The sequence below is a fragment of the Mustela putorius genome, unplaced genomic scaffold (genome assembly GCF_011764305.1).
Source record: "Mustela putorius furo isolate JIRA1106 unplaced genomic scaffold, ASM1176430v1.1 tig00003867_pilon_pilon_pilon, whole genome shotgun sequence".
Taxonomy (NCBI): Eukaryota; Metazoa; Chordata; class Mammalia; order Carnivora; family Mustelidae; genus Mustela; species Mustela putorius.
In genome coordinates, this window is record NW_025422019.1 from 28,515,929 (window position 1) to 28,660,107 (window position 144,179).

Genomic DNA, 144,179 nt, shown 5'->3' on the forward strand with positions numbered 1-144,179 from the left:
TTGTTTGTTTGTTTGTTTTTGTTGTTGTTGTTGTTGTTTTGGTGTTGAGTTGTACAAGTGTTTTCTATATTTTGGATATTAACCCCTTATTGAGGATATTACTTGCAAACATCTTCTCCCAATTCGTAGTTTTCCTTTTTGTTTTGTTGATGTTTTCCTTTGCTGTGCAAAAGGCTTTTTATGTTTGTTTGTTTGTTTTTCCTGTCCAAGATTTATTTGGGAGAGAGAGAGAGAGAACATGAGCAGGGGAGAGAAGGGGCAAAAAGAGAAAAAGACTCCTTGTTGAGCAGGAAGCCTGATATGGGCTCAATCCCAGGACCCTGGGATCATGACCTGAGCCAAAGGCAGACGAATCACCACCTGAGCCACCCAAGTGCCTGTAAAAGCTTTATCTATCTATCTATCTATCATCTACCTATTTATTTATTTATTATTTTTATTGTTATTGACATATAATGTGTTGTTTCAGGGGTACAGCCCTGTGATTCATCAGTCTTACACAATACACATTACTCACCACAAGACAAACCCTCCCCAGTGTCCATCGCCCAGCCACTCCAAGCCTTCCACCACTCTCCACTCCAGCAACCCTCAGTCTATAATTTTGGTGGTCTCAATAGTTTATTTTTGCTTTTGTTTACCTTTCCTGAAGAACTGTATCCATAAATTTGTTGCTAAGGGCAATGTTTAAGAGATTACTATCTATGTTTCTGTAGGAGTTTTATGGTTTCAAGTCTCACATTTAGGTCTTTAATCCATTTTGAGTTTACTTTTGTGTATGGTATAAGCAAGTGGTCGAGTTTCATTCTTTTGCTCATAGTTGTCCAGTTTTCCTAACAACATTTATGAAGAGACTCTTTTTCCCATTGTATATTCTTTCCTCCTTAGTCATAGATTAATTGATAATATTAGCATGGATTTACTTCTGGCCTGTCTATCCTGTTCTATTAATCTATATCTATTTTTGTGCCAGTACCATACTATTTCCATTACTATAGCTTCGTAGTATAAATTTAAGATTATTTGTTCTAGTTCTGTGAAAATTACTATTGGTATTTTAATAGGGATTGCATTGAATCTGACAATAGCTTTGGATAATATAGGCATATAACATTATTTTTCCATTTCATCACCATGAACTTCCCCTTTGATTATATCATCTTCAATTTCCTTCATCAGTGTGTTATAGTTTTCAGAGTACAGGTCTTTCACTTCCTTGGTTGAATTTATCCCTAAATATTTTATTATTTTCGTGGTGTAATTATAAACAAAATTGTTTTCTTAATCTCTGTTACCTAATTGTTGGTGTAGAGAAACACAACAGATACCCTGTATTAATTTGGTGTCCTTGAAGTTTATTGAATTAATTTATTCTAACATTGTTTTGGGGGAGTCTTTAAGGCTTCCTATAGATAGTGTCATGTCACCTACAGATAGCAACAGTTTTACTTTTTCCTTACCAATTTGGATGGATTTTCTTTTCTTGTCTGAGTGCTGTAGCTGGGCTTTCCTATGTTGAATAAAAGTGGTGAGAGTGAAATCCTTGTCTTGTTTCCCGAACTTACAAGAAAAGCTCTCTGTTTTTTACCACATAGTGCCATACATGGCCTTTATTATGTTGAGGTACATTCACTCTAAACTTATTTTGTTGAGACTTTTTTGTCAAGAACTGATGTTGAATTTCTGTCAAATATTTTCTCCACATCTATTAATATGATCATATGGTTATCTTTTTCTTGTTAATGTGATATATCATGTTAATTGATTTGCAAATATTGACCCATCCTTGCATCACAGGAATAAGTCACACTTGATCTTATGGAATGAGCTTTTAATGTATTGGTGAATTCAGTTTGCTAATATTTTGTTGGGGATTTTTCCATATGTTTATAAGGGAGATTGGCCTACAGCTTTCCTTCCCCCCTACCCCCCAGTGACTGATTATAGCATCAGAATAGTGCTGGCCTCAGAATAAATTTTGAATTTTTCCTTTTCAAGTTTTTGGAATAGTTTGAGAAGAATAGGTATTACTTTTTCTTTGAATGTTTGATAGAATTCAGCTGTGAAGACATCTGGTCCTGGAATTTTGTTAATTGAGAGTTTTTTTGATTGCTGACTTTCATTACTAGTAATGGGTTCTTCATATTTTTTGTCCTTCTTGACTCAGTTTTGGAAGATTGTATTTTTCTAGGAATTTATGCATTTCTTCTAGATTGTGCAGTTTGTTAACATAATTTTTTATAGTGTTCTCTCATAACCTGTTATATTTCTGTGGTGTCAATTGTTATTTCTCCTCCATTTCTGATTTTCTTTGATCCTCTCTGTTCTCTCGAAGAGTCTGGCTAAATTTTATCTTTTCAAAGAACGAGTTCTTGGTTTCATAAATCTATTGGTTTTTTTTTTTTTTTTTTTAGTCTCAACTTTATTTCTACTTTAATCTTATCATTTCCTTCCTTCTACTAACTTTGGATTTTGTTCTTTTTCTCTTTCCTTTAGGAATAAGTTAGGGTTGAGATTTTTCTAGTTTCTCGAGATAGTCCTATATGCTTCCCTTCTAGAAAGGAAGGCACACAGACAAACCAGCTGGCAGCCAGGCAGCCCCTGAGGAGAGACATTCAGACAGAGGAAAGTATCCTTGCCTCCCATTCCTTCCAAGATCAGAAATACTTGTCACCCCACCTCCACAATGATACCGGGGAGGTGGGAGGAAGAAGTGGGAATTCCCCTTCCCAGTACCCCAAGAATGTCTGAGCCTTCAATGTTGAATTTTTTCTTTATTAAAATGTACTTTTAACTTATGAACTCAACCAATCCAAAATGAAAAAAAAATTATATCTTTTTTTTCCCCCCTCGCAACTTTTATTCCATAAAATGATTATCTTGAAATTGTACACTGAAGAGGGGTCTACAATTCCACAACAGTTGAAAACCTCCACCTTTTCCGTTTTAAACTTAACACAGGTCAATACCATTACATGCCATGGGAAAAAAATACCAACATCCTAAAAATACTTATCAAATGGTATAACTTAGGACTAACATTGAATTCTACACTTAATTATTTTCGTATGTATGTAGGAAATTAAGCCAAGAAAAGAACTTACGTTGTAATGCTAACATTTGAGGAATGAATCACTAAAACCCGACTCGGTGCAATAAGCACTGATGTGTCACATGTCACCACGCGAAGGCCGAGCAGGAACTTCCCTGGGGTAGCTCCACCTACTCCCCAAATGATACTTTCCAGAGATCTTAGACTATTCTCATGTTCCTTGGTACTGTGTATTTTGAAATTTCCTTTTTGATTTCTCATTGACTAATTGGTTATTAAATAGCATGTGTTTGTGGTTTTTTCCATATTTTTTCCTATAATGGATTTCTAGTTTCATAACATAGTGGTTGAAAAATATGCTTGATACTATTTTAATTTTTTTTTAAATTTTGAGACTTGTAACATGTCATTTATTCTGGAGAATATTTCATGAGCAGTTGAAAAGAATATGTATTCTGTTTTTAGATGGACTGTTCTATATGCGTTAAGTCCATCTGGACTAATATATTGTTCAGGCCACTATGTTTTTTTGTTTGTTTTTAGTTTTATACTTTTTGCCTGGGTGACCTATGCATTGATGTATGTAGGGTATTTTAACGTCCCCTAACAATACCGTATTACAGATAATTTCTCCCTTTATACATCTACTAGTGTTTTCTTTATGTAGTTAGTTGTTTGTATGTTGGGTTCGTGGATATTTACAAGTATTATATCTTGTTGTTGGACTGATCACTTTATCTTTACATAGTATCCTTCCTTGTAACTTGCTAGAGTCCGTCCTTGTTTTAAAGTCTACTTTTTTCTGAGAGAAGTATGGCTACGCTGGGTTTTGTTTTGTTTGTTTCCTTCACATGAATTTTTTTCATTCACTTCACAGTTATTTTGTCTGTTATGTGTCTTTAATATAAAATGAGTCTCTTGTAGGCAGCATATTATTATTATTATTTTTAACCCATTATGTAACCCTATATCTTTTGATTGGAACATTTAGGCCATTAACTTTTTATTTTCCTAGAGAAATATTGCTTTTAATTTTTTTTTATAATTTTTTATTTTTTATAAAATGATATTTTTATCCCCAGGGGTACAGGTCTGTGAATCACCAGGTTTACACACTTCACAGCACTCCCCAAAGCACATACCCTCCCCAATGTCCATAATCCCACCCACTTCTCCCAAACCCCCTCCCCCCAGCAACCCTCAGTTTGTTTTGAGAGATTAAGAGTCACTTATGTTTTGTCTCCCTCCCAATCCCATCTTGTTTCATTTATTCTTCTCCTACCCACTTAAGCCCCCATGTTGCATCACCACTTCCTCATATCAGGGAGATCATATGATAGCTGTCTTTCCCTGCTTGACTTCTTTCGCTAAGCATGATATGCTCTAGTTCCATCCATGTTGTCGCAAATGGCAAGATTTCATTTCTTTTGATGGCTGCATAGTATTCCATTGTGTATATATACCACATCTTCTTGATCCATTCATCTGTTGATGGACATCTAGGTTCTTTCCATAGTTTGGCTATTGTGGACATTGCTGCTATAAACATTCGGGTGCACGTGCCCCTTTGGATCACTACGTTTGTATCTTTAGGGTAAATACCCAATAGTGCAATTGCTTGGTCATAGGGCAGTTCTATTTTCAACATTTTGAGGAACCTCCATGTTTTCCAGAGTGGCTGCACCAGCTGCATTCCCACCAACAGTGTAGGAGGGTTCCCCTTTCTCCGCATCCTCGCCAGCATCTGTCATTTTCTGACTTGTTGATTTTAGCCATTCTGACTGGTGTGAGGTGATATTCTCATTGTGGTTTTGATTTGTATTTCCCTGATGCCGAGTGATATGGAGCACCTTTTCATGTGTCTGTTGGCCATCTGGATGTCTTCTTTGCAGAAATGTCTCTTCATGTCCTCTGCCCATTTCTTGATTGGATTATTTGTTCTTTGGGTGTTGAGTTTGCTAAGTTCTTTATAGATTCTGGACACTAGTCCTTTATCTGATATGTCGTTTGCAAATATCTTCTCCCATTCTGTCAGTTGTCTTTTGATTTTGTTAACTGTTTCCTTTGCTGCGCAAAAGCTTTTGATATTGATGAAATCCCAATAGTTCATTTTTGCCCTTGCTTCCCTTGCCTTTGGCGTTGTTCCTAGGAAGATGTTGCTGCGGCTGAGGTCGAAGAGGTTGCTGCCTGTGTTCTCCTCAAGAATTTTGATGGATTCCTTTCGCACATTGAGGTCCTTCATCCATTTTGAGTCTATTTTCGTGTGTGGTGTAAGGAAATGGTCCAATTTCATTTTTCTGCATGTGGCTGTCCAATTTTCCCAGCACCATTTATTGAAGAGGCTGTCTTTTTTCCATTGGACATTCTTTCCTGCTTTGTCGAAGATTAGTTGACCATAGAGTTGAGGGTCTATTTCTGGGCTCTCTATTCTGTTCCATTGATCTATGTGTCTGTTTTTGTGCCAGTACCATGCTGTCTTGATGATGACAGCTTTGTAATAGAGCTTGAAGTCTGGAATTGTGATGCCACCAACATTGGCTTTCTTTTTCAATATCCCTTTGGCTATTCGAGGTCTTTTCTGGTCCCATATAAATTTTAGCATTATTTGTTCCATTTCTTTGAAAAAGATGGATAGTACTTTGATAGAAATTGCATTAAATGTGTAGATTGCTTTAGGTAGCATAGACATTTTCACAATATTTATTCTTCCAATCCAGGAGCATGGAACATTTTTCCATTTCTTTGTGTCTTCCTCAATTTATTTCATGAGTCCTTTATAGTGTTCTGAGTATAGATTCTGTGCCTCTTTGGTTAGGTTTATTTCTAGGTATCTTATGGTTTTGGGTGCAATTATAAATGGGATTGACTCCTTAACTTCTCTTTCTTCTGTCTTGCTGTTGGTGTAGAGAAATGCAACTGATTTCTGTGCATTGATTTTATATCCTGACACTTTACTGAATTCCTGTATAAGTTCTAGCAGTTTTGGAGTGGAGTCTTTTGGGTTTTCCACATATAGTATCATATCATCTGCGAAGAGTGATAATTTGACTTCTTCTTTGCCAATATGGATGCCTTTAATTTCCTTTTGTTGTCTGATTGCTGAGGCTAGGACCTCTCGTACTATGTTGAATAGCAGTGGTGATAATGGACATCCCTGCCGTGTTCCTGACCTTAGCGGAAAAGCTTTCAGTTTTTCTCCATTGAGAATGATATTTGTGGTGGGTTTTTCATAGATGGCTTTGATGATATTGAGGTATGTGCCCTCTATCCCTACACTTTGAAGAGTTTTGATCAGGAAGGGATGCTGTACTTTGTCAAATGCTTTTTCAGCATCTATTGAGAGTATCATATGGTTCTTGTTCTTTCTTTTATTGATGTGTTGTATCACATTGACTGGTTTGCGGATGTTGAACCAACCTTGCAGCCCTGGAATAAATCCCACTTGGTCGTGGTGAATAATCCTTTTAATGTACTGTTGAATCCTATTGGCTAGTATTTTGTTGAGTATTTTCGCATCTGTGTTCATCAAGGATATTGGTCTATAGCTCTCTTTTTTGGTGGGATCCTTGTCTGGTTTGGGTATCAAGGTGATGCTCGCCTCATAAAATGAGTTTGGAAGTTTTCTTTCCATTTCTATTTTTTGGAACAGTTTCAGAATAGGAATTAGTTCTTCTTTAAATGTTTGGTAGAATTCCCCCGGGAAGCCGTCTGGCCCTGGGCTTTTGTTTGTTTGGAGATTTTTAATGACTGTTTCAATCTCCTTACTGGTTATGGGTCTGTTCAGGATTTCTACTTCTTCCTGGTTCAGTTGTGGTAGTTTATATGTTTCTAGGAATGCATCCATTTCTTCCAGATTGTCAAATTTGTTGGCGTAGAGTTGCTCATAGTTTGTTCTTATAATAGTTTGTATTTCTTTGGTGTTAGTTGTGATCTCACCTCTTTCATTCATGATTTTATTTATTTGGTTCTTTCTCTTTTCTTTTTGATAAGTCTGGCCAGGGGTTTATCAATTTTATTAATTCTTTCAAAGAACCAGCTCCTAGTTTTGTTGATTTGCTCTATTGTCTTTTTGGTTTCTATTTCATTGATTTCTGCTCTGATCTTTATGATTTCTCTTCTCCTGCTTGGCTTAGGGTTTCTTTCTTGTTCATTCTCCAGCTCCTTTAGGTGTAGGGTTAGGTTGTGTACCTGAGACCTTTCTTGTTTCTTGAGAAAGGCTTGTACTGCTATATATTTTCCTCTCAGGACTGCCTTTGTTGTGTCCCACAGATTTTGAACCGTTGTATTTTCATTATCATTTGTTTCCATGATTTTTTTCAATTCTTCTTTAATTTCCCGGTTGACCCATTCATTCTTTAGAAGGATGCTGTTTAGTCTCCATGTATTTGGGTTCTTTCCAAACTTCCTTTTTTGGTTGAGTTCTAGCTTTAGAGCATTGTGGTCTGAAAATATGCATGGAATGATCCCCATCTTTTGATACTGGTTGAGTCCTGATTTAGGACTGAGGATGTGATCTATTTTGGAGAATGTTCCATGTGCACTAGAGAAGAATGTGTATTCTGTTGCTTTGGGATGAAATGTTCTGAATATATCTGTGATGTCCATCTGGTCCAGTGTGTCGTTTAAGGCCTTTATTTCCTTGTTGATATTTTGCTTGGATGATCTGTCCATTTCAGTGAGGGGAGTGTTAAAGTCCCCTACTATTATTGTATTATTGTTTATGTGTTTCTTTGATTTTGTTATTAATTGGTTTATATAGTTGGCCTCTCCCACGTTGGGGGCATAGATATTTAAAATTGTTAACTCTTCTTGTTGGACAGACCCTTTGAGTATGATATAGTGTCCTTCCTCATCTCTTATTATAGTCTTTGGCTTAAAATCTAATTGATCTGATATAAGGATTGCCACTCCTGCTTTCTTCTGATGTCCATTATCATGGTAAATTCTTTTCCACCCCCTCACGTTAAATCTGGAGGTGTCTTCGTGCTTAAAATGAATTTCTTGGAGGCAACATATAGATGGATTTTGTTTTTTTATCCATTCTGATACCCTGTGTCTTTTGACAGGGGCATTTAGCCCATTAACATTCAGGGTAACTATTGAGAGATATGAATTTAGTGCCATTGTATTGCCTGTAAGGTGACTGTTACTGTATATGGTCTCTGTTCCTTTCTGATCTACCACTTGTAGGCTCTCTCTTTGCTTAGAGGACCCCTTTCAATATTTCCTGTAGAGCTGGTTTGGTGTTTGCAAATCCTTTCAGTTTTTGTTTGTCCTGGAAGCTTTTAATCTCTCCTATTTTCAATGATAGCCTAGCTGGATATAGTATTCTTGGCTGCATGTTTTTCTTGTTTAGTGTTCTGAATATATCATGCCAGTTCTTTCCGGCCTGCCAGGTCTCTGTGGATAAGTCAGCTGCCAATCTAATAGTTTTACCATTGTATGTTACAGACTTCTTTTCCCAGGCTGCTTTCAGGATTTTCTCTTTGTCACTGAGACTTGTAAATTTTACTATTAGGTGACGGGGTGTGGGCCTATTCTTATTGATTTTGAGGGGTGTTCTCTGAATCTCCTGAATTTTGATGCTCGTTCCCTTTGCCATATTGGGGAAATTCTCCCCAATAATTCTCTCCAGTATACCTTCTGCTCCCCTCTCTCTTTCTTCTTCTTTTGGAATCCCAATTATTCTAATGTTGTTTCGTCTTATGGTGTCACTTATTTCTCGAATTCTCCCCTCGCGGTCCAGTAGCTGTTTGTCCCTCTTTTGCTCAGCTTCTTTATTCTCTGTCATTTGGTCTTCTACATCACTAATTCTTTCTTCTGCCTCATTTATCCTAGCAGTGAGAGCCTCCATTTTTGATTTCACCTCATTAATAGCTTTTTTGATTTCAACTTGGTTAGATTTTAGTTCTTTTATTTCTCCAGAAAGGGCTTTTATATCTCTCGGGAGGGTTTCTCTAATATCTTCCCTGCCTTTTTCGTGCCCGGCTAGATCCTTGAGAATTGTCATTCTGAACTCTAGTTCTGACATATTACCAATGTCTGTATTGATTAGGTCCCTAGCCTTCGGTACTGCCTCTTGTTCTTTTTTTGTGTGTTGAATTTTTCTGTCTTGTCATTTTGTCCAGATAAAAGTATATGAAGGAGCAAGTAAAATACTAAAAGGGTGGCAACAACCCCAGGAAAATGTGCTTTAACCAAATTAGAAGAGATCCCAAATCGTGAGGGGGGAGAAAGGGGATAGAAAGAGGTTCAAAAAGGAAGAAAGAAAAAAAAAAGAAAAAAGAAAAAAAAAAGAAAAGAGAAGAATTAAAAAAAGAAAACAAATAAGAAAAATATAAAAAAGAAAAAATATATATATTAGATAAACTAGTTAAAAAACGTTAAAAAAGAAAAAGGTAAAAGTTAAAAAAAAATTTAACCAGAAGGCGAGAAAAAAAACAAAAAATGAAAAAGAAAAAAATTAAATTAACTGCAAGACTAAACAAAAATCACAGGGAAAAAGCCATGAGTTCCGTGCTTTGCTTTCTCCTCCTCTGGAATTCTGCTGCTCTCCTTGGTATTGAAACCGCACTCCTTGGTAGGTGAACTTGGTCTCGGCTGGATTTCTTGTTGATCTTCTGGGGGAAGGGCCTGTTGTAGTGATTCTCAAGTGTCTTTGCCCCAGGTGGAATTGCACCGCCCTTATCAGGGGCCTGTGTGAGTAATCTGCTCGGGTTTGCTTTCAGGAGCTTTTGTTCCCTGAGCGCTTTCCGTAGAGTTCCGGAGGACAGGGAATACAAATGGCGGCCTCCTGGTCGCCGGCCCGGAGGAGCCGAGAGCCCAGGGCCCCACTCCTCAGTGCGCCCTCAGAGAACAGCGCCCAGTTACTCCCGTCTGCCTGACCTCCGGCCGCGCTCGGAGCTCACCGAGCCTGCGACCGGTTCAAGGTAACACTGAGCTGCGAGCTTACTGTCGGCTCTGTCTCTGTAGCCGGCTTTCCTGTTCCAATACCCGCAAACTCTGCGACACTCAGACACCCCCGGATCCTTCTGTGTCCCTGCGGGACCTGAGGCCACGCTGACCCTGCGTGTGCTTCGCCCCGGTTTAGCCTCTGGAGCGATGTCCCTCAGCGGAACAGACTTTTAAAAGTCTTGATTTTGTGCGCCATTGCTCCGCCGCTTGCCAGGAGCCAACCCCTCCCCCCGGGGTCTATCTTCCCATCGCTTTGGATTCACTTCTCCGCAGGTCCTTGTGGTTGTTTTTCTGTTTCCAGAATTGCTGTTCTTCTTCTCTTCGATCTGCCGATGGATTTTCAGGTGTTTGCAATCTTTAGATAAGCTATCTAGCTGATCTCCAGCTAGCTGAAGTAGTCTCAGCCTGCTACTTCTCCGCCATCTTGCTAGGCCATTTACTTTTAAAGTAATTATGGACTTCTTGCCATTTTGGTAATTGTTCTCTGGTTGGTTTTTGTTTTGTAGTTCTTCCCTGATCCTTTCTTCTTTTTCTGCTCTCTTCCCTTGTGGTTTCATGGCTTTCTTTAGTATTAGGCTTAGATTCTTTTGTCTTGTTTAATATATATTAAAATATGTATTATATATATATATTAAAATATATATAAAATATATATTTTGTCTTGTGTAATATATTATAGGTTTTTGGTTTGTGGTTATCGTGGAGTTCCTATACAACATCTTAGGTATATAGCAGTCTATATTAAGTTGATGGTTGCCAAAGTTTGAACACATTCTAAAAGCACTAAATTTTTACTCTCTTCCCATGTTTTATGTACATCGTATTTTACATCTTTTTATTTTGTGTATCTTGGTTAGTTTTTGTAGATGCAATGGATTTTGTTACTTTTGTGTTTTAACCTCCATCTTGGCTTACCAATGACTGATCTGATACATTTACTGTGTTTACTTTAACCAATGAATTTTTTTTCATTAATAATTTTCTTCTAGTTATGATCTTTTCACTCCATATGTAGAATTCTCTTTAACATTTCTTATAAGGCTGTTTTAGTGGTGATGAACTCCTTTAACTTTCATTTGTCTAGAAAGCTCTTTATCTCCCTTTCAATTATGAATGATAATCTTTAGAAAAATATTCTTGGTTGCAAGTTTTTGGTTCCTTTCAACACTTTGAATATATCCTGTAACTTTCTTCTGTCTGTAAAATTTCTGCTGGAAAAGCAGCTGATAGCCTTATGGGATTTCCCTTGTATGCAACTATTTCCTTTTCCTTGCTGCTCTTAAGATTCTTTCTTTATCTTTAATCTTTGTTATATTAATTTATGGGTCTTAGTGTGGACTTCCTTGAGTTCATCTTGTTTGGGACTCTATGATTCCTAGATATAGATATCTATTTCCTTCCCCAGATTAGGAAAACTTTCAGGTAGGTTTTAGTTTTTGTTATTGTTTGTTTCTGTCTTTCACTTTTAAATAATTTTTCTGTCCCTTTCTCTCTCTTCTCCTAGGATACCTGTAATGTGAATGTTGTTATGCTTGATGATGTCATAGAGGTCTTTTAATGTATTGTTATTTATTTTTAATGTTTTCTTTTAGCTGTTTAGCTTGGTTACTTTCCATTATTCTCTCTTACAGATTACTAATCTGTACTTTTGTATCCTCTAATCTGTCATTGATTCCTTCTAATTTATTTTTTGTTTCAGTTATTGTATTCTGCAGCTCTATTTTTATATTTTTTATTGATGTCCTCACTGAATTAATTTATTTAATTCTATTCATTCTATTAAAATTAGTATCTTTATGACCATTACTTAGAAATATTTATCAGGTATATTGCTTATCTTCATTACATATAGCTCTTTTTGTATGATTTTTGTCTTCTGTCATCTCAAATATATTCCTTTGTCTCCTCATTTGTCTGACTCTCTGTTTTATGTATTAGGTGGGTCAGCTACATCTCCTAGTGTTGAAAACAGTGGCCTTGTGCAGAAGAAGTCCTTTGGTGTCCTGTCGCACAATCCCCCAGTGACCAGAATATGGTGCTCCAGTGTGTCCCCTGTGTGGTCTGTATGCATTCTTTTATTGTGGCTAAGCCACAATTTCTGTGGACACACTGGGAGGTAAGGGTCAGGGACAGCCCCTAACCTGGCTGTCTGCATTTAGTTGCTGGGATAACTTTGGGCACAACCAAGGCAGGTCTTGCTTTCTGAAAAGCCAGCAAAGAATCCCAGCTGCAGACACTGTAGGTTCTTTGTTGTGCGTGGTTATCTTCCCACTCACCCCCAACTCCCTTCAGGGCATGAGTCACTTTGGAGGGCAGCCTTGAGAAGATATGTTTGGTGGGAAGGTCCACAGGGGAATACTAGGGTGGGACATATCGTTCTAGAAAGGTAGATGAAAAATTTTGGCTTTCATGAAGATCTGGCTATCTGGGCTGCGGAAGGGCAAGAAAAATGACACCTACAACTTTTGTTCCTGGAAAAATCTCCTTCAGATTCCCGCCTCTCTGGCACATGTTCTAAAATTAGTCAATAAATTTCCTTCATGTATATCCCAGGCACTTTTCAAACTGCTGCTTCTGCTTTTGTGTTATTTTTGTAAAGTTCTTCGGCATGCTGGCTCTTTAAAGACAGAGATTCGATTTCTTATAGCCCTCTGGGTTTCATAACATTAAGCCCTACTGATTTTCAAAGTCAGATGTTATGAGTACTTGTCTTCCCAGTGTGGGCACTCAGGTTTGAGGGTACCCAGTGTGGAGTATGATCCCCTGCTTTTTCCTGAATGTTATGTCTCTTTCATTTGTGATTAGTCATGCTGAGCATTTCTTTACCATGTCTTCATCTGTCCTATCCTTTTGGATATGGCCTTCTCTCTATGACCAGCTATTGAAGATCTCTTGTACCAGTCTACAGGTCATTTTCAGAGTGAGTGCAATACATGTAGTTGTTGCCACAATGTGTCCACAGGACAAGGTGAGCTTAGGATCCTTCTACTTTATAGTCTTCCCAGATTCTCAGTGCAAAACCACTCCTAACTTACAGTCTGTATACAGACTATCATTTTCCCTCTCCCACTGGAGGTCACACAGGTTTCCCTACTATCTCCCAAAATCATTTATTCTCTCTCCTGTAACCCACTAATTCTCCACCAGAATTCAGTTATGAATTCAAACTATTTGAACCCATGCCCAAATCCTGTCTTTCTGATACATAGTCCATGCCTGTCATATAGGAGAATATTCAACATAGGTTTGTCTTATGACTAAATGAAGAAAAACTAGTAGAAGAAATGACAAAATTAGAAAGAAAAATTTTCATTCTATAAGTTAAGAAATTTTTTCTAGCATAGTTTATTTTTGCTAACATAATTTCCTTGGAAAGCAAGAGGGCCATGCATAATTGGGTGTGGAAAGGGCACCCAAGCTGTCATCTCAGTCAGGGAAAGGATTCTACTAACTCGCCAATTGAAAGCGCTACGTGTGGATAGTAAAGGAAAAGATTGGCCAGCTGGACCCCTGTACTTTGTATGTGAACTCTGGGAATTCACTCCGAAAAGAAAAGAAAAATTCTAAATTGGCAACATATTCATGGTTGAGTGAAGCCAGACACAAGGCTGAAAGATGACTAATTTATCATTTTTAATTAATCTAAACTTTTCTGATATTCAGACATTATCATAATTACCAAATCAATTTCCCTATGGAGTTTAAGCATTCATGTAGGAAATGAAGTAATTTCTCATATTTAAGTTCAAATGTCCTAAGTTTAATATAATAAAGATAAAATGCCAATATGTTACTGCCAAGGAGAAAAAGCCATGAATTCCATCCCAAGTCTCCCAGTCCCTGGCCACAATTGTGGACTTGCTGCATCTACCAGAATTCATATTACAGACAGAATGTGTGTCTGTAGGTACAAGCAAACCTCTAAGGGTATCTGGTTTGTTAAACAATTATAGTACTAAGAGCATGGAAAAACACATCTGGCACACAAGAGTGAGAGCCTTGGGACTGACAATATTAAGAAAGGTGAAAAATCTCTTTCTATTTGTGTGAAACAGAAAATCAAAGTCTCCCATGCATATGGCCGTGGTCATTCTCTTACTCTCTTCCAACTTTGATCCTTCCAATTTGCCATTTTTCCTCTCTCATTTCCTGATTTTTTTTCCTTCTTCAAAGATTCAAACAAACAAAAGTGATTTTTCACATTCCAATACATCCAAATTGGAAGGATTCAGAGGATTTTATTCCAAATGCAATAGGCCAAACCCAACTTTCTGCAAATAAAATCTCTAATTCAGGTGTCTGCTGCCACATAATCATTCATCTGTACTATGTGCCAGGAAGGCATCGTTCTTGGTGCTTGAGAGTTGTAATAGGCAGAATTTTGTCCCCCATCACCTTTATTTCCCATTATTGCTCTTGTGAATATGTTACATTACATGGCAAAAGTGACTTTGCAGATGCACTTAAGATTACAAGTCATTTGACCTTAAAACAGGGGTAATATTTTAGATTGTTCCACTGAGCTCAATGTAATCACATGAGCTCTTAAAAACAGAAGCGAGGGGAGAGGGAAAGTCAGAGAGACTTGAAGTATGGTAAGGATGCAATGTGCCATTGCGGGTTAAAAGATGAAGGGTCATGTGTGAAAATGATTGCAGGAAGTCTTGGGTGTTTAGGAATTGAAAACAAGGATTCTGGCTGATAGCCAGTATAGAATGGAGACCTCAGCCCTACCACCACAAAGAAGTGAATTCTGCCAACAAGGTGAATGAGCTTGGAAGTGGATTCTTCCCTAGGGCCTCCAGATAAGGGCCTAACCCTTATGCCAACCTTTTGAGATCCTAGGCAGAGAACTCAGCTAAACTATGCCAGGCTTCTGACCTATAGAGAACTGTGAGCAAATAAATTCACACTTTTTTAAGCCAGTATATTTGTTGGCAATTTGTTATTCAGCAATAGAGAACCAATATAGGAAGTGTCAGGGAATAAGATAGGGAGAGAACTCTGCCTAGAGTGCAGTGGGTTTAATGGGTGCTTAGGGCCTTGTTGAGAAAGTAGTATTGGAGCACAGAGCTAGAGGTGGTAAGACCCTGAATCAAACAACTAGTTGGAGTAAGAAAAGGGAAGGCAGAACAAATAGCACAAAATAAAGCCCTACAGCAGGACAGAGACAGTCAAGCTCCAGGAATGTCAAGAGGCCATGCTCTGGAGCAGACTGATCAAGGGAAGATTAATAGAAGAGTGCTCAAAAAGGTAACAGGAAGCCAAATCACATAAGGCCTTCTAAGCCACCCTCAGCCTTTGTTTTCATTCTGAGATAAATGGAACAGCAGTGTTTCGAGCAGGGGTATGACTTGAGGATTACTAATAATTTCAAAGTAAAAGAAGGATAAAAGACTGCAAACCAGTAGAAGGCAAATGCAATATCCAGGTGAAAAATGATGACAGCTTGGACCTGGATGATAACAATGAAGGTAGGTGTGAAGTGATCTATATATATCTTGAAGGTGGAGCCAATAGCATTTCACATTGGCTTGGATGTGTGGTTATGAAAGAAAAGATTTTAGAATGAGTTTCAAGGTTTTGGGGCTAAGCAAATGAAAGAATGAGTTGCCATCAATGGAGATGAGAAAGCCTATTTATAAATAGACCAAGTTTTATGGGAATGATAGACATGATAAGTTTGAGGTGGATATTAGACCTCTAAGTAGGATTTTGATAAGTTGCATAAATTCAGACTTGTAGCTCATGTGACAATGTTTTGGACTGAAGAGCTAATTTGGGAGTCACCAGCATATAGATAATTATTAAAGATACTGGGATATATAGATCATCAATATATCATATTATAATTCAATAATAATAATAATAATTCAAAATAATAATAATTCAATAATAATTATAAAGCTAAAATAGTAGGAAATACTCTAAATTAAAAGCCTTTTGAGAAGAAAAACTCACAAAGGGGACCTAGAAGGAGCTACAAGTGAGGTCACCACTTCACATATTTCCCTAAAATCCTTGACATGAATTCTTCCTTTCAACGTCACTCCCCTTTTATCCCTTCCCAGCACCCAAATGGAAATGATGGAAAAGCAACATTTCAAAATCTCCAATATGCAAATTGCATGAGTAAGTAACATCTGGAAAAGGTCATTCTTAATTAAGCCTTATTGGATAAATTAATCAATTTAGTGCTTGCCAGACATATGTTTTTGACATCATTCTGTCTGTGTTCATGTTGGTTCTTTCTTGACCTCTTTTATTTTCCATTTCCCAAACTCCAAAAGTGTTTGCTTATACAACCTTCACAGCATTTTCAGATTCCCTTTAATCTTTTTTTAATCTAATCATTTCTTTGTGTTGTCTGATTGCCGAGCCTAGGACTTCTAGTACTATATTGAATAGCAGTGGTGATAGTGGACATCCCTGCCATGTTCCTGACTTTAGCAGAAAATGTCTCAGTTTTTCCCCCATAGAGAATGATATTCACTGTGGGTTTTTCATAGATGCCTTTGATGATATTGAGGTATGTACCCTCTATCCCTACACTATGAAGAGTTTTGATCAAGAAACGATGTTATACTTTGTCAAATGCTTTTTCAGCATCTACTGAGAGTATCATATGGTTCTTGTTCTTTCTTTTATTAATTTATTGTATCACATTGATTGATGTGCAGATATTGAACCAACCTTGCAGCCCAGGAGTAAATCCCACTTGGTCGTGGTGATAATCCTTTTAATGTACTGTTGGATCCTATTGGCTAGTATCTTGGTGAAAATTTTTGCATCCATGTTCATCAAGGATGTTGGTCTGTAATTCTCCTTTTTGATGGGGTCTTTGTCTGGTTTTGGGATCAAGGTGATGCTGGCCTCATAAAATGAGTTTGGAAGTTTTCCTTCCATTTCTATTTTTTGGAACCGTTTCAGGAGAATAGGTATTAATTCTTCCTTAAATGTTCGGTAGAATTCCCCTGGGAAGCTATCTGACAACTAGGCTTTTGTTTGATGGAGATTTTGGATGACTGCTTCAATCTCCTTACTGGTTATGGGTTTGTTCAGGTTTTCGATTTCTTTCTGGTCCGTTGTGGTAGTTTATATGTCTCTAGGAATGCATCCATTTCTTCCAGGTTTTCAAATTTGCTGGTATATAGCTGCTGATAATATGTTCTTATAATTGTAGTTCTTTCGTTGTGATCTCTCTGCTTTCATTCATGATTTTATTAATTTGGGTCCTTTCTCTTTTCTTTTTGATAAGTGTGGCCAGGGGTTTATCAATCTTATTAATTCTTTCAAAGAACCAGCTCCTGGTATCATTGATTTGTTCCACTGTTCTTTTGGTTTCTATTTCATTGATTTCTTCTCTGATCTTTATTATTTTTCTTCTCCTGCTGGGTTTAGGCGTTCTTTGCTGTTCTTTCTTCAGCTCCTTTGGTGTGGGGTTAGGCTGTGTACATGAGACCATTCTTGTTTCTTGAGAAGGGCTTGTATTGCTATATACTTTCTTCTCAGGACCGCCTTTCCTGTGTCCCAAAGATTTTGAACAGTTGTGTTTTCATTTTCATTTGTTTCCATGAATGTTTTTAATTCTTATTTAATTTCCTGGTTGACCCATTCATTCTTTAATAGGATGCTCTTTAGCCTCCCTGTATTTGAGTTCTTTCCAACTTTCCTCTTGTGATTGAGTTCTAGTTTCAGAGCATTATGGTGTGACAATATGCAGGGAATGATCTCAGTCTTTTGGTACCAGTTGAGATGTGATTTGTGACCCAGGATGTGATCTATTCTGGAGAATGTTCCATGTGCACTAGAGAAGAATGTGTATTCTGTTTCTTTGGAATGGAATGTTCTGAATATATCTGATGTCCATCTGGTCCAGTGTGTCATTTAAAGCCTTTATTTCCTTGTTGATCTTTTGCTTGGATGATCTGTCCATTTCAGTGAGGGAGGCATTAAAGTCCCCTACTATCATTGTATTATTGTTGATGTGTTTCTTTGATTTTGTTATTAATTGGTTTATATAATTGGCTGCTCCCATGTTAGGGACATAGATATTTAAAATTATTAGATCTTCCTCTTGGCCAGACCCTTTAAGTATGATATAGTGTCCTTTCTCATCTCTTATTATAGTCTTTGGCTTAAAATCTAATTGGTCTGATACAAGGATAGCTACCTCAGCTTTCTTTTGATGTCTATTAGCATGGTAAATTGTTTTCTCCCTCTACCTTTAAATCTGGAGGTGTCTTTGGGTCTAAAATGAGTTTCTGTTCTGATACCCTGTGTGTTTGTTGGAGGGCATTTGGCCTATTTACATTCAGGGTAACTATTGAAGGATAAGAATTTAATGCCATTGTATTGCCTGTAAGGTGTCTCTGTCCCTTTCTAGTCTATTACTTTTAGGCTCTCTCTTTGCTTAAAGCACCCCTTTAAGCAAATTGGTGTTTGCAATTTTTTTTAGTTATTGTTTGTCCTGGAAGTTTTTGTTTTTTAAATCTCTCCTTCTATTTTCAGTGACAGCCTGGGGAGACATAGCATTCTTGGCTGCATATTTTTCTCATTTAGTTCTCTGAATATATCTATCAGTCCTTTCTGGCCTGCGAGATCTCTGTGGATAGGTCTGCTGCCAATCTAATATTTCTACTGTTGTGTGTTAAAGACCTCTTGTCCTGAGCTGCTTTCAGGATTTTCTCTTTGTCACTAAGACTTGTAAGTTTTATTATGAGATGATGGGGTGTGGGGCTATTTATATTGATTTTTAGGTGGGTACTCCATGCCTCTGGATTTTGATGCTTGTTCTCTTTATCATATGAGGGAAATTCTCTACTATAATTTGCTCCAATATACCTTATGCCCCTCTCTCACAATTGTGAGATCACAATTGTTCTAATGGTCTATTAGAACCAATGGTCTAATTGATCACAATTGTTCTAATGGTGTTTCATCTTATGGTATTACTTATCTCTCAAATTCTCCCCCTCGTGGTCAAGTAGTTTTTTGTCTCTTTTGCTCAGCTTCTTTATTCTCCATCATTTGGTCTTCCATATCACTAATTTTCTCTTCTGCCTCATATATCCTAGCAGTAAGAGCCTCCAATTTTATTGTACATCATTAATAGCTTTTTTGATTTCAACTTAGTTAGTTTTAGTTATTTTATTTCTCCAGAAAGTGATTTTATTTCTCCAGAAAGGGATTATCTAGTATCTTCCATGCTTTTTTCAGGCCCAGCTAGCAACTTGATAATCATCATTCTGAATTCTAGTTCTGACATATTCCTAACATCCATATTGATTAGGTCCCTAACTGTTGGTACTGCTCCTTCTTCTCCTTCTTCACCTTCTTCTTCTTCTTCTTCTTTTTTTTTTTTTTTTTGTGGTGAGTTTTTCTACCTTGTTATTATATCCAGATAAGAGTAGATGAATGAGAGAACAAAACACTAAAGGGGTGTCAAAGACCCCAGAAAAAATATACACTAAGCAAATCAGAAAAGACCCATAACTGCATGGGGGAGAGAGGGGCAGAAGAGAGGGGCAAAAAATTAAAAAAATAAAAATAAAAAAATATATATTTTAGACTGATGAATAGAACAGAGCCACCCACTTGATTTTGGTTGTATTCTTATCTCTTAGAAGAAACTACCTCCCAAAATTTTAAAGAAAAAAAAACATATATACACAAAAATAAGGGTAAACACAATGAAGGGATGGAATGTGACTGTAAAGATAAAAATAAAAAAAGATTCTGAGAAAGGAATTGATAAGATATATTAGTTATATAAAGAAAAAGGAGAGGGGCCCCTGGGTGGCTCAGTGAGTTAAAGCCTCTGCCTTCAGCTCAGGTCATGATCCCAGGGTCCTGGGATTGAGCCCCACATCAGGCTCTCTGAGCAGCAGGGAGCCTGCTTCCTCCTTTCTCTCTGCCTGCCTCTCTGCCTACTTGTGATTTCTTTCTGTCAAATAAATAAATAAAATATTTAAAAAAGAAAAAGAAAGAAAAAGGAGAGAATGTGATCAGGCTGGAGACTCGAACAAAGCCATGTCTTCAATTTAGGGTATATTTTTATTAGAAGAAATTGTATCCCAAAATTTTAAAGAAAAACAAAAAACCTATGTATATAGAAAATACGGTTAAATAAAATAAAGGTGTAAAATATGACTATAACAATGAAAATTTAAGAAGATTTGTTTAAAAAGTATTGATAAGACTAAATAGTTTTAAAAAAGCTTAAAACAGGAAAGAAGAGAAGTTAATAGAATAACAAAAAAATAAAATTAAAAAAATTTAACTTTGAAAGACTAAAGGATCATGGGGAAAAAGCCATGAATTCTATGTGTTGCTTTCCCCTAGCTGTGGAGTTCTGCAGTTCTCATTTATTGGTGAATTTGGTCTTGGCTGAATGTTCTTGCTGATCTTATGGGGGAGTGGCCTTTTGTAGTGATTCTAAAATGTCTTTGCTAGAGGTGGAATTGCACCACCCTTGCCAGGGGGCCAGGCTACATAATCTGCTCACATTCACTCTTGGTAGCTTTTGTTCCCTGAATGCTTTCCTTAGATCTTTGAAGGACACAAATGAAAATGGTGTTCTCCCAACCTCTAGCCCATAGGAGCCAAGAGCTTGGGCCCTACTCCTCAGTGCACCCTCAGAGAAAAGCACTCAATCCTTCCTGTTTCCCTGGTCTCCATCTGCATTCCATGCTCACCTGACTTGTGATGAGTATTTCTATCTCTGGCTCCCAGCCCTGCTTGGAGTTTCCAAACCCAGCAAATTCCTGCTGTATACTCTCATGCTGCTCCTCCCAGAGAAGGATCTGCCACTTGTGTGTCCCTGCTTGAAGAGTAGTGCCCTGAATGTAACTCAGATCATGGTTTAAGATAACCCTGAGCTGAGAGTACACTCCTCAGCTCCATCTCTGTTGCCCGCTTCCCCACTCCAATACCTGGCAGCACTTGGACTTCCTGTCTTTCTGTGACCCCATGGATCCTGAGACCACACTGTCCCTGTGAGGACTCCATCTCCACTTAGCCTCTGGAATGCTCCTTCAGTGGAGCAGACTTCTAAAAGTTCTAATTTTGTGCTCTGCTGCTCTACCACTTGCTGGAAGCCAGCCTTTCTACCATGGTCTATCTTCCCATCACTTCAGATTCACTTCTCTGCATGTCCTACTTTTAGAAAGTGTTTAACTTCTCCTGTTCTCAGAATTCATGCTCTTTTTCTCTTCTATCTCCTGTTGAATTTGTACGTGTTCAGAACGGTTTGATAATATCTAGTTGAACTCCTGGGACCTAATGATATTTCAGTCTCCTTCTTTTCCACCATCTTTCTTCCTCCCAGAATCTACCTTCTTGGTTTTGTTAAATGAAGCAATAGTATCTATAAAATCATATTTGTTTTACCATATTTTAAAATGTATTATAATAAGTACATAATTACCAAAATATTTAAAAGCTTAACTATCACCTAAAATTACCTCATAGTAGTTTGGTAGCAATGACAATGCTTCAGAGCTAGCCTGACCTGGTCCTTCTCTCAGCTCTGCCCTTTAATTTTGGTGTTGGGTACTGAACCTTTCTGATGCTCCATTTTCTCATTCAGAGTATTGTGAAGATTAGATGAAATAATGCTTGTGTGACTCACAGTGAAATAAATTGTTTATATCACCACTTTTACCCCTATCCTCACCCAGCACAGATGCTGAGGCAGATGCTTTGTTTTTCTGAGCCAGATTAAGAAGTAAAGATGCAATGGGAGAAGAGATAAAGTTTTCTAAAAAAGGAAAGGATGAGGTAGTGCCTGGGAGAAGAGGAATTTTGGAAGAACAGACATGTTTACTGGGCATTTGGGGGCTATTTGACTATGTGTACCTTGTAACTTTACACTCTTTCTCTTAATGAAAAGCTTCAGTAAAATCTGATTTATTAATATTTTTAGAGTGTATATGGGGTGAAAGAAACATAAGAATCAACTAAGTTTGGCCTAAGAAAAAGAACAGACAAATGAAAGCTACTAGTGGCATTTTCAAAGAAAATCAACTTGAAAAGAAAAATATATGGATCAGAGAAATCAGGATGGTCAGGAAGTACAAATTCTGGAGGCAGAAAAGTATGAAATCTGTTAGTCTGTTAGCCAGGCAGGGGTAATATAATCTTAGCTATGGATGAGGGAATAGATTTAAAAAATAAAGGCATGGGGGTGGGCAAGTGAGAGCAAATGAAAATAACAATTTGTTGCCAACCTTTGTTTTGTTGATTATTTTACTCTAGGCTTAGCTCTAAAAAGGAAAAAGACTTGCAATGCTTTCATAAAAGTTATGAACAGTATTGACCAAACAAGCTACAATTGAGTTTCTGTACTTTTAAAAAAGAGCTTATTTTATCTGATGCTTTAAAAGTTGAAACCAACTCCATAAAACCTTCCATTTCTTTAATCTGAACTATTATTGATCCAGACTTTCCACTAGTGATATGGGCATGCCTAAGGGTTAAACGAAAAGCAAGAATAAAAAAATAAACCAATGTACACCTTCTTTCTATTTTTCCAGAGTATCTACGCCTGGTGATGTAGCTACTGTTGCCTTTAGGTTATTCTTTGAAAAGTAGTTCAGATTGAGATAAGACACTGTGGAATTCATAGTTCCATTTGGCTTTCCTGTATTAATGAGCCAGCTATAGTTAATTATAATAATATAAATCTAGCAACATGTTTTAGTAAAACTTCAAAAAATCGTCCCTAAAATCTTGGTGATTTTAAATGCTAAGCCTGACTAGTTCCCTTGTCATGGAGTGACTCATTATGGATAATGATAAAGTGAGGTATGTCATGTTAGACCACAAAATGGACAAATGCTAGTCCAATTAAATTATTGTAAGTGATGACTAGACTTAACTAAGCTCTCTGACTCATGGATTCTAATGGGTGACATGGCTTCCCACACTAGTGGCTATCAAATACAAACTGCTTCTGCAGTTGTAGTGTGTATTCATTGGACACATGGTAATCTACAGAGTCAAGGGAGGAAAGTGAATTCCTCAGCCATATTTTTTCACTATTATGAAGAAAGTATTTAACATTCAGCAGTTTACTAGCTGTTTACTTGCAGAGTCAAGTGGAGAGATATTCATATACTCTGAGCATTTATAAATATCCAGTTTTCAGGTATGAAAATGCTTTCATTTTCAGACTCCATGCATTCACCTCACAGAGGTCAAGGAATTGGCATTAGTCTGGAATGTTAGCTTGAGGTTTTTGAAAATTGGTTGAATTTAATGAACCAATTGTATATTCACATTTTCTTTGAAAAAAAGGACAATGGGAATGAAAGGAAAATATCCTATTCACTCATATTCAGATACAACTTACTGAAACTTAGGGATTCAAATAAATGCCTATAAGTAATGCATTTCAATAATTAGTGATGATTCTTTAGTTTCATGGCATAAAAATAGACACTTATGTCATTAAACAAGGTAATTGTTATACATAGTAGTAAAAAAAAATTATGATTTCACAATATGCCAGTGACAATTCCAGTAAGAAAGAAAAGCACATGTGTTGACTATTTACTATATGCCATGCCTATGCCATTCCCTTCATCATGTGCTGTTAATCATTGCAACAACACTGTCATAAGGAATTTTTATTCCCTTTTTCAAAATAGCAAACATGTAGGCTCAAAAAAACTAAATCTAAAGATCTCATAGATTGTAGCAAAGCCAGGATTCAAGTTCAAGTCTGTCTCTAAAATTCATATTAATTCTAGAATTCTCAGAATAGAGAAAGCAAATACCACAATAAATAAGCAAGATAAGGCACTTTGAGAACAAAAATAATTCAGTGGATAAACAATCCATTACCAAATATATTCTAATATACACGAAATATCTTCTAATTACTATGTTTCTTCCAAGTATGCATCTCATTTTAAATGTGCAATTAGAAATTCAGACCACCAGTGAGCAGAGAATGACATCTTATGGGTATGTGTATCTAGTTTAATTGATGTTCAAAATGTCACAGAATAACATAATCCAATCTAGGACATCCTTGTTTTAATTTTCTTTTTTTCAAAGGCACACCTCAGTTTTAAGTTTTTTTTTAAGTTTTAAAGGACAATTAGCCTTTGATAATGTTCAGCTCCATCCTAAGCAGCACTATTTTTAATGTCCATTCACAAAGAAGACTAAAATCAGAATAATTCTGAGGAAGAGATGAATAACATTTCCCCTTTGGATAAGGCAAAAACAAATAATAATTTCATATAGAGTCTATAGTTATTGTTTCTAACTGAAAATCTGGTTTGTTATGCACTTCAGGAAAATTCTAAAAGGCATATGGAGAACAGGTGAAGCTTTTTAAGTTCATTATTTACTATGAGCTCTTAAAGAAACGTGCAGTTCATGAGAGGTTATTGGAGCCAGTTACAGAAACGAAGCTCTACCAACAGCTTTCTAATTGAATCTCAAAAGACTGTAATTGTGTTCCACTCTGTAGTCAGCCTCCATTCCATGTGGCTACAGTCAGTTGTAGGTAATCAGATTACTCATGGGTTACTGCCTGCAGCCTGCAGGAGAGTGCCAAGAGTAAGAAGGCAACGTGTTGTAGGGTTAATGAAGCTTAATATGGTGCCAATATCACACTGAGCCATTGCCTACAGAGTGAGAAAGGATTATATCCCATGTTAATATGCCATTTGACCCGTGCCAGAGAAGCAGTCTAAATCACTGAATAAGTATGTAAGTCACCACTGAGAAGTGTTTGCCATGCCAGCTCTCATTGCTGTGAAAACAAGTTGTTCCTTAGCTTGTGAATTTTAACTTTGGTGCTCTTTAAAGTACAGTTTCAACATTGGCACCTAACATCCCTGGAAAGGCCATATCGACATGAGTCTTTAAATTGGAGCCAATGCAAGGAAACTCACATGCTTTTCTTCAGTTTGATTAAAACTTCTCCAGAGAATAAATCTAAGGTCAATGTACTTCAATTTCTTAACATCCATCAGTGATTTCAGTTCTCCAAACTTGACTTTTATAAAGTTGTGTAGGCCCTCTTAAGCCTTGGGATTCTTACTGCTACTTAAGTTCTTGGCCAAATGATGTCCCAAATTATACCTCTGCAAGAAGTGAAGAAAGCCAAAAAATTGATACAACAGCAAAAGTTATTCCAATTTGTACTGCAAAAAGTTAGTCTTATAATAATAGAACAATAGAATCTATAGTCTGAAGTCTCTTTATTCCCCCCCACAATGTTCTTGACATCTTAGGATGAAAAGGAAGGGGCTCTCAATTATGTAATTAATTCATTGAGAAACAGTTCTGCTAGAAAATTTTGATTTTGTTCTTAAATTCATGAATATTAAGGATTAAGAACCAGAATTTAGGATTCTAATTCTAAACCAAATTCTGTACAACTTTCTACATGTTAATATAGGTTTATTCAAACTGTTTTTTAACACTATTTGCCCAGGTTATAGAAACAAAAGATTAGTATGAGTTAAACAGACTCCAGAGGAGAAGAGTAATATTTTCTTCTTACACTCCCTATATTTTTTAAAATAGGAAAGACATGTAGAGGGTACAAATTCCCAAAGATGCAAAAGAATATAATATGAAAAGTAAGTATAGCTCCCATTCCTTTCTGTAATTAGTTGCTTGCGTATCTTTTCAGAAATAGTCCATTAGTACTATTTGCATGTATATTTGCATGTACACTTGCATGTCTCCATTTTGTATCTATGAGTCTGTGTGTGCTTTTATGTAAGTATGTATCTAAATTCATTTCTTTGAGTTTACATTTGTAGGGATTTACACCTAGTTTCTCTTTTTTTTTTAAACAAAATATAACTTAAAGGTCAAAAAATTTGTACAATTTCATGATATTTTACCTAACATACAGCTGAATAACTAGATTATTTCCAGGACTTTGGAAGATTCCCTTTGTAGCCTCCTAATCAGTAGCTATAAAAAATTTGTATAAATGGAATAAGATAACATTTTTTGTATCTATATTCCTTCATTCAACATTATACATGTGAATTTATCAATGCTGTTATGTAAACAGTATTTAATTTTTTCTAAAGGCTTTTATTTTTAGAGTAGTTTTAGGTTCATAACAAAATTGAAAGAAAGGTACAGAGATCCTGTATACCTCACGTCCCCACCTCTGTTTGGCCTCTGCCATTACCAACATGCCCTGCCGCATGGATAGTTGTCACAATTGATGAATCTACACTGCCTTATTAATCATAACTACCCCAAGTTCATACCTTATGTTAGGGATTTCATTCATTTTTCTTATCTAATATTCCATGACTTTCTTAAAATTATTTGACATTTTGTTGTTTCCAGACTAGGGCTATGATGAATACAATTATGAACATTATTTTACATGTTTCTTTTTAGACATTAACACTCTTTTTCATTGCTTAATATTCAAGACTGAAATTACTGCGCCATAGGGTATATTTATGTTTACCTTTAGTATATACTGCCTTTACTGAAGTGATTATAATAATAGACATTAAACCAACACTGTGTGTTTCAATTATCCTACATTCTTGCGAAGACTTGGTGGTATCAGTTCCTTCAATTTTACCTGTATTGATGGATCTTCCATAGTTTTAATTGGTTTTAATTAATTTCCCTGATTTCTTATAATGTTAAGTATCTTTTTAAATATTATTGAAAATTTGGTATCTTCTTTTATGGAGTGCCTATTTAAATATTTGCCCATTTAAAAAATGAATTGCCTTGGGGTGTCTGGGTTAAGCCTCTGCCTTCGGCTCAGGTCATGATCTCAGGGTCCTGGGATCAAGCCCAGCTTGATCAAGCTCTCTGCACAGCGGGGAGCCTGCTTCTCCCTCTCTCTCTGCCTGCCTCTCTGTCTCCTTATGATCTCTCTCTCTGTCAAATAAATAAATAAAACCTTTTTAAAAAAAGGATTGCCTTTACTGTTTCTTTATGAATACATTATGTATTCTACTTATAAGTCCATGGTAAAATATATATGTGGTAAATAAATTTACCCAGTCTGTAGTTTTCCTTTAACTCTTAATATTGTTCTTTGATAAATGTCCTGGTAATTTCTTTTTAAATGCTTATTAAAGTACAATAATCTGTAAATCTAAAATATACAACAGATAAACTTTAAGATATATTAGCAAGCATGAAGCCGTCACTACAATGTAGATGACAAACACGTTAATCACCCCCAAAATTCCCTTTACACTCATTAAAATCAATTCCTCACTCCCTTTACCTACATCAGTCAACAATTGATGTGCTTTCTCGTGCTATGTATTAGTTTGCATCTTCCAGAATTTTATATAAAAGGAATTTATTTTTGTATTCTTTGACCTAATACAGTGATTCAGCCATATTATTACATGTAACACTAGTTCTTTCCTTTTTATTTCTGAGTAATATTCCACAATATTCCACAATTTGTTTAACCATTCATCTACTGGACATTTTGAATCTGGTGCCTAGTATGATCAGCCCTTTTAAAATTCTAGCCATTCTAAGGAGTATCAAGGGATATTATAGCAGGACTTAATTTTCATTGCCTAAATTAGTTGGTGTTAAATATATTTCATGTGCTTATTTGCCATGTGTCGTTTTCTTTGAATGAAATGTCTTCAAATTTTCTGTCCATTTTTAGTTGGGCTATGGGTGATACTGTCTTAAAAGAATTTTAAGGATTCTTTTAAGAATTATTTTAAATTCTACATTCAAGCCCTTTGTCAGATATATGATTTGCAAGTATTTTATCCTAGTTGTTTGCCTGGTGTTTCATTTTCACAACTGTAGCTTTATGTTGTTATTTTTATTTTTAAAATTTATTTTATTGTTTATTTCAAGTATAATTAACATTCAGTGTCATATTAGTTTCAGGTATACAATATAGTGATTCAACAATTCTATATATTACTCAGTGCTCATCATGATGAGTATACTAATCCCCATCACTTACTTCATTCAACGCATGTCCCTCTGGTAATCATCAATTTGTTCTCAGTAGTTAAGAGTCTGTTTTCTTGGTTTCTCTTTCTCTCTTTCTCCCTCCCTCAGCTTTCTGTACAGTGATTTTTATATCCTGCAACTTTACTGAATTCATTTATTAGTTCTGGTATTTTTTTAGTAGAGTCTTTAGGGTTTCTGAAGTATAGTATCATGTCATCTGCAAATAGTAACAGTTTTACTTCTTCCCTACCAAAATGGATGTCTTTTGTTTCTTTTCATTGTCTGATTGCTGTGACTAGGAATGAAATGAATAAAAGTGAATGAGATTGGACATCTCTGTCTTGTTCCTGATCTTAGGGGAAAAGCTCTCAGTTTTTCTCCATTGAGTATGATGTTATCTGTGGGCTTTTCATGAAATACTTTTATTATGTTAACATATGTTCACTCTAATCCCACTTTTTTTTTTTAAGATTTATTTATTTATTTATTTGACAGATGGAGATCACAAGAAGGCAGAGAGGCAGGCAGAGAGAGAGGAGGAAGCAGGTTCCCCGCCGAGCAGAGAGCCCGATGCGGGGCTTGATCCCAGGACCATGGGATCATGACCTGAGCCGAAGGCAGAGGCTTTAGCCCACTGAGCCACCCAGGCACCCACCTCTAATCCCACTTTATTGAGGGTTTTTATCATGAATGGATTTTGTATTTTGTCAAATGATGTTTTCTGCATCTGTTGAAATGATCATATGGTTTTTACCCTTTGTCTTATTGATGTAATGTATGATGTTGATTGAGATATTGAACTACCCTTGTATCCCAGGAATGAATCCAATTTCTTGATGGTAAATTATTTTTTTAATGTATTGTTGATTTGTTTTGTTTTTCCTTTTTTAAAAAATTTAAATTAAATTAGCCAACATATAGTACACTGCTAGTTTTTATAATGTTCAGTGATTCATTAGTTGAGTATAACACCCAGCACTCATCACATCATGTGCCCTCCTTAATGCCCATCACCCAGTTACCCAATCCCCCTACCCACCTCCCTTTCCACAACCCTCAGTTTGTTTACTGGAGTCAAGAGTCTCTCATGGTTTGGCTCCTTCTTTGATTTCTTCCTATTCAGTTTTCCCTCCCTTCCCCTATGATCCTCTGCACTATTTCTTATATTCCACATATAAATGAGTAATATTCTGTTGTATATATATGAACCACATCTTCTTTATCCATTCATCTGTTGAAGGACAGCTCAGCTCCTTCCATAGTTTGGCTATTGTGGACATTGCTGCTATGAACATTGGGATGCAGGTGCCCCTTCTTTTCACTACATTAATATTTTTTGTGTATACACCCACTAGTACAATGCCTGGGTCACAAGGTAGCTCAATTTTAACTTCCTGAGGAACCTCCTGTACCAGCTTGCATTCCTACCAACAGTGTAGGAGGGTTCCCCTTTTCCCACATCCTTGCCAAAATTTATTGTTTCCTGTCTTGTTAATTTTAGCCAATTTTGACTTGTGTAAGGTGGTATCTCATTGTGGATTTGATTTGTATTTCCCTGATGACAAGTGATGTGGAGCATTTTTTCATGTGTCTGTTGGCCATGTGTATGTTGTCTTCAGAGAAGTGTTTGTTCATGTCTTTTGCCCATTTCATGACTTGGTTATTAGTTTTATGGATGTTGAATCCCTTTATCTGTTATGTCATTTGCAAATATCATCTCCCATTCTGTAGGTTGTCTTTTAGTTTTATTTCTGTTTCCCTTGTAATGTGGAAGATTTTTACCTTGATGAAGTCCCAATAGTTTATTTTTGCTTTTGTTTTCTTTGCCTTCAGAGACTTATCTTGCAAGAAGTTTCTGTGCCCAAGGTTGAAGAGGTCACTACCTATATTCTTCTCTTGGTTTTTGTTGAACATTTTTATATCTATGTTCACCAGAGATATTGACCTGTAGTTCTCTTTTTTTATGATGTCTTTATCTGGCTTTGGTATCAGGGTAAAACTGGTCTAATAAATAAATTTGGAAAATTTCCCTCCTCTTCCAAATTTTTGTAATAGTTTGAGAATAGATGTTAATTAACTTTTCTTTAAATGTTTGGTAAAATTTGTCTGTGAATCTGTCTGGTCCTGGACTTTTGTTTCTTGGGAGCTGTTTGATTAGTGATTCAGTTTCATGGCTGATAATCAGTATGTTCAAATTTTCTATTTCTTTCTGCTTCAGTTTTGGTAAGTTATATATTTGTAGGAATTTACACATTTCTTCTACTTTGTCCAATTTTTAGTATATAATTTTTCATAATTCTCATACAATTGTTTGTATTTCATTTGCGATTTTTTTGAGCCTGCCTGCCTGCCTTCCTTCCTTCCATTGCAAATCTGGTGTAAGGTTTATCAGTTTTGTGGATCTTTTCAAAGAAACAGTTTCTGGTTTCATTGATCTGTTCTGTTTTTTTTTTTTTTTTTAAAGATTTTTATTTTATTTGTTTATCAGAGAGAGAGAGAGAGCACAGGCAGACAGAGAGGCAGGCAGAGGCAGAGGGAGAAGCAGGCTCCCTGACGAGCAAGGAGCCCGATGTGGGACTCGATCCCAGGATGCTGGAATCATGACGTGAGCCGAAGGCAGCTGCTTAACCAACTGAGCCACCCAGGCGTCCCTGTTCTGTTGTTTTTAAAAAAATTTCTTTGTCATTTATTTCTGCTCTAAGCTTTGTTTCCTTTGTTCTGCAGGTTTTGAATTTCATTTGTTCTTTATTTGTTCTAGCTCCTTAGGTTGTTTATTTGAAAATTTTCTTGCATCTTGAGGTAGGGGTCTATTCCTATAAACTTCCCTCTGAATACCTTTTGCAGTATCCTAATGATTTGGGGTCGTTGTATTTTTATTTTCATTTGTCTCCATGTAATTTTTGGGTTCTTCTTTGATTTATTGGTTGATCCACTCATTGTTTAGTAACATGTTATTTAACCTCCATGGATTCATGCTCTTTCCAGATACTTACTTGTGGTTGATTTCTAGTTTCACAGTGTTGTGGTCAGAGAAAAATATGTGGTATGACTTCAGTGTTTTTGAATTTGTTAAGATTTGTTTTGTGGGGCACCTGGGTGGCTCAGTGGGTTAAAGCCGCTGCCTTCCGCTCAAGTCATGATCCCAGGATCCTGGGATCAAGCCCCACATTGGGCTCTCTGCTCAGCCGGGAGCTTGCTTTCTCCTCTCTCTCTGCCTGCCTCTGTGCCTACTTGTGATCTCTGTCTGTCAAATAAATAAAATCTTAAAAAAAAAAAAAAAAAAAGATTTGTTTTGTGGCCCAGTATGTGGTCTATTCTGGAGAATGTTTCATGTGCACTTGAAAAGAATGTGTATTCTGCTGTTTTAAGATGGAATGTTCTGCACATATCTGTTAAGTCTACCTGGTCCAGTGTATCATTCCAAGCCACTATTTTCCTGTTGATTTTCTGTTTGTATGATCTATTCATTGACGTTAGTGGGGTGTTTAAGTTTCCTACTATTATTGTATTACTACTGATTAATTCCTTTATGTTCACTATTAACTGTTTTATTCATTTGGGTGCTCCCATATTGGGTGCATAAATATTTACAATTGTTATATCCTCTTGTTGGGTTGTTCCCTTTATTATTATATAGTGTCCTTCTTTGTCTCTTATTACAGTCTTTGTTTTAATGTCTATTTTTTCTGATAGAAGTTATCAATTCCTCAGCTTTTTTTTTTTTTTTTTGTCGTCCATTTACATGATAAATATTTCTTCATCACCTTACATAAAATATACAGTTATCTTTAGGTCTGAAATGAATCTCTCATAAGCAATATACAATGGTTCTTGGGGTTTTTGGTCTACTATCACATTATGTCTTTTTATTGGAGCATTTGGTCTGTTCACATTCAAAGTAATTATTGAGGAACACCTGGGTGGCTGAGTCGTTAAGCATCTGCCTTCAGCTAACATCATGATTTGGGAATCTTGGGATCAAGTCCCATGTCCAGCTCCTTGCTCAGAAGGAAGCCTATATTTACCTCTGTCTGCTCTGCCTGCCACTCCCCCTTCTTGTGCTCTCTCTCTCTGACAAATAAGTAAACAAACGAATTATTGATAGATATGTACATATGATATATGTACTCATTACCATTTTGTTACTTGTGGTTTGTTTTTGTAGTTTTTCTCTGATCCTTCTCTTGCTCTCTTTCATGGTTTGTTGGTTTTCTTTTGTGATACACTTGGGTTCCTTTCTACTTACTTTTTGCATATTATTACTGAGTTTTAATTTGTTGTTTGAATTTGATTTGTGGTTATTACTTAGTTTGTCTTTAATGTCTTCTGCATATAGCACTCTATATTAAATTGATGGTCACTTAAGTTCTTTACTCCTGCCCTGCTTCCCATATTTTAGGTATATGGTATCATATTTTATACCATTTTATTTTATAAATCCCTTGACTGATTTTTACAGATAACTCATTTTTACTGCTTTTGTGTTTCCAAATTTTTATACTCTCACTTACAGTCATTCCTTTGTACTCAAAGAGTCCCCTTTAATCTTTCTTTCTTTCTTTCTTTCAGTGTTCAGAATTCATTGTTTTTGCCCCACACCCAGTGCTCCAAGCAATATATGCCCTCCATAATACCCACCACCAGGCTCACCCAACCCCCCAACCCCCACCTCTCAAAAACTCTCAGTTTGTTTCTCAGGGTCCACAGTCTCCCATGGTTCATCTCCCCCTTCAATTCCCCCCCTCACACTCACTTCTCTCCATCTCCCCATGTCCTCCATGTTATTCCTTATGCTCCACAAATAAGTGAAACCCTATAATTGAACTCTCTCTGCTTGACTTATTTCACTCAGCATAATCTCTTCCAAACCTGTCCATGTCGATACAAAAGTTGGGTATTCATCCTTTTTGATGGAGACCTAATACTCCACTGTATATATGGACCATGTCTTCTTTATCCATTTGTCTGTTGAAGCGCTTCTTGGCTCTTACCACAGTTTGGTGACTGTGGACATTGCTATTATGAACATTGGGGTACAGATGGCCCTTCTGTTCACTATGTCTGTATCTTTGGGGTAAATACCCAGTAGTGCAATTGCAGGGACAAAGAGTAGCTCTATTTCTAATTTCTTAAGGAATCTCCATACTGTTTTTCAAAGTGGCTGACCAACTTGCATTCCCACCAACAGTGTAAGGGGGTCCCCCTTTCTCTACATCCTCTCCAACACTTGTTTATTGTCTTGTTAATTTTAGCCATTCTAACTAGCATAGGTGGTTTTTATTTGAATCTCCCTGATGGCTAATGTCTTTCCCTTTAATATTTCTTGTAGGACTGGCTTAGTGCTCATAAATTAATTTAGCTTTTGTTTGAGAAACTCTCTATCTCTCCTTTTCTGAATGATAGCCCTGATGGATATTCTTGGTTGAAGATTTTTCCCTTTTAGCATTTTGAATATGTCCTACAGCTCCCAGCAAAATTTCTGCTGAATAATCTGTTCATACACTTATGGGTTTTCCCTTGTATGTAACTGTCTTCTTTTCTCTTGCTTCTTTCAATTTTTTTCCCTCCCCTCCCACCCCAGTTATGGAAGTATTTAGCTATTATTTCTTCAAATACATTTTCTGCCCCCTTCTCTTTTTCTTCTGTAATCCATATAATGCAAATATTATTATACATGTTGAAGTCACTGAGTTTCCTAAGGCTATTCTCATTTTCATAATTCTTTCTCTCCTTTGTTCAGCATATTTACTTTCTATGACTCCATCTTTTAGACCATTAATTCATTCCTCTGCTTCCTCTTGTCTGTTATTTATTCTAGCAAGTCCATTTTAAATTTCATTTATTTTATTCTTCATTTCTGGCTTTAAAAAATATCTCTTTAAGGGTCTCATTAATGTCCTCCACTCTTTTCTCAAGTCCGGTGAGTATCTTTATGATCATTACTTTAAATTCTCCATCTGGGGGCACCTGGGTGGCTCAGTGGGTTAAGCCTCTGCCTTTGACTCAGGTCATGATCTCAGGGTCCTGGGATTTCGAGCCCCGCATTGGGCTCTCTGCTCGGTTGGGAGCTTGCTTCCCTGCCCCCACCACACCTGCCTCTTGGCCTACTTGTGTTTTCTTTCCCTGTCAAATAATTTTTTTAAAAAATTCTCCATCTGGCATATTACTTCTATCCATTTCACTTGGGTCTCTTTCTGTAGTTTTGTCCTTTTCTTTAATTTGCACATATTCCTCTGTTTCTTCATTTTTCTTTTCTCTGTGTTAGGAAAGTCAGTTATGTCTCCTCCTCTTGAAAGTAATAAATTTATGAAGAAGGTGTTCTATAGTGCCCTGTAGTGTAGCATCTCATGTTTCCCAGGAGCTGGTGCTTCAGAGAGTGTCTCCTATGCATGTACCCTGCTGTTAAGTCCTGGCTGCCTTTCTTTCAGCCCAGTTGTCTGCAGAAGTTTCCTTTGCCTGTTGTGGGCAGTGTTTGATCCCTTACTTTGTGGGGCACTTTTTAACAAGGCGTATGCTGGTTTGCTTGTAAAACATGACCTGCCACCACTGCTACTGGAACCAGGGCCTCACAAAAGTTGTGGGTATAGATGGAGGTTGGCAAAGTTTGGGCTGGTCTTCTGGTCATGGGAGCCACAGCACTGGAACTGATGCTAAACATGACTGGGAAGGTGATTCAACAAATCACAAGGGTTCAGGGTTTTGCATAAGCATGTTGGGGAGCCAACGTTGGCACTGTGCTGCTTCCTATAGGTGCTGTGGTTTTATGCTGAAGCCTAAGTGAGATAAATGGTGTCTGTCTGCTGCTTTGTTCATAGAGATCTCACTGTGATCCTACCTCTCTGGATCATGCTCTGAGATGAATAAATCACTCTCTTTCCCATCTGCCCCTAGTGTTTTTCAGACTGATACTTCCATGCTGGCTTTTTGTCATGCTATTGCCTTAAGGTTGAGGACTCTGCTTCTTAATGCCCTTTGACTTCACCCAGAGCTGAGCCTGCCAATTTTTAAAACTCCAAGCTTTAAGTCCTACTGGTTGTAAGAACTCATGAGATTCAGACTTTTTGCTTTCAAACCCCCAAATGTTGTGGGGATTCATCTTCTTTGTGCAGGCTCCTTATGTGACAGTCTGTTTTTTGCCCTTCTCCATAGAGCCACCATCCTGCCCCACTATAGATGGCCAAGGTCTGCTTTGGTCCCAAACAGCATCTTCCTTACTACCTCTTTCAAATGTGGAATTTGTTCTGCCAGTCTTTAGGCCACTTGAGGTGTTATTTATGCTGATAGGAGTGTTATCTAGTTGGATCAGTGGAACAATATGGGCTTAAAATCCTCCTACTCTGCTATCTTCCCAGCCAATTAGTTCCCCACAATTGTAGCATTAGAAGAGTGTGTTTTCTCCTGCTAAAGGATAATTTCTTGATTTTATTCTTTAATAATTCATACTTTTAAAATCTTATTTAAGAAACTCTTGTCAAATTCAAAGTTTCTAAGATATTATCCAATGTTTTCTACTAGAAGTTTTATGAACTTAGCTCTTAGATTTAGGTATATAATCCATTTCAAGGTAATCATGATATGGTCTATCATGTGATATAAGTAAAGGTCAAAGTTTTATATATGTATTTATGTTTTTCTTACCAAATAATTCCAGTTTATTGAAAATAATAATTTCCCCAATTAAATTGCTTTGGCATCTTTGTTAAAAAAGAAAAAGACTGTATATGTGTGTCGTTTTGAACATCCTACACTGTTCCATAGTTACTACAGATTGTAAGTCTTGAAGTTAGATAGTATAAATTATCTTACTTTGTTCTTCTTCAAAGTTTTTTTTGTTTTGTTTTGTGGGGAGGGCGGGATATTCTGAGTCTTCTGTATTTTAATACATATTTTATAATATGTCTTCTTAAAATTCTCTCTCTCTCCCATTGCCCCTCCCTATGCTCACTCTTGCACACATTCTTTCTTAAAATAATAAATAAATAAATAAATAAATAAATATATAAATAAATATTTTTTGAAAAAAGAATTTATTCATCTGTGCTCATAAGGGATATTGTTCTGTTCTTATGTCTTTTTCTATTTTTTATTTTTTTATTCATTTATTTGACAGACAGAGATCACAAGTAGGCAGAGAGGCAGGCAGAGAAAGAGGCAGAAGCAGGCTCTCTGTGAGCAGGGAGCCAGATGTGGGGTTTGATCCCAGGACCCTGGGATCATGACCTGAGCCAGGGGCAGAGGCTTTAACCCACTGAATCACCTTGGTAACCCTGTTCTTATGTGTGTGTGTGTGTGTGTGTGTTTTAAATCAAGATAATGCTAGACTCATAGCTAAGAAGAATTTCTTCATCTTTAGTTTTCTAAAAGTGTTTGTATAGAATTGGTATTATTCTTTATTAAATGTTTAGTATTATTCACTAGTGAAGTCATCTAGGCTTGGAATATTATTTGCAGAATATTTTTACTAGAAAATTGAGTTATCTTAATAGGCACAGGGCTATTCAGATTTCCTATTTCATTTTGAGTGAGCTTTGGTGATACTTGCCCTTCAAGATAAATCTATTCATCTAAATTACTGAACTTATAAGCATAAAGTTGACTGGTATTTCCTTATTTTTAAAATTTCTGTAGAATGTATAAAGACTATCACTATATGATTGCTCATCTTGGTAATTCTTTTTCATCTCCTGTCAGTCTGGGAGGGCATTTATTAATTTTCAGTTTCTTTCAGAAAATTAGCTTGTGATATTATTTTTTTGTTCTCTATTTTAATGATCTCTTCTCTTGTAAAAATTCCCTTTATCATGTTTATTTAGGGTCAGATTTTTTTTTTCTATTTTTTTTCCATACAAGTATAGTTAGGGTTAACACTGTCCTTCTTTTCTAACGTAGACATAAAGTGCTGTAAAATTTCTTCTAAGTACTGTTTTATATACAACCTACATATTTTAGTATGTCATATTTTCACTTGTAGTTTAAAATCATTTCTGATTTTCATTTTTCTCCCCCTTTACTTTTAGGATTGTTTAGAACTGTGTTGTTCAGTTCCCAAACACTTAGGAAGTTTTCTAGGTGTCATTCTCTTACTGATTTATAATCCTATTTTTATCAGAGAGCACGCTGGACTATTTTGAAACATTTTTTTAAACCTTTACCTTTAGTTTAAAACTATTATAAAACCTTTGTTTTATGACCCAGAACATGGTATATCTATTTTTTTTAAAAGTGTCTGCATTAAAAAAAAAAAAAAAAAAAAAAAAAGGTGTATTCTTCTGCTGCTGGGTGGAGTATTCTATAAATGTCAATTAGATCAGGTTGACTGTTAGTGCTGTTCATCTTTTCAATATCTTTACTAATTTTCTATCTATGTATTCTACCAAATGTTGAGAGAAAGATTTTTATATCTTCAACTGTAATTGCAGATTTGCCTATTTTACTTTGTAGTTCTACCAGATTTTCTTCATGTGTTTAGAAACTATTGGGATTTTTATGTGCTCTTGGTAAATTGACCCACTTATCATTAAAGGATCCTTCTCATCCTTGGAAGTATTCTTTGTTCTGAAACATACTTGTATATTAATATAGCCATTCCAATTTTCTTTTTGTTACTATTAGCAGGGGTCTATCAATTTTTTTAGACCCAGTTTCAACAACCTTTATCTCTTAAGGACAAATAATAACTATCTGGGGCTATTACTGTTTCTTTGGTTTCAGTGGCTAATTCCTCTGTATGGCGAATGCATTTGTGAGTGATGTGTGTGTGTGTGTGTGTGTGTGTTGAGGGGCACAGTTTGCATGAAGTGGCAATATTTCGCCTCTGCTTTCATAATGTTGATATGGCCTCAATATGAATTTTTCCAGATCTCCTTTATTTCCCATATCAAAATATATCTTATTATATATCATTTGTTTAGTATTGGAGTTCCTGCCTTCAGTGATAGGGCACCAGCAAGATGGTTAAACCTTCCACATGTCCATATAACCCATGGAATATTTACACATCCTTGACAGAATAAAGACTCATGCCATTTCCTTTCTCCTATCCTCTTTTCCTCTCTAAAATGCTTGCTTTCTTGTTGAGAGAACTACTTGTTGAAATAGTTATAAAAGAAGATTGTAAACTCCATTGCAAAAGCAGATTGCCCAGTTTGAGAAAACATGCTAATCATCCCTTCTTGCTGGCCATTCAACATTTACAAGTATGAGATCTTTTCATCTGGATTGTGAAAGGAATTTAAGAGAAGACCCTCTCATTTCCCCTCTGAGCCCGAGGATAAAGGTCTAATATTCCATTTCTAACTTCATGATCTAGGACTCAGATTACTTTTTGGATACCTGCCCAAATCCTTCCAATCACTGACATATAAGGAAGAGGTGGCTAGCATAACAGAGCCATTCAGCTGTTACTAGATAAACCCTAAGAAGGGTATGACCCCAGTTGTTTTCAGCTCTTTTCTGAATGTGAAATAATAAAGCCCTCTTTTTGTTCCTTAGCTTTATATCGTAGTCACTGATTCTGAGACAAAAGAAACGTCTGAAGCAACATACTTAGGAAATAAAACACAGCAATTGTTATATACTATGCTCCTCTGCTCCTTTTTATTTTTAACATGCATTGGAGACTATTCTAGATCAGTGTGTGTGTGTCCCCCTCCAGTTACTTAAAGACACAAGAAAGTTACACCACACTTAATGGCATAAAACAACAATAATTTTCTTACTTTTACCTCTTTCAGTTCTGGAAGTTGACTGAAATTGGCTCTTGGGTCTTCCTATGTTGCTGCCAGATAGTAACCATGAGTCACCTTGAAAGCTCTGTCCTCACATGGTTGATACTGATTGTAACTGAGATCTCAGCCATGGTGGTCTGCTTAAACTTTTACAGTTGACTGGCTTTGGGTCATCTCACAGCATGGGATCTGGATTCCAAAAGGAAGTATCTTAAGAGAGACTTGGGACTAAGGAGTGATTTATCCTTGGAAAATATGCAGCACACCCCTTCCAGATTCTATTTGCTAAAGGTGAGTCATCAAGGCTATGTATATTTAAGGACAGGGAGATTAAATTATACCTCTTGATAGAAGGATTGTAGAACCATTCATTGGGTCCAAATTATTTCTTTCTTTTCACATGTGACAAATACTTGCTCATTTTTGTGGTATCTCCTAAAATGTTATCTAGTAGACCTTCGGTCTCAGGTTGAATGTTTAGGATATGATCATCTAAATGGAATCCAGTTGATCTTGGGTAGGTTTTCCAGGAATAACATCTTGAGTGTTCTCTAGATCTGAATACATGTGAAAGAAGTGAATGACCTGCCTGTCACCTAAAATACAGTGGTATGAGAAACATAAATTTGATATTCTTATATAGGGAGGGGGGAAAAAAAGGAAAGAAAGTAAAAGAAAAATAGGAGACCTAGAAAGTAATTATTCTGTTATAAATCTGAAATCCAGACAAGCATATGTTACTATTTCTTTGACAAGGGCACACTTCTGTTTGCAATTGTCCATAGTTCTTCTCTTTGAATTGTAATCCCTTTGCCTAAAAGGTAATCCATGACTGTAGTTGAATGCTCTTCTCTGCCTGCTTTTTTCCTGAAGAAGTTTGGGTATACTGAGGATACTTTTAATTTCCCACAATTACTATCCCTTTTAGTCCAATCTGGCAGTTTCTGTTAGTATGATTATCTTAAAATTCTTATGGATTTTTCAAAAAATCGTTTTCAGTTTCACTTTATTAAACGAAAGCCATTCAAATAAAGAATTTTGAGGCAAAGTCTTTACCTTCAGCTCCCACTAATATTTCTGTGGGATATTGTCCTAAGACATTATTAGAAGCCCTAATTTTTACTTGAGATAAAATGTAAAGTATGCTTTTAAGATTCTCAGGTGGCTTTCTATCTGCTTGAAAAAGGTATATGAGGCCCACCTTAAATTCTTCTGAAGTCTTACAAACTGCTTTAAAGTCATTTTTAGACCATGTTTTCCTGGCAATGCCCTGGATCTGATCTTTGCCTGAAAACTATTTCCTAATTTGAGAATAGATTACCATCTAGAGGAAATTGAAATGAGAAAAATCTTATTTTTGAACCCAAGTCCTGGATTCTTTATATTTAATTGTTTTTTAAGAGCTCTTATTTCTTCAGTTCTTCTCCATATTATTACAAGCAGCTAAAGAAATAAGGTGCAATATTCAAAACTATGCCTGGAAATTTCCTTAGGCAGATCATCTAGTTCATCAGGTATATTTATTTTCCAGATTTCTATGGCTGATGGTGTTGCTAAACTTCACACAACTACATAACAAGAGTTTTCTTTCCTCCAACTTCTGACAACTGTTTACTCACTTTTATTTATGTTCTCACTATCAAACGCATCATGATCACAAACTTCTTCTTCTTCTTCTTCTTCTTTTTTTTTTTTTTTCTAACAAACTAGCCTTCTCCAGCTACTGTTCACATCTTAGTTCCAAAGTGAAGACCCCACACTTTAAGTTTGGATATGACATCAAATATTTTCTAGCTCTCTATGTGGCATTAAAATATTTTCTGGTTATCCATGGTGTCAAAACAAACCATCTCAGACTTAGTACTAATAAATGATTGCTTTTATATGATGCTATCTCTGAGTTCTGGGGATTGACTGGTCTCAGCTTATTCATTCTTACCTAGGGTTTTCTCAAAAGATTGCAGTTAAGTGGTGCCTGGGGTTGGAGCCATCTATCCGCTTCTTGTGTGTCTTGTGTTTAATGTTTATTGCTGCCTAGGACCTAAATTAGCAGCTATGTCTCAGAAAGTTGATATTACAGCTCACTGTATGGTGTAAGGGGTGTAAGAGTTAATGTCCCAAGACTAAGTTGAAATAGCACTGCCTTTTAGGACCTGGTCACAGAATTCGTAGGGTATCACTTCCACTACATTCTACTCCTATTCTGCAGAAAAAAAAATTAGATTCCACATCTTAATGAGAATGGTAGCAAAGTTTCTATGGAAGTGCTTTAAAACTTCCACAGTTCTCTTTAATGGAGATGTAGCTGTATCATACTCTTAGTGCTACATTTAAATTTTTTTATTAACTTAATAAAATTGAAAAAAAAAAGGATAAAGAAGAAAACTGGAATGTTTTCTTTTAAATATTTTAGAATAATCTTCTCAGTAAAGGATTATTAAAATACCAAGGGAATGTGTCTACATTTACACAACTTCAGCAGAACACTAATTAGGAGCTAGGATGTCACTGATCTAAAAATGTGAAAACACCAGAAAATGTCATTTCATATCACTATATGAAAAATATCTAAACAGGGTGATGATCTTTTATGAAATTTCAGAGATCAAGAAGAGGGTTATCACTTGGTTCTTTGCTATGCTTACTGTAGCAAGTTACATATTATTCTTAAGAAAGAATAATATGTAGGAAGGGAAAAAGTAAATGTATGCTACATTCACATGACTTCAGAGAGGAAGCCAAGGTGTAGGGATTACAGAGAGACTCTTTTTGGGCTCCAAAAAGCTGATTTATGTTAAAATGGCTTTTCCATCATTTAAAGTGTTCTAAATTTAGAGAAAGCTTTCAGGAAAGGGTCATTCACTGGGGAAATTTTATTTGTAATTTGGAGATTCCATAATAAAGTTATATAAGGACAAAGGAAAAAGTTAAGGAATTCATGTTTTTAACATTGATTTTAATTGAAGTATAATAATATATAATGTTATATTAGTTTCAGGTTAACAATATAATGATTCAACAATTCTATATATTATTCTATGCTTACCATGATAAATGTAGTTAGCCTCTGTCACTATACAAAATTGTAAAAATAGTATTGACTATATTCCCTATGCTGTGATTTTCATCCATGTAATTTATTATTTTATAATGGGAAGTTTGTACCTTTTAATTGCCTTCACCTATTTTGCCCTTCACCTAAATCCCCACTCCTCTAGAACCCACAACTTTGTTCTCTGTATTTATGATTTTGTTTGTTTGGTTACTTTCTATTTGTTTATTTAGTTTTAGATTTCATGTGTAAGTTAAATCATATGGTATATGTCTTTCTATGATATCTTTCATTAGCATAATACCCTCTATATCCATCCATGTTATTGAAAATGGCAAGATCTCATTCTTTTTTTTTTATAGCTGAGTCATATTGCATTATGTGTGTGTGTGTGTGTGTGTATCATCATTTTTTCTGAAAATCTTTTTTGAATATACAACTTTTCACAGACATATTACTTTTAGGTGTACAGCATAGTGAATCTTATACCATGCCCACCATAAGTGCAGCTGTCACCGTACAATACTATTACAATACCATTGACTATATTTCCTATGCTGTGCCTTTTACTTATTCCATAATTGGAAGACTGTATCTCCCACTACCCTTCCCCCATTTTGCATTTTGCGTATCCTTCATTCCCCCTGTCTCTGACAACCATCAGTTTACCGTATTTATAAGACTGATTCAGCTTTTTTGTTGGTTTATTCTTTTTTTTTTTTTTTTTTTTTTTTTTTTTTTAGTTTGCACATATGAGTGTGGTCACAAGGTATTTGTTATTCTCAGTCTCAGTTATTTCACTTAGCATAATCCCTTCTAGGCCCATCTATATTCACAAATGGCAAGACCTTGTATTTTTTTATGATTGTGTTATATTCCATTACGTATATTTATCACATCTTCTTTATATAGTCATCTATTGATGAACACTTGGACTGCTTCAATAAACATAAAGGTGCATATAATTTTCAAATTATTGTTCTTATTTTCTTTGGGTAAATATTAGTAGTGTAATAATTGGATCATATGATATTTCTATTTTTTAATTTTCTTTAATATTTTATTTATTTATTGAACAAAGAAAGTGAAAGATCACAAGCAGGCAGGCATAGAGAGGAGGAAGCAGGCTCCCTGATGAGCAGAGATCCTGATGCAGGGCTCGATTCCAAGACCCTGAGATCATGACCCGAGCCAAAGGCAGAGACTTAACCCATTGAGCCACCCAGGTGCTCCTGATATTTCTATTTTTACTTAAGGAAGCTCCATACTGTTTTCCACAGTGGGGGAACTATTTATATTCGCACTGACAATACAAGAGTTCCCTTTTCTCCACATCCACATTAACACTTGTTATTCTTGCCTTTTTATACTAGTCATTCTGACAGGTATAGAGTGATATGTCATTGTAGTTTTGTTTTGCATTTTCCTGATTTGTAATGTTGAACAGTTTTTCATGTGTCTGTTGGCCATTGGTATGTCTTTTCTGGAAAAATGGCATTTTTCTCTATGTCCTCTGACCATTTGTTAATTGGATTATTGGGGAGTTTTTATTTTATTTTTTTTGGTGTTCGGTTATAGTAGTTCTTTTTTTTTAATTGAGTCTTATTTGCAAATTTCTTCTCCCATTCAGTAGGTTGCATTTTCATTTTGGTGATGGTTTTACTTGCTGTGCAAAAGCTTCTTGTTCTAATGTAGCCCTAATGGTTTACTTTTGCTTTAGTTCCTCCTTGACTCAAGAGATAGATCTATGTTGCTAAGACTAATGTTCAAGAGATTATTGCCTGTGTTTCAACTAGGAGTTATATAGTTTCAAGTCATACATTTAGGTATGATCTATTTTGAGTTTACTTTTGTGTGTGCTGTAAGAAACTGGTCACATTTCATTCTTTCACATGTAGTTGTCCAGTTTTCCCAACACCATTTGTTGAAGAGATGGTCTTTCCCCAGTGTATATTCTTACATCCTTTTTGTAGTTTAATTGAACATGTAAATATGGCTTCATTCTAGTCTCTGTATCTTTTCCATTGCTCTGTGTGTCTGTTTTTATGCCAGAACCATGCTATTTTGATTCCTATAACTTTGTAGTATATCTTGAAATCTTGGATTTTAATACCCGAAGCTTTGTTCTTTCTCAAGATTTCTTTGGTTACTCAGGGTCTCTTCTGATTCCATACAATTTTAGGACTATTTTTTCTAGTTATGTGAAAAATAGTATTGGTATTTTGATAGGTATTGTATTGAATTGGTAGGTTGTTTTGGGTAGTGTGGACATTTTAACAATATTAATTCTTCCAATCCAGAACCAAGGTGTATTTTTCCATTACTTTGTGTCATCTTCAATTACTTTAATTAATGTCTTATAATATTCAGAGTACAGGTCTTTAGCCTCCTTGGTTGAATTTGTTCCTAGGTATTTTCTCCCCTTTTGACACAACTGTAAATGATATTTTTCTTAATTTCTCTTTTTGTTATTTTGTTATTAGTGTATAGAACACAACAGATTTCTGTATAGTAATTTTGTACCCTGCAACTTAATTCACTAGTTCTAATAGCTTTTTGAATGAAATCTTTAGGGTTTTCTGTATATAGGATCATATCTGCAGTGACATTTTTACTTTTTACTAATTTGAATGTATTTTAGTTCTTTTTCTTATCTGATTGCTGCAGCTAAAACCTCCAGCTGTTGAATAAAAAGGCAAAAATGAACATCCTTGTCTTGTTCCCAATCTTAGAGGGAAAAAAATTCAGTTTTATACTATTTAGTATTATGTTAGCTGTAGGTTTGTCATACATGGTCTTTAGTTTGTTGAAATATATTCCCTCTAAACCCACTTCCATGAGAGTTTTTATCATGAATGGTTGTAATTTTTCAAATATCTTTCTGCTATGTTGAAATGATCATATGGTTTTTATCCTCCTCTTTGTTAATATAATATGTTGGTTGGTATGTGAGTATATTGACTCATTCTTACTTCTCTGTAATAAACCTCACTTGACTGTGGTGAATAATATTTTAAATATATTGTTAAATTCAGTTCATTGAATATTTTTGTTGAAAATTTTTGCATCTATGTTCACCAGGGATATTGACCTATAGTATTCTTCTTTTTTAGTGTCTATAGCTTTGCTATTAGGGTAATGCTGACCTTGAAAAATATATTTGGAAGCTTTCTTTCATCTTCTATTTGGTGGAACAGTTTGAAAAGGATAAATACTAACAAATCTTTAAATGTCTAGTGGAATTCATCTGTGAAGCCATTTGATGCTAGGTTTTTTCAGAAGTTTTGCTTTTAAAAAAAATATTTTTTTTGATTACTGATTCAATGTATTACTAGTAATGGGTCTCTTCAGATTTTCTACTTTATCCTGATTCAGTTTTGGGATATTGTATGTTTCTAGGTGGTCCAATTTTTTTACATAAAATTTTTCATTATAGTCTTGTATACTTTTAAAAAATTTTCTGTGCCCATAGGTGTTATTTCTCTTTCATTTCTAATTTTATTTGAGTCTGTTCTCTTCTTTCTTGATGAGTTTGGCTAAAGGTTTTTTCAATTTTGTTATCTTTTTAAAGAATCAGCTCTTGACTTCATCAATCTTTTCTATTTTTTTTTTTTTCTTTTTTAGTCTTCATTTTATTTCCATTGTGATCTTTATCTCCTTCCTTCTACTAACTTCGGGCTTTGTTCTTTTTCTGACCTTCCTTTGGGTGTAAGGTTAAACTGAAATTTTTCTTGCTGCTGGAGGTAGGCTTGTAATGCTGGAAGCTTTCCATTTAGAATCCTTTCATTGTATCTCAAAGGGTTAGGATGGTTCCTTTTCATTTGTATCCATGGTTTGTTTTTTTTGTTACTATTTCTTGACTGACCCAATGGTTACTTAAGATTATGTTGTTTAGCCTCCATGTGTTTGTGTTTTTCCATTTGTTGTTGTTGTAAATGATTTCTACATTCACATAAGTGTGGTCAGAAAATATGCTTTTTTTAAAAAAAATTAACATATAATGTATTATTTGCCCCAAGGGTACGGGTCTGTGAATCATCAGGCTCACACATTTCACAACACTTACCATAGCACATACCCTCCCCAATGTCCATAACCCAGCCAACCTATCACTACCTCCCACCTCTAGCAACTATCAGTTTGTTTTGTAAGATTAAGAGTCTCTTATGGTTTGTCTCCCTCCTGATTACTCCTGTTTCATTTTTTCCCTCCCTACTCCCCACAACCCCCTGCCCTGCCTCTCAAATTCCTCATATTAGAGAGACCATATGATAATTAACTGTCTCTGATTGACTTATTTTGCTCAGCATAATACCCACTAGTTCCATCTACGTCATTGCAAAAGGAAAGATTTCATTTCTTTTGATGGCTGCATAGTATTCTAGTGTGTGTGTGTGTATACACACACACACACACACACACACACACACACACACACCACATGTTGTTTATACATTCATCTGTTGATGGACATCTAGATTCTTTCCATAGTTTGGCTATTATGGACAAATACCCAGTAGTGTGATTGCTGGGTCATAAGTAGCTCGATTTTCAACTTTTGGATGAATGTCCATACTGTTTTCCAGAGTGGCTGCACCAGCTTGCATTCTCACCAACAGCATAGGAGGGTTCCCCTTTCTCCTCATCCTCACCAACACCTGACATTTCCTGACTGGCTAATTTAAGCCATTCTGACTGGTGTGAGGTGGTATCTCATTGTGGTTTTGATTTTTATTTCCCTAATGCTGACTGATGGACATTTTTTCATGTCTGTTGGCCATTTGGATGTCTTCTTTGCAGAAATATCTGTTCATGTCTTCTGTGTGTTTCTTGATTGGATTATTTGTTCTTTGTGTATTGAATTTCATAAGTTCTTTATAGATTTGGGTTACTAGCCCTTTATCTGATGTGTCATTTTCAAATATCTTCCATTCAGTCAGTTTTCTTTTGGTTTTGTTGACTGTTGCCTTTGCTGTGCAAAAGCTTTTGATCTTGTTGAAGTCCTAATAGTTCATTTTTGCTCTTACTTCCCTTGCCTTTGTCAATATTTCTAAGAAGAAGTTTCCTGTGGCTGAGGTCCAAGAGATTGCTGCCTGTGTTCTCCTCAAGGATTTTGATGGCTTCCTGTCTCACATTGAGGTCTTTCATCCATTTTGAGTCTATTTTTGTGTGTGGTGTAATGAAGTGGTACAGTTTCATTTTTCTGCATGTGGCTGTCCAATTTTCCCAACACCATTTGTTGAAGAGACTGCCTTTTTTCCATTGGACATTCCTTCCTGCTTTGTCAAAGATTAGTTGACCATAGAGTTGACAGTCCATTTCTGGGTTCTCTATTCTGCTCCATTTATCTATGTGTCTGTTTTTGTGCCAGTACCATACTGTCTTGATAATTATAGCTTTGTAATAGAGCTTGAAGTCTGGAATTCTGATGTCACCAAATTTTCTTTTTCAATGTTCCTCTGGCTATTCAGGGTCTTTTCTGGTTCTAATAAATTTTAGGATTATTTGTTCCATTTCTTTGAAAAAATTGATGGTATTTTGATAGGGATTGCTTTAAATGTGTAGATAGCTTTAGGCAGCATAGACATTCTCACAATATTTTTTCTTCCAATCCGTGAGCATGGAATGTTTTTCCATTTCTTTGTATCTTCCTCAATTTCTTTCATGACTACATTATACTTTTCTGAGTACAGATTCTTTCCCTCTTTGGTTAGATTTATTCCTACATATTTTATGGTTTAGTACAGTTTTCTGAGTAAAGATTCTTTCCCTCCTTGGTTAGATTTATTCCTAGGTATTTTATGGTTTAGGGTGCAATTTTAAATGGGATTGACTCCTTAATTTCTCTTTCTTCTGCCTTGTTGTTGGTGTGTAGAAATGCAACTGATTTCTGTGCATTGATTTTATATTATGACACTTTACTGAATTCCCGTATGAGTTCTAATAGTTTTGGAGTGATGTCTTTTGGGCTTTAACATAAAGTATCCTGTCATCTGCAAAGACTGGTAGTTTGACTTTTTTGTTGCCAATTCAAATACCTTTTATTTATTTGTGTTGTCTGATTGCTGAGGCTAGGACTTCTAGTACTATATTAAATAGCAGTGGTAATAGTGGACATCCCTGCCATGTTCCTGACCTTAGTGGATAAGGTCTCAGTTTTTACCCCATAGAGAATGATATTCGCTGTGGGTTTTTCATAGATAGCTTTGATAATATTAAGGTGTGTACCCTCTATATCTACACTGTGGGGAGTTTTGGTCAAGAAATGATGCTGTACTTTGTCAAATACTTTTTCAGCATCTATTGAGTGTATCATGTAGTTCTTGTTCTTTCTTTTATTAATGTATCACATTGATTGATGTTCAGATGTTGAACCAACCTTGCAGCCCAGGAATAAATCCCACTTGGTCGTGGTGATAATCCTTTTAATGTACTGTTGGATCCTATTGGCTAGTATCTTGGTGAGAATTTTTGCATCTATGTTCATCAAGGATATTGGTCTGTAATTCTCCTTTTTGATGGGGCTTTTGTCTTGTTTTGGGATCAAGGTGATGCTGGCCTCATAAAATGAGTTTGGAAGTTTTCCTTCCATTTCTACTTTTTGGAACAGTTTCAGGAGAATAGGTATTAATTCTTCTTTAAATGTTTGGTAGAATTTCCCTGGGAAGCTATCTGGCTCTGGGCTTTTGTTTGATGGAGATTTTGGATGACTGCTTCGATCTCCTTCCTGGTTATGGGTTTGTTCAGGTTTTTGATTTCTTCCTGGTCCAGTTGTGGTAGTTTATATGTCTCTAGGAATGCATCCATTTCTTCCAGGTTTTCAAATTTGCTGGTATATAGCTGCTGATAATATGTTCTTATAATTGTAGTTCTTTTGTTGTGATCTCTCCACTTTCCTTCATGATTTTATTAATTTGGGTCCTTTCTCTTTTCTTTTTGATAAGTGTGGCCAGGGGTTTATCAATCTTATTAATTCTTTCAAAGAACCAGCTCCTGGTATCATTGATTTGTTCCACTGTTCTTTTGGTTTCTATTTCATTGATTTCTTCTCTGATCTTTATTATTTTTCTTCTCCTGCTGGGTTTAGGCTTTCTTTGATATTCTTTCTTCAGCTCCTTTTGGTTGGACTTAGGCTGTGTACATGAGACCGTTCTTGTTTCTTGAGAAGGGCTTGTATTGCTATATACTTTCTTCTCAGGACTGCCTTTCCTGTGTCCCAAAGATTTTGAACAGTGTGTTTTCATGAATGTTTTTAATTCTTCTTTAATTTCTTGGTTGACCCATTCATTCTTTAATAGGATGCTCTTTAGCCTCCCTGTATTTGAGTTCTTTCCAACTTTCCTCTTGTGATTGAGTTCTAGTTTCAGAGCATTATGGTGTGACAATATGCAGGTAATGATCTCAGTCTTTTGGTACCAGTTGAGATGTGATTTGTGACCCAGGATGTGATCTATTCTGGAGAATGTTCCATGTGCACTGGAGAAGAATGTGTATTCTGTTGCTCTGGGATGGAATGTTCTGAATAAATCTGTGATGTCCATCTGGTCCAATGTGTCATTTAAAGCCTTTATTTCATTGTTGATCTTTTCCTTGGATGATCTGTCCATTTCAGTGAGGGAGGCATTAAAGTCCCCTACTATCATTGTATTATTGTCGATGTGCTTCTTTGATATTGTTATTAATTGGTTTATATAACTGACTGCTCCCATGTTAGGGACATGGATATTTAAATTTTTAGATCTTCTTGTTGGACAGACCCTTTAAGTATGATATAGTGTCCTTTCTCATCTCTTATTATAGTCTTTGGCTTAAAATCTAATTGGTCTGATACAAGGATTGCCATCTCAGCTTTCTTTTGATGTCTATTAGCATGGTAAATTGTTTCCCCCCTGTCCCTTAAATCTGGAGGTGTCTTTGGGTCTAAAATAAGTTTCTGTTCTGATACCCTGTGTGTTTGTTGGGGGGCATTTAGCCCATTTACATTCAGGTTAACTATTGAAGGATAATAATTTAGTGTCATTGTATTGCCTGTAAAGTGACTGCTACTGTTTATTGTCTCTGTCCCTTTCTGGTCTATTACTTTCAGGCTCTCTCTTTTGCTTAGAGGACCTCTTTAAATATTTCCTGTAGGGCTGGTTTGGTGTTTAAAAAAAAATTTTTTTTTTAAGTTTTTGTTTGTCTTGGAAGCTTTTTTTCTCTCCCTGTATCTTCAATGACAGGCTAGATGGATATAGCATTCTTGGCTGCATATTTTTCTCATTTAGTGCTCTGACTATATAATGCCAGTCTTTTCTGGCCTGCCAGGTCTTTAGATAGGTCTGCTACCAATTTACTATTTCTACTGTTGTATGTTAAATACCTCTTGTCCTGAGCTGCTTTCAGGATTTTATCTTTGTCACTAAGACTTGTAAGCTTTACTATTAGAGGATGGGGTGTGGAGCTATTATATTTATTTTGAGGGGGTTCTTCATGCCTTCTGGATTTTGATGATTGTTACCTTTGCCATATGCAGGAAATTTTCTACTATAATTTGCTCCAGTATACCTTCTGCCCCTTTTTCCTTTTCTTCTGGGCTCCCAATTAGTCTAATATTGTTTTGTCTTGTGGTATTACTTATCTCTCGAATCCTCTCCTCATGGTCCAGTAGTTGTTTGTCTCTCTTCTTGTCTTGCTCAGCTTCTTTATTCTCCATATTTTGGTCTTCTATATCACTAATTTTCTCTTTTGCCTCATTTATCCTAGCTGTAAGAACCTCCATTTTCATAAGTGGTGGTTTGTGTTTATTTTAGTAGTTTATTTAATTTATTTCCTCTATGATTATAGCTTATTTATATAGCTTATTTTCTCTAACAAAAATCAGACACCACAGTGTGAAAAATGTTTTTTGTAACAGAGATGCATGAGCATCTAGAAGTTGAAGTTTAGATGCCCAAATATAGAATTTTTATCATGGTCTGTTATCTTAGCAGAAAATGGGAATAACAATTTGAAAATGGCAATAATTCCATGAAATTTGAATAAGGTGATCCAGAAAATTTGGTATGCTATAGTACTCATAACCAGACCAAAAAAAAAAAAAAAAGAAAGATATCAGAGAAGATATTCATATTGAAGGAACAAACATCATTTATTGTATGTCTAAAAGGTACTTTGAGCTGTACTAATTACTTTCTGTTGCACTATATAAATTAGCTTTCATAATAACATCATGAGGCAGGTATTATCATAAATGGAACCAAGAATTTAGAAAAAAGAGAACTTCAATAACTTTTGAGGACTAAATTTTAAAACTACTTTATAGATTTTGGATACTAACCCTTTATCTAATATGTCATTTGCAAATATCTTCTATTTCATCACTTGTCTTTGGTTTTTTTCAACTTTTTCCTTTGCTGTGCAAAAGCTTTTTATCTTGATGAAGTCCCAAGAGTTCATTTTTGCTTTTTTCCCCCTTGCTTTTGGAGGTCTAGCCAGAAGTTGTTGTAGTTGAGGTCGAAGAGGTTGCTGCCTGTGTTCTCTAGGATTTTAATGGATTCCTGTCTCACATTTAGATCTTTAATCTATTTTGAGTCTATTTTTGTGTATGGTTTAAGAGAATGGTCCAGTTTCATTCTTCTGCATGTGGCTGTCCAATTTTCCCAGCACCATTTACTGAAGAGACTGCCTTTGTTCCATTGGATATTCTTTCCTGTTTTGTTTAAGATTAGTTGACCATAGGGTTGAGTGAGGGTCCATTTCTGGGCTCTCAAGTCTGTTCCATTGACCTATGTGTCTGTTTTTGTGCCTGTACCATGCTGTCTTGATGATTACTGCTTTGTAATAGAGTTTGAAGTTTGGGATTGTGATGTCACCAGTTTTGGTTTTCTTTTTCAACATTCCTTTGGCTATTTGGGTCTTGTCTTGTTCCGCATAAATTTTAGGCTTATTTGTTCCAGCTCTGTGAAAAAAGCTGATGGTATTTGGATAGAGGCTGCACTGAATGTGTAGATTGTTCTAGGTAACACAGACATTTTAACAATATTTGTTCTTTCAACCCATGGACATGGAATGTTTTTCCCTTTCTTGTGTCTTCCTCAATTTCTTTCATGAGTGTTTTATAGTTTTCAGAGTTCAGATCCTTGCCTATTTGGTGAGGTTTATTCTTGAGTATCTTATGGTTTTGGAGGCAATTGTAAATGGATTACTTCGTTAATTTCTCTCTATTCTGTCTCACTGTTCATGTATGGAAATACAACCGATTTCTGTGCATTGATTTTATATCTTGCCAATTACTGAATTTCTGCATGAGTTCTAGCAATTTTGGGATGGAGTCTTTTGGGTTTCCTGCATAAAGTATCATGTCATCTACACAGAGTAAGAGTTTGACTTCTTTTTTGCTGATTCAGATATCTTTTCTATTTACTATCGATTGCTGAGGCGAGGACTTCTAGAACTATGTTGAATAGCAGTGGTGAGAATGGACATCTATGCTGTGTTTCTGACCTTATGAAAAAGCCCTCAGTTTTTCCTCACTAAGGATGATATGGGCTGTAGGCTTTTCATAGTTGGCTTTTATGATATTGGGGTATGTTCCCTCTATCCCTACCCTGTGAATTTTAATCAAAAAGGGGTGTTGTAAAAAAAAGAAAGGAAGAAAGAAAGAAAGGAAAGAAAGAAAGAAAAGAAAGAATGTTGTATTTTGTCAAATCCTTTCTCTGCATCTATTGAGAGGATCATATGGTTCTTGTCCTTTATTTATGTAGTGTATCACATTGATTTGTGAATATCAAACTAATCTTGCTGCTCAGGAATAAATCCCACTTGGTCCTGGTGAATAATCCTTTTAATATACTGGTGGATTCTATTGGCCTGTAGTTTGGTGAGAATTTTTCCATCCATGTTCATCAGGGTTATTGGTCTCTAATTCTACTTTGTGGTGGTATCTTTTTCTGGTTTGGAACCAATGCAATGCTGGCTTCATAAGAAGAGTTTGGAAATTTTCTTTCCATTTCTATTTTTTTGAAACAGTTTCAGAGAAATAGGTATTAATTCTTTTTTAAATGTTTCATAGAATTCCCCTGGAATTCTGGGAAGCCATCCAGCCCTGGGCTCTTGTTTTTTGGGAGATTTTTGGTTACTATTTCAATTTCCTTCCTGATTATGGGTATTTTCAGGTTTTCTATTTCTTCCTGGCTCAGTTTTGGTAGTTTATACATCTCTAGAGCTGCATCCATTTCTTCTAAATTGCCTCATTTGTTTTCATATAGTTGCTCAGATAAAGGGTTAATATCAAAATCTATAAATAACTTATCAAACTCAACACCCAAATATCAAATAATCCAATCAAGAAATGGGCAGAAGACATAAACACACATTTCTGCAAAGAAAATAGAAATGGCCAACAGGCACATGAAAAACTGCTCCACATCACTTGGCATTAGGGAAATACAAATCAAAACCACAATGAGATATCACCTCATACCAGTCAGGATCATTAAAATTAAAAACTCAGGAAAAACGAATGTAGGTGAGGGTGAGGAGAAAGGGAACCCTCCTACACTGTCAGTGGGAATGCAAGCTGGTGAAGTCACTCTGGAAATCAATGTGGAGGTTCCTTAAAAAGTTGAAAATAGAGCTACCCTATGACCCAGCAATTGCACTATTCAGTATTTACCCCAAAGATACAAATGTAGTGATCCAAAGGAGCACCTGCACCCAAATGTTTATAGCAGCAATGTCCACAATAGCCAAACTATGGGAAAAGTCCAGATGTCCATCAACAGATGAATGGATAAAGATTAGTATGTACACACACACACACACACACACACACCCCATGGAATGTTGTGCAGGCATTTAAAAAGAATGAAATCTTGCCATTTACAATGATGTGTATGGAAGTAGAGGGTGCTATGCTAAGCAAAATAAGTTAATCAGAAAAAGACAATTATCATATGATCTTACTGATATATAGAATTTTAAAAACAAAGCAGAGGATCATAGGGGAAGAGATGGGAAAAAAGAAAGATTAAGCCAGAGAGGGAGAAAAACCATAGGAGACTCTTTATCTTAGGAAACAAACAGAGGAGGGGAATGGAGGGATGAGGTAACTGGGTGATGGACTTTAAGGAAGGCATGTGATGTAATGAACACTGGGTATTATGTAAGACTGATGAATCACAGGCCTATACCTCTGAAACCAATAATACATTATATGTTAATTAATTGGATTTAAATAAAAAGTGTTTAAAAAACAAAATTACTTTAGAGTAAAATATGCAGAACCATGTAAAAAAGAAGAAATGGATTGAAGATAGAACTAAAACTTGAATAAATGATTTATCCCAGCTAAACAATCAAGTGTAAAGAGGATGGGAAGCCATTAAATTTGGAAACTGAAGATTCTTATGGCACATCAGACTTATTTATTCCTGAGAGAGGATAACCTAAAACATTAGCCATACCTCTGCCCTACTGATGAAGCCATCCTTAGTTTGTGAACAGTGTATCTGCAACATTCCTGTCCTAATGATAAGTTAATCCATATTTTGATATGGATATATCAAGTCATCTTATAGTTTTGCCATTAAATTTTTATATCATTCAATTCTCCTTATTTCAATCTTAAGCTCCTTAGCCAATTTTCTTTTCAAATCTTGAACTTCAGGAAGAAAATGTGCAGCAGGTATTTCTGTTCTAGCAAAAGTTTTACTCATTAAGAATCAATACACTAACATTTCTTATTTACAAAATACATGGGATTTGGTTAACTATCACTCAGAGAGATGGATTCACTGTGCATATATTAAAAAAAAAAATCAGGCTACTGAGCCACATACACCAAATCTTGCACCGTTATGTATTGACTGGCTTCTTCCTGGGTGAGCACATTGTCTTATGATACGAGTACTTAGATGTAAGCATGAATTGTCCAGCATTGCACTTCTAGTATAGTCATAATTATTTCCATTTTACAAATGAGAAATGGAGGTTTAGAGGGATATATTGCTTTTGAAATGCACATAGCAAATATAAGCAAGAGATCTGAAAGTTTCTCCAACAACACTATAAGGATTTCTTCCAACTAGCTAGGAGTATCACAAATGTTTTGAGTAGAAGTCCTAAATTTCCTGGGACTCACTACTTGTACTAGTAATTAATAGTTCACTAAACACTCATAATTAGTTAAAGGTACTACTCTTTTTCCACAACTCCTCTTCAAAAGAAAATATTCTGTAAGTGATGACAGAATTAAATCAGGAAGGACCAAAAGTGCAAAGTATATAGTTCCTGCTACAATATTATTTTTTTTGAAGTATAGTTGACACACAGTATTGTATTTATTCAAGGGTTACATCATAATTTTACAATTCTATACATTAAGCCATGGTAACTATAAGTACCATATGTCATCACACATTATTATAATATGGTTGACTATATTGCCTATGCTTTATTTTTTCATCTGCCCAATTTACATACTTAATAAGCTTCTAGCTCTTCATCCCCTTGGACAACCAATGTTGCCCATGCTCCCACTGTCTTCCCTTCTTGCAAACACCAGTTTGTTCTCCATATTTGAATCTTTTTCTGTTTCTTAGATTCCACATGCAAGTGAAATTTGTATGGTATATTTCTTTCTCTGACTATTTCACTTAGCACAATACCTTCTAGGTTCATCCATGTTGTTGCAAATGGGAAGACCTCCTTTTACTTATGGATGAGTAATATTACACTATGTATACATACCACTGCTTTATCCATTTATTTATTGGTGAACACTTAGGTTGCTTCCATATCTTTGCTACTATAAATAATGCTGTCATATACATAGGGGTGCATATATCTTCTTGAGTTAATATTTTCAGTTTCTTTGGTTGAAATTCAGTAGCGGTATTACTACTGCAACATATGGTATTTCTATTTTAAATTTTTTGAGGAATGGCCATACTCATTTCCAGACTAGTTGTACCAATTTACATTCCTACCAACAGTGCATGAGGGTTTCCTTTACTGCACATTCTTGCCAACACCTGTTATTTCTGGTCTTTTTGATACTAGCCATTCTGAATAGTAAGAAGTGGTATCTCATTATTATTTTAATTGAATTTCCATGACGATTAGTGATGCTAAAGATCTTTCCATATGTCTCTTGGCCACTGCATGTTTTAGGAAAAATGTCTACTCAGGTCCTTAAGTCTTCTATCTATTTTTACATTGGATTGTTTCATTGATGTTGAGTTATATAAATTCTTTATATATTTTGGATAGCAGCCCCTTATTGGGTATAACATTTACAAATATCTTCTCCCATTCAGGCTGTCTTTTCTTTTGCTGTTTAATAGCGTGTGTGTGTGTGTGTGTGTGTGTGTGTATTTGTGTGTGTGTGTGTGTGTGTGTAATTCCAATAGTTTATTTTGCTTCCCCACGTCCACCCCCTCTTCCTTACCTGAGAAGATATATCTATAAATATATTTCTCAAAGGCTCATGCCCATGTTTTCATCAAGAAATTTAATAGTTTTGGGTTCCACTTTTAGTATTTAATTCATTTTGACTTCTTCTCCATTTTGAGTTTGTTTTTATGTATATTGAGAAAGTGGTCCAGTTTTTCCAACACCATTTGTTGAAGCACCATATTTTCCCTGTTGTATATTTTTGCTTCCTTTCCAGCTGATTATTGCAGTATGGGTTTTTTTGGGGCTCTTTATCCTATTTTATTGATCTATATGTTTGTTTGTTTGTTTGTTTTTACTAGTACCATACCATTTGGATTAGTATAGCTTTGTATTATATATTGTAATCTGGGATTATAATACCTGAGTTTGTTGTTCTTTCTTGAGGGTTTTTGTTGTTGTTGTTCTTTGCCTATTTGGGGTCTTTTGTGCTTATCTAGGAATTTTAAGGTTTGTCTGGTTTCAAGAAAATGCAATTGGTATTTTGATAGGGTTTGCACTGAATCTGTAAATTGTTCTAGGTAGTACGGACATTTTAACTATTAATTTTTCCAATCTATGGGCATTGTATATTTTTCCATTCATTTGTGTCTTCAATTTATTCCATTAATGTCTTTCAATTTTTAGAGTAGAGGCCTTTTACTTCCTTGGTTAAATTTATTCTTAGGTATTTTATTCTTATTGGCATAATAAATGGAATTCTTTCCATAATTTCTCTTTTTGCTACTTTGTTATTAGTGTATAGTAATGCAACAGATTTCTCTGTATTAATTTTGTATCTTTTTTAATGAATTTGTTTATTCTAATAGGTTTTTTTAGTGGAGTGTTTAGATTCTCTTATACTATCATGTCATCTGCAAATGGTGGCAGTTTTGTTACTTCTTTACCAATTTAGATGCATTTTAGTTGTTTTTATTAAATTTTGTGGCTAGGACTTCAGTACTGCTTCAAATAATTGTGATGAGTGGACGTATTTATTCATAATCTTATAGGAAAGCTCTCAATTTTTCCCCATTGAGCAAGATGCTAGGTGTGGAATTTTCATATATAACCTTTATTGTGTTGAAGTATATTATCCTTAAACCCACTTTGTTGAGAATTTTTATCATAAACAGATGTTGAATTCTGTCAAATGTTTTTTCTGCATTTGTTGAAATGTGTTTTTCCCTTTCTCTTGTTAACATGGTATGTCATGTTGATTGATTTGCTGATATTGAAACATCTTTGTATCCCTATAATGAATGCCACTTGATCGTGCTGAATGATTCTTTTAATGTATTGTTAAAATCAGTTTGCTGATTTTTAAAAAATATATATATATTTTTAATTTATTTGACAGAGAGAGAGAGGGATGACAAGTAGGCAGAGAGCCAGGCAGAGAGACAGAGGGGAAAGCAGGCTCCCTGCTTCTGAGCAGAGAGCCTGATGCGGGACCCGACCCCAGGACCCCAAGATCATGACCTGATCCAAAGGCAGAGGCTCAACCCACTGAGCCACCCAGGCGTCCCTCAGTTTGCTGATTTTTAAAAGGATTTTTGAACTTACATTCATTAAGGACATTGGTCTACAGTTTCCTTTACAAGTTGTACATTTTCTGGTTTGGAATTATAATAATCCTGGACTTGAAGAATAAATTTGAAGGCTTTCCTTCCTCTTCTGTTTTTTGGGATGTTTTAGGAGAGTAGGTATTAAATCTTTTTAAAAGTGATATTTGATAACATTCACCTATGAATCTATCTGGTCCTGGACTTTACTTTGTTGAGAGTTTTTTGGTTACTAATTCAATTTTGTTGCCAGTAATCTGCTCAGATTTTACATTTCTTAATTTATTTTGGAACTTTGTATACTCAGGAATTTTATTTCTTTTGGCTTATCCAGTTTATTGTTCTATAAATTTTCATGTTTTATAATCCTTTTTATTTCTGTGGTATGGATTGTTAATTCTTTCATTTCTAGTCTTATTTATTTGGTCCTCTCTTTTTATTTTTTTCTTATGAGTATGGTTAAGAATTTATCCATTTTGTTTATCTTTTCAATTTTTTGGTCTCTGTTTATTTCCACTGTGATCTTTATTATTTATCTCTTTCTACCAGATTTGTGCTTTCCTTACCGTTCTTTTTCTAGTCTCTTTAGGTGTAAAATTAGATTGAGTTTTTTTCTTATTTCTTGAAGTAAGCCTGTAATGCTTTAAATTTCTCTCATAGAACTTCTTTAACTACATTTTCTTTGGGTTCACAGATAATTACAATTCTTATATCCTCATGTTGGATTGATCAATATCTTTATGTAATGCCCTCCTTGTAACTTGTTACAACATTTGTTGTCAAGTCTATCTTGTCTGATGTAATTATTGCTACACTGTTTTTTTTTACTTCTGTTTGAATGTCATATATTTTTTCCATCCTTTCATTTTCAATGTATAGATGTTTCTAGATCTGAAGTGAGTCTCTTGTAGGCAGCATATAGATGGGTACTGTTTTTATATCCATTCAGCATTTCTAGGTCTTTCAACTGGAGCATTTAGACCATAGACATTTAATTATTGATTCATATGTTCTTATAACCATATTGTTAATATTTTCCGGTTGTTTTTGTAGTTCTCCCCTGTTCTTTTTTTTTTTTTTTAATGTTATACTTGGCTTCCTTTCTCTTTATTTCTCCAAGCTTTTATTAGACTACCAAAACTGAAACAGAAAGAAATAGAAAACTTGAACAAATTGATAACCAGCAAAAAAAATTGAATCAGTGATAAAACATCTTCCAACAAAGTCCAGGGCCAGATGGCTTCGCAGGGGGAATTCGATCAAACGTTTAAAGTGGAGATAATACCTATTCTTCTCAAAGTGTTCTAAAAAACAGAAATGGAAAAAAAAAAAGCTTCCAAATTCAATCTGTGAGGCCAGAATTTCCCTGATACCAAACCAAAGACTGCACCAAGAAAGAAAACTACAGCCAATATCTCTGAGGAACATGGAAGCAAAAATTCTCAATAAAATACTAGCAGATCAAGTCCAACAGTACATTAAAATAATCGTTCACAAAATAAATAAATAATTTCCAAGGACGACCCCCCCCCCAAAAAAAGAATCATTCACCACATCAAGAAGTATTTATTTCTGGGATGCAGGGAGGTTCAATATTTGCAAATAAATCGATGCGATACACTACATTAATAAAAGAATGGATAAGATATATATAATCCTTTCACTAGGTCCTTTAGTATGACAGCTAATAAGCATGACAGCTAAAGTGGTTATAAACGTGGGCTTCTTGGAGCTTTCTGGGTTACCAGACAGGAGGACTAGAGCTAAAGTGGGTATGAGCTAGAGGCATCCTGGGCTGTTCCATACAGTGGTTGTTCTGAAGGATAGTTGGAGATAAAAGGGGTACTGGCTGGGAGGTCTGAGGGTGCCCTCACAGAGGGAAGCCCTGGGAAACAACTGGAGATAAATCAAGTGTGGCTGGAAGATCCTAGGGTGCCCTGGCAAGTCATCCAGAGGTGAAACTGTGCAGGCCCACAAGATTCCAGGATGCTTTATTCCTGTGTCACCTTGGACACATGGTTGTAGCTATAGGGGAAGGCTGGTTCCTTGATATTCTAGTTGATCTTTTATTTCTTTTTTTTTTTTTAATTTATTGACTTATTTGTCAGAGAGAGAGCACAAGCAGGGGGAGTGGCTGGCAGAGGAGCCTGATGTGAGACTTGATTTCAGGACCCTGAGATCAGGACCTATACCAAAGGCAGATGCTTAACCCTGAGCTACTGAGGTGTCCCTCTAGTTGATCTTTTAAAATGGTGTTTTCTTTTTTTTTTTTCCTATGGCCCAGAGCACCTGGTCCTGGCAGGGGTTAAGGGCCCAGAGTTGCAGAAGAAGCAGGTTAGGTCACTTAGTTACTGCTTTCATGTGTGCTATCAAAGTGGATAGGAACATAAACTGTGGTGCTTCCAGCTCCTCTGACCCCAGAAAGTTATCCAGGAGGTCCCCCACTGTTTGGCAGAGGGCTAAAATTATTTTATATTCTGGTTGGCCTTTCAAGTCAGAGTTTCTTTTTTCCCTATGACTTGAGGTGGATAAATCCACTCAGTCACACAGTACTATCCTTCCCCATTGTAGTTCAAAATGCTCCCCATTGTGGGGATTCACAGTCATTACTGTGTTTCCATCTCCCCTACTATCTATGTAGCACCTCTATCTTCATAGTGTAGAAGTTGCTTATTCAACCCTCAGTTATTTTTCAGGAGTAACTGTTCTTGGTGATTTGGTATATTCAAGGAAGATGTATATTTGGAGTCTTCTATGTCACCATCTTGGGCACTCTTTCTCAATTCCTTTATTTTTTTCCTTTATTTCTAATTTTATTTAATTGAACCCTTTTTAAAAAAAATTTGGTGAGACTGACAAAAACTTTATCAATTTTATTTTTCCAAAGAACAAGCTGTTGGTTTCATTTGTTGTTGTTGTTGTTTTACTCTTTTAATCTCGATTTTATTTGTTTCTACCCTGCTCTTACTATATCCTTCCTTCTACCAACTGTAGGCTTTGTTTCTCCATTTTCTATTTCCAATAGGTATCAGGTTAGATTATTAGAGATTTCTCATCTTTTCAGGTAGGCTGGTTTTGCTAAAAATGTCTTTGATAAAACTGATCTTGTTGTATTTCAAAGATTTTGAACAGTTAAGTTTTCATTTTCATTTGTCTTTGTATTTTTGTATTTCCTCTTTGATTTCTTGGTTGAGCCATTGGCTTGTTGGTAACATATTCTTTAGCCCCCATGTGTTTGTGTTTTGTCCAAAATTGTTCTTATAATTAATTTGTATTTTTATACCACTGTGCTCAGAAAAGTTGCTTGATATGATTACAGTCTTCTTGAACTTAAGAATCATTTGGTATACCAACATGTGATGTATCCTAGGGAGTATTGGCACTTGAAAAGAATGTGTATTCTGTTTTTGGATGAAGTATTCTGTGCTTACTTATGAAGTAAATCCATTCTAATGTGTTGTTCAAAGACACTGTTTCCTTATCAATTTTTTGTTAGGGTGCTCTATCCATTGATATAAATGTGGTGTAAGTTTACCCACAATTATCATTTTACAGACCATTTCTCCATTTGTGTCTGTTAATATTTGCTTTATGTATTTAGGTGTTCATATATTGGGTGCATAAATATTTAAAATTATATATCCTTTCATTGAATTATCATTATGTAATGACCTCTGTTTGTTTTCAAGTCTTTTTTTTTCTGATAAAAGTATTACTTTCCCAACTTTCATTTTTAAAGTTTCATTTTCATGGAATATCTTTTTTTATCCCTTAACTTTCAGTCTGTATATGTCTTTAGGTCCAAAGTGAGTCTTTGTAGGCTGTGTATAGATGTTCACTTTTTTTTTTTTTAAATCCATGTAGTCATCCAATCAATGTCTTTTGTCATTTGGCCCATTTACATTTAAAGTAATTATTAACCATTTTGCATGTTATTATTATATTATTGTATATTACCATTTTGTATGTTATTTTCTGTGTTTTCTTTTTGCAGTTCCTTTCTTTTGCTTTCTTTCCTTGTGGTTTGATAACTTTCTTTACTGTTATGTCTGGATGACTTTCTCTTTATTTTTTGTGTATCAACCACAAATCAAAAACCTATGGTAACCATTAGGTTCATGTATAACATCTTATGTATATAGCAGTCTGTATTTAGGTGATGGTCACTTAAGTTCAAACACATTCTAAAACTACCAAAATTACTCTCTCCTCCAATTTTTTGTGTAAACATAAAGTGTTCTATTTTGTATCTTTTTATTTTATGTATCCTTGAAAAATTATTGTGGATGTATTTGACTTTACTACTTTTGTGTTTTAATTTCTGTACTGGTTTTATAGTGATTAATCTATCTTTCCTATATGTTTATTTTTAACAGTGAAATTTTCTTTCATAATTTTCTTCTTTCTAGTTATGCCCTATTCTTTCTACTTAACACATTCCTTTTAACTTTTTTTTTTAAGTCTTGCTTAGTGGTGATGAACTCCTGTATCTTTTTCAATTCTGAATGATTACTTTGGTGCATAGATGATTCTTGGTTGTGGATATTCTTTTTCAGCACGTTGTATCTCTTTACATTGAAATATAATAAACATATAGATTTATATTCCAGGTGTACAACATATTGATTCAACAATTCTATATTACTCAGTGCTCACCATGGTAAGTTACCACCTGTGACCCAAGTTGTTAAAATATTGACTGTATTACTTACATAGTATTTTTCATCTCTGTGTCTTATAACTGGAAGTTTTACCTCCTAATTCTATTTCACCAGTCACCCCATTCATTTTACTTCTGGCAACCACCAGTTTGTTTGCTGTATTTAAGAATCTGGTTTTCTTTTTAGTGGCTATACCAGCTTGCATTTCCACCAATAGTGAAACAGGGCTCCCTTTTTCACATCTTCGCCAACATTTGTTCTTCCCTGTCTTGTTAATTTTAGCCATTCTGACTGGTGTAAGGTGATATCTTGTTGTGGTTTGATTTGTATTTCTCTGATACCAAGTGATGTGGAGCATTTTTTCATGTGTCTGTTGGCTATTTTTATGTCTTCTTTGGAGAAGAGTTCATGTCTTCTGCCCATTTCTTGATTGGATTATTTGGGTTTTTGATGTTGAGTTTAATAAATTCTTTATAGATCTTGGATACCAGCCCTTTATCTGTAATGTTATTTGTAAATACCTTCTCCCATTCCATAGGTTGCATTTTAGTTTTGTTGACCATTTCCTTGGCTGTGCAGAAGCTTTTTATCTTGATGAAGTCCCAGTCGTTCATTTTTGCTTTTGTTGCCCTTGCCTTTAGAGACATATCTTGCAAGAAGTTGATTTGTCCAAGGTCAAAGAGGTTGCTGTCTGTGTTTTCCCCTAGGATTTTAATGGATTCTTATCACATATTTACATCTTTCATCCATTTTGGATTTATCTTTGTGTATGTTGTAAGAGAATGATCCAGTTTCATTGTTCTGCATGTGACTGTCCAATTTCCACAGCACCATTTATTGAAGAGATTTCAATCCCCATTGGATATTCTTCCCTGCTTTGTTGAAGATTACTTGACCATTGAGCTGAGGGTCAATTCCTGGACTCTCTATTCTGTTCCATTGATCTATGTGTCTGCTTTTGTGCCAGTACCATACTGTCTTGATGATCACAGTTCTGTAATACAGCTCGAAGTCAGGCACTGTGATGCCCCCAGCTGTGGTCTTCTTTTTCAGCATTCCCCTGGTGATTTGCAATATTTTCTGATTCCATACAAATTTTAGGATTGCTTGTTCCAGCTATGTGAAAAATGTCAATGGTATTTTGATAGGGATTGCACTGTATTGCTCTAGATCACTCTGGGGGGCACTCCATGAGCATGGAGTGTTTTTCCATCACTTTGTTTCTTCCTCTATTTCTTTCACAAGTGTTCTGTAGTTTCTAGAGTACAGATCCTGTGCCTCTTTGGTGAGGTTTATTCCTAGATATCTTATTTTTAAAAGATTCCACATATCTGTGACATCATGTGGCATTTGTCTTTCTCTTATTTTTCTACTTAACATAATATACCTTACATCCATAGATGTGACAAATGACAAAAATGTCTTTTTATCAGTGACCATTGTATTTCTATATACGACATCTTCACCCACTCATCTATCAATGGACACTTAGGTTTCTTCCATATTTTGGCTATTGTAAATAATGCTGCAATAAATATACAGGCATACATATCTTTTTGAATTAGTGTTTTCATTTTTGTTGTGTAAACACTAGTAATAGAATTACTGGATCATGTGGTATTTATAAGTTATTTTTTGGAGAAAACATCCACGCTGTTTCCCACAGTGGTTATACCAATTTATATTCCCATTAAGAGTGCACGAGGACTCCATTTTCTTCACATTTACCCCAACATTGTATTGTCTTTTTAATATTAGCCATTCTGACCAGTAAGAATTGATACCTCATTGTGGTTTTGATTTCCATTTTCCTGATGATTAGTAACTTCGAGCATCTTTTCATATGTCTGTAGGCTATCTGTCTTCTTAAGAAAAATGTCCCTGCATGTTGATTGCACATTCTTGTTAGATTTTTTCCTTGATATAATTTTTTGTTGTATAAGTTAATCCTATATTTAGGATATGAACCTTTTACCAGATGTATTATTTGAAAATACCTTCTTTCATTCCTGAAGCTGCCTTTTGTTTTATTTTTGGTTTCCTGTGCTTTGCAAAATATTTTGATTATGGTATAGTTCTAATACTTTACTTTTGCTTTTATTTTTCTTGGTTAAGGAGACATATCCATAAATATGTTGCTAAGGGTAATGCCGAAGAGATTACTGCTATGTTTTCTCTTGGGAATTTTATAGTTTCAGGTCTAATATTTACATCTTTAATCCATTTTTATGTTCATTTTTTTGTATGGCATGAGAAAGTAGTCCAGTTTCATTCTTTTGGATGCAGCTGTCATCTTCCCCAATATCAGTTATTGAAGAAATTTTGTCCCTTGTATATTCTTGGCTCCTTTTTTGTAGATGTAATTGTTAGTTGACATGTAATTGTGAGTTTATCCCTTAGCTTTTGATTACATTTTACTGATCTATGTGTTTATGCTAGTACCTTATTGCTTTTATTACTATAGCTTTATAGTATATCCTATAATCTGGGATTGTATTATCTCAAGCTTTGTTCTTCTTTCTTAAGATTGCCTTGATTATTCAAGGTCTTTCTTAATTTCCTAATTTCTTTTTCTTTGAATTCATTTTTATTGTGTAGAAATGCAACATATTTCTGTATATTAATTTTGCATTCTGAAACTATATTGAATTTATGCTAAGATTTTTTTGGGGGGTAGTCCTTAGGGCTTTCTATATAATATTCATATAATATTGTGTTATCTGGAGATTATGACAGTTTACTGGAAGATTAAGGAAGTTAAAGGTTTAAGGAAGATGTAAACTGCTTCCTTACCAATTTGGATGACTTTTATTTCTTTTGTTTGAAGGATTATTGTAGTTAGGAATTCCAGTGCTATGTTGAATAAAAGAAGTCATATTTCTGTATATTAATTTTGCATTCTGAAACTATATTGAATTTATGCTAAGATTTTTTGGGGGGGTAGTCCTTAGGGCTTTCTATATAATATTCATATAATATTGTGTTATCTGGAGATTATGACAGTTTACTGGAAGATTAAGGAAGTTAAAGGTTTAAGGAAGATGTAAACTGCTTCCTTACCAATTTGGATGACTTTTATTTCTTTTGTTTGAAGGATTATTGTAGTTAGGAATTCCAGTGCTATGTTGAATAAAAGCAGTCACAATGGACAATATTCTTTCATTCTTGATCTAGAAGTTCTGTTTTTCACCATTTAGTATGATGTGTTAGTTGTGACATACATGGCCTTTATTATGTGAGGTTCGTTTCCTCTAAACCCTCTTTGTTGAGTTTTTATTGTGAATGGATGTTTTAGTTTGTGAAATGTTTTTTCTTCATCTATTGAGATGATCATATGGATTTTATTCTTTCTCTTGTTAATGTGATATAGCACATTGGTTTTGTGATTATCGAACCATCTTTGCATCTCTGGAATAAATCCCATTTGATAGTGGTGAGGAATTGCCAAAGGTAGCTGCCTTAAGTGACTGAGCCACCCAGATGCCCTGGTTTTGCTCACTTAAAAAAAAAATCTCTTAAAAAAAAAAATCTCTTTTGTATGTTAGTAGGTTGAGATTTTCTTCTCATTTTTTAAGTAGGCCTATAATGTTATAAACATCCTTTTTAGAATTGTTTTTGCTGCATTCCAAACATTCTGGATGATTGTGACTTCATTTTAATTTGCCTGTTTTAAAATTTCTTTTATTTCTTGGTTGACCCATTTGTTGTTTAGTAATATGTTAATCTCAGTGTATTTTTGTTGTTTTCCAGATTTCTTCTTGGGATTTCTAGTTTCATAGTGTTGTTGCTTGATATGATTTTAATCTTGTATTTAGTGAGAATTGTTTTGTGTCTTAAACATGTCATCTGTCCTGGAGAATATCCATGTACACATGAAAATATGTATTCTGTTTTTGGATGGAATGTTCTGTACATATCTATTAGGTCCATCTGGTCCAACATGTCATTCAAAGCCAGTTTCTCATTTATTTTCTGCCTGATCTATCCATTGAAGTAAGTGGGTGTTAAAGTGACAAACACATAGTAAAACAATAATAGTAGGAGACGTTTTCTGTTAGTATTTGCTTTATATATTTGTCTTCCTTTTTTCAGTGCAGAAATATTTACGATTGTATACCTCCAGTTAGAATGATCCTTGAAGGACATTGTTGTGTGTTGTGTAGTCTCTTTTGTCTAATTAAAAAACAGAAACACAGTAGCAATTCTTCTATGTTTGTATGGTATATTTTTTCTTTCCTTTATTCTTCAGGTCTGAAGTGAGTCTCTTATAGTAGTATATAGACGAGTCTTTAAAAAATCCATTTAGTTAGCCTATGTCTTTTAATTGGAGAATTTAGTCCATTTATATTTAAAGTAACTATTGATATGTACATATTTGTTCCACTTTGTTGTTTTCTGGGTTTTTTTTTGTTTGTTTGTTTGTTTTTGTAGTTCTTCTGTCCTTTCTTTTCCTCTTGCAGTTTGATAGCTTCCTTTAGTATTATTCCTGGATTCCTTTCTCTTTTTTGTTTGTGTATCAATGTTTTTTTATTTGTGGCTAATACTGGGTTCATGCATAACATCCTGTGTGTATAGCAGTCTGTATTTAGCTGATAGTCACTTAAGTTTGAACACATTCTAAAAACACTAAAGTTTTACTCTCCCCTCCAAGTTTTATGTATATGTCACATCTTACAACTTTATATTTTATGTATCCCTTGACTAATTATTGTAGTTATAATTGACTTTACTGTTCTTATGTTTTAACATCCATACTGGCTTTATATTGTACTTATTACTTTGACTATATGTTTGCTGTTATGTGTAATTTTTTTCCTTTCATAATTTTCTTCTAGCTATTGGCTTCACTTTCCACTTAAATTGCCTTAACATTTCTTGTGAGGGTGGGTTAAGGGTGATGAACTCCTTTAATATTGTGTATCTGGGAAAGTGTTTCTCTATTCTGAATGATAATCTTGTTTGGTAACCTTGGTTGCAGGTTTTTTCTTTAGGTACTTTACATCATGCCACTTCCTTTTGGTCTGTAATGTTTCTGCTGGAATATCAGCTGATATACTATGAGGTTTTCCTTGTATATAATGGTTTTCTTTTCTCTTGGTGTTTTAAAAATTCTTTTTATCTATACTTCACCATTTTAATTTTTGTGTGTCTCGGTGTGGATCTCCTTGGATTCATCTTGTTTGGGGCTGTTGGTTAATCCTGAATATGTATGTCTATTTTTTTTTCCCAGATTAGATAAGTTTCTAGCTGTTATATCTTCAACTAAATTTTCTGCTTCCTTCTGTCTCTTTTCCTTCTGGCATCCCTATTATGTGAATGTTATTATGCTTGATAATAAAATAAGTTCAGTGACCTCTACCTCTATTTTTTTCTTTTTGCTCTTCAGTTTGGTCACTTTCTAGTCTGCAGATTCCAGATCACTGATCTATTCTTCAGCATCTTGTAATTGGCTGTTGATTCCTTCTAATGTATTTTTCATTTCCGTTATTCTTCAGCTCTAATTCCTTTTCATATTTTTAATCCTTTCTGAAGTTCTTACTGAGTTCACCCACTCTTCTCTCAAGTCTGGTGAGAATCTTTATTACCATCACTTTGAGCTCTTTATCAGGCATAATGCTTATCTAATTTAAGTTCTTCTTTTATTTAATTTTTTTTATTTTTTCAGCATCAAGATTCATTGTTTATGTACCACACCCAGTGCTCCATGCAATATGTGTCCTCTCTTAATACCCACCACCAGGCTAACACCCGCCCCCACTCCCTCCATTCCAAAACCCACAGTATGTTTCTCAGAGTCCATGGTCTCTCATGCTTCAACTCTTCCTCTCATTTCCCCCAATTCACTTTTCATTTCCTTCTCCTAATATCCTCCATGTAATTCTTTATGCTCCACAAGTAAGTGAAACCGTATGATAATTGACTTTTTCTGCTTGACTTATTTCACTCAGCATAATCTCCTCCAGTCCCATCCATGTTGATACAAAAGCTGGGTATTCATCCTTCTGATGGAGGCATAATACTCGATTGTATATATGGACATATCTTCCTTATCCATTTGTCCGTTGAAGGACATCTTGGTTCTTTCCACAGTCTGGTGATTGTGACCATTGCTGCTATAAACATTGGGGTACAGATGGCCCTTCTTTTCACTGTATCTGTATCTTTGGGGTAAATACCCAGTAGTGCAATTGCAGGATCATAAGGTAGCTCTACTTTTAATTTCTTAAGGAATCTCCACACTGTTTTCCAAAGTAACTGCACCAAATTGCATCCCCACCAACAGTGTAAGAGGGTTCCCCTTTCTCCACATCTCCAACACTTGTTTCCTGTCCTGATAATTTTGGCCATTCTAACTAGTGTAAGGCGGTATCTCAATGAAGTTTTGATTTGAATTTCCCTGATGACTAATGATGATGAACATTTTTTCCTGTGTCTGTTAGCCATTTGTATGTCTTCTTTGAAGAAGTGTCTGTTTGTGTCTTCTGCCCCTTTTTGATGTGATTATCTGTTTTTTGGGTGTTGAGTGTGAGGGGTTGTTTATAGATGTTGGATATCAGCCCTTTGTCCATAGTGTCATTTGCGAATATCTTCTCCTATTCTATGGGTTGGGTTGTCTCTCTGTTTTGTTGACTGTTTACTTTGCTGTGCAGAAGCTTTTGATCTTGATGAAGTCCTAAGAGTTCATTTTTGCTTTTGTTTCTTTTGTCTTTGGAAACATGTCTTGAAAGAATTTGCTGTGTCTGATGTCAAAGAGGTTATTGTCTATGTTCTCCTTTAGGATTTTGATAGATTCCTGCCTCACTTTGAGGTCTTTCATCCATTTCGAGCTTATCTTTATGAATTCTGTAAGAGAATGGTCGAGTTTCATTCTTCTATACATAGCTGTCTAATTTTCCCACCACCATTTATTGAAGAGACTGTCTTTCTTCCACTGGGTATTTTTTCCTGCTTTGTTGATTATTTGACCATAGAGTTGAGGGTCCATATCTGGGCCCTCTACTCTGTTCCACTGGTCCATGTGTCTGTTTCTGTGCCAGTACCATACTGACTTGGTGATCACAGATTTGTAGTAAAGCTTGAAATCAGGCAACATGATACCTCCACCTTTTTCTTTTTCAACATTTCTTTAGTTATTTGGAGTCTTTCCTGGTTCCATACAAATTTTAGGATTGTTTATTACAGCTCTTTGAAAAATGCCAGTGGAATTTTAATCAGGATGACATTGAAAGTATAGATTTCTCTGGGCAGCATAGGCATTTTAACAATGTTTAGTCTTCCAATCTATGAGCACGGAATGCTTTTCCAACTTTTTGTGTCTTCTTCCGTTCTTTCATGAGTGTTCTGTAGTTCCTTGAGTATAGATAATTTTCCTCTTTGGATAGGTTTATTCCAAGGTATCTTAGAGTTCTGGGTGCTATAGTAAATGGAGTTGCTTCTCTAATTTCCCTTTCTATATTTTCATTGTTAGTGTATAAGAAAGCAACTAATTTCTGTGCATTGATTTTATATCTTGCCACATTACTGAATTGATGTATGAGTTCTAGTAGTTTAGGGGTGGAGTCTTTTGGGTTTTCCATATAAAGCATTTTGTCATCTGTGAAGAGAGAGAGTTTGATTTCCTCTTTGTCAATTTGAATACCATTTATTTCTTTTTGTTGTCTGATTGCTGTTGCTAGGACTTCTAGTACTATCTTGAACAACAGTGGTGATAATGGGCATCCTTGTCATGTTCCTGATCTCAGTGGTAAGGCTGTCAGCTTTTCCTCCATTGAGAATGATATTCATTGTGGGTTTTTCACAGACAGCTTTTATGAAGTTGAGGAATGTTCCCTCTATCCCTATACTTTGAATCATTTTAATCAGGAACAGATGCTATATCATGTTAAATTCTTTTTCTGCATCAACTGAGAGAACCATATGGTTCTTCTCCCTTCTCTTATTGATTTGTTCTATCACATTGATTGATTTGTGAATGTTGAACCATCCTTGCATCCCAGGGATAAATCCCGGCTGGTCATGGTAGATACTCTTTTTAATGTATTGTTGGATCCTATTAGTTAGGATTTTGTTGAGAATCTTGGCATCCATTTTCATCAGGGATATTGGTCTGAAATTCTCCTTTTTGATGGGGTCTTTGCTGGTTAGGGGATCAGGGTAATGCTGACTTCATAGAAAGAGTCTGGAAGTTTTCTTTCTGTCTCTATTTTTTGAAACAGCTACAGGAGAAGAGGTGTTCTTTTTTTGAATGTTTGGTAGAATTCCCCAGGAAATCTGTCAGGTCCTGAGCTTTTTGTTTTTGGGGAGGTTTTTGATCACTGCATCGATCTCATTACTAGACATCAGTCTACTCAGGTTGTCAATTTCTTCCTGTTTCAGTGTCAGAAGTTTATAGGTTTCCAAGAATGCATCCATTTCTTCTAGGTTGCTTAACTTACTGGCATATAGCTGTTGATAATAATTTCTATTTCTTTGGAGTTAGTTATGACCTCTCCCCTTTCATGCAAAATTTTATTAATTTGGGTCCTCTCTCTTTTCTTTTGGATTAGTTTGGCTAGTGGCTTATCAATCTTATTAATTTCTTCAAAAAACCAGCTTCTAGTTTTGACGATGTGTTCTACTCTATCTCTAGTTTCTAACTCATTGATCTCTGTTCTAATATTATTTCCCTTCTTGTGTGTGGGGTTGGCTTAATTTGTTGTTGATTTTCCAGTTCCTTAAGGTGTAAAGAGAGTTGATGTATTCAGAATTTTTCAGGTGTTTGTTTGTTTGAGTGAGGCTTGGATGGCTATATATTTCCCCCTTAAGACTGTTTTTGCTGTATCCCATAAGTTTTGGACTGATGTGTCTTCATTCTCATTGGTTTCCATGAATTGTTTAAGTTCTTCCTTGATTTTCTGGTTGATCCAAACATTCTTGAGCAGGATGGTCTTTAGCTTCCAAGTGTCTGAATTCCAGTTTCAAAGCATTGTGGATGCTTTGAGAATATGGATATTCTGAGAATATGGATATGTATTATATGTATTCTATTAGGTAGGCCAGCTAATATACGGATCTTGAAAGCAGTGGTCTTATAGAAATTGTCCTTTAATGCATTTCCCCCTGCTCAGCAGAACCAGGTGCTCAGGGAGGATCTCCTCTGTGGGCTACATGTATATTCATTTATTTTGTGGTTAAACCATGATTGCTGTGGTGGGTGGGGTTGGCTATTATCCCTGTGGGCTACAATGACCCATTATGATACCTGTGGGTACACCAAAGGGCAGGATTTGTTCTCTGTGCCAGTAGCTGACAGTCCCTGCATAGGAACTGCAAATGTGCTGATGTATAAAGTTTGCTTTCCCAATTTCCATGGTGGGAGCCACATTGGAGGGGCACCTACAGGAGTTTGTAAAATATGTCTTCAGGAAAACTTTGGAGTGGGGAATTTGGAGAAGGTTAGTGCTGATTCTATAAGCATCCACCTATTTACTAGAGGAGAAAAGAAATGGCACCCACGAACACTTTTATTTCTAGAGAAATTTCCTGTAGGTCCTTACCCCTACAGCATACATAATAAAAATAATTTCCTTCATGTGTATCCTAGGCACATTTCGAAGTGTTTCTTCTAAGTTTTGTCTCAGGCTGAGTTATTTAGTATGCTTTCTTTTTTTTTTTAAGGGTGCAATTCATTTCCTATAGCTTTCTCTGAGTTAAGCTGAACTGACCTTTGAAGCCAGACATTATGGAGGCTCCTGTTCCCTGTATGCATCCCCAGGGCTGGAGGGGGTGCCAAGGGTGGGGTGTGGTATTCTTTCTCCTCTGTGCTTGTGATGTCTCTCGTTTGTGTATTCACACTATGGATTTGTTTCCCAACTGTGTTTCTATACCCTTCCCTTTTTAATGTGTTTTATGACTAGCTGTAGAAGATGTACTATACCACTCTTCAGGTGGTTTTCAGTGTTGGTTGCAGTACATGTAGTCCTACCTCAATGAGCAGAACTCAGGATCCTGATATTCTACCATCTTCTCCCATATCAGGCTCCTAAACCATGGTTCAGCCTTAATTTTTGCTGAGTTTCTTCCTCAAATTTAGTAAGGTCTGAAGCAAGACTGGTGGAGTATATAAGCTACGGAGTCACACAGCATGGGGAAAAGTGGGCAAAGGAGGATGATGGTACCCCATTTTTTTATTTCTTAAGTAGTCAAGGCTGAGAAGAATTAAATTTAATCCAAATAAGGGACATTTTGGAGGTGACCTGTGGCAAAATATAACAGGTTAAGAGCATGCTTAAATGCAGCAGCTTTGGAGCCAGAGCCTGGGTTTGAATTCTTGATTTAACATATTACCTTTGTGATCATGGGGCAGTTACTCAAGCTTTCTGATCTTTAGTGATATGGCGATTGCTGTGAATTGTTTAAGACTGATGATTCACAGACCTGTACCCATGAAACAAATAATATATTATATGTTCATAAAAATAGTAAAGTTTGTAAAACACCTACAGGTTGAAAGTACATAACAATTGTAGCTACTGCATCACCATTATTCTCCTCTTCCTTGAAGAGATCCATAAAGGATCCAGGAGGCACTATGCCTTAAGTTCTTATTCTAGCCAGGGAATTTCTCAGTCTCTTATAAGGATGAAATTTCCCACAAAACTCAGGAAGAAAATGTTTTTAGCTACAACTAAAATTATCTTTAAAAAATTAGCCCATTTTAATTTTTAATTTTCCAATTTTAATTTTCCATTTTCTTCAATTTTTCATTTAAAATGAAATATAGTGATATTATTCATTTAAAAATAAGAAGGTCCACATACAAATGGATAAATCATGGGTACATTTAACTGAGAAAAAAATCCCAACTTGCCAGGTCCAATCCAAGAAGAATGACTCTTGCAGTGTTCCTCCCTTCTGCAGAGTTCCAGTCCAAGCTAGAGTTTAAGTACCATATTGGAAAATTTCAGTCTTGCCATCATCTCCATGGCATGTGTCTTTATGGGATATTTTAACTATAAGCAGCAGAAGAGTTTTTGTACCAACTGCTGTTTTCCAAATAAAACTTCAGCCATCCGCATCATTGACACCAGCTGTTTCTGTTAAAGAAAAAAGTAATTTTTTTGCATAAATTCATGAGTCTAATAAGTCAATTCAATCTAGTTGATCAATCATGGCCATCAGAATTAAAGAAAAAAATAAAATGGAGTCATTCCTGTAGTTTGTAAAATTTGACCATCCATAAGAAACATTTACACACAGCTGAGGAAGCCTGAGGTATTTTGTAAAACTAGGTGAACCAGAAAGTAATCAATCAAAACATATTTAAGAAACACTATGATAGGCCCTGAGGGAAAACAAAAATTGTGTACAATCAGACTCCCTGTGTGAATAGTTTATAATTAATGTTTACTTCTTGTTGTCAGCAAATATGCCACATTATTACGGGAAACTGCCTCCCCATAAAACCCATTTTAATCAGTTACATATCTGAATTAGAGAACTGATTAATATAAAAGAAACTAACATAACAAAATGTTCCTGTGTTGAACTGATTTTCACTATGATCTTGGGATGGCTGAACCAACTTCATACATTAGTGACTCCCACATACCTCCTTCCTTCCCTTCTTCCTCAACTGTTCAACAGGAGCTGAACCACCCTGTCCCATAACTGTAAGATCATGAATTTTAGAGATTTGAGGGCTATTAGATACTAAGAACACAGCATCGAATACAGAGGATAAAAAGCTAGGAGCCTCTGGATCTTCCTGAAGCCATCATGTAGTGTGCAAAATGGTGGTCCATCACCAAGTTCACATATATAAGTCTTTTTCCAATATGATTGATGTCCTTACAAATAGAGATTAGGCTCTAAATGGACTAAGGAATGACCATATGAGGATACAGTGAGAAGATGGCCATCTGCAAGCCAGGGAGAGAGATCTTAAACAAAACTGTGAACACTTTGGTTTAAATCTTGTCCTCCAGAATGGGGAGAAAATAAGTTTTTGTTGTTTAAGCAACCCTAGCAAATATACCTGGCTATCTGTCACCTCCCAGTTCCTCCAAGGGCTTTAAAGACTAGCAAATTCCCACTGATTGTTTCAAATATGATTTCTCTATTCCCTGAGTATGAAATGCATTTAGACATTAATGAAGGAAAGCCATTTTTTAATGTTGAAGACTTTTGAGGAGTAAGAACAAGGAGGAAATCTTATAGAATATCTAAGATAATTTTCTTCTTAGTTCAGTAATTTTGGGGAAGAATAGAAATCCCTTTGTTTATATTAATTTCCCAAACTCCCACATGGCATCTGCCAATTAATAAAATAAAAAATGTCAAAACATTATATATTCAGTAATACATTTGAATATTGAGTATCCATATACAAGTAGAATTACCCATTTTATGTATAGTCAACTCTTATTTTTTCAATTAACCATCAAATTACTCTAGGTTTCTATTTGGAAAACTCTCCTGAAACCTAATAAATAATGGTGGGGCTCACTTGGAAAAAAGAAGACAATTTATTTTCCTAAACACCAGGTAGAGAACTGTAAAATCCTGTCAGTTCAGGTTTACTGCCATATTGCTATTTAATGGCTGCTATTGAACAATGGCACTCTACAAGGAACTCTAATGTATTGTACAGTGATGGCCTGTTTCTTGTCTCAAAGGGTTCAGTACCTGCAGGTACATCCTCATTCAGAAACATGTTCTGCTAGCTCTAATCTCATAAAAATACCTAGATCTGTATTAAGATTAAGTTGCCAGCTATTTCCCTCAGAGTGAGAACCCCTCTAGGGCTTTTGGTATCCTTTATCATAAACTAGCTTTGGATTCTGCTAGATACTGAATATTAATCTCCTCCAAAGTGCCGATGTTGAAACCTAATCCCAAAATGATAGTATTTGAAGGTGTGGTCTTGGGAGGCCATTAATTCATGAGTGCTCTCATTAAGAATGATTAGTTCTGGGGCACCTGGGTGGCTCAGTGGGTTAAGACTCTGCCTTTGGCTCAGGTCATGGTCTCAGGGTCCTGGGATAGAGCCCCACATTGGGCTCTCTGCTCAGCCGGGAGCCTGCTTCCCCCTTTCTCTCTGCCTGCCTCTCTATGTACTTGTGATCTCTTTCTCTGTCAAATAAATAAATAAAATCTTAAAAAAAATAAAGTGCTGAAAGGAAAAAAATCTACAGCCAAGATTACTCTATCAGGTAATTTTATCTATCACTCAGAATTAAAGGGGAGGTAGAATTCCCCAGGCTAACAAAAGTAAAGCAATTATATAGTAAAAAGTAAAAGCAATTATATCTAAAATATTATATGAGAAGACTTAGAAAATATGTAAAATATGACAACACATACACAAAATGTGGAGAAGGTAGTAAAAATGAAGTACCTTTAGCATGTGTTCAAACTTAAATGACCATCAACTTAATATAGAATGCTGTATACCTAGAATGTCATATATGCACCTGAAGGTAACTGCAAACCAAAACTATACTAGATACACAAAAAATAAATAGAAAGCCAAGTGTGACACCAAAGAAAGTTGTCAATCACATGGAAAAAGAGTAAGAAAAAAAAAAAAGAACAAAGGAGAAATTAAAAAATAAATCAACCAGAGAACAATTAACAAAATGGCAATAAGTACATACATATCAATAAGTAAATATAAATGGACCAAATGCTCCAATCAAAAGATTTAGGGTGACAGAATAGATAAAAGACCCAAGACCCATGAATGTGCTGCTTAAAGACACTCTAGACCTAAAGCTACATAAAAACTGAAAGGATGGAAAAATATATTCCATGCAAATGAAAACAGACAAACAAAAAACCAGAGTACCAATACTTTAAGTCTTTTGTCTTTAAGTCTTTAAGTCTTTAAGACTATGACAAGACACAAAGTAAGGCATTAATAATGATAAAGGGATCAAATCAATAAGGGGGTATTACAGTTATAAATATCTCTGTACCCAACACTGGAGCACCTAAATATATAAAGCAACTATTAACTGACATGAAGGAAGAAATTAGGAGTAATACAATAACAGGGGACTTTTTTTTTTTTTTAAGATTTTATTTATTTATTTGACAGACGGAGATCACAAGGCAGAGAGGCAGACAGAGAGAGAGGAGGAAGCAGGCTCCCCACAGAGCAGAAAGCCTGATATGGGGCTTGATCCCAGGACCCTGGGATCATGACCTGAGCCAAAGACAGAGGCCTTTAACCCTCTGAGCCACCCAGGCACCCCAATAATAGAGGACTTTAACACCTTACTGACATCAATGGAAAGATCATCAAGGCAGAAAATCAATAAGGAAACAGTGGCTTTGAAGGACACGTTAGACCAGATGGACTTAATAGATACATACAGAACATTCCATCTAATAATTGTAGAATACACATTCTTTTTAAGAGCACATGAGACATTCTCCAGGACAGATGACTTGCTAAGCCACAAAATCAATCTCAATAAATTTAAGAAAATTGAAATCAAATCAAGCATTTTTTCCAACCATAACGGTATGAAACTAGGAATTAATCACAAGAAAAAACTGGAAAAAACACAAACATATGGAGTTTAAATAACTAATAGGACAATAAGGAAATAAAAAAAAAAATACACAGGAGAACGTGAAGATTAAAACATAATGGCCCAGTCTCTCGGATGAAGCTAAAACAGTTCTAAGAGGGAAATATATGACAATACAGACATATTTCAAGAAACAAAGAAACAAAAATCTCAAACAATGTACGCTTACAACTAAAAGAACTAAAAAAGAAAAAAAAAAGTTAGTAGAAAGGAGGAAATAATAAAGAACAGACCAAAAATAAATGGAGACTGAAAACCAAAAAAAAAAAAAAAAAGGAAACCAAGAGCCTGGTTCTTTGAAAATGTAAATAGTATTGATAAAGCTTTAGTGCTTTAGTGTGACTGATCAAGAAAGAGAGAAGACCCAAATAAAATCGCAAAATGAAATAAGAGAAGCAACAGCTGACACCACTGGAATTCATGGGAATAAAAAGGACTATAAGAGACTACTCTCAGAAATTAGATGCCAAATTTGGAAATTTTAGATGAAATAAATAAATATATGGAAACATACAATCTTCCAAAATGGAATTTGAAGGAAAAAGGAACATGAAAAGATTTGTAAGTAAAAATAAAATAAAATTGGTAATCAAAAAACCCAGCAAACAAAAGTCCACAGTCAAATATTTTCACAGGTGAATTTTACCAAAAACTATAGAAGACTTAATACCTCTTCTCTTCAAAATATTCTAAAATAGATGATGAAAAAAAGCTTCAAAACACATCCTATGAAGTCATAATTACCCTGATACTAAAACCACACACAGACACCACAAAAAAAGAAAATTATAGGCCAATATTCCTGAAAAACAAAGATGCAAAAATCCTCAAAAAATATTAGCAAACTGAACGTAACAATACATTTTAAGTATAGTTTAGCACAATCAAGTGGGATTTATCCTAGGTAACAGGATGGCTCACTACTCATAAATCAATCAACATGACACACCACATTAACAAAATTGATGAAAATCATATTTCAGTAGATGCAGAAAAAGCATGTGATGAAATTCAGCAACTGCTCATGAGGAAAACTCCCAACAATGTGGGCTTAGAGGAAACATACCTCAACATAATAAAGGCCATATGTGATAAACCCACAGCTAACATCACACTCAAAGGTGAGAAACTGAAAGCTTTTATCAGAAGATCTTAAAGAAGACAAAGATATATACTCTTGCCACTTTTATTCAACATAGTACTGGAAGTCCTGGCCCCAGCAATCAGACAAGAAAAAGAAAGGCATCCAAACTGGGAGGGGAAAAGTAGAATTTTCACTATTTTCAGATGACTTAATACTAGAACTGAAACCCTAAAGAGTCTACCAAAATACTATTAGAAATAATAAGTAAATTCAGTAAAGTTACAGTATAATAAATTAATATACAGAAATCTGTTGAATTTCTCTAGAAAAATAACAAATAGCATAAATAGATATTAGGACAATTCCCTTTACCCAGGATAAATTTAACCAAGGGGGTGAAAGATCTGTACTCTGAATACTATAAGACGCTGGTGAAAAAAATTGAAGATGACACAAATAAAAACATACCTTTCTCATGAATAGGAAGAATTAATATTGATAAATGTTTGTTTTACCCAAAACAATCTAGGAATTCCATGTAATCCCTATCAAAATACCAGTAGTATTTTTCACAGAACTAGAATAATCCTAAAATTTGTATGGAACTACAAAAGATCATGAATAGAAAAAGCAATCTTGAAGAAGAGGATCAAAGCTTAAGGTATCACAATCCCAGATTTCAAGATATACTACAAAGCTATAATAATAAACACTGCAGGATAGTGGCACAAACATAGGTGCATATATCATATAACAGAATAGAGAGCCCAGAAATAAAACCACACTTACATGGTCAACAAATCCATGAGAAAGGAGGTAATAATATACACGGGGGGAAAGGCAGTCTTTTCAACAAGTGATGTTGGGAAACTAGATGGCTACATGCAAAAGAATGAAACTGGACTATTTTCTTATGCCACACACAAAAACAAATGCAAAATTAAAGATCTAAATGGGATATCTGAAACCATAAAATCCCTAGAAGAAAACAAGCAGTAATTTCTTTGGCATTGGCTGTAGAAACATTTTTCTAGACGTGTCACCTCAGGCAAGAGAAACAGAAGCAAAATTAAACTATAGAGATTACACCAAATTAAAAATCTTCTGCACAGGAAAGTAAATAATAAATCAAAAAGGCAACCTACTGAATAGGAAAACATATTTACAAATGTTATATCTAATAAGGGTTAATATCCAAAATACACAAAGAACTTATACAAGTCAAACAAACAAACAAACAAAAAGATCTGTTCCAAAAATGGGTAGAGGACTGGAATAGACAGTTTTCCCTCAACATACAGATGGCCAACAACATACGTATGAAAATATGTTGAACATCACTAATAACCAGGGAAATCAGAACCCCAGTGAGATTCACCTCATACCTGTCAGAATGATGAGTATCAAAAAGAGAAGAAATAAGTGCTGATAATGATGTGGAGAAAAAGGAACCCTTGTGCCCTACTGATGGGAATGTAAATTGGTGCAATTACTGTGGTAAACAGTACGGAGTAAAAATTAAAAATAGATATACCATATGATTAGTAGTCCACTGATGAATATTTACTCAAAACAAAAACTCATTGAAAAAGATACATGCACCCCTATGTCTACTGCAGCATTACTCACAATAGCCAAAATATAGAAGCAACTTGTGTCCACTGATAGATAAATGGATAAAGAAGATATGGAATATATATACAATGAAATATTATTTGGTTATAAAAAGGAAAGACATCTTCCATTTGGACAACATGGATGGACCTAGAGTGTATTGTGTAAGTGAAATTATTTGTGTTGAACATAGCTTAATGTATAAAGTTGTGGAATCACTTCATTGTGTATCTGAAACTGATATAACATTATGTATCAACTATACTCAAAAAAATAGGTCATAGAAGGCAAATACCATGATTTCACTTATATGTGGAATCTAAAAACGAAAAGAAAGAGAAAGCAGAAATAAATAAATACAGAGAACTGGTTGTTGCTAGGGGGAGAGTGTTGGGGAGGATAGGAAGAAAGTGGTGAAAGAGAGTGGTAGACACTTCCAGTTAAGGAATGAATAAGTCGTGGGAATGAAAGGTACAGCATGGAGAATATAGTCAATGGTATTGTAATAAATAGTGTTGTATGGTGACAGAAGCTATACTTGTGGTGAGCACAGCATAACATATCAATCACTCTTTTGTATACCTGGGACTAATGTAACATTGTTTGTCAATTATATTTTAAGTTAAAAATAATTAAAAAATAAAAGATTATTTTCCTTATAAAAGATCCCCAAGGAGCACCTTCAATCCCTTAAGTTGTATGAGGATACAATGAAAAGAAAGCAATCTATGAACCAGTAAGTGCTTTCTTCCCAACACCTAATGTGTTGGGACTTGATCTTAGATTTCTCAACCTTCATAACTGAGAAAACTAAATTTCTATTGTTTATAAACCACCTAATCTATATATAGGATCTGTGATAGCAGCCTAAACAAAGACTGGTCACCTTTGTCCACCCAGATAGGTTTCCTTAATTTCTAATCTCAAGGATAAGAGTTGGGATCTTAGATTCATCCTTACCTGGCTACCTTACCAGCCAAATGGTGACTTCTAGTCATCCTTCTCTCAAAAAGACAACTCTGAAAACCAAGAGTCAGATGCCAAAAATGCTTCTAAGAGATTCTTCCAGAACAATAGAACTTTCTTATTTTACAACTGCTTAACTAGGAAGATTCACTGAAGTAAATGAGAGAACTCTTCTCTGAGATGACTTGCAATTCCCATCTCTGAACTTAGAAGCTATTAACTTGTCACATATTGCTTTACCTACTGCAACCATATACTTAAAAATAATAATTTTGTATCATGATATATAAACATGCATAATATGTATTGTGAGATGTATTATTCAGTTTTCACACACTGCTTAGTGCATATGTGCTATCCTCTGGTTGGCAACCAAGGATCTTGGATCTCGTAGGTTAAAGGTGATAATAATAAACATTTGAGTTGGCACTTCACAAGGAAGATCAGCCTGAGTCTTCTGCATATTCAACTAAAATAACAGGATTAGAAGGGTAAGTATAAAGAAGATTTATGAAAATATTATGAGACTGATGGGACCAGCTACGAGCAATCTAGAGTAGGGGACTGATTATAGTGTTTGGGAGGGGAAAGGAATATTCACTTTCCTTTTACCATCTCGGCCATTCTGGACCTTCTGGCTATAGAGGAGAAGTAGGGTCTACCAAAAGGAGGCGAAAAGATGATAGAATATGAGGAAACTCTGGAGAGAGTCCACCAATGTGGTAGCTGTTTATCTATCTAGAATAATAAACAAACAAAATAAAACATCAAAAACAAAGTTTAACAGAGAATGGAGAAATGTGTTGTTACTTCTCTCCCCTGTAATTTTTGTTTTCCTCAGGTATTTCTTCTCCTTAGACATTTCCCAGTATTTTACAGAATAAGGCGGTATTTTATCTGAAAGCATTTGGTAAATGTTCTTTGAGTCTAGAAGGCTGCAATTTGACAAATGGCTTCCTCACACAAACTCTAAGCATGATACAGAATGATTGACAACTATGCCAGCATTTGAAAAGCAGCTAAGAGCTTTAAAGCATATAGTAGCTGAGACCCGGATGGAGTTTATCATCAGCCTTGAAGATTGTGGTTTATGTTGGCAATATGAAATATCTGTCATTTTAATACAGCTCTTACAAAGATTTTTAAACATGTCATTAAACAAACATACCAGAAAGATGGGCCCAGAGAAAGCCAGTTTTCAGATAACAACAATAGAATCAAAATACATTACCACAGGATAATAGTCTCCTACTGTTTGATAAAGGACTCAGCTTCCAAAGCCAAAACAAACAGTGGCACAGCAAAGATGTTTCTTGTAGAAGTAGAAGACATTGATCTTATGACACATTTCTATTACAATGGTTTTATTTCTGTTACAGAGCAGGCTAAGCTTGTAGCTATTCTAAATTTAGAAGTGTTTGGAGAAAGCCAGTCAGTGCTTCTCAGCATAGTTACCACCTGTATGCAGAATTAATGAAGTCCTCCCTGCACTCCACCTCTCATTACCCCTTCCTAGCACTGTCCAAAATGTGATCTGCACCATACAGAGACTAAAACAATAGGAACACGAGTCAATAAGTACAGGAGATGTATGAGGGGTGGGATAATGTTCAGAAGTGGTATTTTTTATTTATAGCATTTTGAAAACTCACATTCACAGCTAAAAATCCTGTACCTATCTCTTTTGCACAGCCCAAGTCTTGCTTGGAAAGGTGATAAAAGTTACTTAAAGCCATCTTCAGTTCCATTGTTTTAATATTTAAGTGTATTTACAGTATGGAAGAGATCTGGCCTGTGTGGTTGGCAGATAGACCTAAGAATAATGTATGAAAAACTTGGACACTGAAGTTATATTCTTGCTGTAATCTTGGAATAACACTCTTCCTAGATTGTACCCAATGTTATGAAGGAAATGCAACTCCTCTATTTCAACCAAATCTCAGGAATTGTGCTTTTTGCACAAAGCTATACCTTCGCGTCTTCCTAATTTGTTTAATCAGAGACCACCTGGAGATTGGATAAGTAGCATTGTGGAAGAGCTGCTAGGAGAATGTACCAGCTCAAATTATCTCCCCAGTCTAACATTCCCACCACCTGTCAAGTTTTTGCACTTATTTAATTCATTCCTCTCATGTGATCAGCACTAGGACTCCCAAATCACCCAGTCTTCCAGCAGGTATCAAATAGTACATCTATTTTCAGCATTACTAGGGCTAAGTATTATAAAGACAATAATGATACAAAGACTAATGGATCAGAGATTCACACATTAAGAAGCTCACCATTAAGGTGAGGAGACAGATAAACAGACAAATTAAAACCTAAGACAAATGCTAACACCACTCTCCTAGAGAGTACTGAATTAAATTGAAGAAAAAAAAAAAAGTCCCTCACAATGGCAATTAGATCTTGATAGCAATCCTAATGAGAGGAGTTTCAGGAGAGAAGATGAAAACCAGATTACTTTGGAGTTGTACTGACTGGGAGGTCAGTAAAGAAAAAGAGAAACTGTTTTATTGTAAATTTTGCATAAAAATTGATCACCAGTGGGTGGTAACTAATGGGAACTCAGTTGTCAAGAGAGCATTTGTTTATTTGATTTAAAGTTAAGAGACTTGTAGTATGAACTGGCTATTGTAAAGGAACTTTATGCCTCAATCTCAGAAGTTTGAGTGGCTTTGTTTTAGTCTTTTAAGTCAACTTTTAAAAATGCAAGTACTATTACCAAGAAGAGTAAGTTCTTCGTAAAATCTGTCAGTTGTCAGTTAGCACCTTAGCAGGGCACAGGATGGTAGGGGGTGCCAAGAGCAGACAGGAGAAACGCTGCTCCTGACGAGGTGGGAGAGCACCCAATATCCGTTTCTTCACAGTTGCGCCTGGGAGTCAGCCAGAGAATCCCAGCTGGTCCCCGTTTGACAAACAATTCTCATTCTCATTCAATTGCCCAGAATATAGGAACACAAACAGGACTCAATAAATGCTCTTGCAAATTGCTCTTCTTTGTTAGGATTAGTTTTTAAATCAATGAAGATAAAGATTATAAGGAAGCTATAAGGGATTATATAATTTTGATTACTTCAAATAATAGTAAAATGATGTATGTTTATGAAAGTTAAAAAATATAAAAGGATAAAAACTAAATCTGCCTTCAACTCCTCCCTACTTTATTATCCCCAATGGTAATCACAGTTACCAGCATGATGAAGTGCTTTCTCCCTTTGTATTGTGCATTTATATCCACACACCTACACATTTTGTACAGGTCATGTGGTTGCCTGGCCCTCTCGTCAAACAGTTTTCCCTTGTCCAACGTATACCTGTCAACAGGAATCTGATTTGGGAAGTTCTCACCTATCCTTAATGATAGTAGTAACTGCTAATATTTAATAGGTGCTCTCTGTATTCCAGATACGATACCAAGCACTTTATTATTTTTAGTTTTACAAATACTAGTTACTTGAATGTATTCTCATAAATGATAAACACACACACACACACACACACAAATAAAGAAAAGTCCCCAGGGTTAATCCTACGAATCCCAGACCCCTCCTCTGACATAACCACTGTTGCCAGTTAGGTAAGTATCCTAGACATTTTAAAAAAATATATATATATGCCTGTATGTATATGCCAAAATATAATGGGTTTGTTTTTTTTCTTTTTTTTTTTATTTTTTTATTACTTTTTATTTTTTTATTTTTTTTTTTAATTTTTTATTTTTTATAAACATATATTTTTATCCCCAGGGGTACAGGTCTGTGAATCACCAGGTTTACACACTTCACAGCACTCACCAAATCACATACCCTCCCCAATGTCCATAATCCCACCCCCTTCTCCCAAACCCCCTCCCCCCGGCAACCCTCAGTTTGTTTTGTGAGATTAAGAGTCACTTATGGTTTGTCTCCCTCCCAATCCCATCTTGTTTCATTTATTCTTCTTCTACCCACTTAAGCCTCCATGTTGCATCACCACTTCCTCATATCAGGGAGATCATATGATAGTTGTCTTTCTCTGCTTGACTTATTTCACTAAGCATGATACGCTCTAGTTCCATCCATGTTGTTGCAAATGGCAAGATATCATTTCTTTTGATGGCTGCATAGTATTCCATTGTGTATATATACCACATCTTCTTGATCCATTCATCTGTTGATGGACATCTAGGTTCTTTCCATAGTTTGGCTATTGTGGACATTGCTGCTATAAACATTCGGGTGCATGTGTCCCTTTGGATCACTACATTTGTATCTTTAGGGTAAATACCCAATAGTGCAATTGCTGGGTCATAGGGCAGTTCTATTTTCAACATTTTGAGGAACCTCCATGCTGTTTTCCAGAGTGGCTGCACCAGCTTGCATTCCCACCAACAGTGTAGAAGGGTTCCCCTTTCTCCGCATCCTCGCCAGCATCTGTCATTTCCTGACTTGTTGATTTTAGCCATTCTGACTGGTGTGAGGTGATATCTCATTGTGGTTTTGATTTGTATTTCCCTGATGCCGAGTGATATGGAGCACTTTTTCATGTGTCTGTTCGCCATCTGCATGTCTTCTTTGCAGAAATGTCTGTTCATGTCTTCTGCCCATTTCTTGATTGGATTATTTGTTCTTTGGGTGTTGAGTTTGCTAAGCTCTTTATAGATTCTGGACACTAGTCCTTTATCTGATATGTCGTTTGCAAATATCTTCTCCCATTCTGTCAGTTGTCTTTTGATTTTGTTAACTGTTTCCTTTGCTGTGCAAAAGCTTTTGATCTTGATGGAATCCCAGTAGTTCATTTTTTCCCTTGCTTCCCTTGCCTTTTGCGTTGTTCCTAGGAAGATGTTGCTGCGGCAGAGGTCGAAGAGGTTGCTGCCCATGTTCTCCTCAAGGATTTTGATGGATTCCTTTCGTACATTGAGGTCCTTCATCCATTTTGAGTCTATTTTTGTGTGTGGTGTAAGGAAATGGTCCAATTTCATTTTTCTGTATGTGGCTGTCCAATTTTCCCAGCACCATTTATTGAAAAGGCTGTCTTTTTTCCATTGGACATTCTTTCCTGCTTTGTCGAAGATTAGTTGACCATAGATTTGAGGGTCTATTTCTGGGCTCTCTATTCTGTTCCATTGATCTATGTGTCTGTTTTTGTGCCAGTACCATGCTGTCTTGATGATGACAGCTTTGTAATAGAGCTTGAAGTCCGGAATTGTGATGCCACCAACGTTGGCTTTCTTTTTCAATATCCCTTTGGCTATTCGAGGCCTTTTCTGGTTCCATATAAATTTTAAAAATTTCGGGTGCATGTGTCCCTTTGGATCACTACATTTGTATCTTTAGGGTAAATACCCAATAGTGCAATTGCTGGGTCATAGGGCAGTTCTATTTTCAACATATAAATTTTAAAAATTTCGGGTGCATGTGTCCCTTTGGATCACTACATTTGTATCTTTAGGGTAAATACCCTAAAAGAAATAGAAACCAAAAAGTTCCATTTCTTTGAAAAAGATGGATGGTACTTTGATAGGAATTGCATTAAATGTGTAGATTGCTTTAGGTAGCATAGACATTTTCACAATATTTATTCTTCCAATCCAGGAGCATGGAACATTTTTCCATTTCTTTGTGTCTTCCTCAATTTCTTTCATGAGTACTTTATAGTTTTCTGAGTATAGATTCTGTGTCTCTTTGGTTAGGTTTATTCCTAGGTATCTTATGGTTTTGGATGCAATTGTAAATGGGATTGAATCCTTAATATCTCTTTCTTCTGTCTTGCTGTTGGTGTAGAGAAATGCAACTGATTTCTGTGCATTGATTTTATATCCTCACACTTTACTGAATTCCTGTATAAGTTCTAGCAGTTTTGGAGTGGAGTCTTTTGGGTTTTCCACATATAGTATCATATCATCTGCGAAGAGTGATAATTTGACTTCTTCTTTGCCGATTTGGATGCCTTTAATTTCCTTTTGTTGTCTGATTGCTGAGGCTAGGACCTCTAGTACTATGTTGAATAGCAGTGGTGATAATGGACATCCCTGCCGTGTTCCTGACCTTAGCGGAAAAGCTTTCAGTTTTTCTCCATTGAGAATGATATTTGCGGTGGGTTTTTCATAGATGGCTTTGATGATATTGAGGTATGTGCCCTCTATCCCTACACTTTGAAGAGTTTTGATCAGGAAGGGATGTTGTACTTTGTCAAATGCTTTTTCAGCATCTATTGAGAGTATCATATGGTTCTTGTTCTTTCTTTTATTGATGTGTTGTATCACATTGACTGATTTGCGGATGTTGAACCAACCTTGCAGCCCTGGAATAAATCCCACTTGGTCGTGGTGAATAATCTTTTTAATGTACTGTTGAATCCTATTGGCTAGTATTTTGTTGAGTATTTTCGCATCTGTGTTCATCAAGGATATCGGTCTATAGCTCTCTTTTTTGGTGGGATCCTTGTCTGGTTTTGGGATCAAGGTGATGCTGGCCTCATAAAATGAGTTTGGAAGTTTTCCTTCCATTTCTATTTTTTGGAACAGTTTCAGGAGAATAGGAATTAGTTCTTCTTTAAATGTTTTGGTAGAATTCCCCCGGGAAGCCGTCTGGCCCTGGGCTTTTGTTTGTTTGGAGATTTTTAATGACTGTTTCTATCTCCTTACTGGTTATGGGTCTGTTCAGGCTTTCTATTTCTTCCTGGTTCAGTTGCGGTAGTTTATATGTTTCTAGGAATGCATCCATTTCTTCCAGATTGTCAAATTTATTGCCGTAGAGTTGCTCATAGTATGTTCTTATAATAGTTTGTATTTCTTTGGTGTTAGTTGTGATCTCTCCTCTTTCATTCATGATTTTATTTATTTGGGTCCTTTCTCTTTTCTTTTTGATAAGTCGGGCCAGGGGTTTATCAATTTTATTAATTCTTTCAAAGAACCAGCTCCTAGTTTCGTTGATTTGTTCTATTGTTTTTTTGGTTTCTATTTCATTGATTTCTGCTCTGATCTTTATGATTTCTCTTCTCCTGCTGGGCTTAGGGTTTCTTTCTTGTTCTTTCTCCAGCTCCTTTAGGTGTAGGGTTAGGTTGTGTACCTGAGACCTTTCTTGTTTCTTGAGAAAGGCTTGTACCGCTATATATTTTCCTCTCAGGACTGCCTTTGTTGTGTCCCACAGATTTTGAACCATTGTATTTTCATTATCATTTGTTTCCATGATTTTTTTCAATTCTTCTTTAATTTCCCGGTTGACCCATTCATTCTTTAGAAGGATACTGTTTAGTCTCCATGTATTTGGGTTCTTTCCAAACTTCCTTTTGTGGTTGAGTTCTAGCTTTAGAGCATTGTGGTCTGAAAATATGCAGGGAATGATCCCAATCTTTTGATACCGGTTGAGTCCTGATTTAGGACCGAGGATGTGATCTATTCTGGAGAATGTTCCATGTGCACTAGAGAAGAATGTGTATTCTGTTGCTTTGGGATGAAATATTCTGAATATATCTGTGATGTCCATCTGGTCCAGTGTGTCATTTAAGGCCTTTATTTCCTTGCTGATCTTTTGCTTGGATGACCTGTCCATTTCAGTGAGGGGAGTGTTAAAGTCCCCTACTATCATTGTATTATTGTTGATGTGTTTCTTTGATTTTGTTATTAATTGGTTTATATAGTTGGCTGCTCCCACATTGGGGGCATAGATATTTAAAATTGTTAAATCTTCTTGTTGGACATACCCTTTGAGTATGATATAGTGTCCTTCCTCATCTCTTATTATAGTCTTTGGCTTAAAATCTAATTGATCTGATATAAGGATTGCCACTCCTGCTTTCTTCTGATGTCCATTAGCATGGTAAATTCTTTTCCACCCCCTCACTTTAAATCTGGAGGTGTCTTCGGGCTTAAAATGTGTTTCTTGGAGGCAACATATAGATGGGTTTTGTTTTTTTATCCATTCTGATACCCTGTGTCTTTTGACAGGGGCATTTAGCCCATTCACATTCAGGGTAACTATTGAGAGATATGAATTTAGTGCCATTGTATTGCCTGTAAGGTGACTGTTACTGTATATGGTCTCTGTTCCTTTCTGATCTACCACTTGTAGGCTCTCTCTTTGCTTAGAGGACCCCTTTCAATATTTCCTGTAGAGCTGGTTTGGTATTTGCAAATTCTTTCAGTTGTTGTTTGTCCTGGAAGCTTTTAATCTCTCCTTCTATTTTCAATGACAGCCTAGCTGGATATAGTATTCTTGGCTGCATGTTTTTCTCATTTAGTGCTCTGAAAATATCATGCCAGCTCTTTCTGGCCTGCCAGGTCTCTGTGGATAAGTCAGCTGCCAATCTAATATTTTTTTACCATTGTATGTTACAGACTTCTTCTTTTCCCGGGCTGCTTTCAGGATTTTCTCTTTGTCATTGAGACTTGTAAATTTTACTATTAGGTGACGGGGTGTGTGGTCCTATTCTTATTGATTTTGAGGGGCATTCTCTGAACCTCCTGAATTTTGATGCTCGTTCCCTTTGCCATATTGGGGAAATTCTCCCCAATAATTCTCTCCAGTATACCTTCTGCTCCCCTCTCGCTTTCTTCTTCTGGAATCCCAATTATTCTAATGTTGTTTCGTCTTATGGTGTCACTTATCTCTCGAATTCTCCCCTCGTGGTCCAGTAGCTGTTTGTCCCTCTTTTGCTCAGCTTCTTTATTCTCTGTCATTTGGTCTTCTATATCACTAATTCTTTCTTCTGCCTCATTTATCCTAGCAGTTAGAGCCTCCATTTTTGATTGCACCTCATTAATAGCTTTTTTGATTTCACCTTGGTTAGATTTTAGTTCTTTTATTTCTCCAGAAAGGGCTTTTATATCTCTCGAGAGGGTTTCTCTAATATCTTCCATGCCTTTTTCGAGCCCAGCTAGAACCTTGAGAATTGTCATTCTGAACTCTAGATCTGACATATTACCGATGTCTGTATTGATTAGGTCCCTAGCCTTCGGTACTGCCTCTTGTTCTTTTTTTTGTGTTGAATTTTTACGTCTTGTCATTTTGTCCAGATAAGAGTAAATGAAGGGGCAAGTAAAATACTAAAAGGGTGGCAACAACCCCAGGAAAATATGTTTTAACCAAATGGGTTTGTTTTTTTTCTAACTATCATCATTCTATAACTATTGTATACACCTTACATTTTCCATTTTGGTCATAGAGATCTTTCCATTTAAAACCATGTAAATACAATTCATTTCTTTTTTTTAACATTTGCATAGAAGACATGCTAATCCATTCTGCGGTTTCATCACAGATAAGCCATTCTTCTGAGTGGCATTGAAGTTGATCCTACTTTTTCACTGTAAGAAAGAATGTCCTAATAAAAAAGTTCATACAAGCCTTTTAAACATATATGTCATTATTTCCTCTTGTTAGTGAGAAGAGAAGTCGCAGGATGAAAAACAGAGAAGACATTTGCCTGGCATCCATCCATTTGCAATAGCCCTCATATTCCATTCAATCTTTTTGGGTGGTTGGGCATCAGAAGTGCAAAAGAAGTGGAGCTTAGGAGGTAGCCTAAGGCAGTGAGCTTATTTAATAACTCAGATCACAACGATGGACATAGAGAATGGCACATATCTTAGAACTGTTCTAATCAAAATGAAACTCAAGGATTTTGATAGGAATTCTGAGATACTTATTCTTTCTTACTGTACACATACAGGAATTATGTAGACCTGGGAGATGTTGATGCCATTTTTATTAGTTTTGCTAGGGCTGCCATTAAAAAGTGCCACAAACTGGGTGGCTTGAACACCAGAAGTTTATTTTCTCACCAGTCTGAAGGCTAGAAGTCCAAGAGCAAGGTGTCAGCAAATTCGGTTCCATATAAAGACTGTGAAGGAAGAATCTGCTCCAGGCCTTTCTTCTGTGTTTATAGACAATTATTCTCTTCCTGAGTCTTTATGTTGTCTTCGTTCTGTGTGTGTTGTGTTGTGTCCAAATTTTCACTTCTTGTAAGGATACCAGTCATACTGGATTAGGGTCCACTCTGAAGACCTCATGTTAACTAATTCTCCAAAGATCGTATCTCCAAATACAGTCACATTCTGAGATACTTAGGGTTAGAACTTCCACATATAAATTTTGAGGATATAATTTAGCTTATAATACCATCTCAGGATCACAGTGGGAGGTAACTCCAGGACAGATGGGAAAGCTGAAGATCAGTAGGAAATGGGTGCTTCCTGATTGAGCTTCACTTAAAGCTATTGTTCCTTTGCTAAATTCCTTTCAACTGAAATTTTTAGTTGAAATAGTCAATAATTTGTTTGAATTGCATAAGCAAGTTTAAATAGGACTTGTTCCTTGTGATGAAAGGAATCCAGGCTTTAAAAAAATATGTTTATGTGAAAGTCTGAAAGATACTGTTCAGTTAACACCTAAAAGGCATTCTATTTTATTTTTTTAGAAGATTTTATTTATTTGATAGAGAGAGAAAGTGGTAGTGGGCGGGTAGAGAACAAGATGACAGAGTGAGGGGGAGAAGGCTCCCTGAGGAGCAGGGAGCCTAATTTTGTAGGGCTCAATCCTGATGCAGGATTCTGTCCTGATGTGGGGCTCCATCCCAGGACCCTGGGATCATGACCTGAGCTGAAAGCAGATGCTTAACCCCCTGAGCCACCCAGAAGCTCCCTAAAAGGCATTTTAAACATACTTCCTCATCAATAGAACATAAAAGTTCCAGGTCCTTTCACTATCATCGACAAGAATTGTTCATATGCTTCTTTAAAAATTGCCATTCTTTTTTTTTTTTAATATTTAATTTATTTATTTGACAGAGAGACAGTGAGAGAGGGAACACAAGCAGGGGGAGTGGGGGAGGGAGAAACAGGCTTCCTGCTGAGCAGGGAGCCTGATGTGGAGCTTGATCCCAGGACCTGGAGATCTTGACCTGAGCCAAAGGCAGATGCCTAACGGCTGAGCCACTCAGGCGCTCCTAAAAATTGCCATTCTTTTGAGAAAACTGCCATCTCATCATTTTCATTTTTTCCTTCTGATTGTCAGAAAGTTCAGTATCTTATTCTTTGTTTATTGGCCCATTTCAATTCTGTGAATTGTCAATTTATATCTTTTGCCAATTATTTTATTTGGCTAATGGGTAATTTTATTAACTTGTGGAGTCCTATAGAAAAAGCTAAAAGAATAAAACGTTTTCTCCTGTCTTGTACCTGTTTGTAAAACTCCATTTATAGTGTTTCATGTTATACAGACATTTCTAAAATATTATTAGATGGTGAGAATTTTTAGTCTTTTTCTTTGTAGTGTCTGGGTTTTGTGTCATCCTTAGAAACACTGTTTCTTGGTTCTTTCCACAGTTTGGCGACCGTGGCTATTGCTGCTATAAACATTGGGGTACAGATGGCCCTTCTTTTCACTACATCTATATCTTTGGGGTAATGGACGAATGGATAAGGAAGATGTGGTCCATATACACTATGGAGTATTATGCCTCCATCAGAAACGATGAATACCCAACTTTTGTAGCAACATGGACGGGACTGGAAGAGATTATGCTGAGTGAAATCAGTCAATAGAGAAAGTCAATTATCATATGGTTTCACTTATTTGTGGAGCATAACAAATAACACGGAGGACAAGGGGAGTTAGAAGAAGGGAGTTGAGGGAAATTGGAAGGGGAGGTGAACCATGAGAGACTATGGACTCTGAAATACAACCTGAGGGTTTTGAAGGGGCGGGGGCTGGGAGGTTGGGGGAGCCAGGTGGTGGGTATTAAGGAGGGCACATATTGCATGGAGCACTGGGTGTGGTGCAAAAACAATGAACACTGTTACGCTGAAAAGAAATTTTAAAACAAATTAATTTTTATAAAAACACTGTTTTTATGTCAAAATTACAAAAACATTCTCCTATAATTTTATACAGATAATACCTTTACTGTTAATTTCCCTTATATTTGATCTTAAGTATAGTATATTTGGAATATATTGTGAATGTTGTAATATAGAAAATATAATTTATTATTCTAATGGATAGCCAATTGTCCCTAAATCTTTTAGTAAACAATATGTGTCTCTGGTGATTTGAATTATCTTCTTTATCATATATTAAGTTATCGTATTTGTAGTCCATTTCTGAAAAATCAATTCTGTTCCATTGATAGATTATGCTTATTTCTCTACCCAATTCACACTGTTTCATTTAAGATAGCTATATAACATAATAATATTATTTAAAACATAATAAGGTAACTTTAAATGTTTGAAGGAAACTCTTACCTTATTGCTCTTTTTAAAATTCTTCTTGGCTAGTTTCTTTAGTTTATAGGCAATCAAGTATTCTGGTTTCTTAAATTCCAGCTTCCACCTGAGATACAGAAGTAAAGGAGATCACACCCACACTTGTTATAAAAAAGAGCCAGATTAACTTCAAATTTATTACTTTTTTTTGAGCCCATCAGAAAGTTGAATTCCAATGAATAGTCTCAAATACCTAAGGAGAGATGGCCCCTGCAGGGAGAGAGGAGAGCAAGCATTCACTCATCTGAGGTAGCTAGGAACCAGGTACAGTAATAAAAATTAAGCTAGAATATTTGAAAAACTGGTAAAGGTAAGTGTTGGCCTGCAGAATAGTGTGGAACCAATAGAGACCACAGAAATTGTCTATGTGTTGTTAGGGGCTCTCTCTCCATGAACCTCTTGGGGTATACTCACAGAAAAGATTGAACCAAGCCCTAAGGAGTATGTTTTGTAGGAAAAAAGCAGCTGTGTGAGAAGGCAAGAAATTCTGGGCATCTTCTCTATCTCCATTAAGAAACAAGAATAATCAACAATTGCCAGAGAAAATCTGTATGACATTAGGTTAGGTAAAGAAGTTTTATATACAACTTCAAAATTCTGCAAAAGAAATAAATTGGAATTCTTTATAATTAATTTTTCTACATGAAAGAGTCTTTTAAGAAAACAAGTGACAAGACATAGACTGGGAGCATATATCAGAATTCTGAAAAGGACTTGTATACAGAATATATAAAAGCCCTCAAAACTTAATGAAAAAATGGACAATCTGATTTAAAAGATGAGCAAAGACACACCCTTCAGTAAGATAGCTGCAAAGATGTTCAAAATTAGTAAATAGGGAAATACAAATTAATACTGCAATGTGGTAATACTACACACTTATTACAATGTCTAAAAAAAGAAAAAACAAAAACTTGTCGTAGTGTGTGCGGAGAAGAATGTGGAGCAACTGGAACTCTCATAAGTTGTTAGTGGGAATTCAAAATGCTAGAGTCAATTTGGTAATACTATGCCAATTTCTTATGAACTTAATATGCAACTATCCCACTCCTAGTTATCTACCATGAAGAAATAAAAACCATGTTAACAGAAAAAGCTGTATGCAAATACTTACAGGAACTTTACTCATAAGCACCAAAAAACTTGGGGGGAAACCCCTTTCAACTGGTGAATAAACAATGTATGGAATACCCATACAGTGGAATATTACTCAGTAATAAAAATAGCAAACTATGAACTCACATGACATGCATGAATCAGAAAATACATCTTGGTAAATTAAAGAGGTCAAACCCAAAAAGCTACATAGTACATAATTCCATTTACCTGATGCTTTGGAGAAGGCAAACATAGTTGCTAAATTGGGGGTTAAGGAGAGGAGTTGTCTACATAAGAAATGTTGAGGGAACAGTGGTAGTTACATGACTGTATACATTTTTCAGAGATATACAAACCACTAAGTGTAAAACTCACTGCATATGAACTTTTAAAAAATAAGTCAACCAGAATGTATGTGGGACTGGGGGGAGGAGAAAGATAGAATAAAAATTAATGAATCTAGCTGCATTATAAATAAATCACATAAGCATATTAAAAGGAATGATAGGAAATAAGATAATTAAGATAATTTAGAAAATAATACTTTGGATACAACAACCCTGCACTCAAATACTGTACTGTAGTTGGTACATTGTTTTTCACAGAAATATGAGTTCAAAATTCTAATTCTACTTCATTTTTATACCTGGAGAAACAAATAAATGTACTATAGATAAGAAGAGCCAGAGTAGGTTACTACAATTAATGAAAGGAAGATAGTAGAATGAACCCTGTAGTGTTAGTAAGAGACAAAGGCATCAATACAGATATATGGTTAAAACATACACGTAAGATGGATAGAAGAGTGTGTGTGTGTGTGTGTTAACACTATCTACTGACAGGACTAGAAGTAGTAAGAACCCAGTAGCAATGACTTTACTTGGTTTCTAAAAACTATTCTTTAGTGTAAGAACTCTGGAGAACTGGTTTAGTCCAAAACCAGACCATACAAAATACAAGCTGAACCCAAAGCATCTTGTGGTGCCGGGAAGCAAGAAAGTACTAAAAAAGAGGAAAAAAAGTATCAGAAGCTCACAAACCCCACCTGAAGGCTTCCAATGGCCAAAGGTTGAACATCTTGAGCAACAAAGTAAATAATTAAATTATAATATTGTATTATACTCCAAATAATAAAATATTCATTAATCCATATTATATGGATATAAATGAAAATGAAAAGAAAAATAACATGACATCTCTTTCCTATGACAAATACCAACTGACAAATGCAGAATAAATGGAGGTAACTGAAAATCACTGTTGGAATAGAACACTACAGTAATTAATATAGGCAAGATCCACCAAAGGATTCCAAACTAATGGATGAAAGTTTAAGGAGAGACAAATTAAGGGAGAAAAAATGAATCACATGATTATAATTAAATAACTTTAAAGATCTGATTAAGTAATGTTGGAAAACAGTTTTTAGTAGATACTATTAAGCTTAAACAATACTCAAACATTATATATTGTAAATTTTAACTACAAAGGGGTAAATAATTAGAGTTCAGAATCCTAGCAGATATCCCTTAATCAAAGAATTGAGGTTAATATAACTAGTGTTTTTCAACCTCATGTACCCCTGAGGTGATGTGCTAAAAAAAGCATATCACCTCTGTGGTATCCTTCCCAATAATGGAGAACAACAATCCAATGGGAAAAAAAAGATTCAGACAGACCCAGATCAAAATAATTGATTCTTCAAAGTATCAAGGACACAAAAGACAAAGGAAAAAAATGAGTGTCTTTAGTCTTTTAAGACTAAAGAGAAATGATAACTAAATTCAGTGTAGTATCCTATATTAAACCCTAGAGGAAGACAAATTATTCATCAAAAAAATCAGTGAAATCTCAGACATTTTCTACTTAAATTATTAGTATATACTAAGGTAATTTCTTACTTTTTTTAAGTGGGGGAGAGGAAGAGGGAAATGGAGAGAAAGAATCCCAAGCGGGTTCTATACCCACCAAGGAGCCCAACAAAAGGCTCAATCTCACAATCCTGAGATTGTGACATTAGCTAAAATCAAGAGGTGGATTCTTAACTGACTGAGCTACCCAGGTGCCCCTAATTTCTTACTTGTGATAAATATTCTAACTTCAGGTACAATATTAAGGGGGAGCTGAGTGAAAAGTATATGAGAATTCTGTATTATATTTGTAAACTCTTCTATGAATTTAAAATCATCTCAACTTAAAGAAAAGAAAACCTCCATTTCCCATGAGAAGTTAATTGAAGTTATTTGAAATCACAGATTAATTTGAGAATTATTATTTTTATAATAGAGAATCGTACTTCCAGATATCATATTTCTTTCCATTTACTCAGTGTTCTCTGTTTTGTCTTTTTGTCAGGCATAATGGGTGACTTTAAAATATAGCTTTTACTTGTAGTAGTTTTTTGGTGGTGTCTTTAGCATTTTCTATATGTCCTCTGCAAATAGTGAAAATTTTAGTTCTTCCTTACCATTTTGGGTGCTTTTTATTTCTTTTTCTTATCTGATTTCTGTAGCCAGTACTATGTTGAATAAAAGTGATCTTATTCCTGATCTTAAAGAAAAATCTTTCAATTTTCCACCACTGAGTATGGTGGTAGCTGTGAGTTTTATATATGGCCCTTATTAAATTGAGGTATTGTCCCTCTAATCCTACTTTTTTGAGAATTTTCATCATGAACAGAGGTTGAATTCCATCAAATACTTTTTCTTTATCTATTGAAAATATATGATTTTTTTTTATCTCTCATTGTGTTAATGTGTTGTTTACAGTGTTTGTGATATATTGACCCCAAGTCCCACTTGATTGTGGTGAATAATTTGGTTACTGTATTTTTTAATATACTTTGCTAATATTTTGTTGAGGATTTCTGGTCTATGTTGATCAGAGACATATAGTTTTTTTTTTTTTTTTGTAGTGTCTATATCTGGTTTTGGTATCAGGATAATGTTGGCTTCAGAGTATTTGGAAACTTTCTTTCCTCTTCTATTTTTCTGGAATAATTTTAAGGAGGACAGGTATTAACTCTTCTTTAAATGTTTGATAAAATTCCTATGTGAAGCGATCTGATCCTGGACTTGTGTTTTTTTGGGAGTTATTTTTTATTACCAATTCAATTTTGTTACTATTAATCAGTCTATTTAGATTTTCTGTTTCTTCTTGATTCAGTTTTGGAATATTATATGTTTCCAGGAATTTATCCATTTCTTCTAGGTTGTCCAATTTTTTTGGCACATAATTTTTCATAGTAGGAAGATGGCAGAGTAAAAGGACCATAAGCTTGTCTTGTTGCACAAATACAGCTAGTTAACACTCAAATCAGTGTAAATAATCCAGAAAATGACCCAAAAATGGGCAAAACAAACTCCATAACTAAAGGTAGAGAGGGCCACATCAAAGAAAGTAGGAAAGGAGGAAGACATGGTTTGAGAGTGAAACAGACTGTGGCTGGGAGGAAGCTGGTCTGCAGTGAAGGGTGAGAAAAAACTGTTACACCCTGGGGCCCACAAAGAGAAGAGGAATCCCCATAACATTTGGCTTTGAAAGAGGGCCAAATCTGAGCTTTCTTACAACCAGCAGGATGTAAAGACTGAAATTATAAAAAATCAGCAGGCTTGATTCTGGGAAAATCCCAAGGGCATTAGGAAGTAGAGTCCTCACCATTATAGAGACAGCATAAAAGCAGCCAACAGAGATAATATACAGAAGTAGCAGTTTGAAAAATGTTGAGGCCATAGGGGAGGGAGCATTATTTACTCAACATAGAGTGTAGTCTGGAGAGACAGTGTCCTGGAAAGACCCCTCCAGGAACAAAGGAGTTGACCGACACCATTTCCCTCCACAACCTCTTAGCATAAATACAAGGCCATCTGTAGCAACTAGCATAGTGCCGTCACTTGCTACCTAACTTGCTTACACCAAACCTTGCCTTTCCATGCTTCTATGGACGTGCCCTTTCCAGTCACACTTTCCTCTGTCCCCATGATTCTGGTGCCCTCCCCCAGGAGACACACCCAAAGATCACTAACATCTCATCTCACAACCAGTGCATCTTGTGGGACCTCAGTTCTGGCGGCAGTAGAGGTCTTATTTCATAAGCAGACCAATGTACACCTTGTTAAAATGAGGCTCACTCACCCATGGACCAAACACTATACACAACAAGCAGAGATGCTCTGCAGACAACTGGAATGAAGGAAAAAAATACTCAGGAATCAACAGCTGGGCACATACCATGCACATAGGAGACACTCTGAAGCTCCAGGTCCTAGGCAACAGGGAACATTGTACAGCAGGGGACTATAGGAGCTCTTATTCATAAAGCCATTACTGACAAGAGCTAGAGACATAGCTGACCTTTCGCACACAGAAGCAGACAGGCAGTTAGACAAAATGAGGAGACAGAAACATATACCCAAAATGAAAGAAAAGGACAAAACTATAGCAAGAGACATAAGTAAATGGTTATAAATAATATATTGGATAGAGAGTTTAAATTGATGATTATAATGATACTCACAGGACATTAGAAAGGAATAGAGGACATCAGTGAGACCCTTAACAAAAAGACTTTAAAAAATCAGAGATGAAGAAGACAATAAATGAAATTAAAAATAAACCTATCAGAACAAATAGCATGGTAGAGGAAGCAGAGGAATGAATTAATGGCCTAAAAGATGTAGTAATGGAAAGTAATCAAGCTGACCAAATGAGGGAAATAGAATTATGCAAATGAGAATAGACTTAGGGAAATCAGTGACTCCATAAAGTATAACATTTGCAGTATAGGGATCCCCAAAAGAGAAGAGAGAGAATAGGTGGCAGAGAATTTATCTGAAGAAATAATAGCTGAAAAGTTCCCTAATCTGAGGAAGGAAACAGATACCCAGATCCAGGAGGCACAGAGATCCCCCAACAAAATAAACCCAAGGAGGCCCAACCAAGAAATATAGTAATTAAAATGGCAAAGCTAAAGAAAATAAATTAATAACAGCAAGAGCAAAAAAGATAGTTCCATGCAAGGGAAAGGCCATAAGGCCGTGAGCAGATTTTTCAGTAGAAACTTTGTAGGCTGAAAGAGAGTAGCATGATATAGTCAGTATGTTGGGGAAAAAAATCTGCAACCAAAATATACTATCCATCAAGGCTATCATTCAGAATAGAAGGAGAAATTTTCTCAGACAAAACTTAAAGGAGTTCATGACCACTAAACTAGCCCTAAAAGAAATATTAAAGGGAACTCTCTGAGTGTAAAGGAAAGACCAAGTGTGAGAGTTGGAAAAGTTGGAGCACAAAAGTAGTAAACCTAAATATATCTGTAAAAATCAGTCAAGGGATTCACAAAATAAAAAGATGTAAAATATGACACTATGTACCTAAAACATGTCGGGGGAGGGGGAAGAGTAAAGAATGGTTTCAAACTTAAGTAACCATCAACTTAATATAGATGGCTATATGCACAAAATGTTACATATAAACTGAAAAAAAGTTATCTATAAACTGAATGCTAGTCATACATCAAAACCTAGTAATAGATATGCAAAGAATAAAGACAAAGGAATCCAAGTATATTAGTAAGGAAAGCTAACAAACCATGAAAGAAAGCAAGAGAAGAAAGGATTAGAGAAAAACTACAAAACATAACAACAAAACCAGTAACAAAATGACAGTACATATATATCTATCAATAATTACCTTGCATGTACACGGACTAAACACTCCCATAAAAAGACATAGGGTGAGAGAGTAGATTAAAAAAACCAGACACATCTGTATGCCACCTACAAGAGACTCATTTCAGACCTAAGGGCACCTGCAGATGGAAAATGAGGAGATGAAGAAACATTGACCATACAAACTGATGTCAAAAGAAAGCTGAGGAAGCAATACTTATATCAAACAAAATATACTTTAAAACAAAGACTTGACAAGATATAAATAGGGACACTCTATAATAATTAAAGGGAAGAACCCGACAAGAAGATGTAACAATAGTAAAAATTAATGCACCCAATATGGGAGCACTCAGATACATAAAGCAGCTAATAACAAACATAAAGGAACTAATGAATAGTAATACAAAAATATTAGGGGATTCTAACACCCTATTTACATTATGGACAGATCATTCAAACAGAAAATCAACAAGAAAACAAGTGGTTTGGAATGACACACTGGACCAGGGGGATTTACCAGATATATTCAGAACATTCTATCCTAAAACAGCAGAATACATATTCTCTTCAAGTGCACATGGAATATTTTTCAGAAGAGATCACATTTTAGGCCATAAAACAACTCTCAAGAATTAAAAAAATAATAAAAATAAAAGTCACATTATGCTTCTTTTCTGACAATGCTATGCAACTAGAATTCAACCACAAGAAAAAAATCTGGAAGAAGCACAAATACATGGGCGTTAAATAACATGCTACTAAACAAGAAATAGTTTCACCAAGAAATCAAAGAATAAATAAAAATTACATGGAAATAAATAAAAATGAAAACACAACAATCCCAAATCTTTGGGATAAAGAAAAGCTATTCTAAGAGGGAAGTTTATAGCAATACGGGCCTACCTCCAGAAGCAAGAAAATCTCAAACAAACAGCCAACCCTTACCTAAAGGAGCTAGAAAAAGAACAAAACACAAAACTACAACAAACTAGTAAAAGGAAGAAAATAATAACAATTAGAGCAAAAATAAATGATACAGAAATGAAAAAAAAACAATAGAACAGATCAAAGAAATGAGAGATGCTTTATTGAAAAGACCAACAAAATTGATAAACCTATAGGCAGACTCATTTAAAAGTGGGGTGGGGGACTCAAATAAATAAAATCACAATGAAAGAAGAGACACAACCAACACTACAGGAATACAAAATATTGTAAGAGAATATTATGAAAAATATACCTCCCCGAATTGAAAAACCTAAAAGTGAATAAATTTCTAGAAAATATAATCTGCCCAAACTGAAGCATGAAAAAGTTGAAACTCTGAACAGATTGATTACCAGCAATGAAGCTGAATCAGTAATGAGAAAAACTCCAAATGAAAAAAGTACATGACCAGACAGCTTCACAAGAGAATTATACCAAATGCTTAAAGAAGAGTTAATACCTATTCTCAAACTATTCCAAAAAATAGAAAAGGAAAGCTTCCAAATTCATTCTATGAGGCCAGCATAACCCTGATACCAAAACCAGACAAAAACTCTAGAGAAAAAGAAAGGATAGCATACCTCAATATAATAAAGACCATATTATAACCAACTCAATGCTGAAAAACTGACAGCTTTCCCTTAAGGTCAAGAACAACACATGGATGTTCACTTCACTTATTCAACATAGTACTAGAAGTCCTAGCCATAACAAACAGACAACAAAAAGAAATAAAAAGCATTCAAATTAGGACCGAAGATGATGTGATACTATTTGCAGATGATATAAACTATATATAGAAAACTCTTAAAACTGCACCAAGAAACTACTAAAACTGAAAAATGAATTCAGTAATTGCAGGATACAAAATCAATGTGCAGACATTTTTTAAATTTCTATACACTAATAATGAAGTAGTGAAAAGAGAAGGATAAATTCTCTTAAATCCTTTTATGATTGAGCATGTTTCCTTGGCCTCTTCTCTCAAATGTTAGTTTAACGTTTCTGCTCATCCTTTACCATCCGTACTGTAGATGAGGAGCCTGATATCTGATGATTATTCCTTATAGTAAACTCTTTTTTTTTGTTTTGTTTGTTTGTTTGTTTGTTTTTTTGGAGCAGGGAGAAGGATAGGATTTTCTTTCATGGTATTCTGAAATTTCACCAGGGAGATTCTATGTATTCCCTTTTTGTGTTTTGTTTTGTTTTCTTATTGATATCCAAAAAATTCTTTAAGTATTAAGGAAAATCAGTCTTCAGGAATGTTTTTTTTTTTCTATAATGTTTACAACTATTACTTCCCCTCTATCTTTTCTAAAACCTTCCTTTGACTTATAATGAATCTACTGTATTTCCTGTCTCTCAATGTTTTTGGCTTTTTTTTTTTTTTTGTATCCTTTCTGGTTTTTTTTTTAATGCTAAAATAATTTATTAGTGGTTTTTTTTTTTTAATTTCACCCAGTTCATTCATGGACTTTGTATATTCTGGTATTAAGCTGACTTATTACATCTTCTTTAAAATTAATGTGACTAAGTTTCATGAATTTAGAGAACTTCTTTTATTACAGCAATCTGTTATTGGTTTCAGGAGATTTAATGCATTTCTCGTGTCTCCAAAAAAATTATTTAAGGGTAATAATTACATTTATATTAATCATTTTTCCCCATCACCAACATTTTCCCTTAATATTTTAATTTCTTCTACTGCATGTGGTGTGTACTTCTACAGTACTTCTACAGTACCCCTTCCTGATCTTAGCTTTCCTAACTTATTTCTGGGTTAGGAAATCATGTATATGTCCTATCTCCAAGTGAAAATAGCTCTTCCAATAGCAGAGAATCAAGATTCTGATTACAAGAACCTGAGCCATGCTGTGCTAGTGTGTGCAGGAGGTGAAAGGGAGCACATAAATTTACTGGGGTTTCTTAACAAGTGTTGGCAATTACTCTTCTGGTTATCAGCTTCTTTCTCCTCTTAGCAGTTCTGAGTGGGATAGAGAACTTGCCTGTTTTGATAGTCCTGAGTACTCATTCTTAGAATTTCTTGCATTAGGACTACCAAATATATTTGGCAAGTGAGGTGTACTCCAGTTTATACTTGACAAATAATGAAACCCCATCCTGTTTTAGCAAGAGGTAGTGATAAAGCCATGATACAGCCAACTCTTTATAGTCATCTTTTTTCCCCAGCCTACAGTTTCTTGACCTCAGATAACTTAAGAGATCTATTTTAAAAATTCCAAAACATATTTTGGAACTGATTCCATCTGCTTATTATCTTACAGACATCACTCAATTGTTTTGGTCTGAGAATAACACCCCATCTAGTCCTTCAGTGATGTCAGTGCAGTATTATTTTTATATTACTGAATGTTATTTTATTAAAGCTTAGAGAGGAACAAAAGGTAATGTGTTAAGACAACTATTTTGAACTGAAAATCACTTGTATGTTTGTTTTTGGAAAAGGAAAAGACATATTGTACTTTAGTTCTATGACCTTGTGGTCAGTAGATAGAACAAAAAGGTGATATGAAGGAGATGGGCAAAGAGAGATAAAATTAGAGAGCTATTGTTAACACTAGAGAGAAATGTAGAGAATAGGACTTTAAAATAGTAACTCATAAATATCAATATATCCTAAACTTCACATGGAAAAAGAGATAGAGAAATATAGAAAAAAGGAAAGACATACAGAGGAGAAAATTAGAAAGACATCTTCAGATGCAAATGGAAAGACAATGATAAAAGACACACACATGCAAACACAAATATACACAGGGATGACATGGCATGTAATCATCTACATGGACTAATTTAGCAGCATCAGGCATTTCCAGGGCAAGAAGGTAGTTTCATACTTTCTCTAGTTCATGGGTGCTAGAAAGTTTAGTGCTAGCTGTGTTCTTGCTGTTATTTTTTGGTGATTAAAAAAATTTTATTTCCAGTAAACACACAGTGTTATATTAGTTTCAGGTGTACAATAGAGTGACTCAGCAATTCTCTAAGTTACTCCGTGCTCTTCATGATAAGTGCACTCTTAATCCCCTTTACCTATTTCACCCATCACCCCACCCACCTTTCTTCTGGTAACCAATGATTTGTTCTCTATATTTAAGAGTCTCCTTTTTGTTTATCTCCTTTTTTTCTTGGTTTATTTCTTAAATTCTACATAAAAATGAAATCATATGGCCTTCGTCTTTCTCTGACTTATATCACTTAGCATTTTATTATCTATTATCTATTATCTATTATCCAGTCATGTTGTTGCAAATGGCAAAGCTCGTTTTTTTAATGATAATATTCCATTGTGTATATATATCTTCTTCCTTATCCATTCAGCTATCAATGGGCACTTGGGCTGCTTCCATAACTTGGCTATTGTAAATAATGCTGCAATAAACATGGAGGTGCACATATCTCTTCAAATTAGTGTTTTTATATGGCTGTAGTTTCAATAGTTGTTTTTGTTTGTTTCCCTCACCTCAAGAAACATATCTAGAAAAATGTTGCTATGGTCGATGTCAGGGAATTACTGACTGTGCTCTTCTACAACTGTAATGAGTTCAAGTCTCACATTCTGAGTTTATTTTTGTGTATGTTGAAAAACAAGTGGTCTAGTTTCATTCTTCTGCACATAGGTATCATTTTTCCAACATCATTTGTTGAGACTGTCTTTTTCCAATGCCTATTCTTACCTCTTTTGTGGAATATAACTGACCACATAACTGTGGATTTATTGTTGGAGTTTTATTTTGTTCTGTGACTTCTGTGTCTATTTTTGTACAAATACCACACTTATTCTGATTACTATAGCTCTGTAGTATATTTTGAAATATGGAATTGTGATACCTTCAAAAAAAGTCTTTCTTTTTCAAGATTGCCTTCACTATTCAGGTTCTTTTGCAGTTCTACAGAAATTTTAGAATTGTTCTTATTTGTGAAAAAATGCTGTTGGTATTTTGATACATATTGCACTAAATCTGTAGATTGCTTGAGTAGTGTGGATATTTTAACAATATCAATTCTTCCAATCTATGAACATGAAATGTCTTTCCATTTGCTTAGGTTATCTTCAGTTTCTTTCATCAATATTTTACAGTTTTCAGTGTATATGTCTTTCACTTCCTTGGGTTAGTTTATTCTTAGGGATTTTATTATTTTTTTGGTGCAATTCTAAATAGGATTGTTATCTTATTTTCTCTTTCTGCTACTTCATTATTAGTGAGTAGACATGTTACAGATTTGTGTACATTGATTTTGTATCCTGTGACTTTAATGAATTCATTTATCAGTTCTAGTGGTTTCTTGGTGGAGTCTTAAGGTTTTTCATATAGTATCATGTCTTCTGCAAATAGTGAGAATTTTACTTCTTCCTTCCCAGTTTGAATGTTTTTTTTTTTTTAATTTCTTTTTATTGTCTGCTATGGCTAGAACTTCTAGTACTATGTTGAATAAAAGTGATGAGAGTGGACATCCATGCACTGTTCTTGACCTTAGGGGGAAAGCTCTCTGTTTTCCAGCAATGAGTATGATGGTAGCTGTGGATTTATCATATATGGTCTTTATTATGTTGAAGTATGTTCCCTATAAACCTACTGTGGGTGTGTGTGTGGTGTGTGTGTGTGTGTGTGTGTGTTATACCCATAAAATACATTTTCTGCATCTATTTAAATGATCATGTGGTTTTTATCCTTTCTCTTGTTGATATATCATGATTGATTTTCACATATTAAATGACTCTCACATTTGAGGAGTAAGTCCTACTTGATTGTGGTGAATGATTTTGTGATTTGTGATTTGGTGAATGTATTGTTGGATTCTGCTTGCTAGTATTTTGTAGAAGATGTTGCATCTATGTTCATCAGAGACATCAGCCTATAGTTCTCTTCTTTAGGGTCTTTGTTTGGTTTTGGTATCAGGGTAATGACTTCATAGAATGAATTTGGAAACTTTTCTTCTTCTTCTCTCCTATTATTTGGAATAATCTGAAAATAAGCATTAACTCTTCTTTAAATGTTTGGTATAACTCACCTGTGAAGCTGTCTGGTTTAGTACTTTTGTTTATTTGGAATTATTTGATTACTGATTGAATTTCATTTCTGGTGATCCGTCTAAATTTCTATATTCAATTTTGAGAGATTACAGGTTTCTTGAAATTTATCCATTTCTTCTTAGGTCTTCCAACTCATTGGCATGTAATTTTTCATAATAGTCTCCTATAATCCTTGGTATTCCTGTTGTATTGGTTGTTATTTCTTCTCCTTTGTTTATGATTTGTTTGAGCCCCCTCTCTTTTTTAAATGAATCCAGCTAAAATTTTATCAGTTTTTTTTTAATGTTTTCAAAGAACCAGCTCCTTGTTTCATTGATCTGTTTAATTATTTTTTAATTTTTAAATTTCATTTATTTTTGCTCTAATCTTTATTTCCTCCCTTTACTGGTTTTGGGTCTTGTTCTTCTTTTTTTAGCTTCTTTAGGGGTAAGGTTAGGCTGAGGTTTTTCTTGCTTTTGGGAGGTGGGCCTGTATTGCTATAAACTTCCCTTTTAGAACAGTTTTTGCTGTGTTCCAAAGATTTTGGAACATTCTGTTTTCAATTTCATTTGCCTCCATGTGTTTTTCTAAATTGCCTCTTTATCTCTTGGTCTACACATTCATTGCATAGTAGCAAGTTATTTAACCTCCATGTATTTGTTATCTTTTCAGATTTTTTTTCCTTGTGGTTGATTTCTAATTATGTATCCTTGTGGTCAGAAAAGATCCATAGTATGACTTCAATCTTTTTTAACTTCAATTTTTTTAACTTGTTGAGACTTACTTTGTGGCCTAAAACGTGATCTCTCCTGGAGAATGTTCCAGGTGCACTTGAAAAGAATGTGTATTCTGCTGTTTTAGGATGGAATGTTCTGAATATATCTGGTAAATCCATCTGGCCTGCTGGGTTATTCAAAGTCACTTTTTTTTTTTTTAAACTTTCTGTTTGGATGATCTGTCTATTGATGTAAGTGGGGGGTGTTAAAGTCCCCTGTTATTGTATTATTATCAATTAGTTTCTCTATGTTTGTTACTAGCTGCTCCATATATTTGGGTGGTCCAATGTTGGGTGCATAAATATTTACAATTGTTATATCTTCTTGCTAGGTTGTCCCCTTCATATATTATATATATTTACTATATATTATATATATACACAGTCCTTGTCTCTTGTTACAGCCTTTGTTCTACCATCTATTTTGCCTAATGGAAATATTGCTACCCCATCTTTCTTTTCACTTCCATTTGCATAATAAATAGCTTTCCATTCATCCTTTCAATCTGCATGTGTCTTTAGGTCTGAAATAAATTTCTTGTAGGGAGACTACAGATGGACCCTGCTTTTTGTCCATTCTCTTACCCTATATCTTTTGATTGAAGCATTTAGTCCATTGACATTTAAAGTAACTATTGATAGGTATGTACTTGTTTTTTTTTACTTGTTTTGTGATTGTTTTTGTAGTTCTCTGTTCTTTTGCTCTCTTCTCTCATGGTTTATTGGATTTCTTTAGAGATATGTTGGATACCTTTCTTTTTGTTTTTTTCCATATCTATTATTGGCTTTTGGTATGTGACTACTAGTAGGTTTATATATAACATCTTATACATATAGTCGTCTATATTAAGTTTTTAGTTGCTTAAGTTTAATCCATTCTTTACTCTTCTCCCCCCCCACTGCATGTTTTAAGTATATGCTGTCGCACCTTAATTCCTTTTGTGAATCCTCTGTATTTTATAAATATACTTAATTTTACTGCTTTTGTGCTTCCTACTTTTCTTACTCCTCTTTGTGAAGTAAGGGACTCAAAGAGTCCCTTTAGTATTCCTTATAGGGTTGGCTTAATGGTCATGAATTCTTTTAACATTTTTCTCTCTGGGAAACTCTTTACCTCTCCTGTTCTGAGTGATAGCCTTGCTGGATGGAGTATTCTTGGCTGCAGTGTTTGTTTGTTTCAGCACTTTAAATAAGTTATGCTACTTACTTGTGACCTGCAAATTTTCTCCTGAAAAATGAGCCTTATGGGCTTTACCTTGCACGTGTTTTCTTTTCTCTTTCTGATTAAATTTTTTTTTTATCACTTCTTTTTGCCATTTTAATTACTATGTTTCTTCGTGCAGACCTCCCTGGGTTGTAGATGTTGGGAGCTGTCTGTGCCTCCGGGATCTGGATTTCCGTTTCCTTCCCTAATTCAAGGAAGTTTTCACTTATTTCTTGAAAATTTCTGCTCCCTTTTCTTGCCTTATTTCTCCTGGGATTCTATAATAAAAATATTATTACATTTGATGTGTCAGTGAATTCTCTAAATATAATCTTTTTATTACTTTTTCTCTCATTTGTAACTTGATTGCTCATCACCCTTCCAGGTGCACTACTCTTCCAGGTATCTGATCCATCCATTCTTCTCCTTCCTCTAGGTTACTACTTATTCACTCTCATATATTTTAAATTTCAGTTTCGGGGGCACATGTGTGGCTCAGTCCATTGAACATATGACTCCATATCAGCTCAGGTCATTATCTCATGGGTCATGGGATGGAGACCTGTATCAGGCTCTGTACTCAGTAGGGGAAGATTCTCTCCTTGAAGATTCTCTTCTCCAGCCCCTCTTCCTACTCATGTGCATATACACTTAAAAAAATATATATACATCTTGGATTGAGGTCAAGATGGCGGAGAAGTAGCAGGCTGAGATACTTCAGCTAGCCTGAGATCAGCTAGATAGCTTATCTAAAGATTGCAAACACCTGAAAATCCATTGGCAGATCGAAGAGAAGAAGAACAGCAATTCTTCTTGAAAAACAACCACTTTCTGAAAGGTAGGACCGGCAGAGAAGTGAATGCAAAGCGACGGGAAGATAGACCCCGGGGGGGAAGGGCCGGCTCCCAGCAAGCGGCGGAACAACGGCGCACAAAATCAGGACTTTTAAAAGTCTGTTCTCACAAAACAAACTGAGGGTTGCTGGGGGGAGGGGGTTTGGGAGAAGGGGGTGTGGGATTATGGACATTGGGGAGGGTATGTGCTTTGGTGAGTGCTGTGAAGTGTGTAAACCTAGTGATTCACAGACCTGTACCCCTGGGGATAAAAATATATGTTTATAAAAAAAAAAAGTCTGTTCTCCTGAGGGACATCGCTCCAGAGGCTAAACCGGAGTGAAGCCCAAACAGGGTCAGCATGGCCTCAGGTCCCGCAGGGTCACAGAAGGATCAGGGGTGTCTGAGTGTCGCAGAGCTTGCGGGTATTGGAACAGGAAAGCCGGCTACAGAGACAGAGCCCACAGTAAGCTCGCAGCTCGGTGTTACCTTGAACCGGTCGCAGGCTCGGTGAGCTCGGAGCGTGGCCGGAGGTCAGGCAGACGGGAGTAACTGGGCACTGTTCTCTGAGGGCGCACTGAGGAGTGGGGCCCTGGGCTCTCAGCTCCTCTGGGCCGGAGACCAGGAGGCCGCCATTTGTATTCCCGTCCTCCGGAACTCTACGGAAAGCGCTCAGGGAACAAAAGCTCTTGAGAGCAAACCCGAGCGGATTACTCACCCCAGCCCCTGCTAAGGGCGGTGCAATTCCACCTGGGGCAAAGACAACTGAGAATCACTACAACAGGCCCCTCCCCCAAAGATCAAAAAGAAATCCAGCCGAGACCAAGTTCACCTACCAAGGAGTGCAGTTTCAATACCAAGGAGAGCAGCAGAATTCCAGAGGAGGAGAAAGCAAAGCACGGAACTCATGGCTTTTTCCCTGTGATTTTTTTTAGTCTTGCAGTTAATTTAATTTTTTTCCTTTTCATTTTTTGTTATTTTTTCTCGCCTTCTGGTAAAAATTTTTTTTTAACTTTTACCTTTTTCTTTTTTAACGTTTTTTAACCAGTTTATCTAATATATATATTTTTTCTTTTTTATATTTTTCTTATTTGTTTTCTTTTTTTAAAAATTCTTTTCTTTTTTTTTCTTTTTTCTTTTTTTTTTCTTTCTTCCTTTTTGAACCTCTTTTTATCCCCTTTCTCCCCCCTCACAATTTGGGATCTCTTCTAATTTGGTTAAAGCATATTTTCCTGGGGTTGTTGCCACCCTTTTAGTATTTTACTTGCTCCTTCATATACTCTTATCTGGACAAAATTACAAGATGCAAAAATTCAACACAAAAAAAAGAACAAGAGGCAGTACCAAAGGCTAGGGACCTAATCAATACAGACATTGGTAATATGTCAGATCTAGAGTTCAGGATGACAATTCTCAAGGTTCTAGCCAGGCTCGAAAAAGGCATGGAAGATATGAGAGAAACCCTCTCGAGAGATATAAAAGCCCTTTCTGGAGAAATAAAAGAACTAAAATCTAACCAAGTTGAAATCAAAAAAGCTATTAATGAGGTACAATCAAAAACGGAGGCTCTCACTGCTAGGATAAATGAGGCAGAAGAAAGAATTAGTGATATAGAAGACCAAATGACAGAGAATAAAGAAGCTGAGCAAAAGAGGGACAAACAGCTACTGGAAAACGAGGGGAGAATTCGAGACATAAGTGACACCATAAGACAAAACAACATTAGAATAATTGGGATTCCAGAAGAAGAAGAAATAGAGAGGGGAGCAGAAGGTATACTGGAGAGAATTATTGGGGAGAATTTCCCCAATATGGCAAAGGGAACGAGCATCAAAATTCAGGAGGTTCAGAGAATGCCCCTCAAAATCAATAAGAATAGGCCCACACCCCGTCACCTAATAGTCTCAGTGACAAAGAGAAAATCCTGAAAGCAGCCCAGGAAAAGAAGTCTGTAACATACAATGGTAAAAATATTAGATTGGCAGCTGACTTATCCACAGAAACATGGCAGGCCAGAAAGAGCAGGCATGATATTTTCAGAGCACTAAACGAGAAAAACATGCAGCCAAGAATACTATATCCAGCTAGGCTATCATTGAAAATAGACGGAGAGATTAAAAGCTTCCAGGACAAACAAAAACTGAAAGGATTTGCAAACACCAAACCAGCACTACAGGAAATATTGAAAGGGGTCGTCTAAGCAAAGAGAGAGCCTACAAGTGGTAGATCAGAAAGGAACAGAGACCATATGCAGTAACAGTCACCTTACAGGCAATACAATGGCACTAAATTCATATCTCTCAATAGTTACCCTGAATGTTAATGGGCTAAATGCCCCTGTCAAAAGACACAGGGTATCAGAATGGATAAAAAAACAAAACCCATCTATATGTTGCCTCCAAGAAACTCATTTTAAGCACGAAGACACCTCCAGATTTAACGTGAGGGGGTGGAAAAGAATGTACCATGCTAATGGACATCAGAAGAAAGCAGGAGTGGCAATCCTTATATCAGATCAATTAGATTTTAAGCCAAAGACTATAATAAGAGATGAGGAAGGACTCTATATCATACTCAAAGGGTCTGTCCAACAAGAAGATCTAACAATTTTAAATATCTATGCCACCAACGTGGCAGCAGCCAACTATATAAACCAATTAATAACAAAATCAAAGAAACACATCAACAATAATACAATAATAGTAGGGGACTTTAACATTCCCCTCACTGAAATGGACAGATCATCCAAGCAAAAGATCAGCAAGGAAATAAAGGCCTTATATGACACACTGGACCAGATGGACATCACAGATATATTCAGAACATTTCATCCCAAAGCAACAGAATACACATTCTTCTCTAGTGCACATGGAACATTCTCCAGAATAGATCACATCCTCGGGCCTAAATCAGGACTCAACCGGTATCAAAAGATTGGGATCATTCCCTGCATATTTTCAGACCACAATGCTCTAAAGCTAGAACTCAACCACAAGAGGAAGTTTGAAAAGAACCCAAATACATGGAGACTAAACAGCATCCTTCTAAAGAATGAATGGGTCAACTGGGAAATTAAAGAAGAATTGAAAAAAATCATGGAAACAAATGATAATGAAAATACAACGGTTCAAAATCTGTGGGACACAACAAAGGCAGTCCTGAGAGGAAAATATATAGCGGTACAAGCCTTTCTCAAGAAACAAGAAAGGTCTCAGGTACACAACCTAAACCTACACCTAAAGGAGCTGGAGAAAGAACAAGAAAGAAACCCTAAGCCAAGCAGGAGAAGAGAAATCATAAAGATCAGAGCAGAAATCAATGAAATAGAAACCAAAAAAACAATAGAACAAGTCAACGAAACTAGGAGCTCGTTCTTTGAAAGAATTAATAAAATTGATAAACCCCTGGCCCGACTTATCAAAAAGAAAAGAGAAAGGACCTAAATAAATAAAATCATGAACGAAAGAGGAGAGATCACAAGTAACACCAAAGAAATGCAAACTATTATAAGAATATACTATGAGCAACTCTACGCCAACAAATTTGTCAATCTGGAAGAAATGGATGCATTCCTAGAAACATACAAATTACCCCAACTGAACCAGGAAGAAATAGAAAGCCTGAACAGACCCATAACCAGTAAGGAGATTGAAACAGTCATTAAAAATCTCCAAACAAACAAAAGCGCAGGGCCAGACGGCTTCCCGGGGGAATTCTACCAAACATTTAAAGAAGAACTAATTCCTATTCTCCTGAAACTGTTCCAAAAAATAGAAATGGAAGGAAAACTTCCAAACTCATTTTATGAAGCCAGCATCACTTTGATCCCAAAACCAGACAAGGATCCAATCAAAAAAGAGAGCTATAGACCAATATCCTTGATGAACACAGATGCGAAAATACTCACCAAAATCCTAGCCAATAGGATTCAACAGTACATTAAAAGGATTATTCACCACGACCAAGTGGGATTTATTCCAGGGCTGCAAGGTTGGTTCAACATCCGCAAATCAGTCAAAGTGATACAACACATCAATAAAAGAAAGAGCAAGAACGATATGATACTCTCAATAGATGCTGAAAAAGCATTTGACAGAGTACAGCATCCCTTCCTGATCAAAACTCTTCAAAGTGTAGGGATAGAGGGCATGTACCTCAAAGCCATCTATGAAAAACCCACCGCAAATACCATTCTCAATGGAGAAAAACTGAAAGCTTTTCCACTAAGGTCAGGAACATGGCAGGGATGTCCATTATCACCACTGATATTCAACATAGTACTAGAGGTCCTAGCCTCAGCAATCAGACAACAAAAGGAAATTAAAGGCATCCACATCGGCAAAGAAGAAATCAAATTATCACTCTTCGCAGATGATATGATACTATATGTGGAAAACCCAAAAGACTCCACTCCAAAACTGCTAGAACTTATATAGGAATTCAGTAAAGTGTCAGGATATAAAATCAATGCACAGAAATCAGTTGCATTTCTCTACACCAACAGCAAGACAGAAGAAAGAGAAATTAAGGAGTCAATCCCATTTACAACTGCACCCAAAACCATAAGATACCTAGGAATAAACCTAACCAAAGAGGCACAGAATCTATATTCAGAAAACTATAAAGTACTCATGAAAGAAATTGAGGAAGACACAAAGAAAGGGAAAAATGTTCCATGCTCCTGGATTGGAAGAATAAATATTGTGAAAATGTCTATGCTACCTAAAGCAATCTACACATTTAATGCAATTCCTATCAAAGTACCATCCATCTTTTTCAAAGAAATGGAACAAATAATTCTAAAATTTATATGGAACCAGAAAAGACCTCAAATAGCCAAAGGGATATTGAAAAGGAAAGCCAACGTTGGTGGCATCACAATTCTGGACTTCAAGCTCTATTACAAAGCTGTCATCATCAAGACAGCATGGTACTGGCACAAAAACAGACACATAGATTAATGGAACAGAATAGAGAGCCCAGAAATAGACCCTCAACTCTATGGTCAACTAATCTTTGACAAAGCAGGAAAGAATGTCCAATGGAAAATGACAGACTCTTCAATAAATGGCGCTTGGAAAATTGGACAGCCACATGCAGAAAAATGAAATTGGACCATTTACTTACACCACACACGAAAATAGACTCAAAATGGATGAAGGACCTCAATGTGCGAAAGGAATCCATCAAAATCCTTGAGGAGAACACAGGCAGCAACCTCTTCGACCTCAGCCGCAGCAACATCTTCCTAGGAACAACGCCAAAGGCAAGGGAAGCAAGGGCACAAATGAACTATTGGGATTTCATCAAGATCAAAAGCTTTTGCACAGCAAAGGAAACAGTTAACAAAATCAAAAGACAACTGACAGAATGGGAGAAGATATTTGCAAACGACATATCAGATAAAGGACTAGTGTCCAGAATCTATAAAGAACTTAGCAAGCTCAACACCCAAAGAACAAATAATCCAATCAAGAAATGGGCAGAGGACATGAACAGACATTTCTGCAAAGAAGACATCCAGATGGCCAACAGACACATGAAAAAGTGCTCCATATCACTCAGCATCAGGGAAATACAAATCAAAACCACAATGAGATATCACCTCACACCAGTCAGAATGGCTAAAATCAACAAGTCAGGAAATGACAGATGCTGGCGAGGATGGGGAGAAAGGGGAACCCTCCTACACTGTTGGTGGGAATGCAAGCTGGTGCAACCACTCTGGAAAACAGCATGGAGGTTCCTCAAAATGTTGAAAATAGAACTGCCCTATGACCCAGCAATTGCACTATTGGGTCTTTACCCTAAAGATACAAACGTAGTGATCCAAAGGGGCACGTGCACCCAAATGTTTATAGCAGCAATGTCCACAATAGCCAAACTACGGAAAGAACCTAGATGTCCATCAACAGATGAATGGATCAAGAAGATGTGCTATATATACACAATGGAATACTATGCAGCCGTCAAAAGAAATGAAATCTTGCCATTTGCGACAACATGGATGGAACTAGAGCGTATCATGCTTAGCGAAATAAGTCAAGCAGAGAAAGACAACTATCATATGATCTCCCTGATATGAGGAAGTGGTGATGCAACATGGGGGCTTAAGTGGGTAGGAGAAGAATAAATGAAACAAGATGGGATTGGGAGGGAGACAAACCATAAGTGACTCTTAATCTCACAAAACAAACTGAGGGTTGCTGGGGGGAGGGGGTTTGGGAGAAGGGGGTGGGTTTATGGACATTGGGGAGGGTATGTGCTTTAGTGAGTGCTGTGAAGTGTGTAAACCTGGTGATTCACAGACCTGTACCCCTGGGGATAAAAATATATGTTTATAAAAAATAAAAAATTTAAAAAGAAATACATCTTTAATAAATAAATTTGTTATTGAGTTCTTGATCTCTGACTGGTTCTTTTGTATGTTTTCTGTCTCTGTTGAGGGTTCCACTGAGATCCTCTACTCTTTTCTCAAGTTCAATGAGTGTCTTTATGATTCTTACATTAAATTTTCTATCAGACATATTATTTATCTCTGTTTCATTTAGGTCTCTTGCTGTGATTTTGTCCTGTTCTTTCATTTGGGATGTTTTCCTCTGTCTCTTCATTTTTGTCTAACTCTCTGTGTCTATTTCTATATGTTGGGAAAGTTAGCCATATCTCCTGCTCTTAAAAGAAGTGGCCTTATCAGACACATGAAAAAAATGTTCATCATCACTAGCCATCAGGGAGGTTCAAATTAAAACCACATTGAGATACCTCCTTACACCAGTTAGAATGGCCAAAATTAACAAGACAGGAAACAATGCGTGTTGGAGAGGATGTGGAGAAAGGGGAACCCTCTTACATTATTCGTGGGAATGCAAGTTGGTGCAGCCTCTTTGGAGAACAGTGTGGAGATCCTCAAGAAATTAAAAATAGAACTTCCCTATGACCCTGCCATTGCACTCCTGGGTATTTACCCCAAAGATATAGATGGAGTGAAAAGAAGGGCCATCTGTACCCAGTGTTTATAGCAGCAATGGCCACGGTCACCAAACTGTGGAAAGAACCAAGATGCCCTTCAACGGATGAATGGATAAGGAAGATGTGGTCCATATACACTATGGAGTATTATGCCTCCATCAGAAAGGATGAATACCCAACTTTTGTAGCAACATGGACAGGACTGGAAGGGATTATGCTGAGTGAAATATGTCAAGCAGAGAGAGTCAATTATAATATGGTTTCACTTACTTGATAAGTAAGTGAACTTACTTATAAGTAAGTCACTTAAGTAAGTCACTTACTTGTGGAGCATAAGAAATAACATGGAGGACATGGGGAGATGGAGAGGAGAAAGGAGTAGAGGGAAATTGGAAGGGGAGGTGAACCATGAGAGACTATGGACTCTGAAAAACAATTTGAGGGTTTTGAAGGGGCAGGGGATGGGAGGTTGGGGAAGCCAGGTGGTGGGTATTAAGGAAGGCATGTATGGCATGGAGCACTGGGTGTGGTGCAAAAACAATGAATTTTGTTACACTGAAAACAAATTTTAAAAAATAAATAAAAATAGTGATTAAAGAAAAGAAAAGTAGTAGCCTTATGAAGATAAGGTCTGGTAATGCCCTGAAGTATGGCATCGCCTGTTCACCAGAACCTGGCCTGGCCTTTCAGTCGTTTCTCCTGTGTATGTTGCATGCATCCTACTACTGTGGCTGAACCACATTTACCTTCAGCTCAGCTGTGTGCAATGGCTCTCTTTGCCTATTATGGGTACAGTTTGGTCTTTGTTGTTAGTGGCCAGTCTGGGTTTTTCTTGGACTTGATTTGAAGCAGAAAAGGTATTTACCAGAGATGCAGGATCACTGAACTTGAGGGCACTTTCCCTGTATCTTTTCCTGAGAAGCTTTTATTGGTGTGTAAAGCCTGCACTCAGTCCAGCTATTGGTTCCCAGCCCATTTTCTGGGTAACAATTGGAACAGTGTGAGTAGTTACCTTCCTCTCTCCCCAGGGAAGGAGTCACTTTGGAGTGGTATTGGCCCCTGTCAGGTATGCTTGCACACAACACACAACTTTGAATGGGCTCCAGGCCAAGGGTATATTGGGGTATATTGCAGGGGGCAGGTCTGCAGAAAAATGATGCCAGCAAGATTTGCACTGATAGTTGTCACTGGGGACCTGCAGCCACCCAAAACTCCTGCTAGGCTGTTGGGTTGGAGGGCACCGATCCACAGAAGAGCATGGGGGCTGGTCTCAAGTTAGATGGAGAATATTTGTGCTGTACTGCTTCCCATAGGTGTCTGTGTGTCTAGACTGTAGTTGGGGGGGAAGGGGGAAGGGGGAAGGGAATAGGTAGCTGCCAGCTCCTCTGTTCATGGAGTAGTCTTCCAATGATCCCTGCCATACTCTGAGATCAGTAAATAAATATCCCTACTATATACCACAAATGATTTCCCAAACAACTGCTTCTATGCTGTATCTCAGTAAAGCTATTCATTGTGCTATCTCTTTAAGTGTGGGAACTGTTTTCTCTTGCCCTCCTGACTACCAGAATCAAATCTTTTTTAAAGAAAATTCCAAATGTTAAGACCCACTGATTATACAAACTTGCAAAATTATGGTCCTCTTGTTTTCAAAGCCAAATATTTTGGGAGTTTGTCTTCCCCTATCTGGGTTCCTTCTGCCTGGGCAAGGGAATGACCCTTTCAATGCCCATGGTGTGCCTCCTACTTATGGACAGTCCTATGGTTACATTTAGCTCCTGACCATGTCTCTGCCCTTCCTGTCCTCTTTGATGTGGCCTCTTCATAGCTGTGGAGAGTCTGCTCTGCCAGTCTTCAGTATGTTTTCTGGGTTATTTACATTGATGTGGGTGTTATCTAGTTTTATCTGTGGGACAAGGTGAGCTCAGGGTCCTCTTACTCTGCCACCTTCCCTTTAAATCCTTAGCTATTTTTTTTTTTTTAATTTTCATTCTCCATGTTAAACTGTGGACCTTTTTAATTTAATTTTAGATTGTCCATATGAAAGAAAATTTAAAAGGAAACAGTATTTGTTAACATTGAAAAAAATACAGTAGTAGAGAAAAGGAATTGCTAAGGCATTTTCCCAGCAGTTTTTCCAGATGTTCCTTGTGCATCCAACAGTGACCCATCCAGTTCCAGTGCACTCCCACTGGTGATAGGCAGTTCCCTCAGGACCTGGTACCTGGTTCCATCTGTAGCATAGCAGCAGGATAATGAAGATGCTGGGCTTCTGATAATAGGCAGTTATGTGCCACTGGCCCCAGTAATACACATGTAGAACTCCAGAGTTTCTGTCTGGTTCAGTTTTTATACTTTCTAGGAGGTGGAGAATTACTGAATTCATCGATGGCTGGTTACCTGGTCAGTGTCAAAAGTGAATAACAAATCAATAATTGGCTGCAGTTGTATTCTTAGAAACCCCTGGATATGGAAATTAGATAAGAGAAATGGGAGAATATTAATATAGAAAGTAGATGTTATTATTGGTTGTGCTAGATATTCCAAAGGTAATCAAAATATGCCCAAGTATTCAGAAAGTAGACCCACAAGTTAAAACCTCAATTACAAAGCAGCCTTTCTCCCATATTTGGTGCTAAGACATCAAATCCATTTTCTTAGTTAGACAATAGCACATATATTCAGGAGTGTATATTTAATATATGAACAATTAGGAAAAATTGCAGCATCTCCTGAACTAAATACATTTCTGTCTTTTGGCTACCTTGTTTCTGGTTTGCAATTAAGGAAAAAAAAAAAGAAAGAAAGAAAGAAAGAAAGTTCCATATAAAAGAAAACCTAAAAACAGTTTACAAGGTTTAATTTTATTTCTTCCTCATATAAAAGAACTCTGAAGCTAGACAGTCCAGAGTCAATTATCAGCTCTGTGGTTCTCAAAGACACAGTCTTGGGTTTTATCCAAAAAATCTTCAGTATGTGACTTTTAATCTCATTGATACTCTAGGATAGCTGCTGGAGCTTCATCCATTGCATCTTCATTCCAGGAAATTGGAATGAATTACAGAGGCTATGTGTGCAAAAGTTTGCCTTTGTTTTTTCTTAACCTTTCTGGAGGCCACACTTAAAAATTTCATTTTTCTTCTCAATGGTCAGACTTAGTAATATGACTACTGCTTCCTGTAAGACTGGGAATTATAGTCTAAAGGGCCCCAAAGACATTCCAAATTATAAGTAAAGTTGTTACTAAAAAGGAAAAGAAGACAAAAGTTATTACCATAGTATCTGATTCAAAAACTTAAAATCAGGTTTAAAATTGATCCTACGTGAAACAATCCAACTTCCTCAAATATTATTTCAGCATTTCAGGTGAATATGAGCTTGGAGAAGAAAAAAAAAATGACTGCTCATGTAGTAGATTCTTGATTTATTTAGAAAATATTATAAAATGTAGTGCAAGTGAGGAAACCAGTAACATAAAGTGTATCAGTGCAGCATTCTTGGCAGGGTCCCACTCAACCTATTAGAAGGGAGATGGTAACAATGTCACTGTCTGTGCAGAGTGTGGCAAGACTTAATTTTGTGCTTTGCCACAGCCCCTTTGCACCTTGGGTTTATATTAGTATTCAGAAAGAATTTATATAATTAATGGCCTGGACAGTTGCATTTAAGAAGGTTTACAGGCATGACAATTTCTTGTTCCCTGAACCAAACTTAAGAGTGCTTGGATACCACACCCTTATGAGAGCAGGAGGGAAGAAAAAGTCATCATCCCACTGTCCCTGATCTCTTTCTCAGCCTCCAGTTACCTACATCCTGGAAAGCATACAACAACAAATAATCCAAACACTACTCCTAGCTTTAATGGCCTTTGGAATTAGTAAAATGGGAAGATAGGGTATTGGGTATACTAATCTTCCTATGAAGATTCTGCTTCTACTAACCCATCACTTGACCAGCCCTAGGATTCACTGTATGAGAAGTCAGACCAAACTACTGACACACATAATGGCTTCTAATAAAATCTGATGAATAGTTGATCATATTAAAGGTCATATACTTGGGGCATTTGGGTGGCTCAGTGGGTTAAACTTCTGCCTTTAGCTCAGTTCATGATCTCAGGGTCCTGGGATCAAGACCTGCATGGGGCTCTCTGCTCAGCAGGGAGCCTGCTTCCTCCTCTCTCTGCCTGCCTCTCTGCCTACTTGAGACCTCTCTCTGTCAAATAAAAAAAAAATCTTTAAAGTTCATATACTTCTTCATAAGCAATGAAACAGTTGCCCAATGATGAGAAGAGGAGAGTGCAACTTAGTAATGACCATCTCTTACAGGTGTCAGCCAGAGATTTGAGCATATAAGATTAAAAATATAAGTGGAAAGCTTAATTAGGATAGCAATGTGAGAAATGGTGAATTGACCATTAAAATATTATATTATTAACATATTAAAATAATAACCATATTTATGTTTAAATGCATACACCATTTTTTTTTCATTCTAAAAACACATCATTCTATAAGAACTTCAAACTTTATGTTATAAATCATTTTTCACAACATCTCTGAGAGACAGATCCTCTCAGGATCAATACACTCAGGGCTTTTCCTAAAGTTCTTTTAGACAAATGAAAGAAAACCCCCAAATTATGCCACTAGCACAATATAAAACATTAAGCACCGCAACTGGTGTTGAGTCAGAGTTAGAGCTGATGTTAGAGCTGTGCCTTAGTAGATCATTTGTTCTGAATGTGTGTCATTCAGAACTGAATGACAGTTCAGTTCTGTTGAACTGGCTGTTATGGAAATTTTAGTGGTAATCACAGCTTGGATAGTTTTGATATTGTTTGTATCAGAGATTAGTTTATGCTACCAATTAGACCTAATAAAGATAAGCAGTCAAGAGCAGGGGCAGAATACAGAAAGAAACTATTTAAAAGGTATACAAGAAAGGATTAATAAATGTAAAACAAAGAATTCCTAAAAATTAAAAAAAACATAATTAACAAAGTTATTCATTACAGCATTGTTTATGGTAGTAAAAAACGGAAATAGTCTAAATATTTATCAGTAGAAAATAAGTCTAAAAACAAAGAATGATGCATTTGTACTATGTATAATGTAGATAACCATTAAGGATTTGGGGGTTTTTCTTTTACTATTTTAATACTTGTTGACTCAATCAATGAAATACTGGAGATGGAAGTAGAAAATAATAATTTAAATTAGCAGTTCATTAACTTATCACCTTATATAATTGTTACAGTCTTTAGACCAAATAGGTATCATGAACCCATGTTAATTCATAAATGCTAATTTGTCCTAATATTCAAGCTACATGGAACCCAAAAATATAACTTTGGCCACAAAGAAAAAGGGCATAAGGTATGAAATTTGTTTGTTTGTTTGTTTGTTTGTTTAAGTCTTAGTGAGAAATAAATCTCTTCAGGTAGAAAACGTGACAAATTTAACAATGATTAATTCTCACAAGGAAATTTTAATAAACAAAAGAAAATCTTAAGACTCACCCATAACACTCCCTGATAACTGCCAAGACAACTGAAGATTTCTTCCCAGTTATCAGATTACCAGACTGGTTGCCACCTCTTACTGCTCATCACATAATGAGAGAACTCATCAGAAAATTTGACCAGAAAGTACAATAACTTAAGAACCCCTGAGCAGGTAAATTGGCATCTAATGAAGAACAACAACAACTGATCTTTCTCCCAAAGAGTTTGTAATCTGCTAGAGACCCTGTAAACATACAGGGCAACACTTCTCTAAACTTTTAAATCTATTTAATGAGGAAAAAGAATCCTGACATTAATCCTGACATTGGTAAAGCAGACAACCAATGGCCCATAAAGGTTACTTACCACAATGATGAGATAGTCAAATCCTCAAATAACAACTGCCTTCCTAAACAGTGTCTGCTCATCTGTTGGCATATATGTATAGCTGTTTTCTACTCTCTAGATCTTTATCCTTTATTTTAGGGAACACAGTCATAGACAGTCTTAGATGCTTATTTTCCCCCTCAGGTTCCTCTTCCACTGATGGACTCAACATTATTCCAGACTTTCATTCTCCTGATCCTTCAATGCCCAGACAACAAAGTCCAGCTCCTGATATTAGTCTCAGAGATTACAGAGCAGTTCTCAATCTTATTTAGATGACCAGTTAGGCTCCCATTTTCTGGAAAAATTATTTTCACTTCACCAGTCAATCAGAGGAACACAGTGGACAGATTAGTTGTTGCTTTTCTGTCAGAGAGGTTTCTATAGTCCACCATAATATGACAAACTCAGAACATAACAACTTCATTTAGGATGGGATAGTAAGATAGTATACAACTATACTGTGACTTGTTTAGTGGTGGCTAAAAGAGGGAAGAAAAAATGAACATGCTTGTCCAATCTGTACAAGTGTCAGGATGAGGTATCATAATGAACTGATCATGTGATCAAGGTCAAACTCCCACTCTCTCATACAACTTCTCCCACCTCTGTGAAAATATACAACCTTGTAACTCCAGTAGTATATCTATTCCCCCTTCCCTTAGTGACTCCAAATATTTTCCTTCTACTTTCTCTTAAGTCTACTTCAGTCAGACCTTTGTTTACTGAAGAGTCCCACATACCAACCAATTCCTTTCAAGGTTACCAGTGAACTCTATGTTAAGTCAAAATGGTTAATAGCCACTCTTCATCTTGATCTACAGCAGCATTTTGATACAGTTAAATTCCTCCTTTCTCTTTAACACACTTTTTGCACTTAGCTTCCAGCCACCACAATCTTTTTTTTTTTTTCTCCCTCCTATCTATTGGCCATTCTTTCTCATTCAACTTTATGGATTCGTCCTCCTTCCCCCAATTTCAGAGTAGCCCAAGGCTCTGTCTTTGATCTTCTTCTCTTTTCTATCTCTATTCACTCCCTATCGTGTTTTCTTGAAGGCTTGTGTCTTTAAAAATATCTATGTACCAGAGTCCTGGTTCTATCTCCACCCAAGACTTCACTTCTGACTTTCAGATAGTTTACTTGACATCTCCATTTAGATGTTGAATATACATCTCAAACATAACAGGTCCCAAGCAGAATTCATGTTCTTTCTCTCTAAACCCCATTCCCTATGGCCTTTCCCATCTCAGTTGTGGTGATTTCAATAGTCTACTTCTTCAAGCCAATATACTTAGATTCCCTCTTGATTCCTTACCTTCTCCCATTACCCACCCCATTCTGTCAGGAATTCCTGTTAGTTCTGCCTTCAAAATATATCCAGGATCTGACAATTTCTCACCATCTCCACTGCTTCCACCTTAGACTAAGCTATAATCACATCTTATCTAGAGCAGCTGTAGCCTCCTAACTAGTCCCACTGACTTCATTCTTGTCCCCTACTTGTTTCAGAATGAGGTTTTTCAAACTCAGCCAGTACACATAACATCTTGTGACAAATCATATAATCTCTCTAAGGAGTACATTGATCATATGAAAAAAGAATCTAATAAAATATTTATTTTTTATTTGGTTGATCTGAAGCTCAAGATAATAGACACAAACAACTATAACATTCAACACACAATATGTTAAATTATAGTAGCATAAATAGGTTAATTTTTAATAATTTCTGAAATATGTTATAACCATGAATTATTATTTTCCAAATATTCCAGAATATGGTTCATAATTCTCCTCATTACAAATGCTAAACCACTGTTTGAAGAAGTCCTGGACCCCTATGAATACCATAAACAACCTAGAACCTGATTTAATGGGCCATATGTATAGCCAAGGGAAAGTGTTCCCTATCTCAGCTATATATTAGAATGTGTCAAGATTTTCTAGTAGGTGAACTAAGGGAAATGTTGAATTACATAAATATGGAAGAGAACTGGTGTTTCATTATAGCTGTTCTGCCCATTTTCTTTCAATGTAATTAACCTATCCCCACGCCACTTTAAAAATTCCCTGGTACTAGCTCCTGATGTCATTCTATAATTCCCTTTTATGATGCATATGACTCTTTTCTCTCTGTTACTTTTCTCATACCAGTTCACATGCCTAACTTGTTTTTGTGACTTGTGTGAGTCCTATTCTTTAACATTCCAGTTACTTTCAACGTGTCATTCTGCCTTGTATCTAGCAAATACACAGCTCTGAGTACCAGAAGATTCTACCATGCTTAGCTCTGCAGATGCCAGCCTAACCTCCAGTCGTACTTGTAATTAGGGAGATCAAAACAATCACCTTTGAGATTTTAGAACTGAATACAACAGCACTGTGAGTACAATTTGATTAGTGCTCTTTCCTAGAAAAGGAAGAGGCAGCCTGTTTTATATGCAGAACAATGATAACAGGCACTGCCTCTGTAGCACTATGTTTCAAAAATTGTTTTTAATACACATATGAACACATTTAATCCATATAAGCATTCTATGAAGATGAGTAACTTGAGGTTCAGAGGGGGTAAGTAACCTGTCTTAGGTCACATTCATAGTAAGTTCTGGGATTTAGAACCTAAAAAATCTGCTTTAGTGTTCATGCTCTTAACTACTGTACTATGCCATATATAGACTCATAAGAATAAGGTAGTTAGTAAAATACATCACTTCACAATTAAAGTCCTCAGTTTATATACTAAAGCATTTAGACAATAGAAACCAATCAGTTAATTCAGTGCTGGAAATGACTGGAGTAGTTCTTAATATCTAACCAGGTTCACAGTTGGGAAACTAAGACATAGTAGCCAGAACAGAAAGAAATCATAACACCAATGTTGGTAAACACTTAAGTCAACTCAAGACAAATTCAAATGGCAATAAAGAGGTTCTTTATAGTGGTACACAGGGCAAGTGCAACATGTATTTCCAAGCCTGACAGATAACTGTGGGTTGTATTTGTTAAGTCATTCAAACAAAATTGAGGCAGAGAGTGGGTAACACCACATTTTACAATGAGGCACTGGCACCAGCCATGATGGGGTTCAAAGTCAATGCTTCAATAAGGCCTTGTTCCCCAAGATCACTTGTCAATGCTGTGTCTAAGAAGCACAGAAGGAAGCAAGCCCTGGTTCAATGTTTCTCTGCAGGTTTCCATCAATCATATGCTGTATAAAAGCCTGGATAAGACTAAGAAGGCAGGCAGGTGGGCCTTAGGTAAGACAATACTCTCCACATGGAATTTTATTGCAAACTACTATTTTTTGAGCAATCAGCATACCAGGGAGTGTCCTTGTATTTTACCTCAATGTATTTAATCCTCACAAGAAACATTCAAGGGATATTTGATTATCTCTGTTACATGTGAAGGAACTTGGGCTCTTACCCTAAAGCCAAGACCTCACAGCTGCTAAGTATTCAAGTATGGATTCAAACCCAGTTTCTTATGACACCCCTAAAATGTATGCTCTTTGCCACAAAGCTATTGAGAAATAAATGATTGTTGATATTAAGTGTAATTCTTTCCCTTTATTTGTTTAGAATGTTGAGGCAGAGGGGTCAAATATCTCTTTAAAATATCTATTTTGGTAAAAAAAAATAATAAAAAAAAATTAAAAAAAATAAAAAAAATAAAAAAATTAAAATTAAAATAAAAAATAAAAAAAAATTAAAATAAATAAATAAATAAATAAAAATTTAAAAAAAAATCTATTTTGGGGCACCTGTGGGGCTAAGTTGGTTAAATATCTGCCTTTAGCTCAGGTCATGATCTTGGGGTCCTGGAATTGAGCTCTGTGTCAGGTTCCCTGCTCAGTGGGGAGTCTGCTTATGCCCCTCTGCTCCTCCTCCCACTCAGGCTGCTGCTTGCTCTCTCTTTCTCTCAAAGAGATAAATAAAATCTTTAAAAAAATAAGAAAAATAAAATATCCATATCTTGTCTTCATTCACTACCACTTAGCAATAATTGTGTACAAACTTTAAAAATAATAACATCTTTTTACCTCTACCCCAGTCCTTTTACTTTCCTATCTATAATATATAAGCTGTGTAGGTTAGATGGACCCAAAAAGGATTTGTAGAATTGAAATACTTCCTGAAATGTCATTGACTTATGCTACTATGAATGGCTTTTATATGACTCTTGCTAAAACAGATGTAGGCTCTGTGTTCTTTCATGCCACTGACACGTTTCCTAACAGGCTAGAGAACAGGAAGATTGACAGTCTAGCATGACCAGAGCTTAGGGACAAAGGAGAGTCTTGACCTCTAGGCAATCTGTGACTTTATACTGACGTCATGCCTCCCACCTAAATGCACCCTGAAGAATACTTTCCCAGGCAAGGTACCGTGGGAAGAAACTAAATTCTGATAGGTGACATTTAAAAGTATCCTGAAAACTATGCAGAAAGAAAATGGCTCTTCAGACAGCTCTGGTGTCTCTGTACATAGCTGTCACAAAGTGCGTGAGAGCCCAAGGCTATGGCAAGCTTATTGTGTTGCTTGGAACAATGCCATGATTGTATGGGTGTCACCCCCTTAGGATTCGTATCACAAGCAGAGAATGAGTGGGTCCCAAGCAGGGTTTGACAGCTGTTTCTAAGCTTTTCAGATCAGAAACAGAAACAGATAAGATCTATATAGGCTTCTTTTGCATTACATTTCCAGATGAGGAGGTAACCTTTCATGTTACACAACCAATCCCAACAAGTCACCCACGCGCCCACCTCATTCATGCTTCCCCAGCCCCACCTTGTTAGTTACTACCATCTTTTCATAACCATTTCCAAGATACTCAAAATCATGTCAACACCCTGAAGACCAGCTGGGCTCTAGGTTGTATAGTAGAATCACTAATACAAATATCTGTATGGATTAACAGAGGAAGAAAATCAGGTTCCTGGAAATTGTTTTAACAAATTCAAAGAATTCTCTGGTTAACCTACAGGCCATCTCTTCATGTAAATAATATTTGCTAAAGATCTATGAACTGGCTAGATAGATGCCTGGGATACCACATTAAGCAATCATAATCCCATTCCTTAGAGAGCTTGCAGTCAAATGATGGTTAGGCTCTTTACTGAAGCAATCTCAGTAGAATGTAATGATAGTTAAGCAAGAAGTAGAGCCAAGAAATAACTACAGAACGAGAAATAACAAGTCAGACACATGTGTAAAATATTTCTTCTGCAGGGGCCAAAATAGACAAGAAAAGTAAATACTGAATGGGTTTACCAAAAGCAAGAGCTAGCCAAAGGCGCCCCCATCCCTTCCACATCCATACGAATTTTATAACACAGAAGTCTACCTCCCAGGCAGTAGGTTTTATCAGGGGAGGGGCCATCTGATAAATATTGTTGTAGCCCACATACACTAAGAAGAATAATGTTTTATGAGGTGTCACATCAAGAGATTGTGAATCCAATTCTTTCTCCTTCTCAGGAATTTTAATGGAGAAAATTGGAAAGTATTTGTCACCTGATAGTGGGACAGTTACAGAAGATACCACAGGAAGTATGGCTCTACTGCTAAAAGTGAGCACAAGAGTGAGGTTCATGAAGGTTTTCTTGAAGTTCTGAAAGTCTTCTTGAATCCAAATTCACCCTCTGGGTTAAGTTTCTCAGAAGCCAGGCTGTACTTGTGCTCCTGTCCCTGGTCCTACACTGTCATGGCTCACTTATTAATATAACAAATCTCATTTACATGTGCTAGTCTGAGTCATTTCTGTTCCTTAGGATAAAGGAACAGACTATATGAGCCTAGATGAAAAATAATGTTTTCAAAGTTCAAATTTAGTCAATGAAGATTCATAAATTTTTGTAAATTAATTTTTTGGGAAGCCACATGAATATGACTATTAATAAAAAGTCAATAATTTCCATTTGAAATATCTTCCAACCCCATCATTCTTTCTCCAAGGCAAAAAATATGAACACCTACATCTTTCTCCATACTGATAAAACACATACACTCACTCACACACACACACAGACACACACACACACACACAATCTTTTTGGTTTGGTTATAAATATTACTTTTTAAAGCATTTATGTTCATAGCATTTATATTCATAACATACTTCTTTTAAGTTCTTTTTGAGACTATTCAGGGTATGGTTCAACATGGTTAGAGCTTAAAAAAAAAAAAGAAAAGAAAAACTCTAGGGGTGCCTGGGTGGCTCTGCCAATTGATCTTCTGACCCTTGATTTCAGCTCAGTTCATGATCTCAGGATCATGGCTCTGTGCTCAGGGCAGAGTCTGCTTGTCCCTCTCCCTATGCTCCTCACCCTCACCCCTGACACTCCATCTCTAAAATAGATAAAATCATAAACAAACAAGCAAACAAAAATCTCTTAAATTCTAACTTCAACTTGTCACTGGTTTTCTATAACAAACAAAAAATCCAGGATCTTAAATATAGAGAACAAACAGTTGATTGCCAGAGGGGAAATGGGTAGTCCTCTACCCATAAAATAGGTGAAGGGGATTAGGAAATACAAACTTCTAGTTATACAATAAATAAGTCACAGAGATTCTTCAAAGTATAGCATAAGGAATATTGTCAATAATATTGTAATAATGTTTTAGGGTGACAGATGATGACTAAACAACTGTGGTGAACATTGAATAATGGATAGAATCATTTAATTGCTATTTTGTATACCTGCAACTATTATAACATTGTATGTCAACTGTGCTTCAAAAATAAATTTTAAAAACATTGTATAAAAATCAATTCAGCTTCTTCTGAATTAGGGTTCTGATCTTTTCATCAAAGACAAAAGGCAGTAAAGTGGCCCTGTGCTTGATATTGTGCTAAGTAAATTTTTAAAATCCCATCCTTGTTTTGTGGGTGCCAACACAGCAGAAAAAGAACACTGAAGAATAACCTGAGAGTGATAACAGCATGCTCAGGGGAGGATGGTTAGAAAGTCAAACACCCCCATATAGCTCATTCAAAGAGAGAGAGAAATACCCCAGATGAGGGTCATAGTATTATAAACTATGAGTAGGAGAAATTTTTCTTGGTCCTTGCTATGAATCTACATGTGACTTAAACAAATTGCTTAATATTTTAGAACTTAGTCATATATGAAATTCAATTCAGTAAGTTTTGAGAACTACATATTACTCTGTGTTAGGTACTAGTATTGAGAAAAAAGTGTTTAAGACAGCATTTCTGCCCTTTGCGTAACAGCTTCATTATTTACTACCTAGTAACTTTTACCAAGTTGTCTTGTTATGCGGCGATTTAGTTTGTTTGTTTATATGAAAATGAGATAAAATTAAAAACAGAGGACTATCTTTGTGTGTGTGTATGTCTGTGTGTATTAGGTTTTTAGTTTCTGGAATGTAAATTAGGTACTAATAAATGGTGCAAACTGTGATGATGATGGTGCTGGTGATGACAGCCCCAATTCTTAGATGCAGTTTCATAGGTCTCCAAGATCCCCAGAAAAGCCGAGATAGATCTCAGTGAGTGTAACCAATGGCTCCTCTACCTTATGTGTTCTACCTTCCTTCTCAGAATCTGCTACCAGGCTTTGCTGACTTTCAACAATCTCACCTAGATTTTGATCCAGACTTACATGCAGTTAACTCCTGAATATTATACTTTGTGTCTTTACCTCCATTCTCAGCTCTGAATCTATTCTCCACTAACACTGCATAGGGTTCATTCTGGATTTCTGTTCATCAATTCAGACTTCTACCCTGATCTCCTTCTTTTCATGGATCTCTGACTTACCTAAGATCATTTTAAATTTAACTTCAATTCTTCCTCTTGGACGTTTTCTTGGACAACATTTCATTCACCTGTGCTTCTATTCTGGCTGTTTCTTTATGTACCGCCCTTGGCATGTGGTATCAACCTTTAAGAACTTACATGGTATCTCCTTCAAGACCTCCAGTGGTAGTAAATCTGGAAGTGGAAATCTAAGGCTTAACCTCTCTAATTCTGGCTATAATTATTCATCCTATATTCCAGCACCTCATTGTCTCCATAGAAGGAGCTGTTAACCATCGCACAGGAAAATCAGTATGAAAGGCAAAATTCTGATCACAGTGCTGAACCAGTACATACAACCTCCACAGTAATTGGACTACACTCAGGCCTCTGAAGTTATATACCAATTTTATATTTTAGAGATGCAGAAAATACTAATTATTCTATTATATTATTGGGCATAAAAATACTTTTCAAATCAATACCATCTTCCATTTTTAATATACACACATATACCCATATATACTATGTGTGTATATACACACATACACACATATATACACACGTGCACACATACATACATGTAGTCTGATAATTTGATACTATAAACATTTAGCATCTGTATATAATTTGTATAAATATTACATATTAATTTCATTATTTTCAAACAAATGAATCAATAACAAAAAAACTAGAACAAAATGTTTTTAGAAAAATTTTTATATAAATTCACTTTTTTAACTGAAGTGTCGATTGAGAAATGATTTAAGAAAAAAATTTAGAAAGTTAAAAAACAAGCACACACTTATAACAAAACCACAACATCAAAATAATGTCCAAACCAACTTTCAACCAAACTTGTATTTTCATGCTGCTAATGTACATGCTAACTGTGCTTGGGAAGCACAGTATCAGTAAGGCAAAAAGCCAGAGAAGTGTGTGGTTCACTTCTAGGCTGGTGGTAAAGAGGGCTACATTTAGCTCTTAGCTTATCCTCCTCTCACTGAAACCTACCCCCGGTTCTTCGAGGGTCCATCACTATACTTGCATATTTTCTTGCCAAGACTGTTTCACCCTCCATACCATAAGTTGTTAGGAATTGGCACACACAGTTTTAACTCCAAGATAAGAACCATACTAAGATGCCAGGAAGAGAAAAGAGCATTTGAGATACTGTCTCTGGACAGCAAGAACTTGGCCTGGTTCTCCTAGAATTCTCTCTCAACTCTTTGAAAATACCTATTGAGAAATGGGTGTATGAGAAAACAGATGCCAAACAAGGGGTGTGTCTGGCTCAGTCTTGTGATTCACCAAGATAAGCCTGCTCCTTCATTTCTGCCCTGGACAAGCCTTGTTCCAGATATGGTTGAAAGGGTTTACATTGTGTAATTTATGCAAATCTGTACTCACTTATGCAATAAGAACCATCAGTGAAACACATCTGAGGGTGAAAAGGAGAAACTATTTTAATACGTTATATAATTACTCTATTGAAATTATAATCATTTTCCTAATGAAAAATAAATACTACTACTTACTGTTACTAACATCATTTGTTTGTTTCATCAGCCAAGGTTTCCTGAACAAGTGCTAACAGTGAAATTCTCAGTCTCAGTGTTTTTTTTAATAACACTTTATAGAGGTATAATTCATGTACCATAAAACTCAAACTGTTAAAGTGTAAAATTAAGCATTTTTTAGTATATTCATAGAGTATTGCAACAATCACCTCGAACTTCAGAATATTTTCATCACTGCAAAAAGAAACCGCATACCTAGTAGAATGACTATTTCTTCTCCCCTCAAGCCCCACATAACCAATAATCTAAATTCTATTTTTTTTTCAGATTTTATTATTCTAGACATTTCAGATAAATAGAATAATATAGTCAGTCTTTTTTGCCTGGCTTATTTCATGTAAGAGTATTCTCAAGGTTCATACCTATTATAGCATGTATCAATATTTCATTATTTTAATAGCTGAATAACATTCCATTTTATGAATATACCACATATGGTTTACCCATGTCATCAGTTGATGTACATTTAGGTTGTTTCCCAGTTATATGACTACTTTAAATAATGCCAATATGAATAATCATGTGTAGGTTTTTATGTGGACTTAAGTTTTTGATTCTCTTGATTACATAACTAAAAATTGTGGTATTTCTATATTATATGATAATTCTATATTTTATGATCCCATCAGGAATGTACAAGGGTTCATTCTCTGCATCTTCATCAATACCTGTTATTATCTTTAAGTTTTAACTATAGCAAGCATGAAGTAGTATCTCAGTGCATTTTTAAAATTACTTTTTGTAAATTATGATAAGATACACATTACATAAAACTTACCATTTAAGTGTGTAGTTCATTGTTCATTGTACATTTATATTGTCATATAACCATCACCACCATCCATTCCCAGACAGTTGTTCAGTTTGCAAAGCTAAAACTCTGCCCTTATTAGACAGTAACACCTCAATCCTCTCAGTCTCTGGCAACCACATTATATTTTTTGTCTTTATAAGTTTGAATTCTATAGTTGGTGTGTGTGTATGTGGTTACTATGGGCATTACATTCAACATCCTAAAGTTATAAGAATTTAATATCAATTTATACCATCTTAATGTCAATATGAAAAAGCTCTGCTCCTATATAGTTATCTGACCACTCCTTTCAGCTACTGATGTCACAAAATTACATCTTTATACATTGTATGACTAAGATGAGACTAATAATTGTTTTTTTAATGAATTAGTCCCTTCAATTATGTAGAAAACAAAAAGAGGACTTAAAAACCAAAAATTAAAATAAAACCAACTTTTATAGTCTTAGTCCATTCTGGCTGCTGTAACAAAATGCCACAGATTGTGTAGCTTTTAAATAAAACAAATTTATTTTTCATAGTTCTGGAGGTTGGGAATCTAAGATCAAGTTTCCAGGATGAAGATGTTCTGATAAAGGTTCTACTCCTGTATTTTCTTACTGTGTCCTCACAGGTAGAAAGGGTAAAGGATATCTCTCATGTCTCTTTTATAATCTCATTCATGAGGGCTTTGCCCTGATGACCTATATCTCCCAGAGGCCTGATCTCCTAATAACATCATGTTAGGCATTAAGATATCAACATGGAGAGATGAGCACAAACATTCAAACAACAGTGTAGTTGTTCATGTATTTACCTTTACCAGAAAACTTTATTTTCTACTAGGGCTTCCAGTTATTGTCTAGTGTCCTTTTATTTCAATCTGAAGGACTCCATTTAGCATTTCTTATGTGGCAGGTCTAGTCGTAAAACAAACAAACAAACAAACAAACCAAAAAACTCCCTCAGCTTTTGTTTCTCTGGGAATGTCTTAATTTCTCCTCATTTTTGAAGGACAGTTTTGCTCTATATAGAATTCTTGGCTGATAATATTTTCCCTTCCGCACTTTGAATATGTCAACCCATTTCCTTCTGACCTGCAAAGTTTCTGATAAGAAATTTGCTAATATTCTTATTGAGAATCACTTTATGTGACAAGTATCTTCTCTCTTGCTGCATTCAAAATTCTCCTTGTCTTTGTCTTTCAACAGTTTGATTATAATGTGCTTGGCATGGGTCTTTGAGTTTATCATGTTTGGAATTTTTTGAGCCTCTTGTATGTCTGAATCAATGTCTCTCATCAAATTTGAGGAGTTTCAACTGTTATTTCTTCAAATAATTGTTTTGCCCTTTTCTCTCTTCTCCTTTTAGGACTCTCAAAAAACATATATGTTTGTCTAGCTGGTAGTATTCCACTGAGCCCTCAGGCTCTATTCACTTTATTTCTTCTGCATACTCAAATATATTTTTTAATCCCTCTAGTAATTTTTCATTCCAGTTATTTTACTTTTCAGCTCCAGAATTGCTTTTTTTTAATGTTTTCTATCTTTTTAATTGATTTTCTGATTTGTTCATACATAATTTTATTGACTTTCTCCACGCTTTCTTTTAGGTCTTTAAGCATCTTTAAAGCAGTTGTGTTAAATTCCTTGACTCCTAAGTCTACCATCTGGTTTTTTCTCAGGGGCAGTTTCTGTTGATTTTTTTTTTCCTTTAAATGAGCCATACTTTCTTATTTCTTTGTATGCCCTGTTATTTTTTTGTTATTGAAAATTGGACAGTTGGAACATAGTAACGTTCCTGTTCTCCCTTCCCCAGGTTTACCATTTTGTTTTTGTTTGTTTGTTTATCGTTGGAGAGAGGGTGTGAGCCATGGGTAAGTCTGATGCATAGACTTAAGGTCTTCTCAGAGAAGATCTGGAAAGACCTGAAAAAAGCATGGTGACTTTCTATATTCCCTCATATATACGGTTACCTCTGAATGTCTTTGTCCTTAAATATCTGGAACACAAAAAGGAGAAAAAGAGAAAAGGTAAGGGAGAAAAAAGCATACCAATATGCTCTGGCATTTCACTACAGCTGGAGGTGGAGGGCCTGAAACAATGACGGTCCAACAGTTTATCTGCACGTCCATAATCAGAAGCAAAAGTTAGTGATAAGAGCACAGACCCTCAGTATTTGGAGGACAGAGTCCTTATTGTCCACCCTGGCTTCGATAAGCTGTGGACAAACTGCTCCATTTAAAGTACATTTAAAGGCTCATTTAATGGACAAACATATGCATATGTTGCCCACCATCCACTGGGGAATGGGAGACAGGTGGTTACTACTATGTTAATAGCTGAAGATGACTAAAATTAATGAGAAGTTACTGTCCAAACTTTCTCCTAGAAAATGTAAGACTTCAGAGTTCCAAAATAGTTATAGCACTTAGAGTCTGCCAGTACAATTATTCTGATAGATGGGGAGACTGATTTCCGGTGTCTCCTACTCAACAGTCTTCCCAGAATCCTCCTTCAATGTAGCTCTGATTTTTATTTGCCTAATGGTTAATGATATTGAGCATCATTACATTTGATCTTCAATTTATATAGTCTTTTTGGTACTAAAAGTGAAACATCAAAGTCTTCAGAAATTATTTCTGAATGATACATATTTTCCCTTTAGTTCTATCAGCTTTTGTTTCATGCCTTTTGAGCTCTGTTGTTAGGTACATATACTTTTATATTTGTGATTTTTTTCCAAATGGATCGACACTTTCTTCATTTAATGTCTTGTTTTTGGGAGGGGGGTCCTCAGGTAATTTTTGTCTTAAATTCTATTTTGTCTGATCTTAATATAGCCATTCCAGCTCTTTTTGTATAGTATATCTTTTTTCCTTTTAAACTCACTTGTCTTTTTGATTCTAAAGTATGTTTCTTATAGATAGCATGTAGTTAAGTAACATGTTTTTATTCATTCTTCCAATCTCCGATTTGTGATTGCAGTGTTTAGTGTCTTTACATCTCATATAATTACTTATAAGGAAGGATTTACAGATGATGACATTTTTCTGTTTTCTATGACTTATGTATTTTTTATTTCTTTACTACTGCCTACTTTTATATTAAGTAGTTTTGTCAGTTTGATTATAATGTGCCTCCATGTGGATCTCAACAAGTGTAACTTACTTGAAGTTCATTGAGTTTCATGGATGTTTAGATTAATGTTTTTTCATCCAATTTTGGAAAGTTTTTAGTTCACATCACTGATGAGTATATCCAGTGAATTTTTATTTCACTTATTGTACAGCTTTCAACTACTGAAGTTTTTAAAAAATAATTTCTATGTTTTTGATATCCTCTATTAGCGAGATGTCATTTTCATTCTCTTCTACTTTTATTTAGTTACACAGACATAGCTTTCTTTAGTTCTTTGAACTTTGAGGAGATCCTAGTTAGTTCTGCTCTTTCCTGTGGATGTTAGACTTCTATTTTCATGGCTATAGTGATTGCAAGGTTGTTGCCTTCAAGAGTGCTATGCACCTTGGGAGAGGGCATGTTAAAATTCCAGAAAGCTCACTGTGTTTACCAAGATTCACTGGTTTTCTTGGATAAACTCTCTTCAGATTGTTTCAAGACTTTGGCTAATTTCCAGAGTTCTGAAAAATTTGACTTTGATAATTTTTGCAGGGTTTGTATTGTTTTTATGAAGGAGTGAATTTTTGTAAGTATTTACTCCACCATTCTGAAAGTCTGATCACCTTCACTTAAATTTTGTTAAGATCACAGCCTTCAGTAACTTTGTGCAAAATCCTACCACACGTGGCTAGGTAATACCTTGAATATTGTTTTTCATACTAAAAACTACAACATTCTTTCCTAAGCACTGTCATATTTAGGATAAAAAAATAGAACAGAGAAATCCCCATTTGTGTTCTACAAGTCTGCCCCACATTCTCCAGTACTAAAGTGATTATTATACCATTTGCTTCTATCCAATAGTAGCTCCACAATTTCTTCTTAGATTGGCAGTAAGCAGTTATCAGGTTGGAACTAGAGGATCAGGGAATCTGTCTTGAAACCAAGTCTATATAGCTAAGACACTGTTTTTTATTTATATTGAATGTTTATTTGGGGTGACTTAGGAGAGGCTTTGACTAGAAGCTGTACTTATATTGAAAATATATTTTACTGAGCGTACCTTTCCATTGAAGGCCTTTATATGAGCGCAGTTGATGATCTTCCAGGAACCACACCTTGGCATAGCTACTGCCTCTATTTACCTCACATTATTCCTCTAAGGATGAAAGAGAGAGCTGAGATTATTTTATAATAATAAAGCTACACAAAATATAGTGTAGCTAGAGACTATAATTATGTAATAGCTTTAGCAGCTCCCATAAATGTAACAACTAAGACTAAATATTTACTGTTGCAAAGGGCATGGCCTAACCGAAGACTATACTCCATTCTTTATATAAACTGTTTCTGAGATAGAGCAGCCATCTAAGGACCCATCACTATTGTGCTGAGTTGTCTTTATAAGTAAATGGGCATTGTTAGCACATGATTTCCTAAAGATAATCTCAATTGACATTACTGTATCAACAACTGAACAGACTGCCTTCAAAAGAACATGAATAAACATGGTCAATCAGTAAAACATTAACTTTTTCTTTCATGTATTATCATATATTCAGAAAATGAAAAAAACAGGTCACTTGTAATACATGAAAACATATTGTGCAAGACTAGGGGATACTAAAGATGAACACTAAGACTTCTCATCTTTTACCCCACCATTCCCAAAGATTCTGGTATTGTGCAAGAAATTGGTATGGCCCTGTGATCACTCCTAAGAAACCAGGAAGACTAAATTTCATAACTTGGCTGAGGAAATTGTCCACAGTGTCTAAATCATGTTAAATGTTTTAATGATTGATTAAATGGTTGAATTGTTCCTTGAATTTAGATTTAATGCAGTAGTAGATCTTTTGAGTTGAATATTATGGAGGGGTCAAAAAATTATTTTGAGGGTTAATAGTTCAATACTGCTTTACTTGGAGATTTCAAATTTCCATTAGAAAATTATTTTCTTGAGTAAGTCTTTTCTGATTACAACCAGCTACTCCGATTTCTTAAAAATTGTCAACCTCAACAGTATTTATTTATATGACTCTTTTGCCCTTGTTTCTTACTGAATCTATGTCAGATCTCTAACTAAATGTCTCTGTTATCAATAATATGGTGAAGTACATGACAAAAGAGGCCAGATCTGCTCTGGAACCACTTTAAGGATTCAATACAGTGTTGGGCTTTGAGTCCCTAGAACAAGTCACCAATGCAATCATGTTGAAATTTCACTGTGCTTTGTCATTTCAAAAATATTTTCACCTCCACCATTTTCCTTGATTAGATTCCAAATAATACCAATATTGCAGAGTATCTTAGCTAATTGTATAAATTACTAAGATTATTTACATTCTTTATTTTTTCTTATAAGAGACAAATCACTCACTCCCTTTTGATTATTGGCTCTGGTGGTTTAACTGGGAGATGATCTCATCTAAGTCTTTTTTGGTTTTTTTTAAGATTTTATTTATTTATTTGACAGACAGAGATCACAAGTAGGCAGAGAGGTAGGCAGAGAGAAAGGGGGAAGCAGGCTCCTCGCTGAGCAGAGAGCCCAATGTGGGGCTTGATCCCATGACCCTGGGATCATGACCTGAGCCGAAAGCAGAGGCTTTAACCCACTGAGCCACCCAGGCGCCCCTCATCTAAGTCTTTAAAGAAGACACATGACTCAGGTATGTACAATCAATATTTTCTATCCCCTGCTCATGGTAATAGAGCTCATGGATTGTGTTTAACAATAATGATCATTAAAACTTAGGCGCTTGGTGCATATAGTAAAAACTCTCAACAAGTTCAAAAAGTAGAGACCATTATTATCTTTAATTTGCAGATGAGAGAACTGAAGCACAGAGGGTCAGTTTTCTGCCAGATGTCAAATAGCTTGTAGGTGGTAGAACTGAATAGAAACCTTAGCAGTCCACATGAGACTGTGTTCTGACCATAGTACTGAGAGTTCAACCCTTTGCTAGAATAATAGGAAAGAAAGTACTACAAAGGTAGATGAAAGCAGGACACCATTACGTAGAAACACCTGCATGAAGAAAAGTCATCATAGAGGAAAGTAAATGAAAGAACAGATGGAGTTCCAATGATATTGATGGAGGCCTGGGTTGTATCAGTTTCTGAAGTCTTTAATCTGGGAGTTGACAGTTCTGTTAGTTAATAAATTTCTCTTTTTTTCTTAACTTGCTTTTCAATGGATTCTTATAATCAAAAAGTCCTCAGTAATAAGACAAGGAAATGGCAAACCAAAGCCTCAAGAAAACTAAGTTGGAAGCCAAATTTTAAATTAAATTCACATAAGCAGCTATCACTCACTGCCCTCAGAAGAATCATCATGAAACTGGTATGGAAAGAATTAGTGAAGTATACGGAAGTATACATACATGTGTGTACACGCACACATAGATATTATATGTGATATATATTTATATATATAAATATATATAAATATTTATAGAATTAAAATATATATCACATATATATTTGATATATATTATATATTTTAATATATTTGATACATATAATTTAATATTTTAATAATAATTTTAATTGATATATATGAATATATATTTTATATATTTATATATATATATATTTGGTATATATTTTAATTCTGTAAATATTTCTTTACACAAAGGAACTGAGGCCTGGGAGATCCATGCTCTATTTATTTACATTAGAGATTAGGTAAAACAAAGTTAAATCTTGTTAAGAGCTAGGGAGGGGGATGGTTCTTAGCAAACACAGACAAAATAACTACATTTTTTTAATGGAAAAAAATAGTGGGTCAAAATGAGATACTATGCTAGAGTAGAACATATAAACACTGCATTCCTATAGGAAAGCTTTGTGTAAAATGGGTGCATGCTGAGGGTAGAGGTAGAGGAGAGGATTCTTTTTTCCCCCTTATGATGTGTAAATCTCCAAAAGTGAGTAGTGAATTATAAGAAAGTCTCTAGAGTAGAGAGAAACATTCTAAATTTGTTGTGCAACATGGGATTCTGTATTCTAATCCTTAGTGTAAAGACTAGATTCCAGTTGACAAAGATCTTATTATTTAAAAATATATACTCCTTGTTGCATTAACCTACCCTCCAAGAGGGCAAAGAGTGCCCAACCAATAACAGAAGTGGCTAGAAAAAGTCTTAATATATCAGGCAAGCATTCCCGTATGCTGCCCAGCAATCTCCCTTGGTACCTGATACTTGAAAGTGTCCCTCTTATAATCAGCTGTCCCATATGCTTGTGCTGCCAAAGAGGGTGCCCCTAAAGGACTTAAGGTGTTAGAAGGCTATATGGTTGTAGAATCACTTTCATATTTGAAGGATTTCTATCTACCATTATGTCAGTTTGAAGAGGGCGGAAATAACCAATTTAATTGCTTTTATGAATACTAGAGTAAGGCTGCCTCCTCCCTTTCTAACCCAATATTAAGCAATTTGTGCAGTATCAATGTCTACAACCTGCTTTCCAATTTTATTTATCACTTTTTTCCCCTTTCTGATTGGACAATTTTACCCAGACTTGTTGTAACAGCCAGCACAGCACTGGGCCTTCTAATTTATGTGTTAATGTGGTATTCTGGAAGCTTGATGTTAAAATGATGAATATCACCTGGGAAGAAGATTGGACGAGAGCAAAAGAACTGGCAAGTTGCCTCATGAAAATAGCTTTCGACTTTATCAAACCATGGGGTAACATGTCAGATTATATTACGTATGATTAATTATTAATGCAGGCTGAGCCTTAGTTTGAAAAGCACAAACATGCACTTCCAATAATTTCCTTCCCATGGAAAATCTGTTGTGTCCCTCAAATTGAGCAGCAAAATACCCCTCACAAAATACCTTAAAGCTTTCATTTCTCCAGATTTAGCATGCATCTGAGACAAGAAAGCTTTCACAAGCCTCCTTGCCATGGACAAAACAGAGATGTGTTTTTGCTTAATTAAAATTCTTTTTTGGCAACAGATGTCCTTGCAAAAATAGCTCAGAGCTCGGTGAAGCATTTTTATAGGCTGGAGTTCAGCGACTAGGAGCCCGTCATCTGCCTTTTCTGCTCTGAGAGCAACACAAGAGACCAGGTGGCTGGTCACAGTTTGAAAAGTGAACAAATGTATTTATTCACTCTGAGCAATTTGCAACCCACTGGGAGAGCAGGAGCCCTGTCCCAGCCCTTAGCTTCTGAGAACTAGGACTGTGGGAGAAAGGGGCTGTTTAATTGCTTTGCACAGTCTCTCTTACTAAAGCAATTAGCACCCAGAGGAAAGTCCGGGAGAACACAGCCAGGCCTCACACCCATATGGTGGCCTGAAATCAGCCTGCCTGCTGTCCAGGCACACGGATGATTCAATCAGTGATTCAGCCATAGGCCCTAGAGCTCTGGTTCCTAGTTTGCTGCTGGTGAAATCTTGTCTTCCCATTCCTGAGCTTCTAATCTACCAAAGAACTAGTGTATAGTGGGTAGCAGCCCATCAGCTTCACACCTAGGTAACTCTACTGGGAAAAAGAAAAAAAAAAAAAAAACAAACTTAAGTTTGAGAGCTAAAAAAAAAAAAAAAGACCACAGAGATCTGGGCTCAGGAATAAATGATTGCTGCCTTGCAGGTGAGAAGTGAGACCAACAGAAGTCAACAGGTCCAGTATCTGAATGGAGTCAGAACCTGGGTCTTAAATAAATCAGAGAGAGGACAGAGATTTTTAAAAATAAAAAAGATACTTGCCAAGGATTCTGTGGTTAGGACACATAGCTGCTATGCATAACAACATCCACCGGAAATTATGTGAATCAATTTTATGTTTTGTTTTTTTTTTTTAACATAGTTGCAAGGCCAGGTTAGAGCAAAGCATACTGTTTATTTTTAGTAACATGGGCTGTCAGGGACTGAACCAGTTAGTTCAATAGAGAACCAATCATTCATTAACCAAGTTAATTACATAAAGTTATATTTCATGTTAGTTAATTTTACTGATAACTCAAGCTTTTCTTAAAGATTTAAGACTTTCTAAAAATATTTAACCACTTTTGCTACAAGTTATTTTAAAACATACACTTCCCTGTATTGTCACCCAAGATCCAGAGAACACTCATCATTCACAAAGGGATAGATGCATTATTCTTCTTTTTGTGTAAATTATGTACATTTATATTCTATTTGTGGTTAAGCTACTTATTTTTCATTTTTTAAAAATTTTATTTATTTATTTGTCAGAGAGAGTGAGCACAGGCAGACAGAGTGGCAGGCAGAGGCAGAGGAAGAAGCAGGCTCCCTGCTGAGCAAGGAGCCCAATGTGGGACTCAATCCCAGTATGCTAGGATTATGACCTGAGCCGAAGGCAGCCGCTTAACCAACTGAGCCATCCAGGCATCCCTTATTTTTCATTTTAAAGAATATAATAAAAAAATTACTTCCTTGAACGGGGAAAGCACCAGAGCCATTCATTCTAAAAAACTGAGGAGGTGGGTGGGGTTACTTGGCAGCATTTTTTGTACATCAATTTAACAACTACTTAGTGACCACTTACTCTATCAGATACTATTCCAAGGGCTGGGAATTTAACAGTAACAAAGTATACAAAGTTCTGGACACCATGAAGCTTGCATTTTAATAAGGCAGATAGCTAATACAACATTAAATTCATATGCAATACAACATCAGAGCTAAGTGTTACAAAGAAAAACAAAGAGGATGAGAGTGATATGGTTGTCAAGGAAGTCATCTCTAATTAGGTGACATTTGAACAATGATCTGATTGAAATAAAGTAGAAAGTCATGTAGACATTTGGGAGAGGAGAACTTCTTCTTCTTTTTTTTTTTTTAAAGATTTTATTTATTTATCAGAGAGGGCGGCCGGAGAGAGAGCACAGGCAGACAGAATAGCAGGCAGAGGCAGAGGGAAAAGCAGGCTCCCTGCCAAGCAAGGAGCCCGACGTGGGACTCGATCCCAGGACGCTGGGATCATGACCTGAGCCGAAGGCAGCTGCTTAACCAACTGAGCCACCCGGCGTCCCGAGAAGAGAACTTCTGACAGAAGTATTGATAGGGAAACAATTCTCCATGACGTTTCTACATGTCTTGTGACAACTTTGTTGGAAAGGACTTTCTATATGTATAGCAAACAGCCTTGGAGGCTAGAGAGAGTGTTACCTTCTGTGGCAAAGGGCAGGTTTGTTTACAGTCTAGGATAAAAAATTTCAGCTCTCCGTATAAGGCAAATGTTGGGCAGGTTTACAAGGGGTCACTTTTAAAGATGGGGTTTTCTAAGCCCCAAGTTCCAGAAATGAGACACAGACCATTGTGTGTACACCACCCAATCAGGCTTGTCTTTGCAACAACCCCAAGGAATCAAGAGGACAAGAGAAACTGATGGAAACAAAAAGCTCATAGTACCTACTGTGCTAAGAATAACAAAATGTCTAGATCCTCTTGGGCGCATTGTGAGAAAAAAGTATTTCAAGAAGGAAGAAGTGATTAATTGTCTCAAAGTCTGAGTACGAGTAAATGAAGACTGAGAATTGACTATTTGATTTGGCAAATTGGGGATCATGTGGCCAAATAATAGTTTTTATGGACAAAATCTTGATTGGAGTAGGTTATAGAAAGAATGAAATGAGATAAAGTAGAGACAATAAGTATAGAAAATCCCTTCAAGAAATTTTGCTCTACACCAGAGTAGAGAAAAGGGGTTTGGGCTAAAAAAGATTATGAAAATCAATAAATTTTTTTGTTTGTTTTTGTTCCTTTTTAAATACAAGAGTTAAGATAATATGTTTGTATGCTGGGAAATTATCTAGTAGACAATAAAAAATTAATGACATAAGAAATAACTAGCATCATTGCAAGAACAAAGTTCTCCAGTAGCCAGAAAGGGATGGGCTTCACTGTGCCAGTTGCATCATCGGCCTGATAACAGAGTATGGGCAACTGACTTATTAAAAAGAAAGAAGACAGCATATAGGGCACAGGTGCAAGTCACTTGCTAAATCTGGTGATGGAGGATATAAAAGTTTTCTTCTGATAGCTTCTGTTTTCTCAGTGAGTGGTCAAAATAAAGTCATTAGTACAGAGTAAGAGTGGAAGGGCTACTGCAGGTTTGAAGAAAAAGACAACGGAGGGAAACAGTCACCTAGGAAAGTGAGAAAGGGTACTGATTGGGAAAAGTATTAGTACTGCAAGATGACACCATAAAGCATTAAATCCATGTTTCCTTATCTATGGTCTACAGATTAGTAAAATGCTTAGTGAAATAAGTCAAGCAGAGAGAGTCAATTATCATATGGTTTCAATTATTTGTGGAGCATAAGGAATAACATGGAGGACATGGGGAGATGGAGAGGAGAAGGGAGTTGAGGGAAATTAGAGAAGGAGATGAACCATGAGAGCCTATGGACTCTGAAAAACAACCTGAGGGCTTTGAAGGGGCAGGGGGTGGGAAGTTGGGCCAGCCTGGTGGTGGGTATTGTGGAGGGCATGTATTGCATGAAGCACTGGGTGTGGTGCATAAACAATGAATTCTAGTACAACGAAAAGTAATTAAAAAAATAAAAATATTTCAAAAAGGTATTTCTACTAGGAAAAAAGGGAGTTATTCCATGGAAAATTAGGTTAGGATATACATGGTATAAAAACTCATCAAATAGCTTTACTGAAGGACTTCACAGGGCCTTTAATGAGTTATATAAATGGTGGTTTTCCTTAATGGGTTACAGTATGCATTACATCATAAATTTATTTGATTGTGGAATATTAGTAGGGTTTTAGGAAACATGACTTGGAAAATTGTTGGGTTAAATCACTTGCTGATTTCTAGCTACAATTATTTGTGTGATCTGGTAAAGTAAGCCTCTGCTCCTCTGAAGTAGAAATAGAATAATCAGTCATGGCCCATCAGAGAATGAGGCTCTAAGACTAATAATTGACGAATCTGATGAGACACACTAGTCATTGTGAGATGTGTCATGGCCAGCCTTCTGGGAATTCTATGTTTTCTAATGAGGCTAAGATTAGATGTGGATTTTAAATAAGTGAAAAAAAACCTGAACAATATGGAAAGACAAAAAAGCAGCTTCAACAACCCACTAGTGAAATTATACCTGACAGAAAAACCTAGACAAAGGGAGATTTTTTGGGGGGTTTCCAGAAAAGTGGCTGTAGGAACGTCTGAGCATCAGGAGAGGGATCTTTAGACCAGAGGCAAGAGGGTCTATCCCATTCCCACCTTGAGGGGTCTCCAAGGGAAGTGATTATAGAATATGTAGGACCCCTGAGCGGAGAGTCATCAGTATAAGTGTGAAAAGTTATTTCCTCCTTCAGGAACCTTGAGGGGGCAACAGAAGTGGCTTCACATAGGAGCAAGATCGGTAAACAGAGTTTATCAGAGATAGAGTCTTCCACTGAGGCAGCAACAGTTCTAATCTAATTCTCCTTTGGGCTGAAGTCTACATAGCTTAATGTAACAAGATCTAAAATAAAATCCTTTCTATGTTGTTAAAAGTTTTCAGTACTATGCAAGAAGGGGATTCAGAAAAAAAAAAAAAAAACTAAAAAAGCTGACTAGAATTTCAATAAAATTTCAATTTCTTCAAGTAT